Source organism: Leucopleurus acutus (genome assembly GCF_964270905.1).
Source record: "Leucopleurus acutus genome assembly, chromosome: X".
NCBI classification, from domain to species: Eukaryota; Metazoa; Chordata; class Mammalia; order Artiodactyla; family Delphinidae; genus Leucopleurus; species Leucopleurus acutus.
Genome location: NC_139148.1, coordinates 26223960 through 26368138, shown reverse-complemented (window position 1 = coordinate 26368138; position 144179 = coordinate 26223960). Strand labels below are relative to the sequence as shown.

At 39.5% G+C, this 144179-nt stretch overlaps 2 protein-coding genes across 5 annotated transcripts; one reads left to right on the top strand and one right to left on the bottom strand.

The window, feature by feature from the left end:
- Positions 1-5194: 5194 nt before the first annotated feature.
- On the top strand, positions 5195-5450 carry LOC309978534 (small integral membrane protein 20-like; the record flags this gene model as incomplete). The annotated part of the gene is made up of 2 exons (XM_082865081.1): positions 5195-5317; positions 5364-5450. The coding sequence occupies 2 exons, from the start codon at positions 5195-5197 to the stop codon at positions 5448-5450; spliced, it is 210 nt and encodes a 69-aa protein (XP_082721207.1).
- Positions 5451-32439: 26989 nt separating this feature from the next.
- GK (glycerol kinase) lies at positions 32440-111216 on the bottom strand. Of its 4 annotated transcripts, none has more exons than XM_082865190.1 (20): positions 111037-111216; positions 99927-100000; positions 97672-97778; positions 90519-90596; positions 75450-75533; positions 72032-72108; positions 69805-69942; positions 67625-67734; positions 65813-65879; positions 62946-62981; positions 62506-62573; positions 58217-58259; positions 57659-57739; positions 45017-45095; positions 44153-44249; positions 43380-43464; positions 42721-42841; positions 42467-42610; positions 40884-40964; positions 32440-36094 (listed from the first exon to the last, which is right to left on the bottom strand). In XM_082865190.1, the coding sequence occupies exons 1-20, from the start codon at positions 111112-111114 to the stop codon at positions 36084-36086; spliced, it is 1659 nt and encodes a 552-aa protein (XP_082721316.1). In that variant the 5' UTR covers positions 111115-111216; the 3' UTR covers positions 32440-36083. The 4 variants fall into 4 exon arrangements, with proteins under 4 accessions (XP_082721316.1, XP_082721317.1, XP_082721318.1 ...); XM_082865192.1 differs by lacking the exon at positions 32440-36094 and adding an exon at positions 36105-38044; XM_082865191.1 differs by lacking the exon at positions 75450-75533.
- Between the last annotated feature and the right edge of the window lie 32963 nt (positions 111217-144179).

Here is a 144179-nt window from a genome sequence, read left to right as displayed (position 1 = left end):
CAAAGGAAACCATCAACAAAACGAAAAGGCAATCTATTGAATGGGAGAAAACATTTACAAATTATATATCCAAAAAGGGGTCAATAACCAAAATATATAAAGAACTCAAGAGCAAAACTGCAAACAATCGGATTTAAAACATGGGCAGAGGACCTAACTGCAGTTGACCCTTGAATAACACAAGTTTGAACTGTGCAGGTCCACCAGTATGTGAGTTGCTTTCAGTAAATATGTACTATAGTATCATTACACAAGCCACGATTGGTTGAATCCACAGATGCAGAACCAGGGATACAGAGAGCCGACTATACGGCTATTTGCAAATTTGACTGTGTTAGAGGGTTGGCGCCCCAAACCCCTGCTTTGTTCAAGAGTCAACTGTAGGTATTTTTCCAAAGACGACATACATATATCTACAGAAAGATGTTCAACATCACTATCAGGTAAATGCAAATCAAAACCACAATGAGATATCACCTCACAACTTGTTTGAATAGCTATTATCTAAAAGACAAGAAATAAGTGTTGGCAAGGATGTGGAGAAAAGGGAATGGTGGGAATGTAAATTGGTACAGCCACTATAGAGAACAGTATGGAGGTTCCTCAACAAATTAAAAATAGAACTACCATATGACCCAGCTATTCCATTTCTGGCTATTTATCTGAAGAATATGAAAACACTTATGCAAAAAGATATATGTACCCCTATATTCATCGCAGTATTATTTACAATAGCCAGGATATGGAAAAACCTAAGTGTTCATCATTGGATGAACAGATAAAGAAGATGTGGTGTGCGTGTGTGTGTGTATAGTGGAATACTATTCATTCATAAAAAGATGAAATTGTGCCTGTTGTGACAGTACAGATGGACCTTGATGGTATTATACTAAGTGAAATAAGTCAGACAGAGAAAAATACTGTATGATTTCATTTTACGTGGAATCTAAAAATCAGAAGAAAAAACAAAAACTCACAGGTACTGAGAACAGACTGGTGGTTATCAGAGGAGAAGAGGGTTGGGGGTGGGCAAAATGGGTGAAGGGGGTCAACTGTATGGTGATGGATGGTAACCAGACTTTTGGTGGTGATCCCTTTGCAGTGTATACAAATATTGAATTATGTTATAGACCTGAAATTAATGTTATGTACTAACTTTAGGTCAATTAAAGAATAAACGTTCAGGACTTCCCTGGTGGCACAGTGGGTGAGAATCTGCCTCCCAATGCGGGGGACACGGGTTCGACCTCTGGTCTGGGAAGATTCCACATGCTGCAGAGCAACTAAGCCCGTGAGCCACAACTACTGAGCCTGCGCTCTAGAGCCCGCGAGCTACAACTACTGAAGCCTGCACGCCTAGAGCCTGTGCTCTGCAACAAGAGAAGCCACCACAATGAGAAGCCCCTGCACTACAATGAAGAGTAGCCCCCGCTCACTGCAACTAGAGAAAGCCTGCGCACAGCAACGAAGACCCAACGCAGCCAAAAAATAAATTAAAAAAATAAATGTTCAAAATGAGGTATTTGCCAAAGAGAAAAATCATTTAAAAGAACCAAGCAAAAATTCTGCAGGTAAAGAACTCAATGAATGAAGTGAAAATGCAATAGAGAGCATCTGCAATAAAGTAGAACAAATGCAAGACAGAATAAATGAGTGAGAGGATAGGAATTTTGAAATAATCCAGTTAAAAAAGAACAAAGAATGAAAAAGAGATAAGAAAGCCTATGTGACTTGTAGGATTCCGTTAAAGGAGTAAATATTAGAATATTCAGGGTTCTAGAAAGAGAAGAGAGGGAGAAGGGGTCAGATAGCTTATTTAAAAAAATAATAGCTGAGAACTTCTCAAACCTGGGAAGAGAACTGGACATCCAAATTCATGAGGCTAATAGATCAACTTATCTCAATGCAAAAAGATCTTCTTCAAGACATTATAATAGAACTGTCAAAACTCAAAAATGAAGAGAATCCTAAAAGCAGCCATAGAAAAGAAATGATAGCCTAATAGGGATTCCTTTTGTAGGTTATCAATGGGTTTCTCAGCAGATACTCTACAGGCCAGGACTGAGTGAAATGACACATCCAAAGAGTTGAAAGAAAAAAATCACCAGCCAAGAATACTCCATCCTGCACATAAGAAGGAGAAATAAAGACTTTCCAAGACAAACAAATGCGGAGGGAGTTCATCACCACTAGCTCTATCTTGTAAGAAAAACTGAAAGTAGTTCTTTAAGTGGAAACAAAAAGACACTAATCAGTGACATGAAAACATATGAAAGTATACAGCACACTGGTGAAGAAAAATAAGCAGTCAGATTTAAAAACTCTAATTATGTAATGCAGTGGTGTGTTAACCACTTAACTACAGTATAAAGATCAAAGGAAAGCTTAAAAATAATTATAGCTATCATTTGTTAATGAATGTACAATAAAAAAAGCAGTAAAGGCATCAAAAATAGAAAAGGGGGGAGTAAAAGGATGAAGTTTTTGTAGACAATTGAAGTTGCTATCAGCTTAAAATGGACTGTTTTATTTTTGAGATGTCTTACATAAGCCTCATGGTAACCACAAAGAAAAAACGTAGAACAGATGCACAAAAGATAATCAGAAATAGAGCTTACCGGGCTTCCCTGGTGGCGCAGTGGTTGAGAGTCCGCCTGCCGATGCGGGGGACGCAGGTTCGTGCCCCGGTCCAGAAAGATCCCACATGCCGCGGAGCGGCTGGGCCCGTGAGCCATGGCTGCTGAGCCTGCGCGTCAGGAGCCTGTGCTCCGCAACGGGAGACGGCACAACAGTGAGAGGCCCGCGTACCGCAAAAAAAAAAAAAAAAAAAAAGAAAAAGAAATGGAGCTTACCACTACAGAAAAATAACCTATTTACAAAGATAGGAAAAAGAATCAATGGAAATACAAAACAACCAGAAAACAGTAAGATGGCATTAATAAATTCTTACCTACAAACAACGACTCTAAATATGTGGATTGAATTCACCAATCAAAAGGCACAGAGTGACTGGATGGAATTTTTTTTTTTTATATCAAGACCCAACCAAATGCTGCCTACAAGAAACTCACTTCAACTTTAAGGACACACATAGACTCAAAGTGAAGGGATAGAAAAATATATTTCATAAGTGGAAAACAAAAGAAAGCAGAGGTAGTTACACTCCTGTCAAACAATGTACACTTGAAGCCCAAAGTGGTAACAAGAGACAAAGAAAGTCATTATATAATGATAAAGGGGTCAATCATCAAGAAAATGTAAGTCATAAATATCTATGTACACAACATCACAGCACATAAATGTATTAAGCAAATACTAACAGATCTGAATGGAGAAACAAACAACAATACAATAATAGTAAGGGACTTCAATATCCCACTTTCAGCAATGGATAGGTCATCCAGAAAGGAAACCAAGAAGGACACATTGGACTTGAAACACACATTAGACCAAATGGACTTAACAGGCACTTGTAAAATATTCCATCCAACAGCAGCAAAATACACATTTTTTTTTCAAGTGCACATGAAACATTTTCCAGAAGAGATCAACTGATAGTACTCAAAACAAGTCTAGCAAATTTAAGAAGATTGAAATCATACCAGGTATGTTTTCCAACCACACTGGTATGAAACTAGACGTCACAAGAAGAAAGCTGGAAAATCTACGAATATGTGGAAATTAAACAACGACTCCTGAACAACCTTGGGTCAAAAAAGCAATTTAAAAAAATCTCTCAAAATAAATGAAAATACAAATACAACATACCAAAACCTATGGGATGCTAAAAAAGCAGTCCTGAGAGCAAAGTTTAAAGTGATACATGCATATATTAAGAAAACAGATCTCAAATAAACAACTTTACACTTCAAGGAACTAGAAAAAGAACAAACTAAGCCCAAAATTAGCAGAAGGAAGGAAATTACAAACATCAGAGTGGAAATAGAGACCAGAAAAACAAAAGAAAAAAAATGAAACTAAGAACTGATTGTTTGAAAAGATAAACACAACTGACAAACCTTTAAGTAGACCAAGAAAAGAAGACTCAACATCAGAAATCCAAGAGAAGACATCCCAACCGATACTACAGAATTACAAAGAATTATAAGAGACTACTATGAATAATTATATGCTGGATAATTAGCTAACCTAGAAGAAGAAATGGATGAATTCCTGCAAATATACAACCTTGCACCAAGATTGAATCATGAAGAAATAGGTAATTTGAACAGACCAAGTAAGGAGATTGAATGACTAATGAAAAATTTCCCAACACAGGGACTTCCCTGGTGGCGCAGTGGTTAAGAACCTGCCTGCCAATGCAGGGGACACGGGTTCGAGCTCTGATCCGGGAAGATCCCACATGCTGCAGAGCAACTAAGCCCGTGCACCACAACTACTGAGTCTGAACTCTAAAGCCCGTGAGCCACAACTACTGAGCCCGTGTGCTGCAACTACTGAAGCCCACGCACCTAGAGCCCGTCCTCCACAACAGGAGAAGCCACTGCAATGAGAAGCCCGTGCACCACAACAAAGAGTAGCCCCTGCTCGCTGCAACTAGAGAAAGCCCACACACAACAACAAAGACCCAATGCAGCCAAAAATAATAAATAAAATAAATTTATATAAAAAAATATTTTCCCAATACAGAAAACCTCAGGATCAAATGGCTTTACTGGTGAATTCTATCAAAATTTTAAAGAAGAATTAATACCAATCTTTCTCAAACTCTTCCAAAAACAAAAACAAAAATCCCCCCAAAATAAAAAAATAAAGAGGGAATACTTCCAAAATTATGTTATCAGACCAGCATTATCCTGATATCAAAGTCAAGTAAAGACACTACAATAAAACTATAGATCCATATCCCAATAAATATAGATGCAAAAATTCGTGACAAAATAATAGCAAACCAACTTTATAACACTTAAATAGGATTATATACCACAACCAAGTGGAATTTACCCCTGGGATGCAAGGCTAGTTCAACATATGTAAATCAATAAATGTCATATACCACTTTAATAGAATGAAAGGTAAAAATCGTATGATCATTTTGTTAGATGCAGAAAAAGTATTTGACAAAATGTAACATCCTTTCATGATTAAAAAAAAAAAACTCAAGAAATTGGGTATATAAAGAACATATCTCAGAGGGCTGCTCCGCAGGTCAGGGAGGCCACCAGCTGGAGCCATGACCCCGAACCTGCACACCGCGCTCGTTTTCAGCGGCTTCATCTCCCTGATCGGCGCCGCCTTCTACCCCATCTACTTCCGGCCCCTAATGCGGCTGGAGGAATACCATGGGGAAACTGAGGCTCAGCAAGGTTGTTCAACATGCCCAAGGACACACAGCTAAGAAGGAACAAGCCATAAATCGAGCTGGTATTGTCCAAGACATGCAGCCACCAGGGTTAAAAGTGTGGTCGGATCCATTTGGCAGGAAATGAAAAGGCTATCACTTATTGCAGCAAGTACAATAAATCACCTGGCTAAAGAACGATGGCTGGGGAAGAAAACTCCAGAAGGCTATAAAGAAGAGTACTGTGCACCAGGATTAATTCTCTTCTTAAGTATCAAAAAGAACCCTGAAACAAATCACACCATTACAAAGGTTTTCATGACGGTTTCCTTTCTAAAAATGAAGTTTTCTCACCCAGCTGGGTCTGGAGGTGATCTACTTATTATTCAGTCTTCTCTACCTCTTACCCAACTGAGCTGTGATATGAATACAAGCAACCAGTAGACTTGGGAAGATCCTAGTCTGTTTTGCCATCTTCCAAATAAGAAGTTTCAGTGAAAAACCACTATACTGAGCAGCCTCATAGGGCTCTTTGAAAATGTTAAAGTTCATAAAACTCTTTGAGGACAAGAATAAACAGTTCAACTCAACTATCTCATAGGGTTGCTGCATGTTGAAAACTAAATAAATATGAAGCAAATCAAACTAAATGGGTATGCATGCCTAGTAGAAATCATGTTGAATTAACTGAAGTGAAAATGTGAATATTAAAATGATTTCTTTTTACTTCAAAAAAAAGAACATATCTCAACATAATAAAAATCATATGAGACAAGACTGCAGCTGACATCATAACTCAAGGGTGCAAAGCTAAAAACTTTTCCTTGAAGATCAGGAAAAAAACAAGGGAGCCCATTCTCACCACTCTTATTGAACATAGTATTGGAAGTCCTAGCTAGAGCAACTAGGCAAGACAAAGAAATAAGAGGCATCTAAATCAGAAAGGAAGAAGTCAATTGTTGTTATTTACAGATGACATGACAGAAAGGCCTATAGACTCAACCATAATAATGGTTGGAATTAACCAATAAATTCAATAAAGTTGCAGGATATAAAATCAACACATAGAAATCAGTTTTTATACACTAACAGTGTAACATCTGAAAGAGAAGCAAAAGTATCCCACTCATAATAGCATCAAAAACAGTACTTAGGAAAAGATTTAATCAAGGAAATAAAAGATCTGTACATTGAAAACTATGAGACTTTGAAGATATTGAAAAAGACAAAAGGAAAACATCCTGTGTTCATAGATCAGAAGAATTAATATTGTTAAAATGTCTATACTACTCAAAGTCATCTATAGATTCAATACATTCCCCATCAAAATTCCAATGGCATTTTTCAAAGAAATAGAAAAAAATTCTAAAATTTGCATGAACTACCAAAGACCCCGAATAGCCAGGAGGTCAATAGTGGAAGCCCCACACATCCTGGTTTCAAACTATACTATAAAGCTACAGTAATTTAAACAATATGGCCCTGGCATAAAAATACACACTTTGAGCAATGTAACAAAATAAAGCCCAGAAATAAAGTCCCGCATTTACAGTCAACTAATATTTGACAAAGGAGCCAAAAACACTCAATGGGGAAAGGATAGTTTATTTAACAATGGGTTTGGGAAAACTGGATAACCATGTGCAGAAAAATCAAATAAAAATACTGTATATCATTTACGTTGAAAATCTAAAAAAGCCAAACTTGTAAAATCAGAGAGTAAAACGGTGGTTACCAAGGGCTGGGGAGCAGGAGAATTAGGGAGATGTTAACGGTACAAACTTCCAAAGAGTAGATAAATAAGTCTTGGAGATCTAATGCACAGCACAGTGATTACAGTCAACAGTATTGTATTATAAACTTCAAAGTTGCTAAGAGTTAAGTTCTTAACTGTTCCCACCACAAAAAAGAATTATCATGTGATGTAATAGAGGTGTTCGCTAACACTATGGTGTTAATCATAATACTATATGTAAATGTATTAAATCAACACATACATCTTAAATTTATATAATGTTATATCAATTATATCTCAATAACAAATTTTTTTAAATTAAGAAATTATAGAAGCCTACTCTTTGAAATATTCATGTTTATTCATTAGTATACATTACTAATGCAAATTTTATTTTTGCATCCTGAGGCAGTCCTTGAAAGCATAATACATTTTTTAAAAAGTCTATGTGGCCCAGGGACTTCCCTGGTGGTCCAGTGGTTAAGACTCCGAGCTCCCAATGCAGGGGGCCCAGGTTCGATCCCTGGTCAGGGAACTAGATCCCACATGCATGCCGCAAGCAAGATTATACACGCGGCAGCGAAAATCCCACGTGCTGCAACTAAGACCCCGTGCAGCCAAATAAATAAATAAATATTAAAAAAAAAAAGTCTATGTGGCCCATGCAGTGACTTGTGTTACTAATGGAGAAGATTCAAAGGAAACATTCTGATGGGCGATAGCTTCTGCAGCTAGTATGTATTTGCCTTTCATGAAAAACCAAACCAGCGTCAGGACCCCAGACGAAGGTTGGAATTGCTTGCTTAGTATTCTCAGGCAGTACTTGCATCGGTGAATACGGGCAGGGAAAATTTGAAGGGCCCATCATCAAAGCAGATTGTTTCTTTTGCTCTAGTCATGCAGGGAATATTTTCAAAGTGGGTATGGAGTTCTACTGGGGTCAATGTTGGAGTTTCTATTGTTCACCAGCTATATGTGCCTTTAAAAATATCGTCACCCCAGAAAATGGTGAGTCTTACTTTGTGCTGATGTTCAAGTACCTGGTACTGGTTGTTCTGAGGCTCAAGTTTATCCCATCTTTTACTCCACTTGGTTCAGCCTCAGAACACACAGGGGTCTTCCAGTGACTCTTTTGGCTGAAGCTATATAGTAGTTAGCTTTTACTATGTAACATACTATTGCAAAGCTCTGGCTTACAGCCAACATTTATTTAGCTCATGATAGGGTGAGTCGGCTGAATGATTCTGGGCTGGGCTGCCTTGGTCCACCTTGCCTGAGTTCACCCATGCACCACTCATGCTGGCAGATGGATGATCTAGAAGATGACCTCACTTTTACATCTGGCAGGTGGATGGGGGTTGGCTGGGGTGCTATGGAAGTGACTGGGCTCTAATGTGACTTATTGATTTAACAATCAATTTATTTATTTAACAGTAAATTACAGTGTGATTTATTGTCCTCAGCAGGCCAGCTCGGGCTTCTCCACAGGGCAATCATAGGGTTCTATGAGGTACCAGAGGGGGCAAGCCCCAATGTGCAAGCACTCTTCAAACCTTTGATTGCCTCAGATGTTTTCAGGTCCCCTTGGCCAAAGCAAGTCACATGGTCAACCCAGATTCAAGGGGCAGATAAGACTACCCCTTGTGAAGGGAGGAAAATAATTATGGCCATGTTTGCAATCCACCACAGCTAGTTTAAACTGGTTCCCTATAGTTTGTGATCAACTACTGATAAAAACTGTTTTTAATTTTAATTAATAATTTTTTTGGCCACGCCACATGGCTCATTGGATCTTAGTTCCCTGACCCGGGCCCTCGGCAGTGAGAGCACAGAGTCCTAACCACTAGACCGCCAGGGAAGTCCCTATTTTTAATTTTTAAAGTGTTAATGTGGAATGTTTTTATAATCATGTCTCGGCACAACGATCACATAACTAATCAGGCAAACTTTACAAGAAACACATTTGAAATTGATAAACCAACAGTGGCTTCAAACCAATCTCCTACCAGCATTTTAACAGGGTAATCCCATTTTCCAGGACTTTATGTAGGATATTTAATGATCTTGGAAACTCACATTGTATATATAGATACACATTTTGTGTGCTGAAACTACTTCCTTTGTAAATTTAGTCAGTAATACTCCCAAGTGCTTTTCTGCTAGTAGGCAAAGAGGGACAGTTCTAGAAACTGCTGTTTGTGAAGACAACAGCTCACACATCCTGCTGCAAAAGAGAGCAGTTTTGATTACTTTGTCACACTGGGTATATGTTTTACCAGAAATGCTGGAGGCCTAAATTTGAAACCCCTCCCAAAGTGGTAGAAGTGGCTCAGCACATATTAATCTTGCAGCTCAATAAAACATTCCTATTTCCTCAAGCAGTGATGAGGCCATCTGGAGCCCAGAATGACCAGACAAATGGGCAGTTATCGGTTACTACTGCTTCTCAAGGAACATTAACCAAAATGTCCTTTTAAAGTAAAGCACCTGGACCTATTTATCACTGTTTAACAACTTGAAGGGGGTTGCGTCTTAACCAGAGGACTACATTAGATGCTGAGGATGCATGGAAAAGAAATTCAACAAGGAGAGAAATGACTGTCAGCATCTCTCCTTCTCCAAGATGTAGAACTCTGTCAGTGTCATGGGTGGCAAAAAATCCCCAATCCATGCTTCTGTGTTTTAGAGTCTTTTTGAATTTTCAAAATAAGGTGAAAAGTTGCCCCTAGATTAGATTCTTCAGAAACATACGTAATTTCATGGACGCTGAGCCTTTTCCTGACCCACTCAAACACACACACTCACACAGATCTGACCCAACTCCTGAATGAACCCTGACTTCTAAGAGGCCTCCTCATCCAGCCCCTGACCCCCCAGAATTGACGGTTCCTTCCTGAGGACCACTACTGAATCCCGAAGGCTCTTAAGCAGTGGCATGACATCTCAGGTTCATGTTTAGAAAACCGTTAGAGCAGCAGGATTGGGACAATTAGTTTTTGCTGTGTAAAACCATGAACCGCACAGAGGCTTAAAGAAACAATCATTTCATTGCTCATGATTCTGTGGGCAAAGCAAAGCACATGGCCGAACCCTGAGCCCGGGCACGTAGGGACCAGTTAAAGGTGTGGATACAAACTGGGGACCGTCGCTGCAGCCATCTACTGCAGAGGGGTTCATTATTTCATCTGTGAGTTCCTTCAAAACTTGTGGATGAAAACAAAAAACTTGCGGATGGATTTTCTATGGTGATTTGTTTTTTAATGTGAGAGATGATGAGGCTTTAAACAAGGCTCACGAGAAGGGTAATCGGGGGCAGGAAAGCATGTATGTTCTGTTCTGATTTCTATTTATGTTTAAATTGACTTCAATGTCTGCTCATGTTTCCACTGGGAAGAGTTCAGTGTTTTACAAACCAAGAGAATTCATCCTGTAGACTTAATATTTCTATAAAGTAATCATGATCGCAATGTATGATCCCCTAGAACCTCACGCTGTTTATAGATCTACAACCAGAGAAGTACCCATTTAAATTTATTTTTTGGTTTACAAGTTAGTTCTCTACATTAAGGAGACCACTTAATCAATTATTTCAAGTATAAAAGAAACAAATTCTTGTTCTTTTGGTCAATACTTTTATCTCTTCAAAGTGCTCTAATTATTCATTCATTCCAAAAATAGTTACTTAGCTTATTATGTGCAAGGAACACAGTGCCATGTAAGATATGGTTTTCCCATTTGCTATCCCCTCCCTATCCCAGGCTTATTCATTCAGCAAATATCTACTGAGTATATTTTATATGCCAAACGCAATTATAACTCTGCATATCAAACTCACACATTCAATCAACAAATATGTACTGTCAGTTACGTGCCAGGCACTATGCTAGACAGAGCTCCAAGGGTGAGCAAAGCTCAGCACTCTTTACTTTCTGTAGTTTACAGTGGACTTGGGAATACAGACATTAATCTGAAAAATCACACAAACGTCAGTATATTCAATCACAAAATGACATAAGAAAAGCACAATAAAGGAAAAGAAAAGCCTGCACTAGGGAGCCACAGAAGGCTTTCCTAAGTGATGCCTGAGCTGAGATTAGAGGTCTGGGAAGAGCCAGTGAGGGAACAAGAGAAGAAGAATCCAGGGCAAAAGCCACAGCACACGAAAAGCCTCAGCGGCTGGAGTGACCAGAACTGAAGGAAGGGAGGGGCAGAGAGACTGAGGTGAGAAGTTTGTGGAGATGAGACTCGAGGTGGCTGATGGGAGATGGCTCCTGCTGTTGAAACTGAGAAGGATCCTGTGGGACCCTCCTGGGTACAAAAAGCTTTTCTGTGTTCCCCATTTCTTATTTGCAGGAAAAGGGCTTCAGCCCCCTAGACCTTCCCTGCGCTTCAAAGGGCAGGTGCAAACAGTTGCTAATCAGGGAAGGGAGGGAAGGCAGAAACAAAGGAGGAGCAGTCACGAAACAATAATGACAAATAAAAGACATGCGGCCACCATTATGGTATCATAGAGAAGAGCTTCATCACCCCCACGAGTTCCTGTGCTTCATCTTTTCATCCTCCTCTACCCTCCCCCCAAACCTCACTCACCCCATATAAGGAACCAACTTACCACCCCCCAACCTGGGACCAAGCAAGGGCACCTGTTACTTGTTTTCCCTCCCTCCATGAGTCCCAATTAAACCTTGCCTGAAAAAAGGAAACAATAGTGCAGAGATGGGGCAGTGTCCTTGGTTCCTCCTCAAGGAATACACTTAACAGTGTATCTTTCAGTTCTTCTACTGTGACTAAGGCCCCCCTTCCACGTGGAGGATGGTAACTTCAGGCTGAGCACAAGAGTCCTGAAACACCCCACTGTTACCTCACCGCCAACCAATCAGAAGAAAGCCACACGCTCTGCAGCTCTCACCCCAAATACTGCCTATAAAAACTTCTCCCCCCAAACCATGGGAGAGTTCGTGCATTTTTGGGCATAAGCCTCGCATTCTCCTTGCATAGCCCTGCAGTAAACCTTTCTCTGCTCCCAACTTCGACAGTTTGGTTTGTTTGGCCTCACTGTGCGTTGCGCACACAAACTTGCGTTCGGTCACACCGTGAAGGGCTGTGGGTCATGGTAACTACATGGGCTTTTATCTTAAGATAAATGAGAGAAGCTGAAGGATTTTAAGTGGGAGGGGGACACTGTCAGATTTGTTTTTGAAGTGACTGCTCTGACTGTCATGTTGGAGCAGAGATTGGTGTGGGGCTGGGTGGATGCAGGAAAATGAGAAATCCCTGTTTAGTAGTCCAGGTGGGAGCCTTGATGAGGGTGGTACCAGTGTAAATGGAGAAAAGGAGATGGATTTCTGAATTATAGCTGGTAAAAACAACAGACTGGTGATGGGGGTGGTCGGGCTGAAGGAGAGGGAGGTATCAAAGCTGACTCCAAGGTACCCAAACGGTTCAATAATAACTTAAGCAAGGTTTCTGCCTATAACTATACCCAATTCCAATCTGTGTCTTTTGCCCGCACCAGCAAGCATTCTCTGACACCAGCTGGGTACCGTATAAGTCAACTCAATTCTGACACTATCTACCCGGAGACAGCGTTAAGATGCCACAGGTTAAGGGCTCAGTCCCACAAAACTGACCCCCTTCAGACACCAATCACAAGTCCAGGTTGTTACCTGTGCTTCTGACCCCACTGGCTATACATCAGATCATGACCCCCTCCTCGGGTTTGATTAACTTGCTAGAGCAGCTCACAGCACTCAGAGAAACATTTTACTTACTTGGTCATGGGTATACGATAGAAGAACATAACTCAAGAAGAGCCGGAGAGAAGAGGTTGTAGGGCGTGTGGAAAGGGGTGCAGAGCGTCCATGCCTTCTCCAGGTGCGCCACTCTACTCAATCTTCACCAACCTGAAGCCTGTCCGAACCCAGTCCCTTTGAATTTTTCTGGAGGCTTCATTACATTGGCCACTAGTGATAGATCTCAACCTCCAGCGCCCCTCTCCCAGAGCGATCTGGGGATGGGACTGAAACTTCCAACCCTCTAATCACGTGGTTGGTTCCCCTGGCAACCAGCCCTCCTGCTTAGGTGCTTTCCAAATGACCTCATTAACATAACAAAAGACACCTTGATTACTCTCCTCACAGGAAATTCCAAGGGCTTTAGGAGCTCTGTGCCAGAAACAAGGACAAAGACCAAACATATATATACTGTATTTCTTATTATAAATCACACTCTCACATTACCAACTTGTTAGAGATGGAAACAACACACTTTCTTTTGCGTAAGAATTGCAGAGGCAATCCATGAGGTCGTCCACAAGATATATCAGTTTCTACTGTGTCATAAACCACTCCCAAAATGTAATGGCTTAAAACAACAATCATTTACTTACAATTTTGAGGTTTGGCAATTCGAGCTGCGCTCATGAGTGGTTCCTCTACTGCTGGCCTCTGGGCTCAGGCTGGTGAATGCAGTCAGCTGGAAGTTTAGCTGACTAAGAGCTCTCAGCTGAGATGACCTATTAGCTGTTCCACCTGATCTCATCTTCCAGAAGGCAAGCCTGGCTTCTTTACATGGTGGTCTCGGGGCTCCAAAGAATAACGAGAAGCTATTCCCAAAGGGCTATCACTTGTCAAGCTTTTTGCTTGCACTTCATTTACTTTTGACACATTGGATAATACAAGTCACATAGTGAAGCCCCGAGTCATTGTACAAGAGGATCACTAAGGGGCATGGATATAGGGAGATGTGACCAAGTGGGGGCAAATTACTGAAACATCTGCCACACATGGTTTCATTGTTTTAACTATGAATGACTTGAAAACTGGGAGGATTTTCTATGATCTCAGGGATTTATTTACGCTTATGTAGAACCAAAACAATGTTACCGCCAACTAAAGAATGTCACTCGTGTGGTGCTCCAAGGACAATGGTGCTACAAGGACAAAGGGCGACCCTGCCTCAAAAAGTATCAGCGTTACACCCCCTACAGGACTCTTAATCGCCCTCCCTGCCATGTTGCGATGGTTACGAAATTCCTAAGCCCACCTGGGCTATGGGACCTGTCCCAAATGAGGAAAGGCATCTGGCCTGTCCCACTCCCACCCTGTAGAAGGAAGGTGTATGTGCCTCGACCAATCAGTAAACGAAATTTTCACCTCAGAGCATTCCTTTTTTTCTGGCTATAAAAATTGATCAATAGCACAAGTTCGGGGTCGACTCTCCCAGACTACTAGGCAGTCGGCCCGCTGGTCTGGCAGCAACCCCCTTCCCTCTAATAAACCCTATCTTCTTTACATTCTGCCTTGTGTCTGGAAATTCTTTTCCAACCCGCGCTCGGACCACGACAACTCGCTATCTGGCTCTGCAAGGATTCAGTCATTAGCCACTACAGTCGCTGACCTTCAACACACCCTGAAAGGAGTTCAGGGCGGAGATCAGGAATGAGGTACTCTGTGCTATGGGAAAACTGGCAGAACAGGACTTCAAATAGATATTTTCAGGAGAAATTTTTATGAAGCCAATTTCTTGCATCTTCCCATACTTAGAAAAGCACTAAAATCATTAACTAAGGTGCCTGTTTTTCAGGACTAGCAGTTACCTTCTACCAAGATGTGTGCATGACTGCACGGAGCCCTTCTCCAAAATCAACATAATCACAAAACCCTGCTCTTTGGCGCAATTCCCCAGAGCTATCTGAACGGCTGTCTCCTGGGCTACAGTCCTCAGTAAGTCCCCAAATAAAACTGGAACTCACAGCTCCCATGTTGTATGTTTTTATTTCATTCAACATTATCTAGGTACAACTACTACTTGACCTGGTGTTCTTGAGCTAGCATCACACACACAGGTGTATCAAGTAAATAGTTTGCTTAGTCAAACACCCCTTATCCCCTGCTAAATCTCATACTTTGTATGAAACTAGCCTCCTAACTATATCAATGCATTACTTAGATATGTGAAGCTCATATAGACAGACATCCCCCTAGATCTGCCATTTACCTCCAACAAAATCAAAATTAAAGTACATTTTAATAATCTCCAAAAGAAGAAACTTTCGATACTAATTTTAACACACAATCCAAACTACCATACCGACTACCAATATATCACTTAAATACATAATTCTTATATATATATAATGCAACTCAACCTGTTAATGTAGCTTAATAATTAAAGCACGGCACTGAAAAATACCTAGATGAGTTTACTAACTCCGAAAACACAGAGGTATGGTCCCAGCGTTTCTGTTAATTTCTAATAAAATTACTCATCCAAGTAGCTGCATCCCAGTGAGAACGCCCTCTAAATCATAAAAGGTTAAAAGGCGCAGGCATCAAGCACACTAAAAAGTAGCTCACAACATCTTGCTTAATCATACCCCCATGGGAAACAGCAGGGATAAAAAGTAAGCTGTAAGCGAAAGTTTGACTGAGTTACATTAACTAAACAGGGTTGGTAAATTCACACCAGCCACGGCAGCCATACAAGTAACCCAAATTAATAGAAATTCAGTGTAAAGCGTGTCAAAGAGTACCCCCAAATAAAGTCCTAGCTAAGCTGCCATAAGCCATAGCTAAAATAAAAATAAGCTACAAAAGTGACTTTAACATTTCTGATTACACAACAGCTAAGATCCAAACTGGGGTTAGATATCCCACTATGTTTAGCCCTAAACCCAAACAATTCTAAAAACAAAATTATTCACCAGAGTACTACTGGCAATAGGCTAAAACTCAAAGGACTTGGCAGTGCTTAATACCCCTCTAGAGGAGCCTGTTCTATAATCAATAAACCCTGATAAACCTCACCAACCTTTGTTAATACAGTCTATATGCTGCCGTCTTCAACAAACCCTGAAAAGGAATAATAGTAAGCATAATGATCAGTCATAAAAATATTAGGTCAAGCTGTAACCTATGGGGTGGGAAGAAATGGTCTACACCTTCCACCTCAAGAAGATAAAATATTTTATAAGCCAGCTTTTATGAAATTAAAAGCCAAAGGATGACTTAGTATTAAATTAAGAATCAAATGCTTACTTGAATCAGGCCTGGAGGCACACAGGCACCACCCTTCACCCTCCCCAAATATCGAAAACTTCTTATAACCTATTAACAAGTACCAAACGTGTTTGGATGAATCAAAAAGTGTGGCTTAAACAAAAGCACCTAGTTTACACCCAGGAGATCTCATACTGTATGAACATTTGGAACTAAAACTAGCCCAAACTTCCCACCGAGCTCAACTATTAAAAGTAAATTAAATGAAGCATTGAAAGCAGCAAAAAGCAAAGCTTACCCCTTTTACCTTTTGTATAGTGATTTAACTAGAAAACTTTAACAAAGAGAACTTAAGTTAAACACCCCGAAACCAGACAAGCTACTTATGAACAGTTTATAAGAACAAACTCACCTAATGGGCAAAATAGTGAGAAGATACATAATTACAGGTGGCAAGCCTAAAAACCTGGTGCTAGCTGTGCTGACATAATGTGTGTCCTCAGTAGTCAAGATCAGAGCATAGAATTAATTGACGCTTATCCCATGGATACTCTCCTCCTGGATCACCACAGCTCTAATGCACTGATTCCCAGCAAGCTCTCCGGCCCCTGCAGTATCAGCCCCTGTTGGTTTTGTGCTTCTAATGAGGAAACTTGGAATTATTTTTTGGTCTCCATATTCTCTTGTACTTGACTTAAAGTGTTTCTGGGATCGCTATACATTTGCTTATGTTAGCTTTCCATTTCCTAACAGACATAATGATTGTATCAGTCAGCTATTAGTATATAATTGACAAAACAAAATCTGTTGCATACAGTAAACACTGATTTTGCTCACATGTCTGTGGGCCAGCTGGGGAGTCTGATCTCAGCTCATCTGAGTCAGCTCCAGGTATATCTTATTGTCCTCAATCCGCAGGGTTAGGTAATAAGGATTTTGCAGTAATGACTTATCTTTTAAATCTACTGGCCACACTGAGTTCCCTGGTTGGTTGGTTTGCTTGTTAGTTTTCTAATTTGCCTCTCTCCCCTTCCCTCTCCCTCTCCCTCCCCCCTCCCCCCACTCATCCGTGTTTAAAATGTGGTTTTTAAAAGGTTTTAAGACACAGTAGCTTGTTTCTTTGACTTTTTATTTCTAATTCTTAAAATGATTTTTAAAAGATGCCTTTTCTTTGATCCACTTTATTCATGAAATTTATAGAGACATTTTAGTTTGTCTATTGTTTCTACATCTGTCAATTGCCAGAATAGGTGGGTAAGAAATTTGTTCACTAAACTAAGATATCAAGTGTATCACTCACTGTGCCCTTTTTATTCCAACTATATCAACACATTCTTTCCTTTTCTGGTATTATTCACAGAGGAAGGATCATTTTCTGTCCTTAACTTTATTTTTTTGCGGTACGCGGGCCTCTCACTGTTGTGGCCTCTCCCGTTGCGGAGCACAGGCTCCGGACGCGCAGGCTCAGCGGCCATGGTTCACGGGCTCAGCTGCTCCGCGGCATGTGGGATCTTCCCGGACCGGGGCACGAACCCGTGTCCCCTGCATCGGCAGGCGGACTCTCAACCACTGCGCCACCAGGGAAGCCCCTGTCCTTAACTTTCAATGAAAGTTCTAGCTAGACATTTATCAAACACCTAGCACTTTCAGAGGCTTCTCAGGCTATTTTGCCAGTTATCGGAGAAGCAATGGCCATGAAAAGCAGCTCTGAAATCTCCCCCAGAGAATCAGTGATGAAAAAATAAATTACTCCTAGAATGAATAAATCTTCTGTGGTTGATGGGATAGGAATTTGCTAATTTAGGGTCACCTACTTAGGTACGATTACGTATGCTTTATGGATTAATCATAAACATTAATGGCAGAAGTTACGGAAGTAGAAAATAAAGGCTTGCAAGTAAATACACCTGCAAATATTCATCATGGTAACTTTACTGAATGACAGTGACCCACATTTCTAGGAAGCAAGCCCGTGTCATAGACTAGAATATGGAATCAAAGCTCACCCAGTAGGATTTCAGGGCATGTGGCTGAATTGCACATGACCATCTACTCTCCCACCATCATTTCTTGGTAACACTTCTGAATGTGTACATCACCCGGATTTTGGCCCCAGAAATGCATATGGCAGGACAACAGTCAGTCATGATTAGAAGAGAGTCAGTAGTGCTAAGAAATCTGGTAGTGTGGTTAAGAGCATTGGCTCTGGAGTCTGACATACTTCGGCCTGAATCTCAGTTCTGTTATTCACTTGCTCTTTGACCTTGGGCAAATCACTCAACATCCCTGAGCCACCGCTAGGGATTCAGGGAGCTTGTCTGTCCTGGGGAAGATTCTAGTCCTAAAATCAGCCTCCTTGAGCACCACTCCACCATCTGCCCCTCCCCACCCCTGCCCACCCACGAGGCCTCTAAATTTCCCTCCTGGGGTTTCTGTAGGGAGAAGAACCTGAGTCTCCCCTCTGCTGGAGACATGGGGCTCTGTGTCCTTTCTTTCCTCACTCACTGCCCTTACAAGCATTTATCTTTGTACCCGCCTACGCCCAGCCAAGCATAAAACCCAATCGCTAAAAGGAAAAAAAAAAAGTACAGCAGAAACAAAACACATTCTAATAGCTCAATAAATTATCTAGTCAGAGTAAAATAGTACTAACTAATTTTAAGGGTATTGATGAGAATTCAATGTGATAATATATGGTAAAGTATATAAAAGCACTTAATGTGGATATATAATAACATCTCAATAAATATCATTACTATTGTCTACCTCACAGGAGCAACATTTCATAAACCAGAGGGTCAGTGCTTGATATTGAACCTCTTGGGCATTTCGCCTTGAAGACAGACAGGTCTAAATTCAAATTCTGGCTCCCCCTTTTTAAGGATATGCAATATTCTTCAGGCTTTGGTAACCTCTTCTATCTTCCAAGAGCTTCCGAATTTGAGGTTGTCTAGTCTTACTTCCCAAATGTCTACTTTCTATGAGTAGCATTATGCTAATTAAGATAGGCAACAGGGGCGTGAATTCCCCCATAGCAACAACACAGGGTGTGTGGCCTCTGTTTCTAGAGCTCCGTCTCTCCCTGTTTTCTTTACTTTCTCTCTTCCCTTTTTAAGTTTCCTGTCTGGCCTCTGGGGGCACTTGACATTTTAACATGGGCACAAGGCATAAAGGCACCAGAAGGAAGCAAAAGAAAGGAGAAAAAACTCAGTATAGACCCTCTTCCTTTTGTAACACCTTATCATTACCATTTTTCCTATTAAAAGATAATAATAGTTAACATTTATTGAGCAGTTGCTCTGTGACACCCCTGTTCTAAGCAATTTGTATGTATTATTTCTTTTAATCCTGACAACTCTAAGAGTTGGGGATTGTTACTGTCCTTATTTTCTAGACGAGGGAATGATGCAAACAAACTGAACGAGACAAAGGCCACACAACTAATTATTGTCGTCAAATCCAGGCAGAGAGCCCAAGATCTTAACCACTACATTCTTTTTCCTCTTAGTTTTCCTCTTTTTTTTTTTTTTTTTTGGGTACGCGGGCCTCTGACTGCCGCGGCTTCTCCCGCTGCGGAGCACAGGCTCCGGATGCACAGGCCCAGTGGCCACGGCCCACGGGCCCAGCCGCTCTGCGGCATGCGGGATCCTCCAAGACCGGGGCACGAACCCGTGTCCCCCGCATCGGCAGGCAGACTCTCAACCTCTGCGCCACCAGGGAAGCCCAGTTTTCCTCTGTTTTAAAAACATATTTTCTTTTCCTTCAGGATTCTTACAAGTTGTGATTTGCTTTCAGTTTGTTATCTATACAGTTGCAATTCTTACTAAACCTTTTAAAAAAAGTCAAACAATACAGATGTCTATACAGTAAAAGTGAAGTCCCCTTCCCCATACCTCACTAGGAAAGCACCATTAATTGTTCAGTGTAGACCTTTCTTATGAATCTCAATAGCATTCTCTACTGACATCACAATGGCCATAGTAGGAGAAAACCAGTATCATGGAGTTTCTAATAGCATGACTATAATATGCAGGAACTATGTCCAGAATTGCTTTCTGAGTTCTGATTATTTTTGTTAAACTTTCTTCACTGTACCTCAACCTTTAAGGAGAATTTAGAAGTAGAAAAGTGACTCCAGAGGCAGCTCCTAGGAGACAAAATGGCCCATGAGCCCTCCTTCAGACCAAACTCTATGGGAAGCTGAACACTCCAGTGACCAATCGCCATATACATGATGAAAAATTATTATCCAAGCCACCAGGAGTTCCATCATTCATAAAGTGGCATCCTAAAACGGCCATTCCCAAACCACCAGAACAATCTCTTTAGCAGCTAAAGGTAAATTCTTAGAATGCAATTCATTCATTCATTCATTCTACACGTATATATTCAGCACCTACCACGTGCTACACACTCCTAGGTACTTAGGATTAAGAAATAGACAAATCAGAACAAAACTCCCTGCCTTCATGGAGCATACATTCCAGAGGAGGGTAAGAGAAAAAGACAACAAAGCAAAGTCATTTAATAAAATACATAATGTGTCAGAAGGCGCTAAGTATTATGGAGGAAAAATATCAGAGTAAAGAGGGTTGGATAGGCTTCAGGTTTTACTCATGTTGCTTCTCATTTAAGATATTGTCTTCTATGGTCTCAGCTGTTTTAAGTATTTTGGCTTTTTATTGTGAGATGGAATTTACATACAGAAAAGTACATAAAATGTAAATATGCAATTAAATAAATGATGTATTATTATAAGGTGAACACCCATGTACCCACCACTCCACTCATGAGATACAATGGCTGTCATCCTACATGCTTCCCACGTTACTGTCTGCTATACACTGAATGTTTGTGTCCCCCCCCCAAATTCATATTGTTGAAGTCTAATCCCCAAGGTGATGGTGGTTGGGGTTGAGTCTTTGGAGATGATTAGGTCATGAGGGTGAAGCCCTCATGAATGCCATTACTGGCCTTGTAAGAGAGACCCCAAAGAGCTCCCTTGTTCCTTCTACTTTGTGAGGACAGAGTGAAAAGATGGCTATGTACTGGGAAGCAGGCCCTCTCCTGACATTGAATCTGCTGGTGCCTTGCTCTTGGACTTCCCAGTCTCCAGAACTGTGAAAAATAAATATCTGTTGTTTAAGCCACTAGTCTACGGTATTTTTGTTATTGCAACCTGAATGGACTAAGACATGGCCTAACCACAATACCCTCCACAGACTTCCAGAGGTAACCACTATTCTGACTTGCACATTAATCACTCCCTTGCATTTTTAATAGTTTTACTACCTACATATGCCTCCCTAAAAAAGATAGTATAGCCTTTGGGATTTCCTCTTTAGTGAGATGCTCGCTCCATTCCTCTAGCCATTTTTCTAAATTGGGCTGTCTCCCATTTTCTTATTGATTTAGAGAAGTTCTTTTCGATTCTGGATACAAGTTCTTGGTCATGTATGATGCAAATATCTGTCCTCTCCCTGACTAGCGTTTTCACTTCTTACGATGTCTGTGACAGGCGTGGAAGGGGCTCTGCTCACCTGAGAGGAGTGCGGTTAGTAGCTGTTGGCTCCTTTGGGTTCCTTCTCAGTTTCTGAATTGGGCTCATGCTTTTTGGGGTGGCTGTTGGCCAACGACTGAGCAGGTGGTGGTACTCAGGTCTGGCCATTTCTGCCCAATGCCAGGCTCCTTTAACAGTCAATCTGCCCTCCAGAACTCCCTGTTGGGCTGGCAGAGGTTTTCCACTTTTTCTTTCTGTGCTCGATGCTGGATAATTTGTCCTGATCTGTCTTCCAGTTTACTCATTCTCTCTTCTGAGGTGTCCAATCCTCAATACATTCATGGCATTCTTAATTTTGGTTATGAATTTTTCTTTCCTAGAATTTCAGATGGATTCTTTTTCAAACCTGCTTTGCAGATGTTTTCAAGTTTGTCATTGATTTCTTTAAACCTGTTTGATAATATCTGAAATTATAAACATCTCTTTCTGCTGTTGTTTTAGCAGGTTCTTTTTCATGATGTCTTGTCTTCTAGTGGCACCGTGGACTCCATGCTGCTTGATGCCTGAGGAAAATTATTTCTGGTGGCCTCCAAAGGCCTAGGATGGAGAGGCTCTGTGGTTCGATTAGGTCAGACACCTTGCAGCACTTCCTGTTCAGATTGCATCAACTAAGTTCAGGCCTTGAGGGACCCAGCTCATTGAAGCTATGAGCTCTGGGGGTACAAATCTGCATGAGACAGGCATGTGCCAACTTCTCAGGGACTCTTTTCCTTCTCTTTTTTCTTCTCTAGTTGTGCTCAGAGCCAAGGCAGCCTTCTCTGTAGGCTCCTGCGATACGGAATAAGGGTTAGGGTGAGGGTTAGTCCTTATCCTGGAGGTGCAATCTTCCCGGGTCCTTCCATAATACTGCGGAATCACCTGTAAGACTCCCTTTATTTTGAAGTGTCCTGGTCCTGGACATCTGGATCCGAAGTGTAAAGCCAATTCATCCTTGGTGCTCTGATAGCTTATACCTCGGATTACAGGCTAACATCCCAAAATTAAACATTAACCTGAGAGTTCACTATTGTTTTCTTAGCTCTTCAATACTTTTAAGGTATTATTTCAACATTTTCAATGAGAAGGTTGATCCAAATAACCTAGTGTGATAGATAAATATGGCCACAAACTATCTGCAGCTCTTTCTATCAAGAGATGGAAACTATTTTCCCTTCCCTTGAATTCAGGCTGGCCTTATGATTTTCTTTGACCAACAGAAAGCAGTGGAAGTGACATTGTAGGACTTCCAAGCCAAGGCCTCAAGAGGCCCTACAACTTCCACTCCTGTCCTCGTGGAACCCAGCCACCACGAGAAGAATTAAGAGCAACTTAGGTGCTCTGGCTGACAGTCTTAGCTAACTGTCAGATGTGTGACTAGGGTCAACTGGGGCCAGCCAGCTCCCAGCCAACTTGTCATCTGACTGCAGGCCCATGAATGATCCAAGCAAGATCAGCAGAACTGCCCCGAATGAGCCCAGGCCAAACTGATGGTCCACAGAATTGTGATCAATAAAATTGTCGTTGTTTTAAACCACAGAGTTTTGGGGCAGTCTCCTATGCAGCAATAGATAACTGACACACCCAGCTCACAAGTTATTAAAAATTACAACTACTCTAAACTGAAATTTTGATGCTAACAACGTCACTAACTTAAGTTTATTTATTACTTTGAGATGATATTTATGCAAAATTTGTTAATAATCTAAGTATATTCTACTTTAGTAACCAAATATTTGATGGCAGAATTGGATTTTAATCTTTTTCCTTTTGATTCCAGAAAATCTTTAAGCATACATGATTAGAATAGCCAAGTCCATTTGGATATACTAAAGCCAACTGATCAATAAAACATGAAAAGAAGAACTCTACCTTCCTTTCTCCAATCCCTTCCCCAAGTGCACTAAAATTAGCTCCACTGAAAGCAATTTTAAAAACAAAACTCACTGGACCTAGAGATTATCATACTAAGCAAAGTCAGTCAGAAAGAGAGAGATAAATACCATATGATATCACTTATATGTGGAATCTAAAATACGACACAAACGAACCTATCTATGAAACAGAAACAGACTCACAGACATAGAGAACAGACTTGTGGTTGCCAAGGGAGAGGTGGGGGAGGGAAGGATTGGGAGTTTGGGATTAGCAGATGCAAACTAATATATATAGGATGGATAAACAACAAGGTCCTACTGTATAGCACAGGGAACTATATTCAGTATCCTGTAACAGACCATAATGGAAAAGAATATGAAAAAGAATATATATATATATATATATATATATATATACACATATATATATAACTGAATCACTTTGCTGTACAGCAGAAATTAACACATTGTAAATCAACTATACTTCAATAAAATAAAATAAAGTAAAATAAAATAAAATAAAGAAACAAAACTCATTCTTTAACCTAGAAACCTGAGTGTAGAGAAGGGAATAATATAACTCTAAGGCCATTCACTTCGTTTCAAGTTAACATCCTACTCACGTGTTTTGGATAAAAGCCTTTTTAATGTCTTTCTACAGCAAAGCTCCGAAAAGAATTTCGGGAGCAAAAGAATCTTTCACTACATCTTCCTGCTTATGTATTTTTAGCATCTATACATCTACAACTAAATTTCTTACTCATAGTACAATGCAAAGCAGAATAGCATTACTTCTCTTAGGTAAAAATTAATTTGGATTACTCAATTCCAAAGTTGCTTATGATTCTTTTCAGAGTGGTGTATTCAACAAAATTTCTTTGAAAATATATTTTATTTTATAGAAAAAGAATTCCATTTAAAATACAGTTTACCCAAAAGATACCTAAGGAATAAATTGTTCAAATTGTTGATTCAACAACTGTTTTATGATGAAAGGAACTTAATCCTATTTGTAGCTTACTAACATTGATATGAGTGATCGTTTTTTTCAAAGTATACCCTTTATCTCATACAATTGTATGTGGAAAATGTTTACAAATTATTATGTAAATTAGATTATTCACCATTTTCCAGATTAGTTATGTTTTGTTATATATATATATATATATATATTTTAAATTAATTTATTTTTGTCTGTGTCGGGTCTTTGTTGCTGCGCGTGGGCTTTCTCTAGCTGCGGTGAGCCGGGGCTACTCTTCATTGCGATGCGCAGGCTTCTCATTGCGGTGGCTTCTCTTGTTGCAGAGCACGGGCTGTAGAGCGCAGGCTCAGTAGTCGTAGCTGACGGGCTTAGTTGCTCTGCGGCATGTGGGATCTTCCCAGACCAGGGCTCGAACCCATGTCTCCTGCATTGGCAGGCGGATTCTTACCCACTGGGCCACCAGGGAAGTCCCGTGTTTTGTTATATTTGGATGCTCAAGTGCTTATAGTGGATATATGATCAACGTGCTGAAGGACTGTAGCAATAAAGAATATTTTCTTAATAACTGTAAAACTCAATATGTAAGAAGCTAATGACAATGATAATAGAGTTTTAAGAAACCTGCTTGGTATTGAGACAATAATGATGGTATCAACATAAGGTACAATTAACACAATTTTGCCTTGATTTGGTCATATTTGTGGATTGTTATAAAGGGATTACTTCTTTATAATTTTCTAGAACTGCATAGGTGAAGCAGAAACAATAAAATAAGGAAGAATGAAAAATAATCTGGTTGGTATCAGGGAAAATAATGGATGCACAATATTGCCTTGGAATTGGCTGATTCTACTATGTCATCCCGAGTCAACTATGAAGAGAGGTATTCTAAAAAGGCTTTTTTAAGAAAATAGGCTAACTATGAAGATCTTTATGACTGAATAAATTTAGGACAGTATATAATGTGTAATTAGCAGTGATATTTCAGCTTTTAAATTGTTAAATGTTAAACTATAGATGATAAAAAAATTATCTACAAATCTGAGTTTTTTCATGAGCTGAAAATTCTAACAAAAATCAGAGCTGCAGGAAAGTATAAATGGATGATGGCTTCACTTAAGCCTTTCGTTTTTATGATCCTAGCACGAAGGCATCCTGGACATCTCCTATGATCACTACGATGCTTTCATGTAATTATGATTACCCAAAACAAGTACCCCAGCCACTTCTGCAGTATACGCTGATGGAAAGGAAGGCTACTTGAGACGACAAAAAGCCTGAGTGTTGAAAACAGCGCCACCTAGGAGGTAAATTTGTTTCTAACAAGCCAGCTTTTCAAAAGGTAATCAATCAGTCACTAGATTCTATTCCACATGACCTCTAGGAAGCCGATAAAAAAATTTAGACTACAAGTGATGGACTTTGGAAACATAGGGGAATCTTGTATGGTACACATTGTGATTGGATATCTGAGGTTTTTCAGCAGAAATGGCTCAGCATCCATCCATATTATAATCACTTAATATTGGCATTACAGTGTCCAAAGTGTAACTCAATGAAAAAAAAACCACAACATTACGTTTGAAATCCTGTCTACTATAACCAGATTAAAGAAACCCACGTTAACACTTGTACCTTCACCAGTTCTTCTACTAGTTGTGGGACACAAATCCTTGGCTTCAACTACACAGTTGTTTGGCTCAAGCCAAGAATGTGGGAATGGGGATTTTCTTGCGTTAGTCCTGAAAGGCAACATTCTTTCTGGGAGGCCCATGCAATTACCAGTGAGTGCAGTTCAATTAGCCAAACACACTGATCAAAGTTAATTAGGAAAACAGTAATAAGCAGCAACAGGCTTCAGAGCATACTAAGCCCTGTGTGTTAGAGGCAGGGTCCCGGGCAGGCCTGGCACACATGGGTGCCTCTTTCTGAGAAGGAGGGAAGGGGCACCTGCTGGCTCTCGTGAACACATATACACACTAGAGACATGGCAAAAATTCCCCTCCAATAATTCGTATTATCTATAACCCACAGAAGTCTATAACCCATTGTGTGTGTGTGTGTGTGTGTGTGTGTGTGTGTGTGTGTGTGTGTGTGTGTGTGTGTGTGTGTGTGTGTGTGTGTGTGTTGGGAGAGGTGAATGTGTATCCCTGCAGGATACACATATACACACATATTTAACAAAGAGAATGAGAGAATTACCCCAATCCGCAGGATGGATATGTAACCGTAACACTGAAAAGTCAAGGAAAAATCTAAACAATTTAGTTTTATTCATTAGTCATGGCTCTTCCTTTACAAGTCTATTAGACAAAGCAACTAACTAGCAGTCACATCTCCCCGACTGTGAGTAAAGAGAAGTGAAATATCCAGCCGTAATGGGGAAAAAGAAATGTAGCACAGGTGAACAGATCCCATCAACCCATCCTCTCCGCTTTTCTGAGCACCCCGTCCCTCAGGGCGCCACCTCCCTGGTTCTTACTGTGTATGGTTTACTTCTCCAGACAGACACCAGGGTCCTTGAAGGCAGGTTAAGCCTTCTTCTCTTGGGCACCCTTGAGCTACTGGCATGGGGCTGGGCACCTGGTAGTGGCTTACTGGTTGACTGATGTCATGGGGCAGGAGGGATGGGCCTGAAGGGAGGGCGACTGATTCCAGCTGAGGAACGAGGGAGGCAGGCGCAGGCCGAGGGCAGTGAATGCCGGGAAGGTGGGGGCAGTAGAGTCAGTAGCTCCAAAGGAGTCTGCCCCCCCACCCCCGCCCTAGTGGCTCTGACCTAGGAGCTTGGGCTAAAAAGAATAGTTTACAGAAGTAATCCCTTAGAGGGATAAACTCTTAGAGGAAAACATAGGAAGAACACTCTTTGACATAAATCACAGCAAGATCCTTTTTGGCCCACCTCCTAGAGTAATAGAAATAAAAACAAAAATTAAAAAATGGGACCTAACGAAACTTAAAAGCTTTTGCAAAGCAAAGGAAACCATAAACAAGACGAAAAGACAATGCTCAGAATGGGAGAAAATATTTGCAAACGAAGCAACTGACAAAGGATTAATCTCCAAAATATATAAACAGCTCATGCAGCTCAATATTAAAAAAACAAACAACTCAATCCAAAAATGGGCAGAAGACCTAAATAGACATTTCTCCAAAGAAGACATACAGATGGCCAAGAAGCACATGAAAAGCAGCTCAACATCACTAATTATTAGAGAAATGCAAATCAAAACTACAATGAGGTATCACCTCACACCAGTCAGAATGGGCATCATCAGAAAATCTACAAACAACAAATGCTGGAGAAGGTGTGGAGAAAAGGGAACCCCCTTGCACTGTTGGTGGGAATGTAAACTGATACAGCCACTATGGAGAACAGTACGGAGGTTCCTTAAAAAATGAAATATAGAACTACCATATGATCCAGCAATCCCACTACTGGGCATATACCCAGAGAAAACCATAATTCAAAAAGACACATGCACCCCAATGTTCACTGCAGCACTATTTACAATAGCCAGGTCATGGAAGCAACCTAAATGCCCATAGACAGACGAATGGATAAAGAAGATGTGGTACATATATACAATGGAATATTACTCAGCCATAAAAAGGAACGAAATTGGGTCATTTGTTGAGACGTGGATGGATCTAGAGACTGTCATACAGAGTAAGTCAGAAAGAGAAAAACAAATATCGTATATTAACGCATGTATGTGGAACCTAGAAAAATGGTACAGATGAACCGGTTTGCAGGGTAGAAATAGAGACACAGATGTAGAGAACAAACGTATGGACACCAAGTGGGGAAAGTGGCAGGGTGGTGGTGGTGGTGGTGGTGTGATGAATTGGGCGATTGGGATTGACATGTATACACTGATGTGTATAAAATGGATGACTAACAAGAACCTGCTTATAAAAAAATAAAATAAAATTCAAAAATTCAAAAAAAAAATAGTTTACAGAATTGCTCTGAGAGTGATTAAATAAATTACCATAACTCCTGAGACGAAATATGACATCCATTAAGAGTTCTTTGAAAATTATGGGGATAGGGCTTCCCTGGTGGCGCAGTGGTTGAGAGTCCGCCTGCCGATGCAGGGGACGCGGGTTCGTGCCCCGGTCCGGGAAGATCCCACATGCCGCGGAGCGGCTGGGCCCGTGAGCCTCGGCCGCTGAGCCTGCGCGTCCGGAGCCTGTGCTCCGCAGCGGGAGAGGCCACAACAGTGAGAGGCCTGCGTACCGCAAAAAACAAACAAACAAAAAACGAAAATTATGGGGATAATTGTTCAGTTTCAGAGCCCAATTTTCCCTTCCACAGAAGGTGCTAATCATTTTGATTGCCACCCTACCATTTTATTTTACCCATGTCTTTGTGGTCTTGTAAACACATGCTTGGAAGGAAACAAATTTCAACCAATTTTATTATTTAGTGCTTTCTTTCAACTGTAATGAACTAGAACCTGGAATAGAATAAAACAGGTCTTGTGCCTGATTTGAAATCCAATATAATGGCAATGATCTTTTCCCCTTGATATTAAACTTAAATCTAGAATTGAGACTTTTCGGCCCAGAAATTTTCTAGCCTTAATATGTAATTATAAATGCGGTGGGCTGTCAGCAGCGCAATTATCTATTAAAATTTGTGGAAGTTTCTATATTGGAAAGAAGACAAGTATTGAGTCACGGAATTCATAACAAATGAATGGCTAAGCAAGGATATAATTTCTAATACACCTTATTTATTCTGAATATTGATGCTTTACATGAGGTGCTTGAAATAATTGTGCCAGAAGATCAATAAGATTTCAGCCCTTTTAATTGGGAAGGGTGCCAGGATAAACAAAATTACGCTAATGGACAGTGAGTGGTGGACTTAGATACATATAATTAGGAGGACGATACACCTTACATTTTTACTATGAAATATTTCAAGCATACAGAAAAGTAGAGAATATAGTAAATACATCCGTACCCCACCACTCAGTCAAATCTTAAGATTTTGCTATATTTGCTTTAGCTTTTAACTTTTTAAGAAACACAACTTTTCAGGTTCCAGTGAAGTCTCTTGCCCTGATTCCATGCTCTGCCTTCCAGAAGTAATCACCATCCTAAACTTGGTATCTATCATCCCTATGCAAGTTTCATACTTCTAATTCAACTGTATGTGACCATACACATGATACGTTGTATTGTTGTGCAGGTTAAAATTTTTATGTAAAGTTTATGAACATTCAAGATCTATGAAAATACCACCTTAAAGTTTGGGGAAAAAATAAATGATTTTCTACTATTCTTTGTAACCTCTTATCTTCTAATTTTTCTAAGAGCGGTATTACTCTGATTTCCAAACAAACAATTTGATCAAAAGAATTAAATGGACAGGAATGCTCATTTTACAAAGCGCTCCCTCGGCTGTTGAGAAACCAGTGATGTAGAGTGTGAACTTGTAAACATTCACTGCCACTTGAATTAGATTTACAATTATTTGAAGAGGTAGATGACAAACAGACCTATTGTTTCCTCCTATAAACAGTAGTAAAGAAAAAGATGTGGTGGTAAATTAATGAAAGGTTGAAGGTTTAAAATGAGTTTGAGGAGAAAGAAGATGATAAACAGATGAGGCTAAACTTTCAAGAAAATTAGGAAACAGCATAGTTTCGTAACTAGAAGTCAAGTTACTGGTAATTATAGTGATATGATTTGCTTAATACGTTCAGAAGACTGTCTCCTCATTTACCAGGTCTTTGGGGAAAACGAGTTAGCTGCATCCTTTTTATCACTGTATTCTATTGGACAGACCATGAAAACGCCTGGGAAACTGAATGGGAGCCCAGATCTTCTACTTCATCATAACCTTTTATGTATCAGTGACTAAAGCATTTTTCTTATTTCCAGTATTAGATACTTAAAAAATAGTTAATGAAAGTGAAATAAAAAGGAGATAAATTTATTAGCCTCCATTTTTCAAGGAGCAAATAAAATTTATTTCCTTCAGAGGGCTCATTTCAGGGCCTACAAGTTCACATGCCATCAGGGACTGGTCATGTATATTTATTTTATGTAAATGCAAATTAAAGTTACATTTTTATTGAAATATAATTCATATACCATAAATGCACTCCTTTAAAGTGTATAATTCAGTTTTTAGTATAGTCACAAAGTTGTGCAATCATCACCCCAAAAGAAACCCTGTCCATTAGCAATCACATCCCCTTTCCCCTCCCCCCAGACCCTGGCAGCCACTAATCCACTTTCTGTCTCTATGGATTTGTCTATTCTGGACATTTCATACAACTGGAATCATACAATATGTGGCTTTTTGTACATGACTTTTTTCACTTTGTGCAGTTTTCAAGGTTCATTTATGTTGTAGCATGTATCTGGTACTTTATTCATTTTTATACCTGAATAATATTCCATTGTGTGGATATACCAACTTTCACTTCTCCATTCATCAGCTGATAGACATGTGGGTTATTTCCTTTTTGGCTGTTATGAATAATGCTGTCATGAACATTCATCTACAATGGCCTCTGAATTTAAGTTCAAAATTTAAAATTAGTTTTGCAAACAGTTAATATATTAACATGGTTCAATATTACACATACTAGCAATTAACACGGTTCAAATATATAACTTTTATGTTTTTCCCTACTCCTGTGTCCCACATGCCTGATCACTGCATTCTGTTCCAGTACTATTTAACAGCTTCTTTCCCCCCCTCCCACATCTTTATTGGAGTATAAATGCTTTACAGTGGTGTGTTAGTTGCTGCTGCATAGCAAAGTGAATCAGCTGTACGTATACATATATCCCCATATCCCCTCCCTCTTGCCTCTCCTTTCCACCCTCCCTATCCCACCCCTCTAGGTGGTCACAAAGCACCGAGCTGATCTACCTGTGCTATGCAGCAGCTTCCCAATTTCCTTATGTGTCCTTCTGGCACAGGCAAACATCCTAGATTTTTCTTTTTCTTTTTTTTTTAAATGGAAAGGTAGCACACTTACGCACTCCTCTGCACCTTGCTTTTTCACTTATCTTGGATGTTTCCATGTTTCTAGACAGCATCCTCATGCTTTTCTAAAGCTACATGTTCTATATTGTGTGGCTGTAGCACAGTTAATTTAACCAGTCTCCTTTTGATGAATGTTTTGGAGATGATTTAAGTGATCTGATATTTATGAAATCCACTTGTAAACTAGTCATATCATAATAAGCAATCAATGAGATAAATAATATCAGGTTTAATAATGGGGAATAAAAGAAGCTACTTAATTTTAATACTACACAGGAAAACTGAAAAATATTGTTATCCTCAACTATTATGCTGTCAGGTAGAACTAGTTACCTGAAATAGGATGAAAACTGGTAAATAGAGATATTGGTCTAGTTGAGCAACTTGTTTTTAAACTATCTTCTGCTTCTCAGAATATTTATCTTTATAGTCCCCAAATTTAATTTAATAGGTCATTTTCACTAAATCTGATGACAGGGAAATGTTTGGAAACACTTGCGAGAGTTTTTTGTCTATGATACTTAACACAATTTATACTTTATCATAAGACCAGAACTAAGATATATACCTATAAAGTATAGACCAAGTAGCAACCAAGTTGGTTTTAAAAAAGCCACTCAGTTTTCCAATAATTGCCTGTTATGTGACCTTACAAATTGTTAGGTTGCTAGAACGGATCAAGTAAACTTCATTACTTAAATATTATTAGTTAAAACAAGTTACTACAAAGTTCTAGTTAAAAAATAATTTTTGGAACACTTGTAACATTGTTGGTGGGAATGTAAAATGGTACAGCCACTGTGGAAAACAGTATGAGGATTCCTCAAAAAAATTAAAAATAGAACTACCATATGATCCCGCAATCCCACTTTTGAGTATATATCCAAAAGCATTGAAATCAGGATCTTGAAGAGATATCTACACTCCCATGTTCACTGCAGCATTATTCACAATAGCCAAGATATAGAAACGACCCAAATGTCCATTGACAGATGAATGGTTAAAGAAAATGTGGTATATGCATGCAGTGGAATCTTGATCAGCCTTAAAACAAGAAGGAAATTCTACTATTTGTGACAACATCGATGGATCTGGAAGAGATTATGCTAAGTGAAATAAACCAGACACAGAAAGAAATACTGCATGATCTTACTTCATGTGTGGAGTCTTAAAAAGTCAAACTCATAGAAACAGAAAAGAGATTGGTGCCTAGCAGGGTCTGGGGTGAGGGGGAAATGGGGAGTTGTTCAGTGGATATGAAGTTAATTACACAAGATGAATAAGTTCTAGATATCTGTTGTACAACATAGTGCCTACAGTTAACAATATGGTATTGTGCACTTAAAAATTTAAGAGGGTAGGGCTTCCCTGGTGGCACAGTGGTTAAGAATCCGCCTGCCAATGCAGGAGACATGGCTTCGAGCCCTGGCCCAGGAAGATCCCACATGCTGCGGAGCAACTAAGCCCATGCGCCACAACTACTGAGTCTGAGCTCTAGAGCCCAAGAGACACAACTACTGAGCCTGTGTGCCGCAACTACTGAAGCCTGCGCGCCTAGAGCCCGTGCTCCACAACAAGAGAAGCCACCGCAATAAGAAGCCCGCGCACTGCAACGAAGAGTAGCCCCCACTCACCACAACTAGAGAAAGCCCACACGCAGCAACAAAGACCCAATGCAGCCAAAAATAAATAAATAAATAATTTAAAATGTAAGAGGGTAGATCTCATGTTAAGCATTCTTAACACACAAACACAACAAGCAAAGGGACATAAGAAAAATTTTGGAGGTGACAGATATGTTTATAACCTTGATTGTGGTAATGGGATAATGGGTGTATGCATATGTCTGAACTCATCAAAGTATATACATTAAATATGTACAGTTTTCTGTATATCAATTATAACTCATTAAAGCTATAAAAATAGTAATTTTTGAACTTTTATTTACGATTAGGTAGACACTGTGAGGTAAATACTACCGACTAGACTGCCAATACTGTTACAGTTTCTGGGCTATGACATATTTTGATTGGTGGTCCCTCCTAAATAGCTATCATTCTTCATTCCCACATGATACAAAATACCCATAAGCCAAAGAACGGACCTTTAGGCATTTCAAAAGAAACACACTAAAAAATTCTAAGATATTATTACAGAAGCAAAAATGCATTACTTATGTTACTGATTACCTGGAGAAAAAAAAGGTTGAGGTGTTGGCTATTGTGTTCAGAGAACAGTGGTGTACTTCACTCCACCAAATCACCCAGGTAGAGAGAAACTGAAGCAGAGAGTGGAACCAGTAGGTCATGGTTAGCCATGACCACAAGACCCTATTGATAAAGGCTGCTGACCTCAGCAGGGTATTTTCTGGATGCTGAGATGGGACACTGTAGTCTTTTCTAACAGAACGAGTAAGGTGCTCATCATTCCAGAAACTACTTCTTCGGCTGTCGGTTAATTCTTCAGAGTGTGCCTGATCAAGTGCTAACAGCTGAGCTTCACATGTCCTGCAATTTCTTTCTCAATTTAACTTTGATCTAAGTTCTAGTCTGTAAATGAGAAATGCAAGTAAGAATGAAGGTTGATTTATTTTAAGTAAATTTATCATTAAATATCAATGTGTATAATTTCAAACATTTATAAATATTGCAATTTATAGAAAATTAATGTAATCTTAAAATTATTTGAACAATGATTTTCACAACTATTTACATTAACTCAACCTACCTTTGTAGAAACATAATTATGTTTAAAAGTATCCTTGCCACAAAGTAATAATTTCATAGTACCTTTCTATAATATTTACGTCACTAAAGTGGCAGCTGCGTCAATAAAACCCAGCAGATTCAATAATTTAGAAACAGCATAATCAGAACTGCAAATGAAAGCTACATTAATTGCAAACAAAACAAAACCTTTTATATTAATATATAAATATTTTCCCATTTTTATCACTGATTGAAGAAAATAATTAGAAGGCAGTATCTTCTTGTTTGTAGTAAACACAAATTACTTTTAAGATATTTTTAAATTGACATTAAGAAGCTAGATTAGGTTACGTTTTTACAACACATAACATTAAATTTTTTGAGAAATTCTTGGTTGTCGGTGGGGGGCAGAAAGAAATTCTTGGTTTTGCTAGAAGCCATTTCTATCAATAAAACCTTTTTTTTTTCAGTTGTAATATGACAATAAGCAGAGATAGCTATCTGTTATCTCAAATAGAAATTTTAATTGCTTATCAGCAATTGATAACATACTTGGAGAGAAAGAGATTCTTGGCTTTTTTTTCTACTTAAGTATTTTAACATTTTTTGACATCCCCTCAAAATATACTAAATATGTGTAAAATTACGTCAAAGGAAAAATAACTTTATATGAACTAGTGCTTGTATTTGAAAACAATGTTTGCTGTAGTATTCCACAGTTTTTTCTCTTTTCTTTTTTAGCATATAAAAGTATGGTATAAGAAATTATAGTCACAATAAAGTATATTTTCTTTTATTGACATAGGACATATACTTAAATTTTAAATGTTGGCTCTTTAAGAAAAAGTTTCTCCTGGTAAATAATATGCATAACCATTGCCCAAAAATGTATACAGCTGTTTTCTCCAAAATATTTATACACATAGAGGTCCACTTAAGACCAGCCCCGTTATAACCTACCGAATACAGTGTGCTCTTAATTTATAAATGGGCTACCCTCAGTATATAAAATATAAACGCATGTATGTTACACATACAAAGTAAGAAATATAAAAAGGAGAGACAAAAAGAAAAAAAAGAAAGTGTTCTTCCCTATAAGATCCAGACAGAAATTCAGTGTAATTAGTGAGAACACGTACTCTTTTTATAAATGGGCTACCCTCGGTATATAAAATACATAGGCATGTATGTTAGACATACAAAGTAAAAAAATATATAAAAAGGAGAGATGAAAGAAAAAAAAAGGAAAGTGTCCTTCCCTATAAGATCCAGATAGCAATTCAGTGTAATTAGTGAGACCACGTTAAATACAATATATGAAGAATTTTCAGTTTTGGCAAATACTTTTCAGCGAAATACCTAAGCAATGAGGGTACTAAATTTCCATTTTAAGAATTTAGTAGAGGCTTCCATTTAAACATTCAGTGAAGATGCTGTAGTCTCCCTAATATGCAGAAAAGAGGACTTTGGGTAGGGGGGTCTGTTAAAAAGAAGCAAACAAAAGGTCACAAATTTTTAGCCCATCAGTAACAGCCCCTTAATCAAGCATGTGTAGTTCAGGAATCAAATCCTGGCCCATCAGAGTTTGAATATATATGATAAAAGATTCCAATGGACAGGATCTGAATTATTCCTAGATCTTAGAGGGAATGAGGCAGGAAATGATGGCAAAGGAGCGGGTCAGCCCCAAAGGTAGCTGGTCCAATCTTAACTACCGATGTTAAAAAACACACCAAATGTTTCTATAGCATTCTTTCTGCTGCATTTACTTTATTTCAAGCCACAGGTCTACTTGGAGGGTCATGCAGCTAGTGGCTTATAAATAAAATCAGAGTCTATGAGTAGTGTCATCACATTAAGAGACAGAATCACTGGATTCTCTCGGTAGGTAAAGAGCTCGCATCTTTGGAATCCATGAGTTGGTAGTATTTATGGCATACCTAAAATGGGGGACAAAAATCATATATGTCAGTAATAAAATACATGCAATTCAGGAGTTAAAACAATGAAGACAATTCAATAATTTATTGAGCTAGAAATTCCATATGATTCTTAAATATTGCTTCACAGGTAAAAATGCAACAAATATAACTGATCCAATTCCAAAATTAGCAAATAAACACTATTGCTAACTGTTTACCAAGGCAAGCCATCCCAATTCTTCTCAAATCTCAGCATATGTTACCAAGAGAGATCCTAAAGATGGCAATCATATCTATTTTGGAAGCCTAGGAATTTGGACACTTACTGTATCCTTTAGCTTAGAGATATGCTACATATCCTAATTTTCATAGACCAAGCCTTTTCATTCTGGTACTGGTATCAAAGGGGAAACAGAAGGTGAAAAAAAAAATCAATGAAAACATTCAGCTGCAATGTTATTTTCTTTCCTTTTCCAGACCATCATTATGCAGCCAAAAAAACTCACGGTAAAGAAAAAAAATAGAACTTTTCCTCAAACAGCATTTTTTTAAAAAATTAATTTAAACTACAGTTCTTCTGGGGAATATTTGGACTGTTCCACCAAACATTCCCAAGAAGCAGAAAGAAAATAAGCATCTGCTAATTCTGTATAGATTTATGTATACAGAAGCCCTTTGTAAGGTATAAAGCACTAATACCAACATAAGGTATGATTATTATGGAAGTAGAAGATTTGAACAAATTTATCGGGAACATGAAGAATACAGAAAAAGGCAATCTAATTTTAAATTCTCATGCAAGTAACCCAAGTTTTATCATTAATTAAAAGATAATTTAATGTTCTGCTAATGTAAATAATTTTCATCCCATTTCTGCTGATGTAAATAACTTTTCATTCCATATTTATATATAGCACTTTGGTGATGATGTCAAGCTGATTAACGCTTGTCAGATTTCTATAAACAGATATTCTCCCATATTAATAAAAAATTTTATATTTTACACCCAGGTAATCTTCTAATTAATTAAGAAAAATAATTTAACTCTTTCCTTAATTAGGAAGATTGTTAAAATGTTTCACTTTCTTGGCAACATATGAAATACGTCATTTCCATTTAGGCCATTAATTTGAAGAAACACTGAGAGCTATCATCAGCAACATCTTCCAAAAATGATTATTATATTTAAATTAATACAGGTTATGCAATGTGTTTTATAAAATACTGAGCAATTTTACTCTTATAAGAATATTCATAAGTTAATATGCAAAATAATAATTCAGTTTGAATTTTTTTTTTTTCAGTTTGAATTTCGACCCCTATTTATTTCAATAATAACTTCTTAAAAAACTTCATTTCACCAAATGTATTCTTTTAACTAAAATAAAAGTGATGATAAATTTTCCCTAGCTGTAGAGTTTCACAGAAACTCTGCTAACATACTCTGGCTGAAATTCTTACCAGAATTGAAATATTAAGACTTGTGTAGCAGATTTTCATTAAGTATGAAAAACAACTTATGTACATTTGAAAGCCAATTTAATTGATTTCAAATAGTATAAATTTCATCTATCACTCTAAATGTCCTTTCATTTAAACATTGACAGTAGTACTTTCACTTGTGCTTATTGTTGCAGCTGACAGCAGAATGTAGCCCCTCAGAGAAAATCATCATCTACTAAAAAGAGAATAAAAGCAGAGTCACAGTCCTTAATTCTGACTGCCCCCAAAGATCAATTGGTCTAACTAATTAGACCTTTAATAGATTTTCCAGGTTCCTAAGAATAGGAAGAAGGAAAAACACCAAAAACTTTCTGCTGAGTCATACACAAATACATTAATGCTAACTAATACAATTGTCTAATGTAAAGAGGAACTGACCTGAGAGGTACCTTGCTCCGATTAACATTACCATGCTACTCACTATAAAAAAGCCCAAGGGTAGACTACAGAAGATACTAGGGTCACCTGTGGTCATCCAAGTAGGAGGGAATTCCAGTCAAGCAAACCAAAAGAGAGACACATAATTACAATATTTGTGTTAAGAATCACATGATAGCAAAAAAAGTTATAAAAATAGCATATTCATAAAAGCTAGCAAAGAGTTCTTACTTCAAATCAAAACCAGAATCAATATTCAAGGCTTATGACAGTCAACAAACAATACAGATAGCATGCCACAAGTAGCCAAGAACATAGAACATACAGACCAACATAAACCTTCCACTGGCAAAGCCAAAGCTGATGGAGAACTTTTTGGGAGGCTGTTGATTTTAGCTTTCTTGATTCTTCCCCAAAAGATACTAAATAAGCAATCCAATTCCCCTCAAATTCAAATTATAGATCCTTTGGCTATCAGAGAAGAGTTATATTCGTCTACTAAAAATGAATTTCAAACCCTACTGGTTTCATTTTCTTTTTTAAATAGACTTGGTGTATAAGGAAATGTACCTGAATATTCATGTTAGTATAATTAAAAAACCAAACTGTATTAATCTACATTTTAAAATATTGCCTGAGAACACGATTGTTTTGATATTTTCCAACCTGAATTCTCTTGGAAACCCTTCCTTTTAAGAATAGATAGATAGATAGATAATTTTCTTGAATATAAAAATTATATATCTAGAATATTTAACACTCTTTGAAAAAATATTTTGGTGGGTTTGGAGTACAGAGCCAAGAAGTCATCATTTATGATAAGCTCTCTCCAAAAAATATCAAACCCCCAATCACTTCTACAACATTTTAAACATATTGAATGTATGTTAAAAATTCTTTACACTCCAAATATAGTTACAAACAAGAAAATAAATATTAATGCTTCAAAACTGGCAAAACGCTTTGGAAATTAAGCTAACATAATATTCTTCCCATAAATTAAACCTATTTAAAGAGGATCAGAGACGAGGTAGCAATTCCAATATCCTTTCAAGATCATCAAAATAAGAGTCTGTCTGTACTGCTATTATCAGATAGCTTATTGATAAATCATACCGTTATATAGCTTATACTGCTTAAGGAATACAATCAGCATTTCACTAATTGAATATTATTAGCCTGTTTATTATACAGTTTAGAGACTCTCAAATATTATACATGAGTGCTTTTCATAAATCTACTCAAAAAGTTTTTCAAACTTTGCCTTAAATCCACTGCAGCCTAACTGAAACAAAAACAAAGTTTGAAAAATCAAAAGCTCTCAAAAAAATCAAATTACTTTATCATCAATGCTGATGGCAGAAACAATAGAATCATGTAATTTTCTTTTATCAACTTTTTCTTGGCATTTTAAATTCACTGACAGGTAAGGTAAGCAAACAGAGAGAAAACGATCAATTGGTTTTGTAAGAACTTTGCAATTAAAATTATGTCTTCAACTGCAAGTAAGGAGAAGAATGTGTGGCATTGACGTGGAGGCAGCTGGGGCAGTGGAGTGCGGGAACACAGGTAGGATTGTGCCATCTTATTTTATTTGGCCATGCCGCGTGGCATACGGGATCTTAGTTCCCCGACCAGGGATTGAAACCGGGCCCCTTGCATTGGAAGTACGTAGTCTTAACCACTGGACCATCAGGGAATTCCCTGTGCCGTTAAAAAAAAATCTAACTTGTCAAAGAAAACATATAACTCATTTTCATTAGCCATTAATTAAGGGCAACCAGAAAATAAATCGAGTGCATGTCTGTTGTATCTTTCAAAGCAACTAGCACTGTGCTACAAAAATACCTATGATTGAGAAGTTTAGCTATAAAGGGTCTCAAAACTGCAAACAGTCTTAGCAAGAAAGGCTCTGCCACTATCTTAGAAAGAAAGGTGAGTCTCAGAACAAAAGATTTAAAGAAAATGGATATTAAGCTTCAAGCTTATTTAGGAGAATAAACAAAAGCTTCAAGTAGGAACATCCAGGACTGAAAATACAGATCACAGTAATCTGTGGTACTAGATGATCCCAGAAGCTTCTCCTAAAAGCCAGATACATTAAAAGTGGTTCTATACTCGCTTTGGGGTTGGAAGGCAGGCCATATTTCATTTATATTCTCTTCTCCATTAAACTATACACTTCAATATATTATTGGCCATTGTTTCATTCACTATGTTTGAAATCTTGCATTTAGCAAAGAATTAAAATATTATGCCATATTAAAGGCATGTTTAAGGCTGTTTCTACATTAAAGGCAGCTCAGGGCTGTTTATAATTAAATAGTTTACTTAAGGCAATACCTTCCCACCTAAGAGGTTGAAAAAAAATAGTCCTCTATTTTCTGCCAAGAGCATTTGCCAATTATGACATTTCTAATTTACTATGTTTGGTACTTTTCTTCCCCTGATTCAAATGAGTTCTCATAACATACACTCACTAAGGGCTTGGAAGCAGTCTAGGAAGTAGTGAAATATATTCTGAAATTAATACAGCTTTCGGTTGGTTCAAGTCATGAAGACAGCCCCCCAGAAAGGCAAAGTCAGACACTAAGAAGAAGAAGAAAAAAAAAAGTCTAGTTGATTTTTTTTTTTCATTAAGAAGAAACTAGAGATAATTTTACTTTTAGAAAACTAAGTTATCAATTGAAGTACCAGGAATAAACTAATAAGGAAAGATATGGCAGGACAGAGTTAAGTATGTATATCAACATGATAATTTACATGTTATGTTTAGAACTTTAAAGTGTTTTCAAAACATTAGAAACTATAACTTACAATAACGCTCTTCTTCAGAGCAGCCTTGCTACGTATAAATGGCCAGATACTTAAAGAAGCGATTTCACATACTAGGGCAAAGTGGCAATAATAATAAAAACATTTTTACCACTTTCTGAAGACTGAGTTGTAACCCAACCCATTGACTTCATCACAGCTTTCTTCCACGTAGAATAACGAATTTCACTTTCTAGACATAGAAGGTAGGAAAACCACACATAAGAAAGGCAGTTTACTGAGATGTTCTAAGTACCACACTTATGTTCACTCAGCGTTCTTTTTTTTTTTGCTGCGCTATGCAGCATGTGGGATCCGACCAGGGATCGAACCTGTGCCCCCTGCATTTGAAGCATGGAGTCTGAACCACTGGACTGCCAGGGAAGTCCCTCACTCAGCATTCTTGACAAATTGTTACACATATTAAACTGATGTTTGTTACACTGTATTAAGCTGACATGGAGTTTTACCAGGACTCAGACTCCGGAGAGTACCATTGCTAGTGACTACCAGTGACTGGGAGAGAAGCTTGCTTGGAAGTTGGAGGGAAATTCAGCCTGGTCTGCACGATGAAGGGAGATGGGGAAACAGGCTACCTGCTAAGACCAGGCCATTCACAAGCAAGTGGTGATGAATTAGAAAGGGGAATCCTACTTGACCTATTTTCTCTTTTTGGGAGGGTGGAGGAGCTTGGGATATCATACAAAATCCACTTTGACGTTATTTTATACACAGGTTTTTAAAAAGGTTTAAAACCAAATTCAGTATTTAAAACCTTATTTACATACACAGGTTTTTAAAAAGGTTTAAAACCAAATTCAGTACTTAAAACCTTATTTTCATACACAGGTTTTTAAAAAGGTTTAAAACCAAATTCAGTACTTAAAACCTTATTTTCATACACAGGTTTTTAAAAAGGTTTAAAACCAAATTCAGTATTTAAAACCTTATTTTCATACACAAATTTAATACAGGTCAGAGCTTGTGGCTTAGCTTTGTTTATTACGACATCAAGTCAAATATTTAATGCTCATTTATTTAAATTGTTGCTGCTTTTGTCAGGCTAGCCCTGCTGTGTTTAAAAGTTATCAGAATATCGCTTACCCCACATAATCCTGTCCTAAAACTGGCCACTGGCACCAAAGATGATCCGATGCAGACATGAGGAGTCGGTGGCCGATATATCTCCCTTGTCACTGTCAGGAAAGGCTACACTAACAAGCTAGAACTGATAGTGTGGCAGTGTTATCCTCCTACATGAAAGGACTGTAAACACTAGAAGTGAATGGTAAAAAAGTGATTATAGAAGTTTGTTTTTTTTTTAATAGGGAACCATTCCTCTCATTCACATTCATTCAGTGTATCCAAATATGCTTAGTAGCCAAACCTGAAACAGTAGCATTTGCTATCTTATTTACTTTCTCAACTTATGAATAAACAGAAAAGCAAACTCTCTCTCACTTTTCACAGTATACCAATCTTCAATCTTTACAAGTACCCTCACCAAAAAGGAACTACTGTATAGCACAGGGAACTAGGCTCAATATTTTATAATAACCTGTAAGGGAAAAGAATCTGAAAAAAAAATAGATATACATGTATGTATAACTGAATCACTTTGCTGTACATCTGAAACTAACACAACATTGTAAATCAACTATACTTCAATTAAAAAAAATTTTAAAAAACAAGTACCCTCAGCGTTGATCTGAGGTTCAAACCGCTCCATTGTGACAGCTGACAAGTCCTCAGGTTCCAGACTCCAAACGCCAACCCCTTCTGCAGCCCCTGCTGCCATGGCAGCTCCCAGAGCAGTGGTTTCGGGCATCGAGGGCTTCACTGAGGGGAGAGAGCTACATCAGTATCTTTGCAGTTACATATGCCTAAAAAAGCCAGTTCTTCCGAAGAAACATTAGTCTTGGAGTTTAAAGGAATGAAGGCTTACTAACCTACTGGGATATACAGAATGTCTGCTTGTAGCTGCATCAGAATTTTGTTGTTGGTCATTCCTCCGTCTACCTGCAAATGGCTGAGAGGAATTCCGCAGTCGCGGTTCATGGCATCCAAAATCTTAAATAAACCAATGCAATGAACATAATTAAAGTACTCCATAGTAACATCTCTGAAAATAGCCATCTTCTACTCAAAAACACTCAAAAGCTCCCCAAAGCCTGTAGAATAAAAATTTAGATTTCTTAGGCTGGTCTTCTAGGCCCTCCTTGATCTGGTTACAACCAACCTTTTCTCTCACCACACCTCTGCACTCACCCCTATATCCAGTCAAGCCAAACAATTCTGTTTTGCACCCTGATTTCCTGCCATGGTGCCTATGTTTGTGTAACTATCCCCTTTGCCTAATATGCACCACTCAGCATCCCCTCAACTGTAAAATGCCCAGCGCCTGGCAGCTAACAGGAACTTAGAAAGTAATGACAGCTGGGAAAAGAACCAAAACTTGCAGTTATTACATTAATGTTTAGGCAGGCTTAATTTTTGATTAAATATTTAGTAAGCTTATAAATTGTAATAAATTTCTGGCATTAATATATAATTTGTTTAGGAATAATAAAGGTGGATTAAGTACAAGAAAAGGGCTCATATTTATTACCTCTCGAGTTTGGAAACAAACAGCTTCTAATGCAGCAAAAGCAATATGGCATTTATTGGTGAACTGAGTGAGCCCACAGATGATCCTAAAAATACAAAGATTTTTAAGATTAGAGTGGAATAAATGAGTCATCAACTGGAAATGTCCTAAATATGGAAAGACTGAATTTGGTAGGTAGAAATGTACCGGGGGGGGGGGGGGCGGGAAATGGACATTAAAAAAAACAAAACTGGACATAAACATTAAGTAGCTTGGAAAGTCCTTATAGTCTACAATGCTGCATCCACATGTGAAAAAGTTCAAGATCTATCCGGATAGATGACAATAATATAAAACCAAATCAATATTCATCTAGATGGTGTCCCTTTGAGACATAACTTGCAGGTGCCTTGAAGATAAAAGCTAATAACACTAACATGAATATGAATATGGCAGGGGCTTATTTGTCAGATGATTTATAACTTCTTGGAGGTGTTTTTTTTTTTTTTTTTTTTTTTGGCCATGCCGCATGGCATGCAGGATCTTAGCTCCGCAACCAGGGATCGAACCCGTGCTCCCTGCAGTGGAAGCTTGGAGCCATAACCACCAGACCACCAGGGAAATTCCCAACTTCTTGGAGTTTAAAGGTTCTGAAATTATACTTGCCAAGTGTAAAAGGTTTCCTCAATACTTTAAAATCGTTTGAGAATAGAAAACTGTTAACTAATAAGTTATTAGCTAATATAGTAAATAAATCAAGACCGACAAAAGCATACCTTATTTTCAATTCTTACCCTCTTGCACTGGGCTCCCAATAAGGTGCATATAGTCCTGAAAATGCTGGGACGAAATAGCAGCCATAAGAAGTACCTACTTCTTTAGCAAGTTTTTCTAACGTTAAAAACAAACAAACAAACAAAAATCACTCTACTATATGCTACTTATTTTAGTCAATAAACACACGTGTTTAAAAAATTAGGACAGAGCTTTTGGTTTCCTATTAGTTAGTACAGCAAAATGTTCCTAATTACAGCAGAATGCCAGGAGCAACAAAAGCAAATTTCTCCACATTGAATACCCCCCCAGTAAAATGTAACCCAGCCCAAGAAATAAAGGAACTGGATTAGTTTTGTTAAGGTATTTTAGCTTATTTCCACTATTTTTAAGGTTGCTGCCTAGCTGATGAAGAAGTGGCCTTCAGTGGGTCCCTAATCAGAAATGTGTTCCTGATTGTCTCACCTTCAGGCGAAATTAAAGTAGATGGTTCAAAATAATTATCCATTGTCTGAAAATAGCCATATTAATACTTAAATTACAGGTACTGGAGTTTTAATTCTCACTCTAATAAGACTTAAAGCTTCTTCTCATCAGATAAATTTAACTGCAGATTCTGGCCATCTTTGGTGTTCACTTTTACACTTGGGTGATTTTTATGCCCTACCGTGCCAGTTTATTAATAACCCCCACTAATTATGTTAATTTGTTGCTTTATAAATCTTCACAAAATAATCTTTTATGTGTAAAATCAAGCTCATAATAGGGATTCATATAGTTTAATGTCACATACGGGGCAAAGCACATGTATTAACAGATTGCAAGGGTAAAATATTTAAAATTCTTATTATTTAGACTCTAGCCCTTTGTTAGAACATACTCACCAATTTCCTCAGAGGTCTTTATAATTCCAAGATTGTCCCTTAGCCAGCGAATAACAGCACCGGCTATAGCTACGGAACCCTATGGGAATAAAGGAATCCGAGAGAGAATATATGTTATCACAATAAAAAGTTTTTATTGAGCATATTCTCTGTGTATGACACTACCAGATGGATAAAATTCAAAAATTTCAACATTGGGACTTCTACAAATATCATAAACTAGGTCTTTTACTACAAACATTATTTATCTAGGGCATTACAGAAGTTTTTAATGAGACAGAGAAGAGAGTCCGCCAGTACACCCTTGGACCTGTGCCCGTAGGTGGACATCAATGTGTTGAGCAATTTGCTTCTTATACAATTGTTCTATCTGTTGCTAAACTACTGAGGTATATTATCACCCAGAGTACATTCCCATCTTATCCACAAAGTTATTGGGAAAGGCCACCCTGAGAGTTTTTTCAAGCCCATTTCCCATAGCTAACATTATATTAAATCTAGCAACCACAAAAAAAAGTTAGCAAAGAAGCTAACTACAAAGTAATGATTCTTTCCAACAAAATCACCAAGAGATGGGGCTTGGAGTCAGATGAACTGGTTTGAGTCTGAGCTCTAGTTCTTAACTGCTATGTGATCTTAGGCAAATTAGTTAGGCTTTCTGAGACTCCATTTATTCACCTATATAATGGTGGTGACTATAACAACAGTTACCTAAAGAAATTACGATGAGGCTCAATACAGGAAGTATACAGGAGTATACAGGAAGTATACAGGAGTACACAGGAAGGTTCTTACTGAATGCAAATAGTAGCTTCTTTAATTCTTTAAGTGTTAAAAAAGTATCAGCCAAATTCCATTGACTGATGTATGGGTAAATAAAATGTAGTATATCCCCACAGTGGAAAATTATTCGGCCATGAAATTCTGCTACAACATGGATGAATCTTTTTTTTTTTTTTTTTTTGCTGTACGTGGGCCTCTCACTGTTGTGGCCTCTCCCGTTGTGGAGCACAGGCTCCGGACGCGCAGGCTCAGCGGCCATGGCTCACGGGCCCAGCCGCTCCGCGGCATGTGGGATCTTCCCAGACCGGGGCACGAACCCGTGTCCCCTGTATCGGCAGGAGGACTATCAACCACTGCGCCACCAGGGAAGCCCTGGATGAATCTTGAAAACATTATGCTAAGTGAAAGACCATATATTGTATGACTCCATTTACATGAAATGTCCAGAATAAGCAAATCCAGCGAGACAAAGAGTTGTTTAGTGCTTGCTTAGGGTTGAGGTGATGCAGTTATTCTTTGGGGTGATAAAAATGTTCTAAAGTTAGACTGTGGTGATGGCTGCACAACTTTGTGAATATACTAAAGAACACTGAATTACATACCTTAAAAGAGTGAATCATGTGCTATGGGAATTACATCTCAATAAAGATGTTTATAGAAAGATTCTGGGGGCAAAAGAAGTATCAGCACAAACCATTAGGAATTCCAAAAAAAAAAGTTTTTTGGTTCTGATGTTTCATTCATATAGATTATTTTCTTTCTTTCTTTTTTTCTTCATATACATTATTAATGTAAATTCCTTCCACAGAGTCACCCCAAACCAAAACATCAGGTAGAAGTGTAGGAAGCAGAATGTTTTTTATATGTCGCCTGCCTCCCTGTCCCCAATTAAATTAATTGAATTACAAATGGTTACCCTTTCTTGCCATCAGTTTTCAGGATGTAAACAAACTAGATGCTGAATATGTTGATACATCCTATCGTTCACAGCTGCTATGAGAACAGGTCACTATATGCTACTGCACAGCTGGCAAAACATCGCAGTTGCTCTTTTTATACAGTGAATTTTCAGCTATAAAAAATTATTTGAGGAACAGATTTGACATCCTGTGCAAATATAACCAGACTTTAAAAATGGGACAAAGACAATTCAGCAAACACCTGACAAGGGACTCTAACCCAATGTTTCTCCCGCCCCAAAAAAGAAAGTTCTTAATACACTTCCTAGTTTTGATATATTATATATTTAGGTACAGAGTGGGACCATCAAGGAGAACTAAGTAAATTGTTTGCTTTTGGAGACAATAGTTCAACTCTCACACATCCTTTGGAAGCGAACAATTCAGAGATAGTAGCTGCCAGAGGCTAGAAAATATATAAGATTTTCTAGAACAGTGCTGTTTAATAGAAATATAATGTGAGCCACACATGTAATTTAAATTTTCTAGTTACCATATTTAAAAAGGTTAGATTAATCGTAATATATTTTGCTTAACCCAATATATTAAAAAACATTATCACTGCAACATGTAATCAATATAAAACTCGAGATCTTTTATTTGTGTATATTTCACTAAGTCTTTGGTATCAGGTATATCGTTTATGCTTACAGCACATCTCAATTTGGACTAGCCACATTTCAAGTGCTCAGTAGTCACGTGTGGCTAGTGGCTACCATATCGGACAGCACAGTTCTAGATCTAAATGGAAAAACAGATGTTCTATACTCTCAAAAAGACACTGGTCCTACATGGCATCTAACCACGAAATGTGTATATTTCCAATAGTGTTAGGTGAGTAAGTAATGAATTTTAAAAAGCCACTGAGCTAGAAGTCTAGTGGAGTGGTCTTGCAGCTACCAGCTAGTGGAACTTTATATTTTGGGAAATCAAATGCCGATGTACCTCATTTCCACTGAAAAGTGCAGGATGTTTACATGCTCAATTTTTTTTTGAGAGGAAGCAATGTGGTTGCAGTAAAGGGAAAATCAGGGTTTTCATTAAAGGTAACTGGTTGAGGACCAGACGGCATTATTTTAGATTAAAACAATAGGAAAAAAATACAAAGCCACTGTCAAGGCTCCAGAAGAAAATTATTCTAAATTTGGTCATCAGGAGTACACAGGAGTGTTTTGTTACTGAATGAAGAAGTAGGTTCAATATAAAAAACACTTATCTGAAAGAAGTATATAATTTTGGTACAGGATATAATACTTGGTATAGCTTTTAAAAATTAATAAAAGTAAGAGAAATCTCCAAATTCACAAAAGATGTAGTCTTCTGAATCCAGAGGCAGGAGATAAAGTGGAAGATGGTATAATGCTTTGAAGATGAGCAGAAAAGAGTACAGGAATGGAAACCTAAAATGATAGATAGAAGGTGACTGTCTACTTGCTATCAAATAAGTTACTGTCAATTATATCATAAATATAAACATTCAATACTTCAGCTCATCAACTATAAATATGAATCAACCCTTATTCTAAGTCACGATGCACTGGGAAAGCTGCACACAAACCTAATAGTGGTTCTCTAAGAAAAACACAATAGAAATGAGAGGGTAAAAAGAAGAAGTTCTATGATAACCGGACAAGAGAAATAAATTACTCAAAAACTAGACACATAGCCTGGAAAGTGAAAGGCTAAGGAACAGGCTCTGCAAAGATTAGATTAAAAATAATCAAGTAGATCTGATATAATGTCATAGCAGGCAAACATACTTTCCCTCAAAAGCTCCTTGACATGAATGCCACTGCCATGAACAGTATCTGTATAAAGTAGATATTTCAGGATGCAGGATGTATCTTACAATGCAGTTATGGTTAAAATCAGTAAGTGTGGGGCTTCCCTGGTGGCGCAGTGGTTGAGAGTCTGCCTGCCGATGCAGGGGACACAGGTTCGTGCCCCGGTCCGGGAAGATCCCACGTGCCGCGGGGCGGCTGGGCTGGTGAGCCGTGGCCGCTGAGCCTGCGCGTCCGGAGCCTGTGCTCCGCAACGGGAGAGGCCACAACAGTGAGACTCCCGCGTACCGCAAAAAAAAAAAAAAAAAATCAGTAAGTGTGAAGAAAAATTATGTAAAATTAAGATTATCCTTAAATTCCTTAAAATCAACCACTAGGCACAGTAAACTTAGTTTTGTGTATGCTACAGTAATATGTAACACTACATATGTAACTTATATTGTACTTAACTTCTGTATAATTACAAATGCAAAATCTAACTCTACAGCATTTTTATTTGCAAAGAAAAGAGAACAGGAGCACAGAGTTGAATTGGGGAAGCATTTATGAAATGTAATCTGTATCATTAATACTTTGATAACCAGTTAGGGAATTAAAATTAAAAGCACTTATTGCTCAGAAAGTACACTTTCCAAGAAACTACCTTAGAAAAGTCCATAAACAATGTTTATAGGCCCCCATGATCCTCGCCTCCTGCTGTTCATGGCCTTCCATGATCCTTTCCCTTTGAGTGAGGTGGGACTATGACTTGCTTCTAACCAACAGGACATGTCAAAGGTGATGGGACGTATGTGATGATGTGCATATGATTACGTTGCATAAGATTACCACACCTGTTTTCTGGACTCTCTCCCTCCCTTGCTGGTGTTAAGTCCTCACATGGGAAGGAACTTCAGGCGGCCTCTAGGAGCTAAGGGCAGCCTCTGGCTGACTGCTAGCAAGAAACTGAAACCCCCAGTCCTACAACCACAAGGAACCAAATCTGGCCAATAATCTGAGTGAACCTGGAAGCAGATGGAGCCTCAGATGACACTGTAGCCTCAGCCTACACCTTGACTGCAGCCTGGTGAGACCTTGAGCAGAGGATCCAGCTAAGCTTTGCCTGGACTCCTGACCCGTGGAAACTATAAGATAATAAATGGGTAAGGTTTTAAGCCGCTTACATCAGTGGTAATATTGTTATGCAGCAACAGTTAACTAATATATGAGACATATACCTGAAATGGAATATCTGGCTGAAGAGGGCTGAAAAACTCCAAAAACAAAAATTTAACACTATAATCACAAGTCATACAAACGATAGGAGAAAAAGGACATTCAAAGAAAACAATGGGGGGATATAAGGAATCCTCTTTGAAGCTCATGTTTAAATAGACAAAAATGGCATAACATAGGATTTGGTATATAAACAATATTTATTAAGTGTCTGCTATGTGCCAGCCTCTGGGATAGAGTGGTGAACAAGACAGATAAATATTCTGACCTCAGGGAACTTATATCCTAGTGACAGAATACAGAACGTGGAAGTCTCAAATCCAAAGTAAGCTCACGTTCATAATCAGATTAAAGGCCCCCAAAAGAATTTTGTTTCGTGAAATAACATTTAGAAAAAGAAGATGAACAAGGAAGGGAAAAGCACAGCTTGGGGAAGACAGTGCACAGATGGCAGAGGGAAGGCAGAACTACTCGTTCTATTTTGGTAATCCTTGGTCTATTTTGCTTCAGTATCTTCCACCACTAAGAAAATTTTCCAACTATAAAGAGTGGTACAGGGCTTCCCTGGTGGCACAATGGTTAAGAATCCGCCTGCCAATGCAGGGGACATGGGTTTGAGCCCTGGTCTGGGAAGATTCCACATGCCATGGAGCAACTAAGCCTGTGTGCCACAACTACTGAGCCTGCACTCTAGAGCCCACGAGCCACAACTACTGAGCCCGCATGCCACAACTACTAAGCCCGTGTGCCACAACTACTGAAGCCCTCCCACGGGCCTAGTGCCCATGCTCCGCAACAAGAGAAGCCACCGCAATGAAAAGCCTGCGTACCGCAACGAAGAGTAGCCCCTGCTTGCCGCAACTAGAGAAAGCCCGCACGCAGCAACGAAGACCCAACGTAGCCATAAATAAATAAATGTTTATTTTTAAAAAAAAGAGTGGGACAAATTTTAGCAGTTTAATATGAGTTTAAAGTCTCAAAACAACTGAAGCATCAGGTGTCCCAATTTCTTTTTACTAACAATGAAATAAGGACCCAGAGATGTTAATATTCTTGGTGATAAAAAAGAAGTAAACATCCCTATCAACAGAGATGGATGAGTTTGCACTTTAAAAATCACCTGTCCTGGGGCTTCCCTGGTGGCGCAGTGGTTAAAAATCCACCTGCCAATGCAGGGGACATGGGTTTGAGCCTGGTCCGGGAAGATCCCACATGCCTGCTGTGGAGCAACTAAGCCCGTGAGCCACAACTACTGAGCCCGCGAGCCACAACTACTGAAGCCTGCACACAGCAACAAAGACCCAACGCAGCCATAAATAAATAAATAAATAAATAAACTACATTGTTAAAAAAAAAAATCACCTCTGTCCCTAACAGAGGATAACAGGCAAAACATAAAAAGAGAAAACCAAAACAACACATGCTAACTCAGACAGAGAATAGCATCAACGTGGACAGAAACAGAAATGCATGGCTAAGCAGGATTTGAGGCCACAGGCATGATGGATTGTGAGTCATTTTTCTGTGTGTGTCAGGGAGCAGGAGTGGTGGCCGGAGCTGACTCCTGCAGAGGAAAGGGATTCGAAGTGCTTGGTGTAAGATCAGGAAGACTGTCAGTGTCTGAAGCCAGGGGCTAGGTAGTGCTTTCCTGCTTGTGTAGGGTACTGGAAAACAAGCAATTGTCTACGTGCTGACTAGGGCTATTGGCTTAATGGAAAATGAGTCTGGAAGGGAAAATTCCAAAATACACGAAGAAATCTATTATTAAAACATCAGCCATGGTGTTGGGAAAATAAAAAAGCTCCATGCAAGAGAATCAAACTGGACTACTTTCTCACACCATATATAAAAATAAACTCCAAATAGATTAAAAACTTAAATGCAAGACCTGGAACCATAACACTCTTAGAGAAAACACAGGCAGTATGCTCTCTGACCTTGGGTCTTAGCAATATTTTTTTGGATCTGTCTCCTCAGGCAAGGGAAACAAAAGTGAAAATAAACTAAAAAGCTTTTGCACAGTGAAGGAAGGTATCAACAAAACGAAAAGGTAGCCCACTGAATGGGAGAAGATATTTGCAAATGATATATCTCATAAGGGGTTAATATACAAAATATACAAAGAACTCAAATAACTCAACATCAAATACAAACAAACAATTTGATTAAAAAATTGACAGAGGACCTGAGTAGACATTTTTCCAAAGAAGACATATAGATAGTCAATAAACACATGAAAAGGTGCTCAATATCACTAATCAACAGGGAAATGCAAATCATAACCACAATGAGCTAGATACCTGTCATAATGGCTATTATCAAAAATACTACAAACAACAAGTGTTGGCGAGGGTGTGGAGAAAAGGGAACTCTTGGACACTGTTGGTGGGAATGTTAAGTTGGTACAGCCACTGTGGAGAACAGTGTGGAGGTTCCTCAAAAAATCAAACGTAGAGCTACCATACGATACAGCAAATCCACTTCTGGGTATTTTTCCAAAGAAAAGAAAAACGCTAGTTAGAAAAGATATATGCACCCCTACGTTCATTGCATCACTATTTACAATAGCCAAGATATGAAAGCAACCTAAGCATCTATTAATAGATGGATAAAATGGATAACTTTATAATATATATAAAATGGAATATTATGACATCTTGCCATTTGCGAAAATACGGATGGACTTGGAGGGTATTGTGCTAAGTGAAATAAATCAGACAGAGAAAGAAAATATAGCATGATTTCACTTACATGTGGAATCTAAAAAATAAAACAAATGAATAAACATAATAAAACAGAAACAGACTCATAGAAACAGAGAACAAAATGCTGGTTGCCAGGGGGTAAGGAGGTAGCAGAATGAGTGAAATAGATGAGGGAGATTAAGAGGTACAGACTTCCAGTTATAAAATAAACAAGTCATGGGGATGTAATACACAGCACTGGGAATATAGTCAATAATATTGTAATAATTTTGTATGGTGACAGATGCTCACTAGACTTATTGTGGTGATCATTTTGTAATGTACAAAAATACTGAGTCACTATGTTACATACCTAAAACTAATGTAATATTGTAAGTCAATTATACTTCTATTAAAAATTGATTAAATTTAAAAAATATATATACTTTGTATATATACTATATAAATTAGACATTACAGCATATCATATGCTAGCTTGCAAGCATCACTTCTAATGAAAATGTATGGAAGGGGAAAAAATGACATCAGTCAACAAAACATAACATCTGGAATAGAATTCATTCCAATCCAGTGGTTAGGACTCTGCGCTTCTACCGCAGGGAGCACGGGTTCAATCCCTGGTCGGGGAACTAAGACACTGTGTGTCCGCAGCACCGCCAAAAAGAGAAAACAACAACAACAAAACAAAACAGTAACAACAAAAAAACACAAAGAGGTAGATTAAGGTATGATTTCCATGAAAAAAAACCCCATGAATTACAAATCAAAAGAAAAGAGAAATAAAATCAGGTGGACGTGAAAAATAACCAGTTAAAGACTGTAGAAATGAAATTACTGAGTGAGATTACAAAATGTAATAGATGAGATAAACTGTAGAATAGACAGAGAAAATAGGCAAAGTAGTGTTCCCATATACTGCTGGTGGTATTTACACATGGTAATGAAAAAGAATGGGACAACAGTTATATTTAACAACACAGATGAATCTCCCAAATAAAATGTTGAGTGAAAGAGGCCAGATCAAAGATTACATACTGTATTACTCAGTCTCTCTCTTATATTTTTAATATATAAAGTATTAACAACATGCAAAACTAACTTCCGTGTTTAGGGTTACACATTTAAGCGTTAGAATTGTAAAGAAAAGTAAGAAAGTGATCATAATAAAAGTCAGGGCAGGGTTAACTTAGGGGAAAGGGAAGAGGATGTGATTGGGAGGGGCACATAGAAGGTTCCTGGTAGTTTTCTGTTTCCTGACCTGGGTGAGGTTACATGGGTCTTCTTTTTATAATAATTTGTTAAGCTGTACATTGACATTTTATGCATTTTTTTCTATACATGTGTTACATTTCACAATTAAAACATTTTTGTTTTGTTTGTCTTAAAGAGAGAATTTGGAAATGTAAGGTAGATACTGAGAAACTCACCAGGGATGCAGCACAGAGAAACAAAGAGATTAAAAATATATAAAAGGGCAGTTAAGAGACATGGAGGGTGGGTTGGAAGGTTCCAATATCCGTACAATAGCAATTCCAGAAGAGGATGGAGGTAATGGTAGAGAAGCAATATTTGAAGAGATAATTGTTGAGAATGTTCCAGAACTGAAGACAGACTTGTATCCAAGTACCTAACAGAATAGTAAAAATAAATCCAAACTCAGGCACATCATAGTAAAACTATGGGACATCAATGATAAGGGTATAACGTTTAAAACTTCCAGATTACCTATCTACAAAGGAACCACTTTTAAATCAGAACAGCGAAGGTCTCATCAGCATCAAAAAATGGCCAGAAGGGATGCAGATAAAGCAACTGACTTTTATATCCACCCCAGAGAGAGAGCAAAATAAAGACAAACCTAAAAAAGAATAGGCTCACCGCACCAGGCTCTATGAACTGTGAAAGGCTATCCCTCAGCAAGAAAAAACTGGGGGTGGGGGACGATATAAAAGGTATGGGACCAAGGAAACAATACTGGACACAGAAATTGACAAAATATGTCAATTGATATGATTTATTATTGACTGAAAAGAAAACAGTATGAATTATTGAATGTTTAAGAAAAAGGGGAAATGAAAATTTTAAACTCAATAACATGATTATGGATGGAGGTGGCAAGGGTAAAGCATTCAAGGTCCTCATCATGGTTGGGTGGTTATTAAAAATGCTAAACAATTATAAGCACTCTTAGAAAAATATATAGTTATTATTTTGAAGATACTAGCAAAAAACCCCAAAACAACAACAAAAAATGAGAAATGCGTTATGTTGCTTCCAAATCAGCAGAGGGAGAATGAAAGAAGACTAAAAACTAAGAGGGGTAGTTATAGTTTCAGTTTTCAAAAAGGGTAGAAAGTTACTTTTTGAATACCTCAGATCGCCAAGCCTAACAACAATCTGTCAAATGAAAGAAATGGGTATTAAATACCTGCTTTGTAAGCACTTTAACCCAAAAAGGAAGCAGTGTGACCAGGTGGAATTTGCATGAATTCACTGAGAAAAAGTTTTACCCACCTAACTTTATTCTCTGCACTCCTTTTTGATTTTCTTAATTTTACAAAATGTTTGTTAACTGAAGAGAATTCGGAAAAGAAAAAAGATTCTATCTATTGTTGTTAATATACTGGTGTGTGTGTGTTGTGATCAAGTTGCTAGGTTAGTAGAAGGGTGTGACATATGGGAGATGCAGTGAAAAGAACACTGGACTTGGTAGACTGGAGCCCTGAATACTCATATTTACAAGGAAGGAGATGGCACAGTGGAGCGGCCTAGGCATCTAGACTTTGATGCCCAATAACCGGGATTTGCATCGACGATTGGCTACTTACTAGCTGTCAAGCTACCTTGGCCAAATGACTCCAATTTCACTTGTCTTCTTCATGTATAAAACAAGGGGATAGCAGGGTGTAGCAAAGCCTGTTGTCATCTAATCTACTGCCCCTCTCTACTTTAAAATTCTATGAAACTAAAAAAAAAAAAATTACATGAATCAAAACGAAATCATATGGGGCTTCCCTGGTGGCGCAGTGGTTGAGAGTCCGCCTGCCGATGCAGGGGACACGGGGTCGTGCCCCGGTCCGGGAAGATCCCACATGCCGCGGAGCGGCTGGGCCCGTGAGCCATGGCCGCTGAGCCTGTGCGTCCGGAGCCCGTGCTCCGCAACGGGAGAGGCCATAGCAGTGAGAGGCCCACGTACCGCAAAAAAAAAAAAAAAAAAAAAAAGTGTGTGTTCTGACTGCTCCACCAAGTGGCCGTTCCCCATCTCTCTCCCTCTCCTCAGGTCTCCCTATTCCCTGAGACAGAACAATAACGAAATTAGGCCAATTAATAACCCTGCAATGGGTTATTAATGCAAAGTGTTCAAGTGAAAGGAAAAGTCACATGTCTCTCACTTTAACTCAAAAGCTAGATAGAAATAATTAAACTTAGTGAGGAAGGAACATCTAAAGCTGAGATAGGCTGAAAGCTAGGCTTCTTGCCCCAAATGCTTAGCGAAGTTGTGAATGCAAAGGAAAAGTTCCTGAAGTAAATTAAAAGTACTGCAGCGGACACACAAATGATAAAGAAGTGAAATAGCCTTGTTGCTGATATGGAGAAAGTTTGAGTGGTCTGGACAGAAGATCAAACCAGCTACAACATTCCCTTAAGACAAAGCCTAATCCAGAGCAAGGCCCTAACTCTCTTTAATTCTATGAAGGCTGAGAGACGTTAGGAAGCTTCAGAAAAAAATGTTTGGAACTAACAGAGGTTGGTTCATGAAGTTTAAGGAAAGAAACTGTCTCTGTAACATAAAAGTACAAGGTAAAGCAGCAAGTGCTGATGTAGAGGCCACAGGAAGTAATTCAGAAGATCTAGCTAAGACACCTTCATTAATGAAGGGGGCCACACTAAACAACAGATTTTCAGTGTAGATGAAACAGCCTTATACTGGAAGAAGATATATCTGAAACTTTCATAGCTAGAGAAGATAAGTCAATGCCTGGCTTCAGAGCTTCAGAGGACAGGCTGACTCTCTTGTTAGGGGCTAACGCAACTGGTGACTTTAAGTTGAAGCCAATGCTCATTTACCATTCTGAAAATCCTAGGGTCCTTAAGAATTATGCTAAATCTACTCTGCCTGTGCTCTATAAATGGAACAAGAAAGCCTGGATGACAGCACATATGTTCACAACATGATTTACTGAATATTTAAAACCCTCTGTGGAGACCTAATGCTCAGAAGAGGATTCCCTCCAAAATATGACCACTCATTGACAATGCACCTGGTCACACAAGAGCTCTGATGGAGACATACAATGAGACTCGTGTTGTTTTCCTGCCTGCTAATGCAACATACATTCTGTAGCCCATAGATCAAGGAGTAATTTTGAATTTCAAGTCTTATTGTTTAAGAAATACATCTTGTATGGCTACAGCTGCCATAGATAGTGATTCCTTTGATGGGTCTATTCTGGGCAAAGTACACTGAAAACCTAGTAGAAAGGATTCACCACTCTAGATGCCATTAAGAACATTTGTGATTCATGGGAAGAGGTCAAAATTACAACATTAACAGGAGTTTAGAAGCAGTTCATTCCAACCCTCATGGATGACTTTGAGAGGTTCAACACTATTTCTAGGAAGTAACTAGAAATAGCAAGAGAACTAGAATTGGAAGTGGAGCCTAAAGATGTGACTGGGGACTTCCCTGGTGGCACAGTGGCTGAGAATTCGCCTGCCAGTGAAGGGGACACGGGTTTGATCTCTGGTCCGGGAAGATCCCACATGCCACGGAGCAACTAAGCCCATGCACCACAACTACTGAGCCCATGCGCCACAACTACTAAGCCCGTGCACCACAACTACTGAGCCCGTGTGCCACAACTATTGAGCCCGTGTGCCACGACTACTGAAGCCCGCGCGCCTAGAGCCCGTGCTCCGCAACAAAAGAAGCCACCGCAATGAGAAGCCCGTGCACCACCACAAAGAGTAGCCCCCTACTCGCTGCAACCAGAGAAAGCCTGCGTGCAGCAACGAAGACCCGAGGCAGCCAAAAATAAATAAATAAATAATAAAAATAAAGATGTGACTGAATTGTTGCAATGTCATTATAAAATTGTAACAGATGAGGAGTTGCTTCTCATTCTTACAGACAACACTGTGGTTTTCATTAGCTTTGAATGTTTGTCACATTATCTATACTGAATGAAATGTACTTACTTCTAACGCATAATACACTGGTTTGTCTCTGCCCAGTTTGTAAGCCACTGTGGTCAGAAGGCCATGTTCAGAAAATACACACTGTAGGAAAGAGAAAAAGATTTCATTAGTCAGGAAAACAAAAAGATAGCATTAGAATATTTTTAAAGCAAAAATTATCTAGTTACAACATAATTCAATAAATATAACAATTCAGAAAATAGATCTTAAAAGTCAAAATTACCAGTATTAAGAACAGTACACTTAAACAGTATAAAAAGTTTATCCCTCGTTCCAAATTAGATTTGCATTAAGAATCTGACAAAGTCCTAGTATAGATATCCCACTAACACAATTAAACACACAAATGTAAAATTCAAAGAACCTAAAATGGTTCTTACAAGAACCATTCACATGTAGTGATTTTCATCATTTTTACTGAGCTCTAAATTAAACCCTGATAGAAATTAAATAAAAGCTCCTGATTCAAAAGTAACTTAATAGCAAATTATGCTCAAGTATTATTTATATGAAGTTAAAGAAGACTTTCACTAATCTTTTAATTTGAAAAAAACCAACCTTACGGCCTGTATTACATAGTAAGAAACAGCCTGTTCCATACCTATAGTTGGGGGAAGAATGAACAGTAGGACAATTTTATTAAAAGTAAATGATGAAACATTAATACTACAAAACTAACATTTAACTTAGAACAATAAAAGTAGTTTATATTAAAGTTTTAGAAAAGTTCTAAAAGCTAACAAACATCACAAACTCTTTGGAATAATGTTTTAAAGAACAGTCTAGAAGAAAATGTACTTAGTGCAATCCTAATGGAAAAATGCAAGTATAGTATTTGGCACTTAGTCATAGCCCAGGGCCATGCTTATAAAATAGCACTGAGGTACAATAAATCCTAAATTCTGTCACACTTACATTGCTATTAATCCCCATGGAGTGAAGCATCATGACTTAACAGGCATTCAGCAATGGGGCGGGCCAGCCTAGCTCCATCATTAGCACAGTCATAAACTTCTGGCACGGAGAGGGGGTAGGTCCAGGGTACAGGAAAGTGTAGGTGGACTTTGGGAAAATGAGGGGCCCAGAGGGAAAAGCTATTGCTGGTCTACTTTCCCTGTTCTCTGCGCAGGACAGGGCATTCTACTAACACTGGTGGGAGAGTCATAGCCAGCACGTAACACAGCTGCCGTGGAAGAACTGAATTTATTTTGTGACAGCCTTATCAGCAAAACCTTCGGACTCTGCAACAAATCTGGTGCTTGGACATGAGTGAGTGGTTTTGACTTGTGCCAGGCAGATAAGCAGCCCAAACTGATATCAGTAAGGGTCACATGGCGACAGTTTTCAAATCAGTTGGCTGTGACTATCACCCTTGGCTCTCCACAGCTGTCCTGCCCTGTTTGGGATTCCCTCCCCACGGGACTTGTGGGGCAAATAGAAAGCCAGGGCAATTTTTTCTGATAAACATTTTTCCAGGCACCATTGTTGTGAATGAGAATTAGCCCAAGACCGTCTATCTCTTCTCCTTGATTGTCGGCCTGCATGGGATTCATGAATATCTAAGTTTTCAAAGACACCAGTCAAATGACACTAGGTACGGGTAATAATATATATACGAATTCAAACACATAAATCGCTACGCCTTTTTACTTCTGTGACGCTGAAAAAGCTATATATTTTAAGTCAATCTCCTTTAATAAATATTCGTAAAAATGGAAGTGAATTTTCTGTTCCACACTATTTAAAGGAGAAATCTGTACTGATTTAGTCCCCATATAAACACTCTGTATACTGAATGGTAGTGTACAAGTCTTAAAGTATGAAATTGACGCAGAGGCTCAAGGTACTTAATAAAAGTGAATTCTTAAGTTTGTATATACTTGATAAGTAATTACTGAGTATTGTCAATATATGAAGAGACCTCCTTGCTACATTTAGGCCACAGCTTTCAAAACTGTACAGGCAATTACTTTCCTCTTAAATTTTATTATTTTTTCTTCCCAGTCATCAAACCTATATGGGGTTTTCAGCATATATATGGTCTACCAATCCTTCCTTAAACATCCCAGAAAGACGTCTGACGTTTCTAAGCTCTGGAAAGTTAAAGGTTGTTTGCTATTCTCCACGGAGAAGTGGGCCAAACAAAGATGGTACACAGCGGGAGCGTGAGTGGCCCTGGCCGAAGCCGTGAAACAGGCAGAAGGACTCCTCTATTACACTTAGGGCCTCTGGGGAGAGGAGGCACTTAAAACACAAACTTAACTTAAAAACACAAACAAAATTCCCCAAACTTGGCCATGATCCTGTTAACCTAACGAACTACGTACTTCACTTCCCGTTCCTGAATAGTTGCCTTTTTGCAAAGCACATTCTGTCTTGCTGTCTCTATTCTCTACCTACTCGCATCTCTTTTGACCACTTGCAACCTGGCTTCCATCTTGAGCATTGTACTAAAACTTCATTCTTTGAGGTCACCACTGAAGACCTGATTTCTATGTACAACGGTCTGTTCTCATTCTCAGCCTCCATGACCTATTTGTACTATTTTGCACTGCTGACCAAGCCCCTCTCTTCAACAGCTCTACACTGGATCTCCACTTTAATGACTAACTACATTCTATTTGTCTGACTTCTACATCCTTTCACCTCTTCCTTCTTCTAAATATCTCCTCTACCTGTATACTTTTTCTTGGTAATTTTATCTATTCTTATCACTTCAAAAATCACCTCTAAATATGGGCAATTCAAAATCCCTTACTTTTATACTGAGTTCATTCCCCATTACCGTATGTGTGTAATGTACAGTCTACCAGTACTGCCAACGTGTCCCAAACAGAAATTCTTCTACTTGGACCCATTCCCTACTTTGGCTAAATCTAACCACTGGGCCCAGGGGACTAGTCTCCATACCTGCTTCCTGTCTCTTGTCCCTCTGTAGCGCCATGGACATCCACCCACGCCTCCCTCAGCCCTCATCCTTCTTAGTTCTTGTCTTTGATACTGAGATGCCATGGTGGCCTCCGCCATGTCCTCTTTGCTTCTAATCTCTCCCCACTTTAACCCAGGACTGCCATATCATTAATGAACAGCTCCAGTCATCTCTGAACAGCAGCCCACAAACCTTCAGAAGTGTCCCACCGCCTTCAAGAAAAAAATCCTCAGTCTGAAGTTTAGGGTTTCACACCACTACCCTAGCCTTATTTTCCCACAACCACTTTCCCACCCAAATGTCCTCCACATTCTCTAAATAAAGTCTTCCATTTCCCTGTTTGCATCTTGGTTCAGTGTTCCATGCGTTCACCAATATTGCTAAGTCTTCAAAACATCTCATTACTAACAATCTTTTGTGATTGTTCTCCCCTCCCTTTGAAACCCAACAGCAGTACTTCCAAGTTTCTTATGGCACATAAGTTCTGATTTATAATATGATGAACTGTATATTTGTGTTCTTTCCCCTCAGGAAGCGAAACATGAGCCCAAAGATCTTACAACTTGCTATTATTCCCCTCTGCCAACCTGCAATGGCTGCAGAGGTACTCAGCAAGCCCTCCCTAACTTAAATTCATCATTTCGGGACTTGGCTGATAATGCTTAAGGGGGAGGGGAGGATAAAGAGAGGGAAAATCTGGCAACTCTATTGGGCGCCTCCCATGTGCTCTGTAGTGTTAGGCACTTGACACAGAGAGAGCATCTGATTTACTAGCTAGCATTAGGGTGTCTGGCAGAGGACGAAAGAAGGGGGCGGAGGGGACAGCTTACTTTTCTACCATTTCTATCGTTTCTCTGACTCCTGACTCAGCTACCTGGGACCCAGAATTCAAAGAATATGTTTCCAGACGCACGCTGACTCAAACACTCCTTGATGGTAACCTCAGGATATCATGACCTGCAAAGAATTTTTCCACCTTCCCTCCAAAAAAACCTCTCACACAAATAATGTCACACTTTTGCATGAGGACTTCTGGCCCTACTAGAGTACAAGAACACTTAATCTAAAACGTAAAGACATTCCATTACTGACAAAAGAAGAACGTAACCACTGAAGTTAACATTAATGAGAGAATTAGAAATTCCTCAAGAAAAAAACACTTAAACGTAGATAGTCTCCTGCCAGGTCTATGGAACTCTTTTCCACACGGAGGACAGTAAAGTACAGAGGTAAAGTACCCCGGCTAAATTGAATCAGCTGCATCTGGGTGCAAAGACTGCTGCTCTCACTTACTAGCTTAACCTCTCTGAGAATCTTTCCCAGCCTAAAGTGGGAGTAATCTTATCATTATTAAATATGGGGCTTGTTACAGACTGCATGCGTGAGCAGTAAGAAGATGAGATTAGGAGAAAAATGCACCAAATCTCTGCTTCCGTCATTCCTTCTGCTTCTTGTCGAAGGAGAAACTCCACATGACGGGGAGAAAGCACAGTGCCAGGGAAATAACACTGAAAATCCCACAAAAATATGACTTTATAATTAGTGAGAAAGTCTAGGGCAGGAACACCATGTTGAAAATTGGAAGTGGAAGCTCAGAGTCTTAACCGCTGGACCACCAGGGAAGTCCCGAGGCAAGAATACTTTAAACCAACATTTAGTTTCTGGATGGAAAAGGTACTGAATTTTACAAATTAAGGTTTTCACAAGCCTCATCAGTTGGTTTACATATGATATAGTGAATTCTATGTGAAGGAGATGAAGAAAAACAAATGGCGAAAAGTATATATATCTGTACTGGAACTCTTAAGCTATTAATTTTCAGCCTGGATGAACTTCAAAAGCATTTCCTCACTCAAAACACCAAAGGGAAAAACAAACAAAACACCGTTGGTTTTCAGGTCTGTTTCTTAAAACTCACGTGTTTTTGGCTTGTCCATCCTGGAAGCACATTTGTCCCACCAATGCAGCAGATTGGTCCCCCAAACACTGAAAGTATACATGACAATAAAGAACACTGACTAAGACAATATTGTTCATTTCCTTCCTAGGACAGCCATAAGATTTATTTGCCCCTCTTTATTTATGAAGGAACGAATTGTCTTATGTTCTTTGCATCGCCTCCATTTGGCCATTTTCCCATGTGTTAACACTGCAAACAGGTACAGGAAGGGAGAGGTAGAATTAATTTATTCAGAAAAAATTCTCAATAGCCTACACTGTGTCACAGTGAAACAAGAATTAGCCAATTCTGCTGCTCTTACTTATTTTCCATAGTTAAGGAAGGAGGAAGATTGATTAAGGGAAGCCATAACATGGAAGGGGGTGGGTAGCAGGGAGATGTTTGGTGATGAAACTTACCCCAGATATTGGTACACCTTCCAAGGCCCCAGCTTTCTAATAAAATTTTAAAAAAGGATTATGAATAATCACAAATTTGGCTCTACTAACATAACTGCAACAGGAATGAACACAAATAGCAACATGCCAGAGCATGTGGGCAGACAAGACAAAGCAAGTGTTTCAACTACATGAGTGGTTCAGAGAGAGAGATACTAGAAATATTCCTAGAATGACAAGGAGAGACATGGACGTGAAACACTGGACTGAGAGTCAGGAGACGCGGGTTCTACTCCTGGTTAGTTAGTTAGTCACTGAGCAGGCCGCTGAAACTTTTCTATGCCTCAATTTATTTATCTACAAAATGGGCCTGGGCTTATATGCATGCCAAAGGCCATTAGCTCTTTGCTATTATTGTTGTTACTAAGAAAAGACTAACACATCCTTTAAAATGAACATATAAATAGCTATTAAACCAGCATGGGACATGTTTGTTTTGGAAGGCTGTATTTTACCAACTGTTCTTCCTACCCAAACTGCTCTGAAGATAAGTAAGAAACAAGAGAGGGTTCAGGTATTGGGTATTATTTGTTCATAGCCAACATCATTCTTCAAGTTTTGATAAGCAAGAGTTAATTTATGCCATGAATAGTGCTTTTGACTTTGATCAAGTATTGCCAGCATTCTAGGGGAAAAAAATGAGATTTAAGTGACTGTCTGTGGACTTTACCAAACTTAATTGTGAAAAAACAACAAACAACTTACACTAATACAAAGCAATTTGTACTGATATTAAGGAATTAGGGTAAAGGAATATGATCCCTGATGTACCTGTGATGTATTAGAAGAGCACCAAACTAAAGCTTCTGCCTGACCCCTCAGTCTGCCATTTGTAAGCCCGTCTCCTGGCCTCTGGGAGCTTTGGGTTCCCTATCTGTGACAGTGAGGGTAAGAACAGAAGCCACCTCACATGGCTATGATAAGGAAATAATAGCATATGTGTGGAAACCCTTTACAAAATAAAAAATACCCTCTATCTAGTGGATGACATTTTATTTCTTTCATGCTTTTGGGTTAATCCAAGACCTATCTTTTATTTACTGTATAAATTCTTAGAAAATCTGAACCTGGATAATAAGTGAAGGGCTGAAAGTGAATCAGGAAACCTATAGACTAGATATCTTAATGTATTTAAATACTGAAAGAAGTCTTTGCTTATACTACTGAAGTTATTATCAAACTACCAGCAGAATCTACTATGTGCAGTCAGGCACAGAAAGCGCTCTTTTTTCTTCACAGGGAGGGGGGGTCTCTGGAGGATTCCTGGGAATATCCTCTGGTGAAGCATGCAGAAAAAGTGACAGTGCATTTCCAACTAACTGGTCTGAAAGGTTGGGCAAGATATCATTTAAGATAGATGTTTAGGACATCTAAAAACTACACCTAATTTCCCTATTGTGCTAAAGCCCAAAGCACATCACAACTGTACTTTGTAATAGGGACCATCAGAATTTCTCATTCCAGAAAACTACCTTAGTCTTCCTCAGCCTTATGGAAGACTTAAAAATAAATAAGGTTACATTTTGAAAACACCTAAAGCTTGACTAGAGCTTATAATAATTTGGAGGGTCATGGAAGGCTCTAGATGAATCTACTTAGTAAATGGACTTCTGCTTATCTAAAACTAAACGGAAATGCACTGTATCTTTTCCAAATGAATGGGTAGCATAATTGGTGGGCAACCTACTCACCAGACTATGAGAGATTTTCTATAGTCAGCAAGGGGAGAGAGGGGGACAGAAGCATAATATTTTAAATGCAAGAGAAAACTAGGCCAGTTAAATGTTTTTTTAACCATCCTCTGAAACTGTTTCTCAAGAATAGTTTTTTTTTCTCTGACCCAAGTCAGTTTATAGGTAGCTATGAAATTATCAAAGCACTTTTAAATTGTAGATAAGCAATGACTATGCTTCCCTTACAAAATTCCATTTTGCCTTAAAGGGCTTTATTATAAATAAAACATTTAAGAATTCTTGCTTAAGCTTTATCCAGAACACTTAGTGTTCTACTCTATTATTATTATTAAAGTCTATAAGTAAAGTTTCTAATGTTTTTCATGAAATGTCAAAACATTATTTTTTGGCAATTAATCTAAGACTTTTCTTAATCTTTACCATAAATTCTAGTTTTTTGAGCTTAAACACCAGTTCAAATGGTCCTAAAGGTTTTCATCCCTGATGTGTAATCAGAGATACTCAGTAATGCTAAGTGTACTTTTTGCTTAGACTACTCTTTCTGTGGGTTTCAATGAAAGCAACAGTAAAAATGTCCATGATGAAAACCAGTTTAATCAGCAATCACAAATCAGAACAGACTCTTTGCTTTCAGTTTCTTTGCTAAAGTTTTGCTCAGGCTGACAAAGAATCTACTATGAGACATGGTTTGGCCATTAAAGGAGATTCAACAGGAAAAAGAACACCACTAAAATGTGAAGAGACCTTCCCATAAATTAAGAGCAGGCACCACAACTACCGAACAGTTATTTGGATTAAAAGCATAACCTGGCCCAAACATTCCCTTACCACCCTCTGTAGTTAGATTATCTCAATAATACTTTAAAATACTCAAAGAAAAGCCAATAAAGTTTATAATAGATAAAGTTTTTATATACAGTTTTATATAAAGTTTATATAAAATATAAACTGGTAAGTAGGACTCAAGAATTTTAAGTTATAAAACTATTTAAACAATACTAAATTCTTAGTTTACATACTGTCAACATTCACAAAATGTACAGGTCTCAAAATATAAAACGTAACACAATTGACTTTTGAATTCTGAATAGTAAAGCCTTTTTTAAGATAAAAATTATTATTATTATTTTTTACCATTAGGCCATAGATCTCAGAAGAACTCCGGACATTTGGAAGAATTTTCATTGGAATTTCAAAAAATCTAAAAAACAATAAGATTCGGTATATAAAACTATTTTAAATAAACATCTAGAAACATTTATATGAATTTAAAGTCATGTAAACAACAATTAAAAATGAACTTATTTTAGCGTACAATTAAATAGTAACAAATAAATAAGCCAGCAGTATGCTTGGGTATTTAACACTTTAACTTTATACAAACAAATCAATACAAAATAAAAAGCACACAAAAACCAAAGTACTTTTATAGAGGAACCTAATTTTCCTTGAAAAATAATCAAGATAATTACTTAATTTGGCCTATTCATTATATATGCAATAAAGTGGATTAAACACCTAAATGTAAGTCCAGAAACTATCAAACTCTTAGAGGAAAACACAGGCAGAACACTCTATGACATAAATCACAGCAAAATCCTTTTTGACTCACCTCCTAGAGAAATGGAAATAAAAACAAAAATAAACAAATGGGACCTAATGAAACTTAAAAGCTTTAGTACAGCAAAGGCAACCATAAACAAGACCAAAAGACAACCCTCAGAATGGGAGAAAATATTTGCAAATGAAACAACTGACAAAGGATTAATCTCCAAAATTTACAAGCAGCTCAATAACAAAAAAAACAAACAACCCAATCCAAAAATGGGCAGAAGATCTAAATAGACATTTCTCCAAAGAAGATATACAGATTGCCAACAAACACATGAAAGAATGCTCAACATCATTAATCATTAGAAAAATGCAAATCAAAACTACAATGAGATATCATCTCACACAGGTCAGAATGGCCATCATCAAAAAATCTAGAAACAATAAATGCTGGAGAGGGTGTGGAGAAAAGGGAACACTCTTGCACTGCTGGTGGGAATGTGAATTGATACAGCCACTATGGAGAACAGTATGGAGGTTCCTTAAAAAAATACAAATAGAACTACCATATGACCCAGCAATCCCACTACTGGGCATATACCCTGAGAAAACCATAATTCGAAAAGAGTCATGTACCGCAATGTTCATTGCAGCTCTATTTACAATAGCCAGGAGATGGAAGCAACCTAAGTGTCCATCATCGGATGAATGGATAAAGAAGATGTGGCACATATACAGAATGGAATATTACTCAGCCATAAAAAGAAACAAAATTGAATTATTTGTAGTGAGGTGGATAGACCTAGAGCCTGTCATACAGAGTGAAGTAAGTCAGAAAGAGAAAGACAAATACCATATGCTAACACATATATATGGAATCTAAGAAAACAAACAAACTAAAAAAAACGGTCATGGGAACATATGTATATGTATAATTGATTCACTTTGTTATAAAGCAGAAACTAACACACCATTGTAAAGCAATAATACTCCAATAAAGACGTTACAAAAAAAATAATAGTCTGGTGCTTCCCTGGTGGTGCAGTGGTTGAGAGTCCGCCTGCCGATGCAGGGGACACGGGTTCGTGCCCCGGTCCGGGAAGATCCCACATGCCACGGAGCGGCTGGGCCCGTGAGCCATGGCCGCTGAGCCTGTGCTTCCGGAGCCTGTGCTCCGCAACGGGAGAGGCCACAACAGTGAGAGGCCCGCGTACCCCCTCCCCCCCCCAAAAAAAGAGTCTGTTTTAAAAGAATATACAACACAGACTTGTATATTGTAGTTGAAATATCAACAGTTAAAGTTTGGTGCCCCACTAACATCTGAAAATAGTAAGATTTAGGTTATAAATAGGCAACACACTTGGAAAACTATTCTTAGGGCAAAATACAACTCACTCGCAGAGCTCTTTATCCCATTCCAAAGAATGGATGTTGAAAAGCATCGTCCTGCTTGCATTTGTTACATCTGTACAATGGACACCTCCACTGGCTCCTCCTGTCAAGCTCTGGACAGAGTGAAAAGGACATGTTAAATCTGTACTTATTTGCAATTTAATTTACACTTTGTCAAGACCCATAATCAGTTGCAGAGCACATAAGGCAGGAGAATGGAACATTTCAATTACTTAATTTTTGAGTTTTCAGCAGTGTCCAATAGAAATATAATATAATTGAACCACACTGAGCCACATATGTACTTGAATATTTTCTAGCAGCTACATTTAAAAATATAAAGAAGCAGGTGAAATTAATAATACTACATATTTTATTTAATCCAATGTGTCCAAAATATCCTTTCAATATAAAAAATTATTACGGAGACATTTTACCTTCTATTCTGTGTACTAACTCTTTGAAATACAGTGTATATTTTACACTCATGCACATCTCAATTCACACCCGCCACATTTCAAGTGCTCAATAGTCATACGTGGCGAAGTGGCTACCATACTGGACAGCAGTTCTAGCTAACTGATGGTTAAAGAAAAAATTCAGCTTTTGTTTTCCTCCTCTTATCTTTGGAAGATGCAGAGTCTCATTAAATTTGGCAAAGTAAAATACATTGAAATGCCTGCCTCTTAGGATCTTACTGAACCCTGTGCTGCTGTTGTTGCTCTTGTTGCATTTGTCTGTGTGTGTACGTGTGTGCGCGCGTCCATGTTCTGGAATAACAATTCTCATTGGGCTGTGCCTGCAGTGACCCAAGCACATATCCTGAACGCAGTTTTAAACTCTCTAATGTTAATACCCTTGTACCTGAACTGCAAGGACTGCTGCTTCCTTTCATGTAGAATCAGTGAGAAGTAAGAAAGGAACAAAAGTGGAGAAATGGCAGCTCACAGTTCCACATCTTGTCTTAGTCTGGCTCCAGGCAATTGTGAGAATTACTGTCAGAATTATTTCAACTGTGACCGACACGTATGAAAACTGCTGTCCATGAGCACAATGCACAGCATGCCCTGGCCAAGCACAGGGAGGGCTGGAGAAGGCGCTACTTCCTGATAGGGGGTTTGAAAGATCTGCTCTGTGCATCTGGCAAGTGAGAATAGGGGCAGTGTTCCCTTGAAGCTCCCCTGAATGTTGGAAAAGATAATCACATACTTAGAGAAGTGTTTACAAATGAAATTATATGTCTGGCATTTGCTTTAAATTATCCATGGGGAGAAAGAGTGAGTACAGTTGAAACAAGTTTGGCCACAGCTGATTACTGTAGCTGACTCATTGTTCTAGAGGTTCATGACACTATTCCCTCCGCTTTTTGGGTGTATTTGAAAATGCCCTTAATAAAAATAACAGAGAAAGAGAGAGAGAGAGAGACAGAGAGAGAGAGAGAGAGAGAGAGGAGAGAGAACGAAGAGAATGAACATGTACTTTTAAGATATACAGATATCTGGGAAACGTTTGTTTCTACTCATCCATGTTCAGCTTAGGCAAAAAGATTATACATCAGAAATTTCCACTATGATTTTTCATATTGTGACTTAAGTAAAAGTCAGCTGTGTGATGTTGAAAGCAAATGTTCAAACGTAGCCTAGGTGTTTTATCATGTTAAATAGTAGAAAATAGAAGAAATAAATACATTTCTTCTAGGAAATGACTAGTGGAAAAGAAGTACAGTTGACCCTTGAGCCACACAGATTTGAATTGTGCAGTGCACTTATACGTGGATTTTAAAAATAAATAATACGGTACTCCATGATCCACAGATACAGACAGCTAACTATCCACGGCGGGTCCTAGAACCAAGCCCCTGCACATAGCAAGGGATTGTATGATAGGCAGCAAATAAAGGCTACTTAAATTTACTAATTGCTAATTACCTAAATTAGTTAGTCTAAAGGTAATAGACATGAGATGTGGTTTTGGTAATCATCCTCCATTTCTGCTGAAATAAGACAAGAAAAAATCAAGAAGAAGCAGGCAAAAATGCCTCTCAAATGGAGGCTGAACTGTTCTGCTGTTTCTTGAATGGCTTTTCTTAATGATGCTGCCAACTAAAAAGTTTGAAACTCTTCGTAGAAGAAAGATAGGCAGTTTAAAAGTTTTCTCCACACACACATGATATTTAAACGTACCCAAATAAGCCATGAATCAACGGTCCCAAAAAGAGCTCTATCTTCTTCAACTGCCTTTTGAACTTTTCTCACATTGTCAAGGAGCCAACGAAGTTTCACTGCACTGAAATAAGTGCTAAGTGGAAGGCCTGTCTTGGACTAAAAACAGTTATGAAATTCAGCCAGGAAATTAAATTCATAACAGCTTAAAATAAAACACCAAATCAAAAAACTCAATAAATCACAAAATATTCAATGGCCCTAAAGGCAATCCTACAGTATTATGGATAGAAATACTTTTCCTATCTCATGGCACAGGAAAGCATGTTCATGAAAAAAGATCAGAGTGGTATGTTCACAGTTCAAAGAGCATCCACATAGCAAGGTAAAGAGAAAATTAAATGACACATGCCCTGCAATCTAGATAGTTAAGACATAGATGTTAACTTTTGTGATGAGTTAGGATTACATACAGAAGCTAGTCCAAAACTCTGCTTTTTATTTTATATTCCATGAAAGTGATATTTAAACTATTGAAAATCAGAGAGAATATCAATTCATAAACTAATGACCACAACCAGAAGATTGTTTTAAAACATATAAGCCTTAACAATATATTCATGTGTGTAAAAAATCAAATACATATTCAATACACATATTCAAACAACATAAAATTGGTGGAGAATGAAGTAGAGCTCAAAGACACGCCAGATTAAAGCAACACAAAGTTGTTCTATTTAAGAAAGTAGTTGCCAGTCGAAATATAATGTTGTATACATGAAACTTATATGATGTTACAAACCAATGTTACCTCAATAAACTAAAAAAAACAGTATATATATATAAAAGAAAGTAGTTGCCTAAATTCAGCAAATAGATTGAACAAAGGGAAGGTGAACTGAATAAAGCTTAAAGGGTAAAAATGAAACATGGGCTTATCAATCTTCCCTGAGAATGGATCAGGTCCAATTCATTTTTGTTAGTATATTAAACACTACATTTATAAGGGCTGGTGAAAGTGGTTAAGAAAATACATACATCAAAATAAGGCAACTATCTTCCCCTTCTTGATCCCTATTCTCATTTATCACCCAACTACAGAAAGTGATCCCTTTTCCTTCTCATCTCCCATGGATATGTTTAGTAAAAAAAGCTCAAACCAAAGGATATAACACTTGAATGCAAGCTTGTAAGTTAAGAATCTTAACTCATAGTTTTCTAGCTTTCCTAGAAAAAAAAGATCAATGCTCAAAAATAATAAAAGGAAATAACATATGGGAATATGCTTCTTTGATCTGAAGGACCGAGGGTCATCCCACAAACCAAATAGTGAGGTAGCATATAAATATCTCATTTTCATGATTTAAGTAGAAGGTGTAAAAGTTGCCGAAAATGGCTTTGGAGAGAAAAACATGCACCCCTTGAAGCAAAGTGCAGCTGGAGGTTAGGCGTGAAGGCTGGGCAGGCTGACCAAGAGAACAGAATAGGAAATGCGTGAGGGCATACTCAGGACAAGACCGAGGTTATTTGGGTGGGTAATGGTAGGGGATGGTTTGTTAGACTGCTGCAATTAATGGGATTTGAGCACTAGCTTCAGAACCAAGAACCACAAGAAACTGCTATTTAAGAGTCCCACTGACAAATATAAAGGGAATAAACCAAAAACAAAAAAGAAAGAAAAAAAAATGGAATTTCTTTTTGGACAGTAGGAGAAATTGGCCTTGACCTTGCTAAGAAAAGTACCTCGCCTGTTTCAAAAATTTTCTCTCCCTTCATTTATCTGAAGAGAGACCTATATAAGGACTGAAAATTAGGCATTTTTTATTGGCTTCTTCATACGAAGAAAGTGGAAGAGGAGTTCAAGTAAAGGCTGGAGCGTCTTCTAGTTTCTCTCCCTGAATCCAGATGCCTAAAAACTCAAAAGCACGCAGAACTTTCTTTGATGGACAGTAAAAAAAAAGAGAGAAGGATTTGGAAAGCACGGTTGAATTATAGGAAGCACTCCGTGAGGAGTATGGTTTAAGCCACTGGGACACCTTATTATCCCCTCCAGCCTATTTACCTTGGAATATTATTCCTCCAATCTACCACAGGGCAAGGAAGATAGAAAGGTAATTATCTGTGGAGAAATATTCTATCAATTGTATCAAATAACTACTGTGCAATAAGATGTAAGGCCTGGTGAAATCTCCAAACTTTTTCTGTTAAACAGGCATTTTTATAGTATACTTTTGAAGAGATCTCTTACCTTGACAAAGTTATTATTTCCTGGAATTCGTTTACTAAGACTCTCAACGGTAGACTGGGTTCTTAGGTCAAGCCACACTATAGACCAAAATACAACAATATATATGAAAAACTTCATTTAAAAAAATCAGATCTTTATGAAATCACTGTCAAGGATAGGAGACAGATTAGTTTCCATAAGCAATTAAAATGCTACGGCTTTCGAAAGACAGAAATTAGAAAATTAGAAATGAATGGGCATATTGTTAGAAGAGAGGATAAATTTATGAGGGAGAATTTGAAGCTTTTATGCAAAATTATAGGCCAAGTTAGGAGAACAATACATACCTGAGGGTGCTGATTTTGTATCCTTTTTTATAGAAAAAAATGAAAAAATTTTTTGGATATGGATTTTCTATGCATACATGAGTGCAGAGAAAATCTAAACGCTAGGCAGGCTAGTTTCCAGGGCAAAATGCACAGCCCAGGATCACTGTACCATGTCTAAAGCATGTACCTTAGAAAAACTTGGTAGCAGTTTGTGACAAAGTAGAGAACCTGATACTATTATAGAGGGGGAAAAAAATAAGATTCAGTCGCTTATGTACAAAATGCTTATTTACATTAAACTCTTTCAAAGTAGGCTAGAATCCAGAATCGCTACAAGAATTATTTAAAGCTCACCATTCTTTCTCCATGCTAGATTGTAAAAAAACTCCCCATTTTAACAGATCAATGTTGTTTTCACTAAATAACTATCATCCACTTTCTCATCCCCCTAGTAGAAAGTTCTGTTCTGCTTTACGGCAGAAGGCTTGCGAAAGAGAATGCATTAAATAGTATACAGAGCAATTGCAAAAGGTAAACAATAGGATCAGCTGAGCTTTATTTGTCAGATTTCAGGTTTGTACTTAACTTTTAATCTGTGAGTGGTCACTCGATATTTTTAGGCACTGACTGTGCTCAGATGCCTCCTAAAAACACAGTTTATTTAAAGGGCACCAGGAAGATTATGCATACTTGCCCACTACACGTGTGAGTGCCGGCAGTTACTGTCTGGTCTGGCTCATCCTTAACTGTACTATTCCTTTCTCTTCATTCAAAAATCAGTTGTTTCCTGTCCTGAATTTTAACCAATTCTTTTAAATTACTTAAAGCATCATTTCCCTTGAGGGCTTGCCTGTGCTTGATTTTGACAGTGGCTACTTTGCATAAGAATTAAATCAGGGGCTTCAGGACACTATGCTGCTTCCCAAAGGTGGGGAAAACTTTAAGAAAACAGGCTCATCATAACCAAGGAAACAGGACACAAGGAGGAAGACCATGGAAATACATAGCCTAGCAATGACACCTGCATTTGCTGCCCGGCATCCATTCCTCTTGCTGCTGGGAGCTGTATCTTTAATTCTCTTTAGGAAGTCAACTCTCCCTCATCCTCAACCTGAGATTCAACCCTACCCCCAGGTCCAGTATCGTGTCCCCAGTGAGCGGTTCAGGAGAGGAGCAAATCAGCCTCTGATGTGCTCTGATGTGGTCAAATCAGCCCAACTGAGATTTGTGCTCAGTCTGAAAGAGTCCCTGTTCTCAGCTCAGCTTGGGAGTGTGTAGCTGGGCCTGCTGCCCTCTTGAATAGAGAGCTGAATCGGCCACATCTGGAGCCAACCCAGAAGAGACAGACTTGCGGGGGATCCAGGCGATACTGTCTGACTTGAGAATCAAAGAGCACCTGAACTAAGCTACTTGTAGAATTCCTTTTTTTCCCCTTATAACTTCACTTACTTGGGGTTCAGTTTTCTATTACTTGCCCTGTGATTGATACAGCCATTAGCAGCAGCGCTGTGGAGTTGGCAAGGTCTCCCATGTCCAGGGAACAAGGGAAATCTGCTTTGTACACAGTGGCAGTGTTGTGCGACTGTGACAAAGGTGGGCCTTCCTCATAGGCAAGCAACCCTGGCAGGTGTTAAAGGCTTAACCAGAGGAGTTGGGAAAAGTAGAGGAGGTCGAGAGAAAAGTTTTAAACCTATGACAGGTAGAATTAACAGCACATCTCAATCCTCAAGTGTTTGAAACTACAGTGGGCTAGGGGTTTAAAAAATCAGTGTATTAATAGTTTCCATTACCTACTTTACAAAAATGAAATAAGATGCATTAGGATGGGAAATGCCAGCATTCACTGGACTCTGTAGGATAAATATTGACCTGTGAAACGCTGTTTTAGTTATGCTGGCTTGTTGAATCATGAGGTAAAATCTATTTCTTACCAAGGGACATGAAAACCACTGCTCTAGGCTTTTTGTTTACTGATTCAAAACCTTCCAGATCAGCATTTTTCGATATTTAAATGGACATAAAAATCACTAGGGAGATTAAAGATAAACCCCACTCCCAAAAGTTCTTGGCTAGTAGGTCTGGGGAGGGGGGCCCAGAAATACACCTTTTAAATAGATGCCCCTCCCCTTTAAGAAACACTGCAGTGGTTTAAGACTCAACATCAGTGGTTCTGATCCAGAAAGCACACCAGAACCAACTGGAAAACTTTGAAATCACACATCCCGGTCCCTACATTGCAGGATTCTGGTTGCAAGTCCAGGCAAGGAAGGCCTGAGTCTTTCTACCTATGTTATTCAGTGTTATACTACAGCTTGAGAACCTCTTTTTTAGGGAATGTTCTTTAGGATACTGAGTTTGTTCCAATCATTAATTTAAAAACAAAACTAAAGACAAACTGATGATCAAGTGGCTCTCTGAGTTCCAGGGGCTCTGTGATTCTACTGCTCCTTGACAAGGACTACTTAAGAAATTGGGCACTACACTCCTCACTTGAAAGCTTCCAAGTAGCCACAGTGGTATGTGCAGAATGAACCCCTCACCAAAAGGAGTCAAAACACTGGAGGTGAAATCTACATCTTCTGGCTTTGCCACCAACAAGCTATGTGACCCGAGCAAGTCACGTTACCCTTCGTGGCCTGGGGTTCCAGAATATAAATTAAGGCAGTTTGGACTAGATGGTCTCAAAAGTCCCTCTCCTTCCATTATTCCATGATCACAGAAGGCTGGCATAATTTTTACTTTGTTTTTATAACCCAAGGGTTTAAAGCAATTAGAATACACGGAATGAATTAGTAAAACTGCCAAAGAGAAAAATGTCAGTGGTCGGTATACTACTAAGCAATTCACAAATGCTCAAAATTAACTGAATTAAGAACAAAAAAAATTAGACAACTCATTAAAGAAGCTAAGATGGCAGAATTACGTTTGCAGAATAAGAGACCAAAAGCCAAAGAGAAGACCCCAAGCTGGAGGACTAAGCCCCTCGTGGAGATAATTTCTGAGAACAATCAAAAGAAGGGCCAGATCCAGATCCAGCAGCAGCAGTCAATTTCCCCCAATGTGTCCGAGTTGGAAGGCCGGGAAGTGAGCAAGGGCCAGAGCACCAATACCTGAGGCAGCGCCAGCAGCTGGAACTGAAGAGCCAGAGGGAACAGCGGCAACTGGATCTGAAGGGCCAGGAGAAACTGGAGCAGCTGGAGCATTAGGAGAAATAATGGCAATTCATGCTAGAGATGGCCAGGTTCAAGGTTTGCATTTTCTTGCTGACCATTTAGGAAATGGTAGATCACATGGGCAAGTTCATCAGGATGAACATTTTCCTACACATTTAAGCGTAGAAAAAGAGAAGGAAGAGACATGGAGTGGAAGGGGAACAGAGGCAGTCCAGTCAGAGTCTCTGGTTCAATAGCATTTCCGTTTGGACAAGGACCAGGTAAATCTCTGCTTCTTGTTCAGGATGACTCTTCCCTACCTTGTCACAAATCTACGTCCTAGTTAGGAAAGTGGCTCAGTTGACTTTCACCCAACCACTGAATTGAAAGGCTATGTGATGCAGTGAGAGAGTGCATCCCTAAGGGACTTCTGAAAGGAATGCTAAGGAGCATTAGCATTGTAGCATTGCTACAATCTCTGCTGGGGTCACCTGCAGAAAGACATAAATGGGTGGCTTTGGGAAGGCACAGCTCCAGGAAAGCACTTCCCTGGTAGGGTGGCAGGAGATGAAGTTCATCTCCACAAAAAGCAACAGCATCTCTAAAGGGAACAGGGAATTGCTAAGTTCCGAAGTGATTCGGAAAAACATCAGAAAAAGGAAAATAGAGTCCAGAATACCATACAGCCTGTTTCTAGCACACATGTCCCTTACTTAGACCAAATAAACTGGATTTAAATGGTTCAGACCACCAAGTGAATACGTTAAAAGAAACCCAACTTGGGTGATCTGAAATTTTTATTTGTACTAAATAAAGTCACATCCAATATATGTCTGGTGGATTTAGTTTGTTCTGAAAACAAAGTTTTAAGAATGAAGAAAAATGCAGTTGCCTCAAAGCCCACGGACCAAGGTTAGTTTAGTGACGTAGTGACAGCACAGAGGAAGAAATCATTTTTAGAATATTTAGAAGCTTGCATCAGTTTTGCTTAGTCATAACAATAGAAGGGAAATATACCTAAGGAAAAAAGAATAAGCAAACACACTAAAGATAAACTAAATTATTTTCAGTTGACTAGAAGCAAAGGCAAATAATACATCTCTTCTGGATGGTTTGCTATGAGGCGCTACTGGCCTGACAGAAAGGGAGATGAAGGTAAGGCTCCAGGTTTTGGAACACACCCTAAGCAAGGACTGCTGACAGTTATACAAAGTGTTATCGGGTCGTTTTGCCCACAGTAGACATTACATCTAGTAAACCAGATTTAATTGCTATGTGTTACCACTAGCCAAAAGTTAAGCTATTAATTAAGCTGGGTAAGAGGTCATTTGCAAAGGGAAAGAGGCTGTCCCTCACCCGATGACATTTCCAGAAATCAGGTGGGGCCGAAAGAAACATGGAGAGTTGGGGAGGGGGGTGAATTAAAACATGCATGTCAAACTTTGGGGGCTGAAACCTATTTCAGCTCTTAGGTGTATAAATGCCAAAATGCCAATGGCTGACATGAGTGTGTGTGGCCCCAGGTAAGCTCTGCATTTTCCCTAAGAACACCTGTTGTATATAAATCAGCCATTTCATCTGGCATTCCTGGACTGAAAAGGCTATCATCTAATTCAGAACAGTGGCCATGTTCTGAACACTTACTGAAGGCTTATAGTCTGCTAGGCACTGTTTTAAGTGTCCTACATGTATTAACTCATTAAGCTTCACCTCAAGCTTTTGAGATCCATACTTTTACTTTCTCCAGCTTAACTGTTGAGGCAACAGGCACAGAATGGTAGTAAATGGAAAAGGCAGAGTCTGAATCCAGAATGAAATCTCTACGATATAGGTACAGTCAGGATGAAGTCACAGTCTTAAATAGAACATGAAAAAATACCTCACACTTGAACTCTAATTTAGTTTCTTTTTATTTAAACTGGCCAGAGTTGAGGAATTCAATCACTGCAAAATATGGCAGTATTTCTTTATCCAGGATTGAAGGAGACGTAAGGCATTCAAAGAACCATGTAATAAGAGACTTGACAAAATGAAAAATAAGTGGATCGTGATAGGGCTGAATACTCTAGATTTTACAAAAGTAAAAAATCTGCTCCCTTCCATAGCAAAACAATAAAAAACAAAACCACACCTTTGTTGTTTAAGGCCAAGCATGCTTAGGAGTTTTAGGTGGTTTGCCATCTATGGTTTTCTTTCATGCTGATACTCTGAAACAGAACCCAGTTCCAGGAGAGATAGAAGAATTGAGCTCAATGTTCCTTCAGATCTCAACAGATGACTAACCAGGTTGAATCACTGGCCCAGGGTTAACTCGCATGTAAAAATAAAAAAAGGCAAAGAGGATAACCAATGTTTAAAACTGCCATACTCTGCATAAAGAGTTATGTGTCATAGGGAACTTTAAATCCAATATCTTAAAAAAAATGTTTGCAATCCCATCTAAATAAGGAATAATGACTCAGAGACACATGATTGTGTTGGTGGTTTTCTTTAGTATACTAAAGTTCTCATTAGTATAGTAAAGTATACTGTACTAAAGTATACTAAGTATACCATAGTCACTCAAAATTAGTGACTCTTGCCTTCCTGGATATTAGTTCCTACTAGGAATAATATTTTTATATTAAATCATGAATTGTGCTCTACAGAAAGCTACCGATATGAAGGTCATATTGCACTAGGCTTGCCGTGTACACCAATCAACTTCAATAGTGAGTGACGAAACCTGGACAAGAAGAGGGGAAAGAGCTGGGCCATCCTAGTTAGGCCAGAACGTTTCACCGGTAACATTAGTGAAATGTGAATATGAACACACTAAATATCAATTGATTCAAGCCTTTCCCCACTCAACATCTGAACCACCTGTGTAGTTTTGTGCTTCTTTATCAATTTAGTCTATGGTGCATTTGTAAACCCAAACCTTCTTTTCAATACTACTTAGAAGACAGCAAGGCCTGTAGACCACTAAAAAAGAGTTGGTTTTGGAAGGAAAAGGCTTAGAAAAAGGTGGAGAGTGGGGTGGAGGGAATCCTTTGGAAAATAGTGATGAAGATAATGCTAAGAGGGAGAGAAAAAAGTGCCAGAGGGATGAGGAAAACTAAAGGTAGGGGAGAGAAGTCAAAGGCCTGCTTCATTCAGATCCAGGGCCACAAAGCTGCTGCAATCCACCTGTGAGGCCATCATGGTAAATGGCTGCATCATGGCACAGTGACTGGGAAGCAGGGATGCATTTTACCTATATCTCAGATACCACACCAGTGCTCACCTCGCCTATCACAGAACTAACACATGAATTCTTAAAACAATACGAAACTTCTAAAACAGGCCACCTCTACTCTCATAAGCATACCATTATAAAAGATGTCAGTAAACAAATACACCTTTATTGCGAGGAAGAACAAATAGCCTTTCTCTCAGTCTTCAACTTCTTCACCTAGCCTATTTCATGTCCACTAATAGGCCCCTGAAATTCTCCTCTCTGTTACTGTACTGGGGGTGCGTGGATTGCTTATCGAGGACTCTGAGCCATAAAAATGGCGACACAAAAGGCAATTAAAAAAATGTAGACTGCCCCTCTCATTTGCTTGCCTATAACAAATACTGCTCAGCAGTTATATAATTTACTAAGCAAAGAGAGAAGAATGAAGAGGAGCAGGATAGGCCTTCAGTGACAGATTTACAAGAGAGAGGGACAAGGAAGGAAGAAAACATGGGGGGGGGGGTAAGAGGAGAAAACCCACAGACTCTGATATAAAAAAAAGACAAAGAAGCTCAAAGACAAAGATATGTAAAAATCTGATTCTGTTTCCATCAATCCCACCTTGTGTTGTTTTAAGATAAAGTTGCTACAGATTTAATATTGTGTTGATATTCTCAACTGAAAACTTGCACGGAGATATGACATCTTAGTGTTTTCCTAGATGGAATAAAACTGGAGGTAGAATCTACCCTTGTCATCACTTAGTGGCTTCTCTTCCCAGCTAATTACTCTTCTGTCCTCCTTTTCTATGCCCCTTCCTCGTCTAGCCTCCAAATTCCTATCCCTAGCCTCTGTGTCACAAAGGCAAGCAAGGTGATTGCCTGGTTTGTCACTATATGCCTAGGGGTCATCACAGAACCTGTCTACAGAAAGGTACCTAAACTTCTGTTGAATCAATTAATTTTACCTTCATTCCTATGGTGAATTCTTCTGTTATAAACTGAGACTGACTAAGTTAGCAACTTTTAAGTCTACATTTTGAACAACCTCTTTACAACAGAGCTACAAATTCTAACTGTCCAGAAATGAGCTTTGATTGCAAGTCCAATATTAACCTTGTCCAAGAAAGAAAGCCATTTTTCTCCCACGTTGGTACTCTTTCAGTATTACTTAATTTCCTTCTGTTCTCTCAGGGCTAAAAATCTTGCAGCCCTGTTTTATTTTACCCTCAACTTTATGCCCTATTCAATTTCCAAACATACCAGCTGCATCCTTCCTCTGAAAGGTCTGGCAAAGTTGTCTCTCCATTCTTACACTCTAATCCCATTAGCTCATTAGCAGTCTCAATTAACTCCTTTGCTAGATTTTACTGAAGAGAGTAATCTTGTCCTTTTTAATATAATTACTTACATGTCTGGATATAAATGCTTTCTATTTGTCCTTCCTTCCTGTTTCTACTCCTTTTTCTTTCCTTCTTTTTCACAGTCATTCCATTTTTCCCCTTTATAAGCCTGTGACTTATACACTATTCACTCTCTTACTGCTTACCCTAGAGATTACAACATGCATCCTTGACAATACTGGGACCACAAGACACTTTAACCTCATCTACCCCATATTCCTTTCATGTACTACTGTTGCCATGTAATACTTAAAATTTTAATATATTTTGAATATCACAATACATTATTTCTTTATACAGTCAAAATTCATTTAGATTGACCTACATATTTACTACATTTATTATCTAGATTTAAATCTATTTAAATAGATTTAAATCTATTACCTAGATTTATTATCTAGGCCTCTGCATTCCTTCCTGCATTGCCAAATTTCCACCTGAGAACATTTTTTTCCTTCTCCCAGAAAAACATTATTTATTTATTTAATTTATTTATGTTTTACATCTTTATTGGAGTATAATTGCTTTACAATGGTGTGTTAGTTTCTGCTTTACAAGAGTGAATCAGTTATACATATACATATGTTCCCAAATCTCCTCCCTCCTGCATCTCCCTCCCTCCCACCGTCCCTATCCCACCCCTCCAGGTGGTCACAAAGCACCGAGCTGATCTCCCTGTGCTATGTGGCTGCCTCCCACTAGCTAGCTATCTTACGCCTGGTACTGTATATATGTCCATGCCACTCTCTTGCCTTGTCACAGCTTCCCCTTCCCCCTCCCCCTCCCCATATCCTCAAGTCCATTCTCTAGTAGGTCTGTGTCTTTATTCCTGTCTTACCCCTAGGTTCTTCATGACACTTTTTTTTTCTTAAATTCGATATATATGTGTTAGCATACAGTACCTGACTCTCTCTTTCTGACTTACTTCACTCTGTATGACAGACTCCAGGTCCATCCATCTCATTACAAATAGCTCAATTTCGTTTCTTTTTATGGCTAAGTAATATTCCATTGTATATATGTGCCACATCTTCTTTATCCATTCATCTGATGATGGACACTTAGGTTGTTTCCATCTCCGGGCTATTGTAAATAGAGCTGCAATGAACATCTTGGTACATGACTCTTTTTGAATTATGGTTTTCTCAGAGTATATGCCCAGTAGTGGTATTGCTGGGACATATGGTAGTTCTATTTGTAGTTTTTTTAAGGAACCTCCATACTGTTCTCCATAGTGGCTGTACCAATTCACATTCCCACCAGCAGTGCAAGAGTGTTCCCTTTTCTCCACACCCTCTCCAGAATTTATTGTTTCTAGATTTTTTGATGATGGCCATTCTGACTGGTGTGAAATGATATCTCATTGTAGTTTTGATTTGCATTTCTCTAATGATTAATGATGTTGAGCATTCTTTCATGTGTTTGTTGGCAGTCTGTATATCTTCCTTGGAGAAATGTCTATTTAGGTCTTCTGCCCATTTTTGGATTGGGTTGTTTGTTTTTTTGTTATTGAGCTGCATGAGCTGCTTGTAAATTTTGGAAATTAATCCTTTGTCAGTTGCTTCATTTGCAAATATTTTCTCCCATTTTGAGGGTTGTCTTTTGGTCTTGTTTATGGTTGCCTTTGCTGTGCAAAAGCTTTGCAGTTTCATGAGGTCCCATTTGTTTATTTTTGTTTTTACTTCCATTTCTCTAGGAGGTGGGTCAAAAAGGATCTTGCTGTGATTTACGTCATAGAGTGTTCTGCCTATGTTTTCCTCTAAGACTTTGATAGTTTCTGGACTTACATTTAGGTCTTTAATCCATTTTGAGCTTATTTTTGTGTATGGTGTTAGGGAGTGATCTAATCTCATACTTTTACATGTACCTGTCCAGTTTTCCCAGCACCATTTAGTGAAGAGGCTGTCCGTTCTCTACTGTACATTCCTGCCTCCTTTATCAAAGATAAGGTGACCATATGTGCGTGGGTTTATCTCTGGGCTTTCTATCCTGTTCCATTGATGTATCTTTCTGTTTTTGTGCCAGTACCATACTGTCTTGATTACTGTAGCTTTGTAGTATAGTCAAAAGTCAGGGAGCCTGATTCCTCCAGCTCCGTTTTTCATTCTCAAGATTGCAATGGCTATTCGGGGTCTTTTGTTTCCATACAAATTGTGAAATTTTTTGTTCTACTTCTGTGAAAAATGCCAGTGGTAGTTTGATAGGGATTGCATTGAATCTGTAGATTGCTTTGGGTAGTAGAGTCATTTTCACAATGTTGATTCTTCCAATCCAAGAACATGGAATATCTCTCCATCTATTTGTATCATCTTTAATTTCTTTCATCAGTGTCTTATAATTTTCTGCATACAGGTCTTTTATCTCCTTAGGTAGGTTTATTCCTAGATATTTTATTCTTTTTGTTGCAATGGTAAATGGGAGTGTTTTCTTGATTTCACTTTCAGATTTTTCATCATTAGTGTATAGGTATGCCAGAGATTTCTGTGCATTTATTTTGTATCCTGCTACTTTACCAAATTCATTGATTAGATCTAGTAGTTTTCTGGTAGCAACTTTAGGATTCTCTATGTATAGTATCATGTCAACTGCAAACAGTGACAGCTTTACTTCTTCTTTTCCGATTTGGATTCCTTTTATTTCCCTTTCTTCTCTGATTGCTGTGGCTAAAACTTCCAAAACTATGTTGAATAAGAGTGGTGGGCTTCCCTGGTGGCGCAGTGGTTGTGAGTCCACCTGCCAATGCACGGGACGCAGGTTCATGCCCCGGTCCGGGAGGATCCCACATGCCGTGGAGCAGCTGGGCCCGTGGGCCATGGCCGTTGGGCCTGCGTGTCCGGAGCCTGTGCTCCACAACGCGAAAAGCTGCAGCAGTGAGAGGCCCGCGTACCGCAAGTAAAAACAAAAACAAACAAACAAGCAAAAACATAAAAAAGAGTGGTGAGAGTGGGCAACCTTGTCGTGTTCCTGATCTTAGTGGAAGTGCTTTCAGTTTTTCACCATTGAGGACGATGTTGGCTGTGGGTTTCTCACATATGGCCTTTATTATGTTGAGGAAAGTTCCCTCTATGCCTACTTTCTGCAGGGTTTTTATCATAAATGGGTGTTGAATTTTGTCGAAAGCTTTCTCTGCATCTATTGAGATGATCATATGAGTTTTCTCCTTCAATTTGTTAATGTGGTGTATCACGTTGATTGATTTGCATATATTGAAGAATCCTTGCATTCCTGGAATAAACCCCACTTGATCATGGTGTATGATCCTTTTAATGTGCTATTGGATTCTGTTTGCTAGTATTTTGTTGAGGATATTTGCATCTATGTTCATCAGTGATATTGGCCTGTAGTTTTCTTTTTTTGTGACATCCTTGTCTGGTTTTGGTATCAGGGTGATGGTGGTCTTATAGAATGAGTTTGGGAGTGTTCCTCCCTCTGATATATTTTGCAAGAGCTTGAGAAGGTTAGGTGTTAGCTCTTCTCTAAATGTTTGATAGAATTTGCCTGTGAAGCCCTCTGGTCCTGGGCTTTTGTTTGTTGGAAGATTTTTAATCACAGTTTCAATTTCAGTGCTTGTGATTGGTCTGTTCATATTTTCTATTTCTTCCTGATTCAGTCTTGGCAGGTTGTGCATTTCTAAGAATTTGTCCATTTCCTGCAAATTGTCCATTTTATTGACATAGACTTGCTTGTAGTAATCTCTCATGATCTTTTGTATTTCTGCAGTGTCAGTTGTTACTTCTTCTTTGTCATTTCTAATTCTATTGATTTGAGTCTTCTCCCTTTTTTTCTTGATGAGTCTGGCTAATGGTTTATCAATTTTGTTTATCTTCTCAAAGAATCAGATTTTAGTTTTATTGATCTTTGCTACTGTTTCCTTCATTTCTTTTTCATTTATTTCTGATCTGATTTTTATGATTTCTTTCCTTCTGCTAACTTTTGGTTTTTTTAGTTCTTCTTTCTCTAATTGCTTTAGGTGCAAGGTTAGGTTGTTTATTCGAGATGTTTCCTGTTTCTTAAGGTAGGATTGTATTGCTATAAACTTCCCTCTTAGAACTGCTTTTGCTGCATCCCATAGGTTTTGGGTCGTCGTGTCTCCATTGTCATTTGTTTCCAGGTATTAAGTAGTGTATTGTTTAGGCTCCATGTGTTTGTATTTTTTCCAGATCTTTTCCTGTAATTGATATCTAGTCTCATAGCGTTGTGGTCGGAAAAGATACTTGATACAATTTCAATTTTCTTGAATTTACCAAGGCTTGATTTGTGACCCAAGATATGATGTATCCTGGAGAATGTTCCATGAGCACTTGAGAAAAATGTGTATTCTGTTGTTTTTGGATGGAATGTCCTATAAATATCAATTAAGTCCATCTTGTTTAATGTATCATTTAAAGCTTGTGTTTCCTTATTTATTTTCATTTTCGATGATCTGTCCATTGGTGAAAGTGGGGTGTTAAAGTCCCCTACTATGAATGTGTTACTGTCGATTTCCCCTTTTATGGCTGTTAGTATTTGCCTTATGTACTGAGGTGCTCCTATGTTGGGTTCATAAATATTTACAATTGTTATATCTTCTTCTTGGATCGATCCCTTGATCATATGTAGTGTCCTTCTTTGTCTCTTCTAATAGTCTTTATTTGAAAGTCTATTTTGTCTGATATGAGAATTGCTACTCCAGCTTTCTTTTGGTTTCCATTTGCATGGAATATCTTTTTCCATCCTCTTACTTTCAGTCTGTATGTGTCTCTAGGTCTGAAGTGGGTCTCTTGTAGGCAGCATATATATGGGTCTTGTTTTTGCATCCATTCAGCCAATCTGTGTCTTTTGCTGGCAGCATTTAGCCCATTTCCAATTAAGGTAATTATCTATATATATGTTCCTATTCCCATTTTCTTAATTGTTTTGGGTTTCTTATTGTAGGTCTTTTCCTTCTCTTGTGTTTCTTGCCTAGAGAAGTTCCTTTAGCATTTGTTGTAAAGCTGGTTTGGTGGTGCTGAACTCTCTCAGCTTTTGCTTGTTTGTAAACGTTTTAATTTCTCAATCAAATCTGAATGAGATCCTTGCTGGGTAGAGTAATCTTGGTTGTAGGTTTTTCTCCTTCATCATTTTAAATATGTCCTGCCACTCCCTTCTGGCTTGCAGAGTTTCTGCTGAAAGATCAGCTGTTAACCTTCTGGGGATTCCCTTGTGTATTATTTGTTGTTTTTCCCTTGCTGTTCGTTTTTTTTTTTTTTTTTTTGCCATACGCGGGCCTCTCACTGTTGTGGCCTCTCCCGTTGCGGAGCACAGGCTGCGGATGAGCAGGCTCAGTGGCCATGGCTCATGGGTCTAGCTGCTCTGCGGCATGTGGGATCCTCCCGGACCGGGGCACAAACCCGTGTCCCCTGCATCGGCAGGTGGACTCTCAACCACTGCGCCACCAGGGAAGCCCTCCCTTGCTGCTTTTAATATGTTTTCTTTGTATTTAATTTTTGACAGTTTGATTAATATGTGTCTTGGTGTATTTCTCCTTGGATTTACCCTGTATGGGATTCTCTGTGCTTCCTGGACTCGATTAACTATTTCTTTTCCCATATTAGGGAAGTTTTCAACTATAATCTCTTCAAATATTTTCTCAGTCCCTTTCTTTTTCTCTTCTTCTTCTGGAACCCCTATAATTCAAATGTTGGTGCGTTTAATGTTGTCCCAGAGGTCTCTGAGACTGTCCTCAGTTCTTTTCATTCTTTTTTCTTTATTCTGCTCAGCAGTAGTTATTTCCACTATTTTATCTTCCAGGTCACTTATCCGTTCTTCTGCCTCAGTTATTCTGCTACTGATCCCTTCTAGAGTCTTTTTCATTTCATTTATTGTGTTGTTCATCATTGCTTGTTTCACCTTTAGTTCTTCTTGGTCCTTGTTAAATGTGTTTCTTGCACTTTGTCTATTCTATTTCCAAGATTTTGGATCATCTTTACTATCATCATTCTGAATTCTTTTTCAGGTAGACTGCCTATTTCCTCTTCATTTGTTAGGTCTGGTGGGTTTTTATCTTGCTCCTTCATCTGCTGTGTGTTTTTCTGTCTTCTCATTTTGCTTATCTTACTGTGTTTGGGGTCTCCTTTTTGCAGGCTGCAGGTTTGTAGTTCCCATTGCTTTTGTTGTCTGTCCCCAGTGGCTAAGGTTGGTTCAGTGGGTTGTGTAGGCTTCCTGGTGGAGGGGACTAGTGCCTGTGTTCTGGTGGATGAGCCTGGAACTTGTCTTTCTGGTGGGCAGGTCCATGTCTGGTGGTGTGTTTTGGGGTGTCTGCGGACTTATTATGATTTTAGGCAGCCTCTCTGCTAATGGGTTGGGTTGTGTTTCTGTCTTGCTAGTTGTTTGGCATAGGGTATCCAGCACTGTAGCTTGCTGGTCAGTGAGTGAAGCTGGGTGCTGGTGTTGAGATGGAGATCTCTGGGAGATTTTCACCATTTGATATTATGTGGAGCTGGGAGGGCTCTTGTGGACCAGTGTCCTGAAGTTGGCTCTCCCACCTCAGAGGCACAGCACTGACTCCTGGCCGCAGCACCGAGGGTCTTTCATCCACACGGCTCAGAATAAAAGGGAGAAGAAGGAAGGAAGGAAGGGAGGGAGGGAGGGAGGAAGGAAGGAAGGAAGGCAGGAAGGAAGGAAGAAGAAAGAAAGAAAGAAAGAAAGAAGAACGAAAGAAAGAAAGAAAGAAAGAAAGAAAGAAAGAAAGAAAGGAGGGTGGGAGGGAGGGAGGGAGGAAGGAAGGAAGGAAGGAAGGAGGGAAGGAAGGAAAGAAAGAAATAAAGAAGATAAAATAAAGTAAGATAAAATAAAATAAAGTTATGAAAACAAAAAATAATTATTAAGAAAAAAATTTTTAAAGAAAAAAAACGGACAGATAAAACCCTAGGACACATGGTGGAAGCACAGCTATACAGACAAAATCTCACACAGAAGCATACACATACACACTCACAAAAAGAGGAAAAGAGGAAAAAATCATAAATCTTGCTCTCAAAGTCCACCTCCTCAATTTGGGATGATTCGTTGTCTATTCATGTATTCCACAGATGCAGGGTACATCAAGTTGACTGTGGAGCTTTAATCCGCTGCTTCTGAGGCTGCTAAGAGAGATTTCCCTTTCTCTTCTTCTCACAGCTCCCGGAGCTCAGCTTTGGATTTGGCCCCGCCTCTGCGTGTAGGTCGTGGGAGGGTTGCTCAGATGGGACAGGGTTAAAGGAGCAGCTGCTTCGGGGACTCTGGTTCACTCAGGCCGGGGGGAGGGAGGGATACTGAGTGCGGGGCGAGCCTGCGGCGGCAGAGGCCGGCATGACGTTGCACCAGCCTGAGGCATGCTGTGCGTTCTCCCAGGGAAGTTGTCCCTGGATCCCGGGACCCTGTTAGTGGTGGTCTGCACAGGTTCCCTGGAAAGGGGGTGTGGATAGTGACCTGTGCTCGCACACAGGCTTCTTGGTGGCAGCAGCAGCAGCCTTAGCGTCTCATGTTCGTCTCTGGGGTCTGCGCTGTTAGCCGCGGCTTGCACCCATCTCTGGAGCTCCTTTAAGTGGTGCTCTTAACCCCCTCTCCTCACGCACCAGGAAACAAAGAGGGAAGAAAAAGCCTCTTGCCTCTTCGGCAGGTCCAGACTTTTCCCCGGACTCCCTGCCGGCTAGCCGTGGTGCACTAATCCCCTGCAGGCTGTGTTCACGCTGCCAACCCCAGTCCTCTCCCTGCCCTCCGACCGAAGCCCGAGCCTCAGCTCCCAGCCCCGCCCACCCCGGCGGGTGAGCAGACAACCCTCTCGGGCTGGTGAGTGCCAGTCGGCACCGATCCTCTGTGCGGGGATCTCTTCCCGCTTTGCCCTCCGCACCCCTGTTACTGTCCTCTCCTCCGCGGCTCTGAAGCTTCCCCCTCCGCCACCTTCAGTCTCCACCCGTGAAGGGGCTTCCCAGTGTGTGGAAACCTTTCCTCCTTCACAGCTCCCTCCCACTGGTGCAGGTCCTGTCCCCTATCCTTTTGTCTCTGTTTATTCTTTTTTCTTTTGCCCTACCCAGGTACGTGGGGACTTTCTTGCCTTTTGGGAGGTCTGAGGTCTTCTGCCAGCGTTCAGTAGGTGTTCTGTAGGAGTTGTTCCACGTGTAGATGTATTTCTGGTGTATCTGTGGGGAGGAAGTTGATCTCCGTGTCTTACTCTTCCACCATCTTCTCTTCGTAACTCCAGAAAAACATTATTTAGTTTTTCTTTTAGTCGGGGTTTGCTTGTAATGATTCCTATAAGTCCCTGTTTGTCTTTGCCTTTATATTTCACCTTCATTTCTTAAGGATATTTTCACTAAATATAGAATTCTAGGTTCACGTTATTGTCTTTTAGCACTTTAAATATTTCGTTCCATTGTACTCTGTTTCTTTGAGAAATCAGCTGAAAGTTTTAGTGTTGGTCTCTTGAAGGTCATATCCTCTGGCTACTTTAAAATCCTTCTTTTTATCTTCAGGTCTCAGCATATGTTTGTATACGGCTTTATGTGTATTTATCTTGCCTGGGGAATCATAGCGCTTCTTGAATTTGTGGCGTGATATCTTTCAACAGTTTTGAAAAACTTTTATCATCTATCTCTCTTTCCTTTTCGTTTGGGTCTCCAATTACAAATATGTTGGACCTTCTTACCTTACCCCATATTTCTCTTAGATTCTTTTCTGTATTTTCTAAACCTTTGTCTCTCTGTGCTTTAGTCTAGATATTTACTTCTGATCTCTCTTCCAGTTCAGTAACTCAGCTGTGTCTAATACGATGTAAAACTCATCAACTGAGTTTAATACAGTCCTAGAATTTCGATCTTTAAATTTCCATTTCTTTGCTAAGATTATCACTCATCTCAATGAATTCCTTGAACATGTAGATGATGGTTATTTTAAAGTCTGGTAACTCTAATATCAGGATTTCTTATTGGTCTGCTTCTAATGTCAGTTGTTTCTTTTGGTTTTCAGTCATTCTGTTTTGAATGCCTGATATTTTTTAAATAGAAAACTAAAAAGTGTAGAAGAAAAAGGAATGAGTAAATAAGCACATCTCAAAAAGTTTTTCTAGTGAAATATTTACTGACATCTTTCACTTATGCATAACTTCAGCTAACCTAGTTGCATTATTTTAAAATGATAACTCAAAGTCCAAAGCTGCATTTTTACAATTCCAAGTTTAGAGTTTAACAGAAACTTTCTGGTTCCTGTGAGTAGGCCCTTCCTTTCATGAGGGGGAAAACAAAAAGTAAAACCTTAACTAGTATAAGAAGTTGGCTAACATTCGTCTGTGAAAGAATACTCTCCTAGATACTAGCCATTAAAGTTGTAATACCCTGCTTATATTCAAAATGCGCTGCTCATGAGAATGAGAACAAAATAAAGCTTTAAAAGAGGTACTTTTGTGTAAGAGAACCTTTGGTTGCAATTCTTTGACCTTTTTTGCATCTTGAATTTTTTATCACAGATACAGAAGACATACTAAATGCTTTCTTATAACACAATAACATTAAAGACCTTCATTTTTTATAAAGATTATTTCCAAAGGAATTCACACTACTCTTACAAGGCACCTTGTTAGTATATTTTCTGCTTGAATATCACTTTTTTCCAATCAATACTAAAGTAACTAAATATATTACTAAAGTAACTGTAAAGTAAAAAGAGCTCACTCTATAAATCATCCCATCTCTGACAACTTCTGCCTCCACTGTCCAACCCACAACCTGTTACTTTATTGACTAAAAAATTGTGCTTTGCTATTTGCGACAGAATAACGCCTTTTAGCGACTGTATATTTAGAACAAAACTTTCCTTTTAGCAAGTGACAGTGTCATTCAGTGCTCAACTGTCATGTGCTACTAAGAGTGAGGCTAAAAATATACCCATGGTTATTTACATTTAATAAGATGTGATACCTAATGGTGGTATATTTGAGATTGAGCTTTTGAACCCCTGCTGAAATCGCCAAGTTTGTAGCAGAAGGAGCTAAAATTTTGACATTTTATTTTCATAAGCTCAACAGAGTCCATTCAAATTTCTAGATGGGAAGAACAAGCATACAAGTACTTTATGGAAAGGTAGAGAAGGGAATGGGGACATCTGTAATCTTGATTTTTGAGGGGAGGAGGAGGTGAGATCCCTTTCAGGTGTCAGAAACAGCAGGGATTATAAAAAGTTCTGGTAACAATGACTCATTTGTATAATGCAAATTATCAGGAAGGGGCAAGCACAGGAAAGAGTTAATTCAAATTGGGAATAACTATCTGAAAATGGTAAATATATAACAACTCATTTCTTAGAGGACTCTTCAGCCCAACCCATGAGATTATAGGGAACATGACTACATGCTTTGTTAGCCAGATGTTTTAGTATGACAACTCCTGCAAGTGGAGAAAGGCCTTGAGTTTGACACCCATGCACAAGAGCTTACCCACAGCATTGTAGAGAGGCTCTCCAGTTAACTTGTCCCAGACTACAGTGGTTTCCCTCTGGTTACTGACACCAATAGCTTTAAAGAGAAAGTTAAACAGAAAGGATTAAAAAAAAAGCAGAAATCTGAGGAAAGTTCTCACTTTTTTTTTTTTTTACAGGCACAACTAAACATAAAAATTTGAAGAAAAACATTTGGAACGTCTGTGGTGGTACTGAGTTGATTTTCTTTGACTGGCCCAGGAAAAGCGAACCACCAATGTCAACTACTTCTTTTTCTTTCTACAGACTTCTCCCTGCTTCACTACCAGCACACCATAACATGGACCCAGATCAACAGCCAAATAAAAGACTCGCAGGTTGCCTTATAAATAGGGAATGCAATAACTTCCCGACTTTACGATACCCAATTTATCATGCTGCGGAGACCAACAATAACCTCATTCGTTTATTTACTAACTGCCACAAGAAATTTCCCTCCGTGTGTGTGTGTGCACACATGCCTGTATTTTGAGAAAATAGTCACAGATAAAATCCTTCATGCTGGGCAAACTCATAGTTAGAAATTCAGTTTTCTTCATGTATTTTAATAATATGTTACAAGACATAGAGTTTGAGGGACTCCCCTGGTGGCAGAGTGGCTAAGGCTCCACGCTCCCAATGCTGGGGATCTGGGTTCGATCCCTGGTCAGGGAACTAGATCCCACATGCATGCCACAACTAAGAGTTCGCATGCCACAACTATGGAGCCCATGTGCCACAACTAAGGAGCTGGCGAGCCACAACTAAGGAGCCCGTGAGCCACAACTAATACCCAGTGCAACCAAAAAAACAAACAAACAAAAGACATAGAGTTTGAATCAGGCATAAGTACAGTATGTGATGGCAATTACATTATACTAACCTATAGACAACTCAAGGGCTATAGTGACAGTAAGTTACTATAAGTAAAATACTATTCCATACCATCTTACTCAGTTCGGCTTGATTCAGCTAAATTGGAGGTTCTCAGACTTGGTTGTACATTAGAATCAACTGCAGAGCTTTTAAAAAATACCGGTGCCCAGGCCCTGACCCAAATCTTCTGATTTAACTACCTGGGGTAGCATCTGAGCATTGGTATTTTTTCTTAATACTCCCCAGGTGATTCTCCTGTGCAGAGTTGCACACACTGGGCTAAAGGATGGAGCTTTTCCACAATTTAAGATTAGGACAGACCTTAAAGGCTATATAATCAACCCACCTTATGCTCAAATCTCTGGAATTGCCTGTTACGTGACCATTCAGGCAGCACTTCTAGTGAAAAGATACTCACTACCTCTCTCCAGGCAAACAAATCTCTACTGTACAGCTTTGCTATTTAAAAACAATTCGTTTCCTCATTGCTTCCACCTATAGATCTTTGTTACATTCTTTGGAGATACAAAGAATAAGGTGAATCCTTCTTCCACATGTCAGTCTTTCACACTTGAAGCAGCTATTCTGTCCCTCCAGGCTTCTCTTCCCCTGTCTAGGCTAAACAGCCCAATTTCCTTCCACTGCCCCACCTCCATAGGGCACGGTTTAAAGTCCCTTCACCACCTCTCCTAGGAACATGCAACTAACTGTCCAAATTACTCAAGCTGTACACCCAGAATAAGACATACTAGGAATGTTCTGACCAACAGAGAGCTGAAGGGGACCAGCAGCTCCCTTGTTCTAAATAATCTTTATCCAATGCAAATATACTTACTTTATTTAACACCTTTTCTAGAGGTATAAAGATGAATGAGATTCTACTACCAGGAAACCTAGAGGCATAGGGTAAAAGGAAGAGATTTGAGGGTGTTTTTTAAAAAATAGAAGGCCAAAAGGTCTGTAGGAATAAAGGAAGAGAAAGGAGAATGTGGGGGGAAAGGGGTCTGGAAATGAATGGGACACGGTGCTGATTGTTGTAGTGACAGGAGGGGATGGGATTAATACACAGGTGGAGGGAGGAGCCTCAGTAGGGCGGAAGGCTATTGCTTCCCTTGTAATGGAGGGAAGGGGGCAAGAGATCCAGACATTAAGTACTGGGACAGGAAGTTGAGGAATTTAGACCCCAGAGCCTCAATTTTCTCTGTGAAGTAGAGCGCAAGGTTATCTGTGAAAGCAGGGACTGTGAAGTTTGGGTGCTATTCAATAGAGCTCAGGCTCTGAAGCCAGACTGCTGGGGTTCAAATTCCAACTCTTCTGCTTCCTAGCAGCATGATCCTGGGTCTCAGTTTTATCTTCTGTAAAATGGAGATGATAAAAGTTCCCATCTTACAGGGTTACAAAAAGGAAAACCTAAGTTAATGCATATTAAAACAGTGCCTGGGACATAGTAACCACTCCATAAATGTCACTTATTGCTGCCATTCATTGTCATCATTGTTACACAGAGACTGGAGTACCAGTTGCAAAGAATGGGACTGAGCTAAGTGGGACACATAAAGGAATTCCGCAGCAGCACTGTGGGCACAGCAGAGGCCAGAGACCTCGGCGGGACCTTGGCAATGGTTGTTAAGGTGGAGTACTGTGAACGTGATATGTGACAACTTTACAATGAGGGCTCACAATGAATTCATGGTCTACTAAACGCTCCTATTCTTCCCCACTGCATTAATTTCCCATTAACTAGCTGGCTGCTTCCTTAGTTGCAATCCTGGAGTTTCTTTTTTTATATATAAATTTATTTATTTTATTTATTTATTTTTGGCTGCGTTGGGTCTTCGCTGCTGCCCGCAGGCTTTCTCTAGTTGCGGCGAGCGGGGGTTACTCTTCGTTGCGGTGTGCGGGCTTCTCATTGCGGTGGCTTCTCTTGTTGCGGAGCACGGGCTCTAGGCACACGGGCTTCAGTAGTTGTGGCATGTGGGCTCAGTAGTTGTGGCTTGCGGGCTTAGTTGCTCCGCGGCATGTGGGATCTTCCCAGACCAGGGCTCGAACCCGTGTCCCCTGCATTGGCAGGCGGATTCTTAACCCCTGCGCCACCAGGGAAGTCCCAAGCCTGGAGTTTCTATTCTATGCCCTTCACGCTACCTTTTTTTATTGGCTCATTCTAACTGGTATTCAGAACATTATCTAGAGCTATTTTGATCTGATTCATTAGTCACGGGTTTCATTCTAACCGCTTCTTCTTTCCCCTCTATCTTAATTTGGTTCCTTCATGCCAAGCAAAATTGCTTTTCTTGCAAACAATCGAAGTCCAGTGAACCAGCTTCTCAGGATTCTCTTCCGGCCACAAACAAGTCTAGTACCGGTTTCTCCCGACACAGGCCTTATGCATTGCCTCTGAACTTCTAATTGTGCTAATTTCTTGGCATTTTTACCCTAAAATCCTCTATGTTTTTCTATGTTTCTTAAAGAAAACTTTTCTGACTGCTAATCCCAGCACATGTGCTTCTCTTAATAGTTCCCAATTTTAATTCCTTCTTTTTCAGAATAACATGTTTAGGTTTTATAATCCTCCACCCTAGTTCACCTACCATAAGAGCAAATGAATGTGACGTGCAAGTCTTTTAGCTAGAGATACTAAAATTACTGGACAATATAAAACCTAACACATTACTCTCGTATCTAGCAGGTCCATGCTTCATCCATATATTCTTTTTCAGGGGATTTTTTTTTTCTCAAAACTGAGTGTCACTAGTACAATTAACTAGTTAAATGCTATATTCAAAATCTGGTTAAATTTTGCTTAATATTGCCTGTGAAAAGTTATAATCGCAGTTAAGAAAATTTACTTCGAAAAAAGCCTTTGGAAATACTCCAGAATGTTATCATTGTTGTCTTGGTGGAATTATAGATGACATGCACCCTTATTTAAAAATAAAATTATAATTTCTAATTGGAACACATTTCTGGAGAAAACAACAACAACCACCCAATAAACGCACACAGCAAAACAATATGAGTCCCAGAGGAAGGCTCTGGGGCTACTAAAAGCGCCATTGGGAAGAGGTAGAAAGCTTCCATGTCTGGCAGACGTGTGCCTGTGGCAAGTTATACCACTTGCAAGGGAGATATGGCCATTGCTGGGAAGCCCTTTAGGACAAAGAGTGCCTTTCTGAGAGGCCAAGTCTCAGAGGCGAAGGAAAGGTGGGTGGATGTGTTGGCTAGGGCGAGGCAGTGGGTGTGCGGGCTTCCCTGTCCTCTAAGGGTGTGAGAACTACTATCTAACCTAATCACTGAGGACTTGATGTTCTCAACTTTGTAACAGTGTATGTTGTATTTTGCTTGGATCTCATGAGGGAGGACGAATGAGACTATGTGGTATTGTAACTCTTTATAGTTTGTATTTCCTTCAGTCCAGTGACAGGCAAACAGAGCGGCCCAGCTCTCTAAGCCAAGATGGAAAGAAGCAGCCTATTTACTTGTCTTGGGCTCAAGTGAGCTGTTAAACTGGAAAGTGAACTTTAATTATGGAGACATTGTTTATAGGGACCTGAAATCAACAAACTTTGGCAGATGAGGACAACTAAAACCAATGAAACTGGAGTTTGCCAAAGAAATACAACCAGCTATGATGAACTCAATGATTACCAGGTAAGATGATAAATGAATCACCCTTTAGCTGGAAAAAACTCATTTCTTTGCCACTTTGCAACCAAAAACTCAAGTGGTTTTTGAGGTTATTATCAGTGTGGCTCAGGAAAGAAAGCACTGGACCAGGAGACAGGGCAGTTGTGCTTTCATGTTATACCACCACTAAATAGCTACACGACCTGCAAAGGGTCCCTGTTCTCTCATTTGCAGCTAGGTCTAAGTGATGGAAAATCCTTTACAGCATTAGGGTTCTGTGACCTAGAGCTCTATCTAGGCAAGCAAAAGCTTGGCCCTTGACAGTGCCAATTCAATAAATTACCTGGAAAAAAAATTTTTAACACAACTGGCCTGGTATGGAGGGGCTTGTGGAACGTTCTCTTCCTTGGCCATAGGCTGGTAGTTGTTGAGAAGGAAGTGCTGGGTCACTTTGGTTCAGGTATGGGTTTCACACTGGCCAGACACAGAGGAGCGTAGAGCAGAGAGCTGTGTGCTCAGTATTCTTACAGACAGTGCAAGTGGAAGACAAGTGACCGGGACTGGGGTTATGTGTCATCTTCACGAACACCACAAAAACAAGAGAAAAACGAATGCCACCTGAGTGGGTCTAGAAGGCCAACATGCCACAGCCTACCTCACCTGAAAGGGAGGTAGAATGAGGTCAAAATCATGGCCAATGGCTCTGGAATCTACATCGTGAACATGGCATTCCGCCACCTAGATTATTTACATCACTGGTAATGGATATTTCGACAACAGAGTGTGCTACTGAATGCCTCTTACACGTTTACACTGTTTAGACCATGAAAGCTGTGAGGACAGTTCAAGGAAATTGACCAACAATCACTTTGACAGAGGACTCATCTAAAACTTGGTGAATGCAACTGTAAAAGAAGTTTGAAGTACTTCACTTAGATGTAGAGATAAAATGAAGGTAGGATATTAAAAAACTGTTAACAAAATATCAACTCGTACATGGGTATTTCTTGTAAAAATCTGCAGTAACAGAAATATCACTGTTACATTTTTCCATTAATCTGTGATTGGATTAACATGTTTCCCCCATTGGACAGCAGCACGACCCTATTTGTGCTCCACTGTTTCCCTAGCACACTTAGCACATCGTAGGCACTCTTGAGTTTGCTGAGTGACTGGTTTTGATTATACTTAGCCTTTTTTAAAGTGAGTTTTATTTATACAAATAAGGGAAAGTCTGGAAAAAAAATCAATGTTTCAACTCAGGAGTGCTGGTAAATTTCCGAGCCAAGATGACATGAATTAAGGAACCACCACCACCAACTGATGGTTCCCCGTATCTAGAGTCAAACTACCTAAGAAAGAAAAAAAAAGTAGCCCTTGAATGGTGAGCTTGAAAAATTTAAACTCTAAGGAGATGGCAATTACCGTATTATGCTTCCACCCTTTACACTAGTAGCATATCAATTTTAGATGACTGGGTTATTTTTTTTCTCCCTTATGAATGATGCAAAGCCAAACTCAGGTAGATATTCTATTAAAACTACTAGGAATTAAAGGGAGATACTTGTAATAACCTAACACTCTCAGACAATTACTTAAGGGAGATTTCAAAAGTGAAGTGCTTTGATTTCAAACAACCTCCCCCCTCCCCAAGCTGTTCCTTATTCTAGTCTTACTCTCCCCAGTAAAGGGTATCCCTGTCCATCCAGGAGCTCCAGCAAAAACCCCAAGCCTCATCTGTGACCCATCTCTTTCCCCCACCCCACTACTCTCTCTGCTACCCTGACATCCAATCCATCAGCAAGCTCTGGCCCTTTCTCCCCACCTCCACTGCTACCACTGTCAATCAAGTCATCGTCCTCTCTCTCAGGACTTCCACGGCGGCCTCCACACTGGTCTCCTTGTGTCCACACTTATGCCTTTACTGTTCACTCTCCACAGTGTTCCGTACAGCAGTCAGGAAGTTGTTTTTAAACTGCAAGTCAGATCCTGTCATCCCCTATGGCCTTGCTTAAAGTCTTCTCATGGCTCCGTGTGATACTAAGAATAACATCCAAACTCCTAACTGTGGCCGACAAGGCCCCGTCCACTTCTCAGATTTCAGTTCCTTCTGAAACCCCTTACCCACCCAACCTCACCTGTCACCCTTCTTCCACTGTATTTTTGACAGGCTGGCCTTCTTTCTGATCCAGGAATGGGCCAAAATTATTCCCACCTCAGGCCCTTTGCATGTGTTGCTTTCTTTTCCTCTAACATTTTCCCCCCAGATATTTGCATGGCTGGCCCCTTTTGGCCTTTGACACCGCAGCAAAAGTGTCACCTCCTCAGAGAGGACTTCTCTGGCCTTCCAATCTAAAGGAAGCCTCTCTGTGCACACTCTAGCATATCACTGGGTTTTACTTTCTGTATGGAACTTATCTGCATCTGAAATTAGCTGGTACTTATCTACTCTTACTGTTGGTCTCACTCCCACCAAAATAAAAGCTTCATGAGAACAGGGACCTAATCTTCCTGTTTATTGTTGTATCCTCAGTTCTCAAAGAAATGCTTGCCACTGCATGGGCACTCAAGTATGTGCTGGATGAATGAATTTAATTGAGATAATCATATATAGAGTAAAATATGAAAAATACCTTTTATGTTGGAAATATCAATATTGAGCTGTCCAAGTTTCTCACACGTTTTCTCTATACACTCATAGACAGAATGCAGAATTTCCTTAGGGTCCTGCTCCACCCATCTTCAAACAAAAGAATGTATTTGGTTAGTCCACAAGAGAGCAAGACACATATAATTTATTTCTCTAGAGATGTTCACTTATGAGGGAGTGGCTGCACAAATCGAAGAAAATCAGATAAGCAAAGCACATCCAATATTCTAAAGAAATGATTTAAAGAAGAGCCTATTTACTTTACATTTTTATTATTCTTCATATAGTAATTAATTATTTGAAAGGAGGTAAGTAATACCAGGCCACAAATAGCAAATATTCTACCTATTTTTAAATCATTTTTCAAATCCAGTAAGAAACTGGTTCCCCAATTCTTTATATTCTGTGGGTGTGATGAATTCTGATAGACTATCTTTATGTTTCACTAGTCATTAGTCAGTTTTAAACAGACTAGATATAGATATTATTCTTTTGATACACTGACTTACTTACTTATATATCTGTGTATTTATTTATTTATGAAGCAAAACAAATTCTAAGAAGTCAAATAAGTATACTAATCTCTTTTGTCATTTTATTTCCTAAAATGTTTTGTTAGAATTTAGGGGAAAAATGTACATTCCTTCCAATAACTATTTCATGTAGACAAGTGACTGGTCCCAGTTTTCAGACCCAATCCCAGTGCAATTATGGTTAAGGTACAAGGACCTCAGAAGGATGAATGGCTCATAATAAATGAAAAGGAAGAATACCTGGGAGAAACAAATGGCATACTTTTTCTATGCAAAAGTAGAAATGACACAAGTTAAAAGAATCCTACGCTAGAATCTGGAAGTAGCAAGGGAATTCCAAATGCCTTTCTTCTCTGCCTTCCTCAGGTCTGCCTGGCTTTCCTGAGCTTTGAGTTCTGTCTCTAAATTCTCTTTTTCCAAAACCCAATCTCCTTCCACATATTTCTAATTTTTGTCCCTCCAAGTCTAGCTATTCTCTCTCTAAATTGCACTGGGATCAGGCCTGTGGACGGTCATTCTAATGCTGCTAACATATCAATAGCTTTTATTATTAAACAAAGGAATTCTCTAAAACATAGGAGAAAATTTTTAACGGAAAATTTGGTAACACACTGTTTTCCCTCTCTTTCTTAAATTGAAGTAAATTTTATGATGAAATGAACAGATTGAAAGTGCACAGTTTGTTGAGTTTTAACAAATGTATATACTAATCTAACCAACACCCCAGTCAAGATATAGAATATTTCCATTGCTCCAGAAAAGTTCTTTCATGCCTCTTTCAAGTCAATCACACACTCCACAGGCAACTACTTTTCGGATTTCCATCATCCTAATTAGTTTAGCCTCTTCTTGAATTTCAGATAGACCCATGCAGGATGTATTCTTTTGTGGCCAGTTTTTTTCACTCTCCAGGATATCAAAGAGATTCAACCGTGTCATTGCATGTATCAGGTCACTTTTGAAAAACTGTCAAACAGTATTTCATTGCTATCGTTCTACTGATGGCAGACGTTTGAGGGGTTTCCAGTTTGGGCTAGTATGAACAAAGCTACTATAAACATTCATGTAGATAAGTCTTCCTATAGGCATATGCTTTCATTTCTCTTGGATAAATTCCTAAGAGTGGAATGTTGCAGATGTATGATTAATTTTATAAGAACATGCCACACAGTTTTTCAAAGTGGCTGTATTATGAATATCAAATTTTAAATAAAATACTGTATAATATATGTACTATATAATACATATATATAAGTAGTAATATCATAATTACTATATATGAACATTGTTCCCCAAAAGGATGATTTTAGTATTAGATGATAAGATATATGAATGTTTTTTAAAAACATATCTTTATTTAAGGAAAAAAACCCTTACATGCAAATCAGCAAAGCAGCAGTTTGGCAATGATGGACACACAGGACTAAATGATTTCAAAGTCAACGTGGAATTTCTGATATCTAATACTCCTTTGCTTTATTACTTTATTATCGCTTCCTTTTGTCACTGAATTCCTAAGCCATCAATCATCCACATGTTTTTGCTGAGCTACCAAGTTACTGCTTCTTTTTTTGACTAATACCTATCCCTCACGTCTTCTCAGGAGGGTGTTTGGTTACGTTTACTTTACAAAAGCACAGGGCAGGTGGGGTGAGATGGACTAATAAACATGATGTACATTTACATATTAAATTAGGAAACATACCCTTCTCTTGGAAACTCTTGTTTTATTTCCACTTGATGATGACTAAGTAGTTCGGCTGTTTTTGAATTGAAAACCTGAAAAATATATTGCAATATTAGTGTAAAAATGCAGGTAGAGAGCAAAGATGTTTAAAAGTTATTCAGTGGGCTTCCCTGGTGGCACAGTGGTTGAGAGTCCGCCCGCTGATGCAGGGGACACGGGTTCATGCCCCGGTCCAGGAGGATCCCACATGACGCAGAGCGGCTGGGCCCGTGAGCCATGGCTGCTGAGCCTGCGCGTCCGGAGCCTGTGCTCCACAACGGGAGAGGCCACAACAGTGAGAGGCCCGCGTACCACAAAAAAAAAAAAAAAAAAAAGTTATTCAGCAACTGAAGTTCTTATTCACTGATAGAAAAATCATTTCAGATGAAATGCCTTACAAGATGTTCTACTTTCTCTTCAGATAGAATCATGTAAGTTATAAGGTAGCTTAAGAAATAATAACTTCTCTTTAGATAAATGAAAATCTATTAAAGATAAAGCTAAAGAGGCAATTCCTCATTCTTTAAAACAAATGGTTCCAGGTGCAGGAAACTTAATACATCAACCAATTAATAGTATGGATTTCTTTTAGAGAATAGGAAAACCAAAAATAAAAGAGAGCTGGCCAAATGCTGATAGTGATAGTATATGGTTCCATTCTGCATCTATCTTGGATGTGGAGACAGGAGTCAATAGATGCCCAGGCAGGAAAGTATACTGTGTAAATTCCTTTGAAGGGAAGTGTAACAATGCATCTAGCTCTTAGGAGAGCTAAGTAGAGCCATATCAGCAGGGGAAGAAGAGTGCCGTGGCATCAAGCTGAGTGCTCTCTGTGACATGCTTGTCATGAATTGCTGACCCTTGATGATAAAACATTAAAACTAATGAATGAAAGCTACCAGAGAAGAAGTGCAGTACAAGCCTCCACAAATTTAAAACCACTAAAACAACACTTCTTAAAAACTTAGCAACCTTTTCTCAGATATATTTATTTCTCACCTGGGTGTACCTATATTTAAGTATCAAATTACTTAGTCTTTCAGAGTAAGGATTCATATTTTAATTAAAACTAACTTCCAAAATCACTATAATTGCAGCAGTAAAGTCACATCCAATTAAGAAAGTGTTTCCAGGCCTAGGTTTCCTGTGGGAGAAAATTACTTGCTGAATGCAGACTAAGGAAGAAAGTAATAAGGGAAAACACACAGTGGGTCGGGTTGCTGCTCCCCTCCCTCCCCACCACACACATCATTTTTGGGGGAGGAAGTAATAAACATAATGAAAGCAAGAAGGCAAATTCTCAAGTCCTTTGAGGAGATAAAATATCTTACACGGCAAAGGTTAACTTGATACATCATAAATAAAAGGCACTTGGCTGAAGCCCATGTAATAGCCCAGTAATTTACAACTTAGCATTGGGTAGGTCTCTAGGATGTCCACTCCAACTGTCCCATTTTATCTGCTGAAGCATCTCTAGGGCCTAGAATAGTGCCTGGCATAGGGTTTGATAATCAGTAAATATTTGCTGAATATCTAAAGAACTGTGGTCTATCAGGTACTTACTAGGAAAAAATTATTAAATAAAATGGGAAATGGGGACTTCCCTGGTGGTGCAGTGGTTAAGAATCCGCCTGCCAATGCAGGAGACATGGGTTTGAGCCCTGGTCCGGGAAGATCCCACATGCCACGGAGCAACTAAGCCAGTGCGCCACAACTACTGAGCCTGTGCTCTAGAGCCCGCAAGCCACCACTGAGCCCGCGTGCCGCAACTACTGAAGCCTGTGCACCTAGAGCCCATGAGCCACAACTACTGAAGCTCACGCGCCTAGAGCCCGTGCTCCACGAGAGAAGCCACCGTAATGAGAAGCCCATGCACTGCAACAGAGTAGCCCCCGCTTGCTGCAACTAGAGAAAGCCCGCGCGCAGCAACGAAGACCCAATGAAGCCAAAAAAAAAAACACACACAAAAAAAGGTGAAATTAATTTTAATAACATTTTATTTAAACCAATATATCTAAAATTATTTCAACAGGTGATCAATATAAAATTAATTAGATCTTTCACTCTTTTAGTACTAAGTCTTTGAGATCTGGTATAGATGTTATACTTATGGTCCACCTCAATTCAGACTAACCACGTTTAAAGTGATCAATAGCCGCCTGCAGCTAGTGGCTGTCATACTGGACAGTGAAGTTGTGGAGTACTGCTTTTCTCATAAATCTAGGTTCACGTGAGGAACTGTAGTGAAGCCTCCTGATTATCCATTTGGCTGCAGACGGACAAGTACACAAAGCAGGCTAATGATGTTTCCATAAGACTCTATGGCTGAAGAGTATGAGACACTCCATATGAGAACACATTGCCGAGTAGAGAGAGTGCTAGTCGGTTCTTTTCAAGTAGATTTCAAAAGCCCTTGTCTATGAAAGATGGCAGTGGCTACAGAGTTTGCTTTATAAAAGGTCTAGCACAGTCATTTGTCTAAAAATCATTAGATGGCAAGGAAGAAACACCCCAGAATTACAGATGCTCATGTTTTTCTCCCTTTTCAAGTTTGAAATTCACCTAATTTAAAAATTAGTTAGAACTTCAGACTCACAACGGCACAGAACAGAAAACTCTCTTTAAGAAAATTAATTTAAAGAAATACTTTAAGACACAAGAGTCTATGGGATCTAGAAGAGATCCTAGAGTTCCTCTGGGCTAGTGTTTTCAAAGTGTGCTGCCCGCATCTCTAGGACCCGTCAGAAGCTGAGAGGGAAGGACAGGGAGCTCTGGACCACGCCCTCCCTTAGATTTCACATTTTATTGACTTCAGCTTCCAGAAGAGAGCTTAACAATGGAGTTCCAAGGCAAAAAACAAAATGACAACACACACTGAAACCCATGGCCCTAATGGAATGCTCTCTTAATTTGCAAAGGGAGCTCCAAGAGATCGGATAATACTGACAAAACAGGGCTAAACTCTAGGTTTTCTAAATACCAATGCAGAGCTTTTCCAGTACAAAATCAGACTGATTCTAATTAGGACTTTTTCCTTCATTAAGTGGCAGTGAATATAAAGGAGTTTTCTAACACAGGGCTGCCTATGCTACAACGAGGAGGTAGGACATCCAACCCAGACTGGTGGGCTCAGAGAAGGGCTCTCAGAAGAGGTAACTTCCAGGCTAAGACTTAAGGTTGAATACAAGGGAGTCCGAGTGGGACTGGGAACGGTGGGGAAGCTAGGCTGAGGCAGGGAGAGCAGCTGCAGATGTGTCTGCAGTGACCCAGGTAAGACACCTAGAGGGCTCCACTTGGAGGCCAGCAGCAGTGGGGACTGAATGAAGTGCATTGCTGAGAGAGATTCAGTTTAGGAGGTATAAGCAAACAGATGCGTCAAGGGCTTGGATGGGGAGGAGTGACAAAAAAGGAGGAATACTCAAGGATGACAGGTTACAGGTTACAAGTTAGAGTAGGCAGTGTTTACAAGACAAAGGTAGGGCAAGGAGAAGTAGTTAGGGTACAGAAGGGGGTAAGGAGATTGCAAATTTCATTTTAGATAACGTGTGTTTGAGGTGTAACTCGGCACAGAAGTGGAGATACCCAGTAGTCAATTGCTTATGTTTTAGGTCATAAGCTTAAAGAAAGAGATCCATTAAGGGTACAAACTTGGAACTAGCAGATAAATAAGTCCTGGAGAGCTAATGCACAGCAGAGTGATTATAGTCAATGGTAATGTATCATAAACTTCAAAGTTGCTAAGGGAGTAGATCTTAATTATTTCCACCACAAAAATAAATGATAATTATGTGACATGGTAGAGCTACGTGGATAATGCTATGGTGGTAACCGTACTGCAATATACAAATGTATCACACAACATGGTGGACACCTTAAACTTATACCACGTTATATGTCAACTATATGTCAATTAAAAAACAAGAGATCCAGTCTTAGAATTTCATGTGGGCCGGAAAAGGCAGTTGAGAACGTTATGCTTGGTGTAACATGGAGGCAAAGAGCATGGGCTTGGGAGAGCTGGGGCTGGGGGTCAAGCCCAGCCCTGCCCATGTCAGCTGTTTGACTTTAACTTCTCTAAGCCTGGACTTTTCCATCTGTAAAAGGATTAAATAAAATAATGTATGCTAATATTGTCAGGAACCAAGATTTTTCAGTGCAAGAGGAAATAAATATAAAATGAAAGAACTTAAGTGAACTGTAAAGTTAATTAGAACTGGAAATATCAATATGAACTGAGGCTTTTAAAATCTGTCCCCTGAAAGAGCCTAGAAACAGTGACATCTCTGCGACAGTGACCAACACTAGAACTCAGAATTTCATCTCTAAATATGGTTAATCACTAAAGGAAAACTTGGAGAAATATTTGGAAAAATAGCTGACTCCAGGTTTAAATTCACCAAAAAACTACATTAAGAAAATATGACAAGCATGAATAATTGTTAAATCTGGGTGATGGATTCACAGCCATTCATTACGTTTGTCTTTTTACTTTTCAGTGTGTTTTAAATTTTTTCATTTAAAACATCGAAAATATATAGAATATAATTTAAAAAATAATGTATGAAAAGTATTTCGTTGAGGGCAGGCACACAGCATGTATCCAAAAAGATGTTACCATTACTGTTGTGGCTACAACTGGTACTATTTTTATTACTGTTCCTATTATTACTACTACCACCAGCACAGCAGATAAGTGATAAGAGTTAGGATTCAAAAAGTCACCAGTGGGCTTCCCTGGTGGCACAGTGGTTAAGAATCCACCTGCCAATGCAGGGGACACGGGTTCGAGCCCTGGTCCGGGAAGATCCCACATGCCGCGGAGCAACTAAGCCCGTACGTCACAACTACTGAGCCTGCGCTCTAGAGCCCACGAGCCACAACTACTGAGGCCGCGTGCCACAATTACTGAAGCCTACACACCTAGAGCCTGTGCTCCGCAACAAGAGAAGCCACCGCAATGAGAAGCCCGTGCACCACAACGAAGAGTAGCCCCTGCTCGCCGCAACTAGAGAAAGCCTGCGCGCAGCAATGAAGACCCAACACAGCCAAAAATAAAATAAATTAAAAAAAATTAATTAAAAAAAATCACCAGTTCTGTATTCATCTCTAAGCCCAAATCCTGTCTCAGTTCCAGATTTTGTTTTTGGTGGGGGAGGGCAATTAAAAACTGAAGAAACAACTTCACATAGGAAAGGAATTCAGCACAGTGCAGGCGCATAGCATAAACCCAAAACCCAAAGATAGCATAGCATAAGCCCAAAAGATGTTACCACTACTGCTGCTACTACTACTACTGCTACTACTGCTACTTATTATGATTATTACTACTACTGCTACTCTTACTACTTCTATTATAAGAGGAGAATTAGAATTAGAAGTCATTAGCTCTATATTTACCATTGTGCCTAAATCATGGTCAATTCCAGATTTGGAGGAGGGGGACAGTTAAAAAGCTGAAGAAACAAGGAAAATTACTTCTATAAAAATTGTTTTAAAAGGACTTTCTGAAACAACGCATGCCTTCTGTCTCAGCAGAAGGGGAGTAGTGGAGAGATGAAGACGAAATGCAGTCCTTACTAAGTAACTGTCTTTCACGCTTGCCTCACTCACCCTATGACTAACTCAGCCATCCCATCATAAACATGCATTCACTTCCCTCCCCACGTGGTTTCCCCACTAGCCTACTCATGCCACACTCAGCTTTACTGTGTGATAAGTAAGACATTTTTCAGGAATATAAACTCCATCTCTAAAACATTATGTAAATTTGCAGGACCTAAAATAAAAATATTAGCTACAAACATGTTACATTGCAAACTTGACCACAGAAGGCATAATGGCATCTTCCAACAAGCCACAGAAGTAAACACAGCAAATGGCATTATATTTTTCTTAAAAAAGGAAATTATATTAAACAGCATATTCATACATCTAACATAGCTATAGTTGCCAAATTCAACTTTTTCCAAGACCCCGCAAGTTCTCCCTTTCTAGTCTTTCAGTCCAAGAGTTCTAGTCAACACATCAAGCCCTGGAGGCCTCTCTCTGCTGTTGTCTATTCATGTAATGAGCACCGACCAGACGCCAGATGCTGTATTAGGCTTTGGAGAGGGGGAAAAAAGACACCATTCTGCCCCTCAAGGAACTCAAAACTGAAGGCTCTAAACATTTATGCTTATGAGACAAGAGGACAAGAGAGGGTGGCAGCTCTCTGATGAGAACATGTTCTTGCCATGTCTGTAATGTTATGGGCAAGAAAACTAACCAACTTAGTGCGGGGGGGACACAAAAGAATCACATTTACATTTATTATAAGAGGGGCCTCATTCGAGCTATGAGCCAAATTAGTTTTACCAAATTTACTGTTCATTAGTTCCTGGCCCTTAATCGGTGCCTAATACTTATGTGTTGGATACATAAATGAAAAAAGAAAGCGGAAATCTATCCCTTAACCTTGAGATCTCTAAGTATGATGAGACAACCGGGGTCAAGGCAATGTTTCCTGCCAAAATAAGCACGGAGCTACAATTCAGATCATTCTTCATAGATGCTGGCTATTGGAACAAAATGGTTACGCAACCATTATCCATGGTGACTACACCTAAGCCCTGCCCAGGCCCCGCTTAATCTGAGTCACAAGATGATCCAAACCAGCAGGACTTTTTCAAAGGCAACATTTTTTTACATATTGTGAAACCTGTGTGTGACTACGTTTTGCTTGGTGAAGATTCATCTGTGACCATAATCAGAAGTGGTAAATGGCCTTCCCCAGCCTCCCATCTTCCCTTCACAGTGCAGTCAGCCCTCCATATCCACGGTTCCGTTTCTGTAGATTCGACCAGCCACAGATCAAAAATATTTTTTAAAAAATTCCAGAAAGTTCCAAAAAGCCAAACTTGAATTTGCCCTGGGCCTAGCAACTATTTACATAGCATCTACATTGTATTCACAGCTACTTACATAGCATTTACATTGTGTTAGGTTTAAGTAATCTAGAGATGATTTGAAGTATATAGAAGGCTGTGCATAGGTTTTATGCAAATAATGCACCATTTTATTATATAAGGGACATGAGCATCCTAGGATTTTAGTATCCACGGGGGTCCTGGAACCAGTCTCCTAGATACCCAGGTTTGACTGTACTCAGGTAGCTCGGGAGCCTAAGGCAGGAGGTGTTAGGAGGATAGGTTTCTGACTGTGACAGACCTGGACTTGAATCCCAGTTCCACGTTACTCTGTAACCTTGGGCACACTCTTCAGCACAGTCTAATCATCTGGGTAAAGGAGCTTAATAATACTACCTACATCATATTTGTTATGAGGATTAAATGAGATAATGCTGGAAAAGTCCTCAATGCAGTGCCTGACACATTGCAAGTCACAACACATTCTAATCCTTTGTTTTTTGGGTTTTTTTTAGCAGTCAACTTAATGGGGAAAAAATAAAGTTACCAAATTAAAGAAGGAAGTTGACTGTTTAAGCTGAAGCTTTTGTCTTACGAAGAAACGGCTCCTCCTTGAAACCTGTTACACTAATTCTCTTTCCAAGAAGTTCCTACTCTGCAATCTGGGTAAACACATGCCAAGCCCAGTTCACTTTCCTATCAGACAAGTTGGAAATTTTCCTTTGGTACAAAACATATGCATAGGATCCCAAGATTTAAGTCTTTGACAACTAGAGGAAGAAACGAACACGTTCTAAAATTGCAGGTCTACTACTAAAAGAGAAGAAATTAAGTAATCAAACATACCTAAGTCAGAGAGTTTTAACATTTTTTTGACAAGATAAAAAAGAAAACCAGATTTAAAATTCAGTTGACCTACAAAAATCTATTCAACAAATATGTATAAAGTGCTCCTGTAGATAAAACAGATGTTCATTTGTCATGTTGACCAAGATATTTTAAGGAATGCAAAGATGAACAAGTCTTAAAAAGGAGGTTCCTGCTTTCAAGTATAGCAGATATACAATGACACGAAGTAGGTGCTAAGAGCTATTAACAAATAAAAAAGAATGCTATAGAAAGGGGGAGAAATTCTGACTAAGGGTTTGAGGAAGACTTCTACCAAGAGATGGCAGTTGAGTACAATTTGGAGGTAAAATTTGGAGTAAAATTTGGAGGTAGAGCACAATTTCAAGAAGCAGATATGGGAAATTTTCACAGGGAGGAAGCATTTCCCTTGGATGAAAGAACATGAATAAAGAAATCTTGTGTCCCTTATGGGAGAAAGCCAATATAGCTGGCATAGAAAAAGGGAAAAGAAAACTTAGCAAGGTTATTGGTCTTGTGAATGTTGAATGAGATATGACAATTCAATGAATAATGGTCAGGAAATTATTTTAGTACCTTTCAGTCTATAAGCTTCCTTATGACAGTCCTTACCTGCTGTATTCTTTCCTGAGAAGGTAAGCAAATATTTTTGAGTCATAATTACAATGTGGAACAATATGACTAGAACAACTCCTGGGAATCACCTTGTGACTGAAGCACTTATTCAGCAAGTCTATTATCTGTATTTTGTAGGGAGTGCTTTAGCAAACCTCTTTCCTTATAACCAAGGGGAAAAAAAACCCTTTCTAAACCATTCCCAAGTTTTTCTCTACTTCACACAGGATCCCTTCACACAGGTAGTCTTTTATTTACCTCTGAAGCTTTCTTGCGTAGTTGTTTCTCAAGCAGCAGGAAACTTTATTGATCAACTTCTAAACATCATTCTATAAGCAGGACAGGAACCTTCTGAATGTGCACCTTAGCTTACTCACTGAGATCAAGCCACAGTAAACAGCACCCAACTTTTTAAAGGCTCATGACACTGAACAACTGATTGTGATGATACTAAGTTTTCATTCCTTCCCCACCAATGCAGAAAGATGCCTCTTGGGCAACAAAATCTGAGGGACCAGGAACAACCTGCAGTAGATGAAGAAGATTGCTGGGCTATATGGAGAGCAACAGTGAAAAGTCAAAAGGAAGAAAGGCACAGTCAGGCTGGTAACTAAAAAGGCAGCCTACAGAGTTATGAAATATTTTACCCACTTTCATAGAGGGCAAAGGCTGCATAAACTTGAGAACAACTGCCATGTTTGGTTTGGCCCCTACAATCCATTAGGAACTAGTTGCCAACATTTAAGAACAGGAAGATTTCACTGAAAACTCTAGACTACCAGCTTTTCTTAAAGAATTTGAAGATTTGGCAGCACGGGGCTAGTGTTCCTGCCTGGCAGCTACAGGTTTCCCCTTAGCCTGAGTCTGCTCTCCAGTCTGCCCTCCTCCCTCTACCTGCCTGGCCCCTGGAGGCATTTGTGTGGGCAATTCTTGAATACGGCTTCAAAACTCAACGAACAGCGCACTGTCTTGATGGTCTTTCTTAATTTGGGAAGATGGTAGTGATGATTGTGTATTTTATTAATCAAATCCAGGTAGGCTAAGTTTCTTACTTATGATTCTGGATTACTTTATAGACACTTACATGAAAATAAGACATAGTGAAACCTGCCCTGGGTGATCAGAAGGTAAACAGTGTAAGAGACGGTAGAATTATGTCTTGGCAGCTCAAACCAAGGTAAGTCATTAAATAAGAACCAAGCTAAAACTGGACTGAAGGCTTTTGACTTTAGACAAGAGAGATGAGTATCAAAATGAAGGTACAGGGGCTTCCCTGGTGGCACAGTGGTTGAGAGTCTGCCTGCCAATGCAGGGGACACGGGTTCGAGCCCTGGTCTGGGAGGATCCCACATGCCACGGAGCAACTGGGCCCGGGAGCCACAACTACTGAGCCTGCGTGTCTGGAGCCTGTGCTCCTCAACAAGAGAGGTCGCGATAGTGAGAGGCCCGCGCACTGCGATGAAGAGTGGCCCCCACTCGCTGCAACTAGAGAAAGCCCTCGCACAGAAACAAAGACCCAACACAGCCAAAAATAAATTAATTATTTTTTGAAAAACACAAAAATACTCACTCACTAAAAAAAAAAAAATGAAGGTGCAAATGCAGGTTTTGGTCAAGTGGTCAACTAAACAGAGCTCTGAAAAATATATATATACTGTATGTACAATGTATACATACAGTATATATACATACTAAATAATGCATGAAAACATGATTTGAGACAAAGAAGTGAAGAGGGAGCTAAGTAGTCATTAAATATTTACATCAACTTGCCAGATTAGTCAAATGTCCACTGAAAGCATGGGCTCTTAAACAACAATAGTTTTTTAAAATTACTTTTAAATTATCTTACTGAAGTCAGTGCTAGATCACTTTAAGAGCAAGTTTCCTAATTGCCCAAAACAAATTAATCAGCAGAAAGTCACTTAAATAGCACTCCATTATGGCAAAACTCTGCTGTCAGACATGGTAAATAAAACGAGAAATAGAATTTCCCTGCCGCTTTACGCTGTGAAGCGCAGAGAGGACAGTCATCTTTGTAATGGGCAAAGTATCAGAAATGAAATTTACGAATCTTCGAAATTAAATAAAGACTCTGGTAAAAGCAGTGTAGTGTGACTTTTTCCTAATGTGCTCTGCCACTCGCCGGCCCCCGCCCCCCGCCTCAGCGTTCTACCTTCTGCAATGTCTGTGGGAGAGAATGACAAGGCATCATCACGCTAATACTATATTCGTTCCACTGCTCCAAAGGACGCTGTTAGGCTACCACAGCCGTGACACAGCTTCCCCCATCCAAGGACGTCCTGCCCCCGGCAGGCCAAATGCTTCTGGGGAAGACTGCAGCAGCGGTCAATGTGGCCACCTGTCCCTGGCTGCAGGCGGGCTGCTCTGCACGGACGCTCGACGAGTCCTAGCTCCCTTCGGGGGAGGAGTCCCCCCATTAGAAGGCGGCCCGTTTCCTCCTTCAAGGCCACGGCTGCTCAGCTCAGCCGCGGGGGTCGCGAGAGGCCGCGTTCCCCCAGGCCCGGGCGGAGCAGCTCCAGCGTGGCAAGTCCCGCTCCGGGGCTCTTGGCCTCCTTCTCTTGCCTGGCGGCCGGGGCCCCGGGCCGTGGGAAGAACGGGATGGGGACGCGACACCCAGCCCCGGCGTTCCAAGGCTCCCGCCCCGGTTCATCACCTACTCAGGGGCACCCCGGGCTCACCAAAAAGCGCGTCGAGCTGGTGCCCTGGTCCACTGCTCCCACCAACGGCCCCAAAACTGCTTTCTTCGCGGCTGCCATGAAACCAGCTTGTGGTCGGCGGGCGGTCGCAGCCCGTTTCCCTGAGTGACGGCGGCGGGCGGCGAAGGGGCGGGCGGCGAGTCGGAAGGGCCGGGGGACCGGCAGCAGTAGATGGCTCGGACCGCGCTCGGGCGGCCCCTTTACCGGCGCGGAGCCTTCTCACCCCGCCCCTCCAGCCCAGGCCCCGCCCCCACCAGCGTTCCCCACGACTCCGGGGGCGGGGCGGAGGGGGGGCGCTGTCTGCCTGGCCGACCAATTACCGAAAGCGGAAAGAGAAGGAACATTCAGACAATCTGAGGTAGCTAGACGTCACGGGGGCGGGGCCTGGGCGCGGCGGAGGCGGTGGCCGGCGCGACAGGTCACGTGGGCCCGGCAACCAGGCGGCCAAGTCGGCCTGCCGCAGGGCCGGGGCTGGGACAGGTGGTGCTCACGGTCGGGGAGCGTCTCTGGCCCGCGGAAAGGCCACAACCCTACCAGCGCCCTGGGGCTTCCGCTCGCGGATAGGTCCCAAAGGGCAGAACTGCTTGTTCCTCTGGTGGGCTGTGCAAAGCAAGACGTGAGTCACTCTTTGGACCGACCCTACCGGGCCTTCCCGCGCTTCCCACGCCCCGCCCACTTCCCGGTTCCTCGTCCAAGAAAAGAATAATCCCCTCTACTGGGACTGACCCTATGTAGTGTCACCTTCAGGAGCAGCGCGAATCCTTCGCCTTTGGAGGCTTTTCAGGGATAATGAACGAGTTAGTTCTTTCGGTTTAGCGTTTAAGTGAAGCGCTCAAAATCAACCTCCTGGGGTCATCAGTAGACTATCCGGAAAGAAGTCGCCGGGGTCCTCCCTGTCCTGATGCGCCCTTGCCCCTCGTTTGGCCTCAGTCTGGTGTCCCCTCCCTCACAGGCCCTTTTCTTCTCCCTCCGGTAAATGATGTGGACAGCAAAAGGAGAAAAGAGTCCTGCTTATTTGACCTTGAATTTACCTTGCTGGATTCTTTTAGATCCTGTGTTCCAGGAGTTTTCAAAGTCTGGACCGAGACCCAATGTGAGAAATAGCTTACAAAACAACCCCAAGCCTGTGTGCCAACGTGTGTGTGTGTGTGTGTGTGTGTGTGTGTGCGCGTGCGCGCGCGCGCGCGCGCAGGCGCGCATTTATTTATAATTTATATAGTTATATATATAAATACATTTTATATATTTTTACATATATTTTAAATGTTTCCAAAACCATATTTATCCTTCAATGCTATGCATTCTGTATCTTTTTTATTCTATTGCATATCATTTTTTTTAAATGCTGGTTGAAAAATCACTAAATTGATTTTGTAAACCAGCATGCTCAATCAATTTCAAAAGCATTGTACTATTGCCACTCTCGCATATTTTTCCACCCCACTTCCCCAGTCTCTCACGGTTCTGGAACCTCATTTCTATTTTCCCCCCTCTCGCCTTCCTCTACAGCACCTCACTTATTCATCTCTGTGTTCATACTTTTACAACTCTTGCTCTGGAAGCAAATTTTCCTATACTCCGTCTAGAAATCGAATTCTAGTGTTCCAGATGAGGCCTACTTGCAGAGATGCTGGACTTGGTAACTACTGATAAACTGGCTTGCTTAAGGATAGGAGTGCAGATGAATCAGTATTTCTGAATTTCCTGGAAGAGGAAGAGACACAGACAGGCATACAGGCACATGTAAAGGAACTAGGCTAACTTGCCCCTAAACACCCTGAAAAACTTAATTGACTGAAATAGCTAAGGATTTCCTTGACGCTAACAGGCAGTAAAAAGAAAGCCACCAGGCTTCCCTGGTGGCGCAGTGGTTAAGAATCCTCCTGCCAATGTAGGGGACACGGGTTCAAGCCCTGGTCCGGGAAGATCCCACATGCTGTGGAACAACTAAGCCCGTGTACCACAACTACTGAGCCTGCGCTCTACAGCCCGCGAGCCACCACTACTGAGCCCGCGTACCGCAACTGCTAAAGCCCGTGCTCCTAGAGCCTGTGCTCCGCAACAAGAGAAGCCACCGCAATAAGAAGCCCATGTGCCACAACTAGAGAAAGCCCCTGCACAGCAACAAAGACCCAATGCAGCCAAAAATTTAAAAAATAAATAAATTTATTTTTTTAAAAGTTAAAAAAAAAGCCACCAAACCTACCACTTTGATCCATTAAAAGAAAAAAAAATCCCTGACCATGTTTGAACTTTCACACACTTCTGACTCTCAGATTCTAACAGGACAGCAAACTATTTGTTCAGCAGCATCATGTGATCAGAATTCAGACATTTCAGTAAAAGTGGGGCTAGACGTACATGAGAGATTCTAAAACTTATTGATCCTGTGGTTCCCACAATAGTCTGTGTTCCACATCCTTATTCTTTTCACCAAAACAGAACTTAGGCCACTGAGGAAATGTGACTTATGCACGTCTCATCCCAGATGGAATCTGAACTATGATCCCTTCTTGTCTTAACATAGGCATTCAAAACATCTGCCCAATGTTCCAGAAACTCAAGATACTTATCGGACCCCTACCCTAAAATAACTCATGATTCCTTAAAGACAAATATTTCCTTTCTTGTGTTGGGTCAACTGTAATTCTTGAACAACCTTATGGCTTTTGACTATATAAGCCCCTGACTCTTTATCTTCCCCAGAACAGAACCTGAATCTGTGTCTCCAGAATTGCAATTCCTAAGACTCCCACAAAGCTCTTTGTTTTGCAGCCTTGATACTGATTATTGATACCAAGGGAAGGAAGGGTCTTAAATGGCAGAATCCAGCTCAGCCGTATCTCAACTCCACACCCTAAATATTTACTCTGACTGTCACAAACCTATTTGCTTTTATCCTTTTGGAATCTCCCCCGTTTGCCTGCCCTCTCACATTCCTTTAAACCCCAGCTACAGTCTGTAAACTTAAATCTATATAAATGCAAAAGTCAAGCAATATATCTTCTGATTCCATTTTTCATACTATGATTGAGAAAAAGTTGGAAATAACTGTTGATGACAAATTAATCAAGGGACTTCCCTGGCAGTCCAGTGGTTAAGACTCCGGGCTTCCACTGCAGGGGGCACTGGTTCGATCCCTCATCGGGGAACTAAGATCCCATGTGCTGCATGGCACGGCCAAAAACAAAACAAAAAAATAATCAATTGTCAATCTAAGAAAGAAATGGAAAATTTTATTCGATCCAACCTGAGGATTATAACCCAGGAGACAGTCTTTTAGAAAGCTATGAGGACTGTTAGAAGACACAGCACGGTTATGTTTTTGAGACAAAGGGTGATATGTCAAATGACATATTGACAGTTTGCACAATGCAGACCTGCATGTAGAAAGCCAGTAGTGGGTCACCCTGTCTCTTTACAAAATTAAGAAGGAATGTTAACTCCTAAGGAGCTCTGGTTAATGCAGATGCACAATACACACTAAAGGGGAGGGAGGAAGCCCCAACAGGCAGAGAATAATTTTATGTTTAAATTTTTCTTGTCTTGCCATAAAATATGAATTTAATTTCATCATAACAATGGTCCACGTGAGGCCCAGAGTGCATAAGTGGCTCATCTGAGTCCTTCTGTGGTAGAACCAAGACTAGAATTTCCATCTCCTTGACACAAGCCTAGTGCCCTTTGATAGCAACCTGAGGAAAACTAGGAAGAGAAATGGATAAAAAGGAAAAAGGTAGGATGGTCCGCCTTGATCTCCCCAAGACCCGTTGAGATTTGAAGGCAAAGCGGTAGAAGAAACACTGGATTGGAAAACTAAGGACCTTGGTCTAGTGTTGGCCCTGGCATTCAACACTTAATCTTCCTAAACTTGAGTAACTCATTGCCTCCCATGTCTTTCTTTTGCTTGTTTGTAAAACTGGGAAAATCACTGACGTGGGTGGGTTAATGTGAGACTGAAGTGACACAGTGTCTGTGAAAGCACTCTACAAGCAGCACAGTTCATCATGAAAAGCAAGATGTAGTCTCACTGGCAAGTGTGTTTCTATCAAAGAAATCCAGAGGTAAAGACCAAGGTCCTTCATGCAAATGATTTAAGTAGGTTGAGTCATTAAAAGCTCACTGTGAAGTATTTCTGACTGGTAGAGCAAGAAACGAGTGTTAACTCCCCACCCACCCCTTGGAGAGTCTCCGGCTGTTTCACTTATTCCTCCTCTAGTTTTTCTTGTTCTTTAATTAACACAGAATTTACATAAGCAGGAAGGCTACATTTCCTTAGGGATTTTTTTTTTTGTCCAGTAGTGCTTCTTGGTCTTTCCATATTTGCCTGTCTTATTTTTTCTAGTCTAGTCTATTTGGAAAGCTAGCCTTTCCTTAATCTCTCCCTGCTATTCTAATAATTACTTGGATATGGATTGATATAGATACGAAAAAAAACCCATAACATGGAAAGTTAGTGCTGGAAAGGATGACAATAAATAGCGGCAGCACCCCTTTATTTTATGGGATGATGTAGGCAGATGTACGAAGTGCTTTGCCCAAGGTAGCAGAGGAAGTTAAAGACAGATCCAAAATTTAAATATACTTGATAAAAACAGCCAAATTGGGCGCCTTCCCCTCTCCCCATGCGAACTGGACAATCCACTCGCATGCATGTTAATAATGTAAGTATAACTACCTAATATTATGTATCACTTCATGCAATGTTACAGTTGTAACAGAGTTAGGACATGGCAATTATTCTCAAACTTTACCTACCTTAGAACCACCTAGAGGACTTGTTAAAACCTGGGCCCACAACCCCAGAATTTCTGGTTTAGTAGATGAGTTCTGAAAATTTGCATTTCTAACAAGCTCCCAGGTGGTGCTGATACTGCTGGTACAAGGACCACACACTTTGAGAACCACTGTGCTACGGGTATGCTGGAATTTCTGTTTTTCTAGGATTTGGCAGAACTGTGAGGTATGAGAAATTTGTCTGATGACTTGTGTAGACCTTTTTGTCCCAAATCTTAGTTTCCTGCTAACAATCAAATAATCCGCTTAGAATATTGGTAGTAAAGGTTCAGGGCAGAGATTCTCAAACATTAGTCTGTGTCAGAATCACCTAGGGCACTTGTTAAGGATTCAGATTCCTGCCACCTTCTCCCTACCCCGACCCCTCAAATGCAATGTGCAAGGCTCCTTGGTGCCAGGGATTTTGTCCTGATCATTATTATATCCCTAGGGTCTGGGTGTTCTACAAGTGATGGTTGAATGAATGAATGAATCAATCAATCAATGTGATAGACTGTTACATAGGTGGTTCCTAATGAATCATGCCTTTTGATAATAATGTCCTTGTGTTGTAACTTCCCACATTTGTGGGGGGGGGATCATTTTAAAGTTTTAATATAGGCTTTGCTGCTGGATACAAAAGACAGACAACTGTCACAGGTATCATGGGCAGTACATACCAAGTCTAAGCTGTAGAAAACCATTTCAAAATATAAACTTGTTTTTGGAATACATTGTGTCAAAGGCTGTCCATATTAATGCCTTTGGTATAAAGCGGTAACATTTCCCTTGATAAGCAGACAACACCCATCCATTACCTTATACACATTTCCACGTCCTGTAACTACTCTACTCTCACTCACCCAAACAAGCCACAACTCACTTCTGTCCCTTCACAGGTGCAGAGGAGATTTGGCTTGGGCCACGTGACTTTCACGGTCAATGGGATGTTAGCAAACATGATGCAGATGGAGACTTGATAAGTACTTGTACAAGAAACATACGCCCTCTTGAAACTGAGCCATGCTGTTAAGAAAGCCAAACTAACCTACTAGCCAATGAGAAGCCACGTGGAGGAGAACTATGGCATTCTAGGTGACCAACACCAACTTCCAGATATGTGAATGAAACCATCTTGGATATTTCAGCCCCAGCAGAGCTCCCAGCTGACTGCAGCTGCTAAATGAGTGGCCTAGTTGAATGAGTGACCTTAGCCAATATCACCTAAAGCAGGAAAACCAGATACGCCCAGCTGGTTCACAGAGTTATGAGAGATAATAAATGTTGCTGTTTTTAGCCACTTGGCTCTGGAGCAACAGGGAAATGACACAATGAGTACATTTTGGTGTGATCTCTATTCCTCACAGAATTTAATTCTTAGTCATATTTGGTTACAACCAAGACACTGGCTCTTTTGGAAAAATCAAAGTATGAGCACCCAGAAGCTTTCTTGTTTTCCAAAAACTTTCAACTGATGCAAGTTGAGAAGCTTTCAATTTGAAAACCTGTTCCTGATAAGGTTCTGGGGCAGGGATGATACCTGGAATGCCTTTGAAGTCTTGGTTGGGTCTGTTAGGGGCAGTGGTGCTTAAGGTGGGACCACTGTCACTTTGGTTGTTTTTATTTCCTTCCCCCAGCATCTGTTTGGCCCTCTAGTCTCACATTCCTCTTATATCCCTCACGCTTTCTCTTTTGTGTGCTTGTTTGACTTTCCCTTTTTATATGCTCACCTCCAAGCCTCCAGTGGCTAATAGAAGACAAAGATGTAAGTTCCTTTTTACTTTCTGCCTTTTGCCACTATAAAGATGTAAAAAGTATGAATAATGACCCAAATGAAGTCAAAGTAACCACAATTATGTTCAATATTGTGTTCAATTATGTTCGTGATTAGAAATTATGCATTACATTCATAGTCATGGGGCAATGACTTTTCCAGTGCTCCATTCACACATTCGTATCAAACAGAGAAAAGAAAACTGATTTAGTGCCTTTCTGACAAGTCCCATAGGAGGCACAAAATACATGTTGAATGGATGAGGGAATTCACTAATCTCAGTGAGATTACAATAATTGATTTGCTGATTCTTTGAAAAAAAATGTGTGCTCTTGAAAAGAAAAGGTAACTTTACAGTTTATTTGTTTAATCTCCCTATTTAAACTTGACTAGGAAAAAAATTGGAGGAAAATCTATCATTTGTCACTCAGTAATGGCGTGTAAGGAAAGATGAACAGTGATCTTAGGTGAAGTATATTCACTGTTCTTTTAATGGGAGACTCTATTCATTTTTGAAACATTCCACTGAAATCATCTGTGTCTTTGGGGAAACTTCTTATGTGTGAAGAAACATATGGATTTATTTTTTTAATTAAAGGATTGGAAATATTTTTTCAGATTACCTAGCTCAGCTGAACTTACTAGAGTGGGAGAAAATAAAGGCAAAAATCTAAGTCGCTTGTCCAAGGTCACTCAAATGCATGAAGTTGGTCACAAAGTGCTGAGATGCACATGTGCGTCTAATGAATTTGTTACTATTCATGGAAAAAGAACTCAGAGTATATGCCAGCCTACAATGAATCAACAGTACTATTTTCCAAAGATACTGTAAACATATAAACATTATATATATTAATTATTGAGCCATCAGTGAAAAAAAACCTGTAGCTTCTTTCTTTCTTTATTTATTTTTGGCCACACTGTGGCTTGTGGGATCTTAGTTCCCTGACCCGGGATTGAACCCAGGCCCTTGACAGTGAAAGCACAGAGTCCTAACAACTGGACCACCAGGGAATTCCCTGTGGCCCCTTTTCAGAGTTTTTCTACCATACTTTTTGTACTCCATTCTCCCAAGGCCCCATATCTCACCACTGTACACAAAACCTAGGTCTTCATCTCTATCACCAATCTATGTTACAGAATGAGGAATTAAAAACCATAGAGAAACACCAGATGCTGGCAAGGATGTGGGGCAGCGGGAACTCTGATTCATTGCTGGTGGGAACACAAAATGGTACAGCCACTTTGGAAGACACCATGGCAGTTTCTTACAAAACGAAACGAACTCTTACCATAGGATCCAGCAATTGTTCTCTTCGGTGTTTATCCAGAGGAGCTGAAGACTTATATCTACACAAGAACCCGCAGCAGATGTTTACAGCAGCTTTATTCATAACTGCCAAAACTTGGAAGCCACCAAGATGTCCTTCAGTAGGTGAATAGATAAACTGTGGTACATGCAGACAATAGAATATTATTCAGTGCTAAAAAGAAATGAGCTATCAAGCCATGAAAACACATGAAGGGATCTTAAATGGACATTGCTAAGTGAAAGAAGGCAATATGAAAAGGCTACACACTATATACTTCCAACTATGTGACAATCTGGAAAAGGCAAAACTATGGAGACGGTAAAAAGATCAGTGCTTGCCTGGGGCTTGTGGGGTGGGGATGTGTGGGGATGAATAGGTAGAGCACAGAAGATTTTCAGGTCTGTATCGTTACTATAATGATGCATACATGTCATTACACATTTGTCTAAAACCATAGAATATAAATACTAAGAGCGAACCCTAATGTGAACTATGGACAGTCGGGGATAATGATGTGTCAGCGTAGGTTCATTAGTTGTAACAAATGTACCACTCTGGTAGGGGATGCTGATAACGGGGGAGGCTGTGGGTATGGGGGCAGTGGCCATATGGGAATTCTCTATCCTTCCCACTCAATTTTGTTGTGAACCAAAAACTGCTCTAAAAAAATCTATTAAAAAAAAACTGTAGAAACAGTTTTGATAGATATGAATGGTTCTGTCCCCTACTTATTCTCCCCAGCTGGCTGTATGTTACTGGGCATTCATTACTTTGGTTGAGAAATCACCACTCTTTCCCTCCCATTGCCATTTCGATTCTCTGGTCTTGACCTCCTTTACTTACTTACTTATTTATATATGTATTTATTTATGGCCAGCGCCTCGAGGCATGCATGATTTTACTTCCCCGACCAGGGGTCAAACTCAAACCCATGCCTCTGCAGTGGAAACGCGGAGTCCTAACCACTGGACCACCAGGGAATTCCCTCAACCTCCTTTACTTTTTTTTTTTTTTTTTTTTTGCGGTACGCGGGCCTCTCACTGTTGTGGCCTCTCCCGTTGCGGAGCACAGGCTCCGGTCGCGCAAGCTCAGCGGCCATGGCTCACGGGCCCAGCCGCTCCGCGGCATGTGGGATCTTCCCGGACCGGGGCACGAACCCGTGTCCCCTGCATCGGCAGGCAGACTCTCAACCTCTGCGACACCAGGGAAGCCCCTCCTTTACTTTTGACCACATTGCTTGCATTGGTATATTTCCTTGCTTATGCTAAAATAAAATTTTATCAGAATTCTTTTTAGTTGTATTTTAATAAGCTTATGAATTTAATAATCTTTTAAAGCTAAGGCTATTTTAAATATTTTGTGAAAATTGGCACATCATGGAATCACTAACTTCTGGAGAACAGAGGGTTTTTTCCTGCTTTTAAGAATAGTTGGTCCCCAAATTCCTGCTATTCAGGAGAATTTCAAGAACACTTTGTACTTACATTTTCAAATGTACCTTAACTTCTCCACTCCCCTTCATGCCCTTTCCCCTAATTGCTGGTTCATGACACTACAGTCCACAAATGGAAATTTTCTCTTTGTAGTTCATGTCTGGAAATGATGGTGATGTCACAATCATTGGTTAGGCAACACAGCAAGAGGAACCTGGTTAAAGGGAAAATAATGAAGAAACCATGAGTTTGTATGACTCTCCTCTCATGATCTCCTTTTCTTTTGGATGGGGTGAGAGGACATCTCTGCCCATTAAAGAGAACTTGCTTTGATGTAGTGCCAATGTCTAGATCCTTTGAGATGCCTGCATATTCCACAGGTGACAGAGTCCATATTGCTTCATCCTTTAGAGATCTCCAGTCTGCTAGTCTCACAGATATGGACACCCACACCGGCATATGTGTTCAGAAATAGAGGACAGAGCGATGATTCACAGCTATGTGGTTATGAAGCTTAAAGGAACAAGCCCCATTTCAAGTAAGGGTTTGATGCCTTCTGTGGTACCCTCAGTGAAGTGTTTTGCAGTAGAATAGCTTTTCCCTCTATAATTACATTTATTATTTGGGAGCCTTCTCTGCTAAGAAGTACAAGAGAGCTTGTTATGTGGATTGCATTCAGGAAAGACTATTTTCAATCTTTTGATATTTTCCCCCTGTTAATTCTACTGATATTCTTTTTTTCTAAAGGAGGGAAGGCAAATTATATATTCCAATGCGAGTGAAAATACTACAGAGACTTGTATATTTGATAACATTTTTCCTTTCTTTTTTTAAAAAATTGAGGTATGATTGACATACAACATTATACTACTTTCAGGTGTACAATGTAACCATTCGACCCTGCAGACACTGTAAAATGATCACTACAATAAGTCTAGTCACCATCCATCACCATAAAAAGTCCCCCTCAAATTTTTTTTCTTGTGATAAGAACTTTCAAGATCCATTCTCCCGGCAACCTTCAAACATGCACGACAATGCCATTGACTATCATCACCATGCTGCTCACCATACCCATGACCTATACTTTTCACAACCGGAAGTCTGTACCTCCAGAACCCCTTCACCCATTTCACCCACCCCCCAACCTTCCTCGCTCCTGCAACCACCACACTGTTCTCCATATCCATGAGTTGTGTTTTGTTTGTTTTGTGTTCTAGATTCCACATGTGAGATTATACGGTATTTGTCTCTCTGTCTGACGTATTTCACTTAGGATAATGCCCTCAAGTTCCATCCATGCTGTCGCAAATGGCAAGATTTCATTCTGTTTTATAACTATTTAGACCCGTGTTTCTATGGTTTTAGAGGCGCACGAGTCTCTGAGTTAAAATCTTGATCTCTTCTAAAGGTATGTAGGACAAGTTGTAACAAACTGGAGGTTTTCTTAGACTCACTCCTTTAAAAATACCACTTCCCTGGCCTTTGGCCTTTGCTCACAGGTCCTTCTTTAGCAATCTTTCCTCCTCCCTCCCTGCCCGTTGTAGTTTGTCCTATGTTGTTGCAATAATGGCTTCCATTGTGTTCACTCCTTCCTGTATCCAAGCCCTTGCTTAGTCTCCAACACCCTGGTTTACACTTGACCAGGTGACTTGCTTTGGCTAAGGGAGCAATAGTAACTATGACATGAGCAGAGACTTAAAACAAGCTTCTTCATTTGGGCCAGGGCTCCTTTGCTGCTCCTTTGGTAGTCCTCAAAGTATCACATGGAGAAGACTGGGCTAGCCTGTTGGAGGATGAGAGACCTCATGGAGCAGAGACAAGTCATTGCTACTGAGGCCCTACTAGAAAAACCAGCTTAGCAATCACCAGGCAGGTCAGTGAGGCTCTCCCAGAATGTCTAGCCTCAGCCCAGCTGGCCTCGTCCAGAAGAGCCATCACAAATGTGCCAGTCATCACAGATAAGCCACAGAATTGTGAACTAAATAAAATATTTTGTTATTCTAAGCCCCTAAATTTCAAGATGGTTTGTTATGCAGCAAAAGCTACGTGATGCACAGTCTCAATCAGTTTGGTTTTCTATCATGTGAGGGAATACCGATCACACAACTGGTTGCTCATCTTTCCTCTTCTTCCATTAAGGGCAATATCTTAGTCCAGTTCTTTAGTCACAAGGAACAAAACCCATTTAAGTTAGCTAAAAATAAAACTCTGTGTGTATATATGTGCATATGTGGGTGCAGGTGCACATGTGTATATGCTAAGTGAGGTAAGGGATGGTTTTTCTTTTTTCTTTGGCTGCGTTGGGTCTTTGTTGCTGCGCGCGGGCTTTCTCTGGTTGCGGCGAGCAGGGGCTACTCTTCGTTGTGGTGCACGGGCTTCTCATTGCAGTGGCTTCTCTTGTTGTGGAGCACGGGCTCTAGGTGCGCGGGCTTCAGTAGTTGTGGCTCGTGGGCTCTAGAGCGCAGGCTCAGTAGTTGTGGCGCACGGGCTTAGCTGCTCCACGGCATGTGGGATCTTCCCGGGCCAGAGCTCGAACCCGTGTCCCCTGCATTGGCAGGCGGATTCTTAACCACTGCGCCACCAGGGAAGCCCCTAAGGGATGATTTTGATGACAAAACAGACAACGTCTTACACACAAGACCTGCGGCTCAACCAGGCTTTATGTTTGCTGGTGCTGGGAAGCCTCTGAGAAATAACTCTAATCTTTTTTTTTCTTTTTTTTTGGTCTCTCTGGGACTCTTCTCTGAAACTCTTTGAGCATCTGTTCTGTTTTCCTACTTAGTTTTGAAGACTAGCTTCCTCTGTTTATTCATCAAGTTGCACAGGGCTTCAAATGACACCTCACTCTCCATGTCTAGAAGACTCCATCCCTTATTGATTACAATCTTTTCCAAATACAAACCCTCAAGAATTTAATTGACTCATTTGCCTACTGCTTATGAGTAAGCTTCCCTTTAATCAAGTGATCACCCTGATGTAGTCATCAGTGGTGACATGGGACACAGATAGGTTGGGCAAGACTCTGTGCATCTGCTGGTTGCCTTGAGTTCTGCTGATCTAGGCTGGACTTGGCTGGGTGCCACTGCTTCAAGCTGTGGCAGCTAAGGTGGCCCTTTTTCTCACTGCTAGTTGTGTATTGGATAGAGAGACTCTACTCCATGTGTATTCTTTCCTTCCTTGCTTCAGTGAGATAGCTTGTTCTTAGGCACGTTTATCTCATGGTGATGGCAAAAGTGAAAGAGAACAAATGGAAACGTGCAAGGCCTATTAAGGCCTAGGCTCGAAACTGTCACACTGGCACTTCTATCCAGATATCATTCATCACAGCAAGTTACATGGCCAAACCCAAGGTCAAGGGGCAGGGAAATCCACTCCACCCATGATGAGACCATGACAAGTGTCTGCCTGCAGGTAGGGCTGAAGAACTGGGGCCAACAACGCAATCTAATACACCTTCCCCTTTTCACATCTTTGATAGGCTCATCTTTGGACCAGCAGAGATGGTCATGGTGGTGATTAACGGTGAAGAGCAGGAAGATCCAGGGGCTAGAAGAACTAGTCTGTAGGAATGGCTTCTAAGATTGTCAGCAGCAGAAACAACACAGTTTAAAGGGACATGGTAGATATGGGCTTGCTCTGGTTCAGCATTGTTATTCTAGGAGATCCAATGTGGTACCACAGTTGCAATCTCTAGGTCATGACAAGACCCTACTGGAGAGGGCCAGCCAGGTTGTTTGGGGTGGAGCCATACTAGTACCCTGGAATGAGAAAACTGCTGTGTATATCAGAAAAGCAACATGGACATACAGTCATATATCTGGCTGACACAGAAGAGGTCAGAGTCAAGGTGGCAACATGACTGCAAGCACTGGGCCAAGGTTAATAGCACAAGACTACTTCAGGCCCCAGAAGGTTTGCTTTGGTCAAGCTTGGCTAGGGCCAGACATTAAAAGTTATTAAAGGTCCTCAGGGCCTGGCAAAAAAAAAAAAACAAAACAAACGAAAAAAAACCCATGGACTAACTCTGTTAGCTCACAATGTTTTTTCTGTCTCATAAACCCACTTCCTCTAGCCCTTAACCTGCTATACTGCTTGTCTAAATGATTCAGTTGGGGGCTTCCCTGGTGGCGCAGTGGTTGAGAGTCCGCCTGCTAATGCAGGGGACATGGGTTCGTGCCTGGGTCCTGGAAGATCCCACATGCCGCGTTGCGGTTGGGCCCGTGAGCCATGGCCGCTGAGCCTGCACGTCCGGAGCCTGTGCTCCGCAACGGGAGAGGCCACAACAGTGAGAGGCCCGCGTACCGCAAAAAAAAAAAAAAAAAAAAAAAAAAAATGTAATTCATTAGTAGGGCTTTACTCTGATAGTCCCAGAAGAGGCTCCCAATACAAGCTAGTTACTAATGGTGGAAAAGAGGCTGTGCCCTGACTGTAAGCGTTAGGAGCAATGGGGGAGGAGCCTGTTCCGAGCACTTAGGGGAAGAAATGGACGTTGGCCAAGCAGCAGTGGGAACTCTTTAAACTTCCTCATCTCTGAATTCAGAGTAAGCTCCTGTTTATTTTTACAGCCTCATCCTCCACAACTTCCCCATCTGTACTCTACCCACTGCCAACGAGCGTGCTTTCTGTTTCCCAAAGACATCCTGCTCTTTTCCTGTTCTGTGCCTTTGACTGTTCTGTTCTCACCATCTAGGATGCTGTCTTTCCAATTTTTGCTTATCAAATTATTCTCATCCTGCAAGGCCTATCTCCAATTCCACTTCTTCCATCAAGTGGATCCCTCAAGCAAATATGACCTGTTCTTACTTTAACTCCCATAGAACATCTCACAGTCTGCCCTGTATTATTATTTTACTTGTTTTATCCATCCTTTCTCTCGTCTTCCCTCTGTATGACTTATCTGTTGGACATCCTATACTTTATCTGGACTTCTAAAGATGCTTGTTCTCAAAGTCTCTGCCCTCAAAAGACTCTCGTTGGTCTAGAGGGAGATGTACACACGTGAACGGGAATTGAAACATGTGGTAAAGACTAAACAGAAGTAAGCATAAGTACTATGGAGCCTCTAAGAAGGGAACACTAGCCAGCCTTCTAGAGCAAGAATCCGGAGGGTAAAGGGCAGAAGTCATTCAAGCGTCAGCAGCCTGTGCAAAGACCCTGGGATTATTCACAAATTGCTGTAAGGAGCAATACATTAAATATTTATGTTTAGATCTTGGTAAATTAACCAGAATGTATCAATTATATACAAACTTTCTTATTTGTCATATCTTCTGGCAACCTTCAATAAGCTATCATTCAGTGCAATTTATAAATAAGGAAACCAGGCTCAGGGTTTAATTGATTAACCTGGAGTCAATCAATTCAAAGTAGCAGAGTAAGGGTGACAACATAGGTCTTCTGATGCCACAGCCATTCTCTTTCCTCTATATTCTGCCTCTCAGATCTGGCTCCTCTTGAAAGGAGAGAACTGGGCAAAAGGTCAAGGAGAGGCTGTAGAAGAAAAGTTAGGAGCTGGAGGATAAATGACAACCTTCACAGTTTTGGCCCAAGACTAACTCTACTTAATAAAGTATACAAATTCCAGTGTTGGTAGTTGATAGACCAGAGTGCCTTAATCCCTTCCCATGGACTCCTCTGCTTTCAATTGTTGGCAGCCTTTCATATAGGTAGTAAAAAAGGTGGAGGTAAAGGGTGACTTCTAACCTACTTAAAGAACTGATGTGGACGCAGTGATGACAGCCAGCAAGAATATTATAACATTCAAGTGTAAAGAATTATTTTGGAGTTGCACAAATCACCTGACTGAAATTCTAACCTCAGTACAAGTGACATCCCAAAGGTGAAATTTTAAAAAAAATAATAGGACATTACTATATTCTAACTCAAAACAAAAAGTTTCACTTCATCTGCACTTAACAAATACACATGTGCATATACATATACAACATTTAAGAGGGGTAATAAGGGTAAAGATCTAGAGATTGCTGTAATTCCAAAAATTCTGGTCGCTACAGAGATCAGCACTGCCACCCTCAGTAAAAGGTGGAAATTGCAATTATCTAGTAAGGACACTGTATCCTTAAATTAAATGTAAATCGCTTCCCTAATTAACAGCCTTGAATGATGGAATATTTATGTTGGGTAAAACTTTGGAGATCACGCCTCGTTTTCCACATTAAAAATTAGATTCAGAGAGGGCTTCCCTGGTGGCGCAGTGGTTGAGAGTCCGCCTGCCGATGCAGGGGATGCGGGTTCGTGCCCCAGTCCGGGAAGATCCCACATGCCGCGGAGCGGCTGGGCCTGTGAGCCATGGCCGCTGAGCCTGCGCGTCTGGAGCCTGTGCTCCGCAATGGGAGAGGCCACAGCAGTGAGAGGCCCGCATACCGCAAAAACAAAAAACAAACAAAAAAAAATTAGATTCAGAGAAATCTGATGATTCTGCCGGGTAACATTTCTTTAGGATTTTCATATGTGTGATGCCATTTCATCACTGAAATCTCGCAAAGTAGACAAGTAGTATTCCAATTTTACAAGTAGGAAAACAAAGCTGAAAGAGTTTAAGCCTTGCTTATTAGCACAAGAGTAATAAATGACTGTGCCAGGATTTTTGTGCTTTTCCCTGTACCATGTGACCCTTCATGAATTTTTATTGATCTGAAGGAAATAACAGTTAAGGAATAATAATAACAAAGAAAAAATCGGCATTTCACTGTTTTCTGATGCAATACAACAAGGAGGTGGAAAGAGTTCTAGATTGGAGTTTGAGACTTATTTCCAGCAGTTATAGCTGAGTGACCTTTGGGCTAACTTCTTACATGTGTTCATCTCTGAAGACACAAATCTGGAACTTGACCTGCCTCCCAAGGTTGGTATGAAGCTCAAATGAGATAATTGATGGGAAAATGCTGTGTAAACTAGAAAACGTTAACTGATTATATGGTGATTCCAGCAGACTACTTAACAGAATTTAATTATCTATAAACTTTTTATGGAAAAACATTCAAGCAAGCAATGTTTTTACAAAAAAAGATTAAAGTGTAGGATTTGCTCTGCTAAACTTTTAAATGACTGTCACAATTTTCTGGTACTATCTTAAGTACAGAAAATAGAATGATGAAGTAGAATAGGTATAAAAAACAGACTAAAAACATTTTAAGATGGCAATATATGGCAAGTCAAGTTACACAAAGTAATAAAAATGAATCACTAATAAATGTGCTGAAGAAAGTGGATAGGAATATGAAGAAAAATTAATTTATAGTAATATCTTATATCCTAAATATATTTCAAATTAGAGTTAAATTTTAAAAAGCCATCTATGACCAAAGCCAGAAGAAAATAGAATCATAAACCTTAAATTGGTTGTGAAAGGGAGATAATTTCTGGATAATTAAACTAATAAAAATATCTACAGTAAAATGGATAAAATAAGAAATGAAATGTTTTCCCACACAATCAATAATAAAATGGAAACAACTGAGTGAGAAAGATATTTGTACTTGATATGTAGGAATAAAAATTTTGGATCCAAAGTATGTAAGTAAGAGAGATACTGGTTTATAAAGGCAATAACTGCTTTCTAATGGTAGCAGGGTCAAAGAATATGAATGTACAGTTGCATAAGAAAAAGTATATGTAGTAATCAAATGTTTATTTATTTTTAAATTTATTTACTTTGTTTATTTTTGGCTGTGTTGGGTCTTTGTTGCTGCGCGTGGGCTTTCTCTAGTTGCAGCGAGCAGCGGCGACTGTTTGTTGAGGTGCGTGGGCTTCTCACTGCGGTGGCTTCTCTTGTTGTGGAGCATGGGCTCTAGGCGCATGGGCTTCAGTACTTGCAGCACATGTGTTCAGTAGTTGTGGCTTGCGAGCTCTAGAGCGCAGGCTCAGTAGTTGTGGTGCACGGGCTTAGTTGCTCTGCGGCATGTGGGATCTTCCCGGACCAGGACTTGAACCCGTTTCCCCTGCATTGGCAGGCAGATTCTTAACCACTGTGCCACCAGGGAAGCCCCAAATGTTATTTAAAAGTTAAGCTCCCAGAAGAATTTAAAATTTTGTGAATTAGAGCACTATAAGGTATCATTGTAACTATAATTAGTAAAAAATAAATCAATTTAAATAGGCCATTGCTTGACAGGGTTGTGGGGAAAAAAGATATTCTTATACAGTGCTGACAGAATGTGTACAATCTTTCCCAAAGAAATACTTCAAAAGAAAAGAAAAAGACCATCTTGTAGAAAGACGTTTACATTTGCATATCATATTCCAGGCAAAACTGGGAAGTATCTGAAATACTGTGGAGAAATTACTAGGCAAACTGTGATCTGTTTGGGCAATGGATTAATATTCCCATTAGAAATGACAAATGTTTGGACCATATAAATATATGTAAATAAATATATAACATACTGCTAAGTAAAACAAACAATGTACAGATGTTGACGCCAGCCTTATAAAATTTATAGTATAAGCAGTAGGGTTGGAAGGGACCCTGTTGCTAAATAACAAATTTTATTTATTTAATGTATGTATGTATGTATGTCTGCGTTGGGTCTTCATTGCTGTGCGCGGTGAGTGGGGGCTACTCTTTGTTGTGGTGCGTGGGCTTCTCATTGCGGCGGCTTCTCTTGTTGCAGAACACGGGCTCTAGGTGCGTGGGCTTCGGTAGTTGTGGTTCGCCGGCTTAGTTAAGCTCTGCGGCCTGTGGGATCTTCCCGGACCAGGGATTGATCCCCTGTCCCCTTCATTGGCAGGTGGATTCCTAACCACTATGCCACCAGGGAAGTCCCATAACAAATAATTTTTAAATGAAGATTTCCCCTCTCATTTAATTATTTTGGTTTGACTTTATTTTATACCACGTATAGACATAAAAATATGAAAATACGTTAAAAGAGAGAAAATTTTTCTTTGGGGCTGTGGATTATTATTATCTTAAAAATTTTTTTTACATCTACAAATCGTGGTTTATTTACTGCTATAGACTGAATTTTTGTGTCCTCCAAAATTGGTCTGTTGAAACCTAATCCCCAATGTGATAGTGTTTGGAAGTAGGGTCTCTGGGAGATGATAAGGTCATGAGGGCTCAGCCCTTATAAAAGTTCCCAGAGACCTCCCTTGTCCCTTCTGCTGTGTAAGGTTATAGTGAGAAGACGGCTATATAAACTAGGAGGAGGCTCTCACCAGACACCACATCTGCTGGTGCTTTGATCTTGGACTTCCCAGCCTCCAGAACTGTGAGAAATAATAAATGTTCGTTGTTTATAAGTCACTCAGTCTATGATTTTGTTATAGCAGCCCAAATGGACTAAGACATTTATTATTTATAATTGTGATACCCATTGATCCCTTTTTCTTTTATCAACTCTTTTTTTTTTTTGTGGTACGCGGGTCTCTCACTGTTGTGGCCTCTCCCGTTGGGGAGCACAGGCTCCGGACGCGCAGGCTCAGTGGCCATGGCTCACGGGCCCAGCCGCTCCGCGGCATGTGGGATCTTCCCGGACCGAGGCATGAACCCACGTCCCCTGCATCGGCAGGCGGACTCTCAACCACTGCGCCACCAGGGAAGCCCTTATCAACTCTATTTGTAGACTTGGAACTAGGTATACTCTTAGAGATTATCTAGTTAAACCTTGTCATTTTGAGAATGAGGACACTGAGGCCCAGGGAGATTAAGGGATGCCTCAAAGTGACAGAGCTTGTCAGTTGCAAATTAATATTTAGACTATATACAAGTATTACTTATTTTCTTATAAACACGTTTGTCATACCTCCAAATAAGCACATTATCTATCAGAGTAACTCAATGTCAAAAGTATTAGTACCCCAACCTTGTGCATAAAGAAATGAAAATTGAAATAATAAAATGCTATGTATCTAAGATTAGTAATAAATTAAAATATATTATGATATCTAGTGATGGTGAGAGTTTAGAGAAACAGACATTCTCATATTGTGTTGGAGGGAGTGTCAATCTATAGCAGTGACTTCTAGAGGGCAATTTGGCAAGAACTACCAATCATTTAAACACTCTTTTCATCCAGAAATCCCACTGCTAGGAATTTAACCTAGAAATACACTTGGAAAAGTTCTTCAAAGTGTTTTCAAAAGGATGTTCATTACAACATTATTGTATAGGAAAAAAAGAAATCACTAAAGCATTGATTAATTGGAAACTGGTGAAATAGACTGGGAACATCCTTCAGATGGAGTATGATATACCCACTAAAAATGAGATTTTGTGTGTCAATCTGGTTAAACTCCATAAGATAAATTATTAAGAGAAAAAAAGGTACACAATCATGAATGGTCCCTGATGTGTATGGAACATACATATACACACACACACACACACACACACACATACAAACATACACACATACACACATATGTATGAATTCTAGAAGAGAACACAAGAAACTTTGAATAGTAGTTGCCTTTGGAGAAAGGGATATAGAAGAACAGAAAAAGGAAATCTTTTACTTAACATCTTGTCCCATCTGTACAGTATGGATTTTCTACTCCTTTACATCTATTACTGATATTTTGAAATTGTCAGCAGAGTTTATGTAAGTTGTGGAGTCATGGGTCAATATTTTTTTCTTTATGTTTCTTGTTTTAACTTTATACTTTTCTGTATATTTTTCTTTATATTTCCCTGATAAAAAGAATAAATATTTTAACTTTTATATTTGAGTTACATCCATGTGAAAGTACCTGGAAAAATGTCCATGGAATTTTATATGAAAAAAGCAAGTTGCAAAAGTGAAATTTCTCACTGAAAAAAACCTGGGGAAGGATAACTATTACATTATAACCTTGGATGGGCAGGATTAGTGAGGAAGAACAGGAAACTTTTTAAAAAATAAAAATCCGATAAAGTAAAAAATATTAAAATATTTTTTATATTTATATTTTAAAAAATATTAAAAATATCACCAAGAAGCCATATGGGACCTGTATTAGTTTCCTATTGCTTCTGTAACAAAATACCATAAACTTAGTGGCTTAAAGCAACATACATTTATTATTTTACAGTTCTGAGGTCAAGAGTCCCAAATGGCTCTCACTGAGCATAAGTCAAGGTGCTGTTAAGGCTGCTCTCTTCCTGGAAGATCCAGGGGAGAATCCCTTTTCTTGCCTTTTCCAGCTTCTCGAGGCTGCTTGCATTACTTGGCTCAGGCTATCTTCAAAGTAGGCAATGGCCAGTCTAGTCTTTCTCATATTGCGTCACTCTGACAGTCCCCTTCTTCCATATTTAAGAACCCTTATGATTACATTGGGCCCACTGAATAATCTAGGAAATTTTCCCTATCATAAGGTTAGCTGATTAGCAACCTTAATTCAGTTTGCAACCATAAATCCCCTTTGCCACGAGATTAGAACATGGGATGGCTCAAGGGATTACAACATGGACATTTTGGGGGGACCAGTATTCGGCCTACCACAAGACATGAGGACACTGGCCACTTCTGGGACTACAGAGGGATGCTCCCAACGTGAGCCAGAGGGGTTGGAATGCTAGTAAGTTATAGAGGCTGAATGTGCTTTTATAATCTCACACTGACAGTGCCTCTGTCTAGTGTAGCCTAAAGGAAAACTTGTTATGCTAGTTTGGTACTTGAGTTGAACCTGGGAAGCAAATAGGACTCCCAATTGTTTAATTCCTTTACCTTTTCTTCCTTCCTTTTATTTTGAGATGTATTTGTTGGCCCTATGTCTGCATCAGTGCTTTTGCCCTTTTGTGGAGTCCTTCACCCACCAACAAAACCACGTTCTTAGTGTGAAAATACGCTGCCACAGTACTCTGCTCTTGTCACACTTCCTGAGAAAGTTCCACCACTCACAAAAGCCCTTGCTAAAACACACTTATCATCATCACTCTTCACTGACAAAAGATATAAGTTAGCAATACTTATTTGAGGTGCACATGCGTGACACACCCACAGACACAAAATTTACTCTAGAGGTTTAGGTGGGAAAAGAAAAGGAAAATACAATTTGACTTGAAATAGAAACCCTATGCAAAGTTCAGGAGTAAAAGTTAATTTGTGGATAATAAGAGAAATTGCTTCTGTAATTAAAATCATACTGTTTAGGAACATCAATTCTTTTCTAAGGTCCCAGGTGCACATTTTCGTGAACAATTATATATAATCCTGCCCCCAACCCCCATGTTTAATCTTCCCTTCTGATTTTGTGGCATTAGTAGTGTCCAATTGAGAATTTGAAAATGAGGTTTAAAAAAAAATCACCATCTGAAATGGAGGTAATATGTATCAAAATGGGGAAGATTAATCATGAACAAGAGTGATCTACCTAGAGAGGTGATATGGGTTAGGAAGGTTATGAGGGAACTAAGCCAGAACTTAAGTGCAGTTCTTTGAACTTCCAGTTCCAAAAGTTTTACTCTTTAAAGTGGAGATAAAATGCTGACTAGTTGCATTGCAGAAGGATGGGCAAAACTTCAAGGCTGAGATGGCTGTCCAAATAGAATCCCTCATGGGTGGCAAAAGGCAGGATTAGAATCTCCTGTTTGGGAAGGCACTTCCTGAATTTGCTCTACCCGGTATTAGGTAAAGGTGTGGGGCTATAGCTGGCTCTCAGCAAATATTCACTTGTACTATTCTTTTTATCCCGGTTTAAAGGTGAGAAATATTAGAAACCAGGTGACAGCCTCCACGGTGGTTGGTTCCCAAGGAAACCATGTCAGGAGAATGGGGGCTGACGAGGGGTTGGAGCGGGATAAGGTGTGTAAGTTATGCATGGCATTGGGCATGTGAATCCAGGGAAAGGCATCTGAGAGACACACAATTATTGTGTCATTTTCAAGGCAATACATAAAGAGCTTCTTTCATCTGCAAAGGGCTCTTTATGTAATGTGGCTGTGTGCGTTGGGTAGGGGGATGAATAGGGAGCACATGCTTGCCTTTCTTCAAGCAGGCCTACAGTAACATTCCTGCCACCCCTGCCTCTCTCTCCCATCTCCTTCCACTCTACCCACCAAGAGGAAAGACGGGAAGCAACAAAGCCCACTTCAAACTACACTTATTAAAAAGCCAAGTACCCTGTGTATTTAGCATATGTTACTTAAATACGTTGCTGCTGTTGATGACATAATCTGAAAATGTTATGTAATCTGTTTGTGAAATGCACAGCAAAGAAAGGTAATATCTTCAATGGCAATGGTCTGTAAGTTGCACATCTATCTTTTTTTCCCCTTAACTCAAAGAGTGACTGTATATCAATTTGCTCACTGAGTTTGGAATCCAGAACAAAGGGCACATCAAGTAAAAGACAAAAGAGTTTTCATTTTGCTAAAATCTGAAGAAGGTCAACCACATGACTTTTATAAAGCTTTATTTCCTGAGTTAATGGAAAACATCTTTAGCACCATAAATTTAATGGTGCCATGCTTTTTTCTTCTTTTCCGAAAAAGGTTTATGTAATGGTTTATCTTTCCTGTCTGCATGTCCTTATGTTATAAATCTTAAGTTTGCACTGTGCTTATCCTGACTATAGGTCCTTTCAGCAAGGAAATACATACTGAGAAATCACAAATCATTGCTTTGTTTACATTTCTATTATAAGAGTTGAATATTTGTTTTAAATAAAATATTACTTTCAGTCACCTCTTTTAATGAAAGTCATTTAGTGAAGCCACTTCAAAGCTACGAGAACATGAAAACTGTGTCTATTTCTAATTCCATTTTATAGCAGGAATCAAAGTTTAGTCAGTGCTCTAACTTGCAAAAAAATCTAACTTAATAATGAACTAAATTTTTTGTGTATTTAGTCTTTGTTGGGCAATATTTAAGGAAGTTAATTGTTCTTTGGAAATTAAGAGGTAGTTATAGAAGACCAAGTGGGGGTGGGGAAGTCCAAAAACTTCGTTTTAAGGCCATAACTTATTAACTGAATGACCTTGAGCAGTGGATTGATCTGAATCACCTCTTTGATCTGAATTATATGAATTGCACATGAATTGAGGGAGTGGTAGCTGTAAAACCCTAGTGTGGAATAATTAGTATACTAATTAGTTCCCAAGAAAGGACTCTAAAATCCTTTTGGCCTGGGTTCAAATCCCAGCTCAGCTGTCTACTGAACTGTGACTTGGAGTAAATTACTTAACCTCTCTGTGCATCACTTTACCATCTATAAAATGTGGATGAAAATAGCACCTACCTCATAGAATTGTTATGATGATTAAATGACCTAGTATATGAAGGACACATATAAAGTACTATGTAAGAGTTAGTTATTGTGCTAAGACTAGTTTCAATGTATGAACTGGTTAATGATCAATAACAGAATAATTTGCCGCATATCATGCTCGCTCACCAAGAAGAAAAAGAGAAAAAGAAAAAACTCCTTATGGACGACAACCAAAACCATCTACCCGCACAGCTTACTGTCCACAATTATTAATGTGACTTTATTCCTCCATACTCCACTGTCTTCATCACCATAATTTACTATCTCAGCAGACTCTTGCCCAAGAAGATAATATTTACAAATAAGTATCACTCATTCTGGGAACTTTCTGGAAGACACATTACATGCCCAGACTTTCAATTCCTTGCCCTGAAAATCCTCACCTTGCTATGTCCACCAATCCTAAAACTGTGTTATCATATACCACAATTCTTACCTAATCCTAACCAAGACTCCTCATCAAAAGGCCTTCCTTAATCCAGACTTCCAAATCTCATAAATATACTGATTCTCCCCTCCCCACCTAAGATTCTGCCAAGGTTGCTCTTTCTTACTGCAGTAAGAATACACTCAAAGCAGCCACATGGCACAGGGAGATGAGCTCGGTGCTTTGTGACCACCTAGAGGGGTGGGATAGGGAGGGTGGGAGGGAGGGAGACGCAAGAGGGAAGAGATGTGGGGATATATGTATATGTATAACTGATTCACTTTGTTATAAAGCAGAAACTAACACACCATTGTAAAGCAATTATACTCCAATAAAGATGTTAAAAAAAAAAAAGAATGCACTCAGCCATGTCTTGTCAGCAAGTCATCTCAGTGATATTTATGGGGAGCCAGTGTTCTACATGGATTAGTGAACTCTGGAACTGGAGTCAGAAGGTATGAGTTGAAGTCATAGCTCTGCCACATGGGCAAGTCATTAATTTTCAGATGCCTCTTCTGTAAAATGTATGTACATAAATGCACACATATACATATAATGTAATAAAAGTGCCCACTACAGTATGTGATAAAGAACACTTCATAAATGTTTCTTACTTTACCCTTCCTTTTCTTTTTGGTTGCCTGCTGGGGAAGGTTAAGCTGGGGAAATGACTATACTGTTAGTCTGTTCAAGCCACCATCTCTGGGTAAATGCTCCTGGGCTCCTAGTAAACCACCTTGTAAATATAGCCAGTGAGAGTTGAAGAGCCTGGAGGATGAGGATACTTCTTCCGGCCTGAGATACCATAGTTTTCTGAAGGGAAGGCACACAGGGCCCAGAGCAAATGCTAAACTGTTCTTACCTGTAGAGAGCTAGTAGCTGACTCAAAACCTTATGGGTGGAGGGCTGAGGAGGACCAGTGCACTCGGTTCCCTGTTCCTCAGAACATGGTGTGTACGTGGGAGGTGTGCTGTGCGGACATTTCCTTAGGCCTTCATCACCTTGCTCACTGACTCCTCTGCTCCTCCTTTCTCACTTTCTGTGCCAGTTATTGATACACTGACTCTAAGGTTTAAATACACCCTTTTCCCCTGCTATGGGAAAATGGGTCTGGACTTTTCAAGATCTTCCTTTGCCAGTTACACAATGTGAAGCGTTATCAGTAGAAGGTGCTGGAGAGACACCGCGGGAGGAAAGGATTTTGGTTCATGGTCTGATGTGCTTGCTCAGCAAGCTCCTTCAGGACGCTGGGTGGCTCCAGTGCGGGTAACTTCTCCAGCGCCCAGCTCCCACAGTGCACAGAATCCAGCAGCACCTACTGTCCAGAAGCTTCCCATCTGCAGTGGTTTTATAGCAGAGTGACTCTTGTGAGACACCTCCCTGTGACCAGCTCCCCAGGAATCCAAGAAGATTCCTAGAGTGGGTTTCCAGCAAGTTCTGCTGACATGACAACACAGTGACTTCTCTGTCATCCAGTGAGTCATGGCCATGACTTCTTAGCAAGCTCTGGATTGGGTCTAGGAGTGGTGGCCGCTTCTACATCTTCTATTCCTAGATTCTGTAGAGTTCTCTTTACCTTTTACTAAGCAATCCCTTATTACCCCAACTTCCTGTGATACTTTAAAAAATTTAATTAGGCATTTTTATTTCTTTCTCTGTGAAATGCCTCTTTGTATTCTTTGCTCATTAAAAAAACCCCACTTGATATCGGCTCGGTGCTTTCTGACCGCCTGGAGGGGTGGGATAGGGAGGGTGGGAGGGAGGGAGACGCAAGAGGGAAGAGATATGGGAACATATGTATATGTATAACTGATTCACTTTGTTATAAAGCAGAAACTAACACACCACTGCGAAGCAATTATACCCCAATAAAGATGTTTAAAAAAAAAACCCACTTTACTGAAGTATGACTGACATATAAAAAGCTGTAAATATTTAATGTATACGACTTGATGAGTTTAGAGACAATTATAAACCCATGAAACCATCACCACAATCTATGCCAATCACTTCCAACAGTTTCCTCCTGCCCTCTTTATTTATTGACATATTATAAGAACACTAAACATAAAACCTATCTTCTTAGTATACAATGGAGTATTGTTAATAATAGGCACTATGCCGTACAACAGATGTCTAGGACTTATTATTTTGCATAACTGACAATTTGTACCCTTTGACTAATACCTCTCTATTCTCTCTCTCCCCCAGCCTTTGGCAACCACCAGTATACTCTCTGCTTCTATGAGTTTACTATTTTAGATTTCTCATATAAGTGATATCATGTAGTGTTTGGCCTTCTGTGTCTGCCTTATTTCACTTACCATAATGTCCTGCAGGTTCATCCATGTTGTCACAAATGACAGATTTCCTTCTTTTTAAGGCTGGATAATATTCCATTGTCAATGCATACCATACCTTTTTTATCCGTTCATACATAAATGGACATTTAGGTTATTTCCATTTCTTGGCTCTTGTGAATAATGCTACAATGAACATGGGAGTGCAGATATATCTTTGAGATCTGATTTCCATTCTTTTGGACATATACCCAGAAGTGGGTCTGCTAGATCATATGGTAGTTCTACTTTTGAGGAACATCCATACTGTTTTCCATAGAGGCTGTACGAATCTACATTCCCACGAATAATGCACAAATGTTCCCTTTTCCCCACACCTTTGCCACTTGTTATCTTTTGTTTTTTTGATAATAGCCATCCTAACAAGTGTGAGGTAATATTTCACTGAGATTTTGATTTGAATTTCCCTGATGATTAGTGATTAAACACATTTTCATATACTTGTTGGCCATTTGTATGTGTTTTTTGAAGAAATGTCTATACAGTCCCTTTGCCTATTTAAAAAATTGTGTTTTGTTTTCTTTTGTTTTTGCTATTGGGTTATAGGAATTCCCCATATATTTTGTATATTAACCCTTTATCAAATATATGGTTTACAAATATTTTTTGCCACTCTGTAGGTTGTTCTTCCTTTTGTTGATGGTTTCCTTTGCTGTGCAGAATCTTCTTAATTTGATGTAGCCCCATTTGTCTATTTCTGTTTTTGTTGCTTGAACTTTTGGTGTCGTATCAAATAAATCGTCACCAAGACCAATGTAAAGAAGCTTTTCCTCTTTGTTTTCTTCTAGGAGTCTATGGTTTCAGGTCTTACTTTTAAGTCTTTAATCTATTTTGAGTTAATTTTTGTGTATGGTGTAAGATAAGGGTCCAACTTCATTATTTTGTACGTGGATATCCAACATCATTTATTGAAGGGGCTATCTTTTCCTCATTGTGTATTCTTGGCACTCTTGTCAAAGATTATTTGATTATATATGTGTAGGTTTATTTCCAAGCAATTTGGTTCCACTGGTCTATATGTCTATCTTTATGTTATGACCATACTGTTTCGATTAACGTAGCTTCATAACATATTTTTAAATCAGTAAGTGTTATGCCTTCAGCTTTGTTCTTTTTGTTCAAAAGGGCTTTGGCTAGTCGTGATCTTTTGTGGTTCCACATAAATTTTGGAATTGTTTTCTCTATTTCTATAAAAAGTGCCATGCAGATTTTGATAGGGATTGCACTGAATCTGTAGATCACTTTGGGTAGTATGGATATTTTAACAAAAATTCTTCCAATCAATGAACATAGCATTTCTTTTCATTTATTTGTGTCTAATATTTTTCATGAATGTCTTACAGTTTTCAGTGTACAAGTGTTCCATCTCCTTGGTTGAGTTCATCCCCAAGTACTTTATTCTTCTTGATGCTACTGTAAATGAGATTGTTTTCTTAATTTCCTTTTTGGATAGTTTGTTGCTGGTGTTTAAAATGTTGACTTTATATCCTGTAACTTGAATGAATTTATTAGTTCTAACAGATTTTTTTGGGCATGTGGGGAGTCTTTAGGGTTTTCTACATATAAGATCATGCCATCTGCAAACAGAGGCAATTTTACTTCTTTCTCTCCTGTTTGGATCCCGTTTATTTATTGTTCTTGCCTAATTGCCCTGCCTAGGACTTCCAGTACTATCTTGAATAGAAGTGTTGAGAGTGCGCACCCTTGCCTTGTTCCAGATCTTAGAGGAAAATCTTTCATTTTTTCACCATTGAGTATGATGTTAGCTGTGAACTTTTCAAATATGGCCTTTATTGTTTTGAAGTAAATTCCTTCTTTATCTTATTTATTGAGATTATTTTTAATCATGAAAAGGGTGTGGAATTTTGTCAAATGCTTTTTCTACTTCTATTGAGATTATCATGTGATTTTTATCCTTCATTCTGTCAATGTGACATATCACATTGATTGATTTATATATGTTGAGTCACCCTTGCATCCCACTTGGTCATGGTGTATGATCCTTTTATTGTGCTGTTGAATTCAGTTTGCTAATATTTTGATGAGGATTATTGCATCTATGTTCATCAGGAAAATTGGCCTGTAGACTTCTTTTCTTGTGGTGTCTTTGTCTGGTATTGGGATGATGCTGCTCTCATAAAATGAGTTTGGAAGTATTTCCTCTTCTTTTCTTTTTTGGAAGAGTTTAAGAAATATTGGTGTTAATTCTCCTTTACATATTTTATAGAATTCACCTGTGAAACCATCTGGTCCCCGGATTTTCTTGGGAGGTATTTTATTATTGATTCAATCTCCTTATTAGTGATTGGTCTGTTCTGATTTTTATTCCTTCATGATTCAGTCTTGGTAGGTTGTATGTTTCTAGGAATTTATCCAATTCTTAAACGTTACCTATTTTGTTGGCATGTAACTGTTCATAGTAGTTTTTTATGATCCTTAGTATTTTTTTGTGTGTGTGTGGTACGCGGGCCTCTCACTGTTGTGGCCTCTCCTGTTGCAGAGCACAGGCTCCGGACGTGCAGGCTCAGCGGCCACGGCTCATGGGCCCAGCCGCTCCACGGCATGTGGGAATCTTCCTGGACAGGGGCACGAACCCGTGCCCCCTGCATCAGCAGGCAGACTCTCAACCACTGCGCCACCAGGGAAGCCCGATCCTTAGTATTTCTGTGTTATCAGTTTTAGTGTCTCCTCTTTCATTTCTGATTGTGTCTTCTCTCTCTCTTTTTTTAGTTAGTCTAGCTAAAGGTTTGTCACTTTTGTTTATTTTTTTAAAAAGAAACTAGCTCGGGCTTCCCTGGTGGCGCAGTGGTTGAGAGTCCGCCTGCCGATGCAGGGGACACGGGTTCGTGCCCCGGTCCGGGAAGATTCCACATGCCGTGGAGCGGCTGGGCCCGTGAGCCGTGGCCGCTAAGCCTGCACGTCCGGAGCCCGTGCTCCGCAACGGGAGGGGCCACAACAGTGAGAGGCCCGCGTACCGCAAAAAAAAAAAAAAAGAAAAAGAAACTAGCTCTTATTTTCGCTGATCTTTTCTCTTGTCTTTCTAGCCTTTTTAAAATTTCTTTCTGCTCTGATCTTTGTTATTTCCTACCTTCTACTAACTTTGGGCTTAGTTTGTTATTCTTTTTCTAGTTCCTTGAGGTGTAGATTGTTTGAGATATTCTTTTTTAATGCAGACATCTGTGCTACAAACTTCCCTCTTAGTATTGCTTTTGTTGCATCCCATAAGTTTTGATAGTTCTGTTTTCATTTTTGTTGAGATATTTTCTAATTTTCTTTTTGATTTATTCTTTGATTCAATAGTTGTCAAGAGTGTGTTGTTTAATTTCCATGTATTTGTGAGTTTTCCCATTTTCCTTTTGCGATTGATTTCTAATTTTATTCCATTGTGGTCATAAAAAAATACTTAGAAATATTTCAATCTTCTTAAATTTGTTAAGACTTATTTTGTGACCCAGCATGTGATCTCTTCTGGAGAATGTACCATATGTACTTGAGGAGAATGTGTATTCTGTTGCTGTTGGGTTGGATGTTCTATATATGTCTATTAGGTTCATTTGGTCTACAGTACCATTCAAATCTGCTGTTCCCTTAATGATTTTGTGTGGAAAATCTAACCATTTTTGAATTTGGATTAGTGAAGTTTCCTAGTATTATTATTACTGTCTATTTCCCCCTTCAGATCTGTCAATGTTTCCTTTACCTATTTAGGTGTTCTGATGTTGGGTACATATATATTTACAGTTCTTCTATCTTCCTGTTGAATTGACAGTTTTATCATTATGTAACTTTTTTTGTCTTGTGACAACTTGACTTAAAGTCTGTTTTGTCTAATATAAGTATAGTCATCTCTGCTTTCCTTTGTTTACCATCTGGGTGGAATATCTTTTTCCATCCCTTCACTTTCGGCCTATACGCATCCTAAATCTAAAGTGAGTCTCCTGTAGACAGCACAGGTTTTTTCTTTATACATTCAATCACTCTGTATCTTTTGATTAATGGCTTTAATCTATTTATATTTAAAGTAATTATTGACAGGTATGACTTACTATTGCCGTTTTTTCCATTATTTTCTTTCTGCTTTGTAGTGCTTTTGTTCCTCTCTTCCTCTTTTGCTGTCTTCCTTTGTGATTTGATTTTCTTTGTAGTAATACATTTTGATTATTTTTAATCATCTTTTTTACTTCTACTGTAGTTTTTTTGTGTGGTTATTGTGAGGCTTGAATAGAACTTCTTATAGTTATACTACTCTTATTTTAAATTAATAACAACTTAACTTCAATTGCATATGACATTTCTACATATTAATTCCACCTCCTTTATGTTATTAATACCAGTATTTACTTCTTTTTATATCATGTATCTACTAACAAATTTTTGTGCTTATGTTTATTCTTAATGCCTTTGTCTTTTAACACCAGGGTTAAATTTGTTCTATGTACCACTATTACAGTATTACATTATTCTATATTTGCCTATATATTTACTTTTACCAGTGAGATTTATACATTTATATGCTTTTGTGTTGCTGTTCAGTGTCCTTTCATTTCAATTTGAAGGACTCCCTTTAGCACTTCTTGTAAAGCATGTCTAGTGGTGAAGAATTCTCTGTTTTTGTTTGTCTGGAAAGTTTTATCTTTCCTTGACCTTTAAAAAAATATTTACTTATTTAGGCTGTGCTGGGTCTCAGTTGTGGCATGCAGGCTCATAGCTGTGGCATGCATGTGGGATCTAGTTCCTCGACCAGGAATCAAACCTGGACCCCCTGCATTGGGAGCGCAGAGTCTTACCCACTGAACCACCAGGGAAGTTCCTCTTTCCTTGACTCTTAAAGGACAGTTTTGTCAGGCACAGTTAGTATTACTGGTTTGTAGTTATTCTCTTTGAGCACTTTGAATATATAATCCCACTCTTTCCTGGACTGCAAGGTTTCTGCTGAGAAATCTACTGCTAGTTTTATGGGAGTCCCCTTGCATGTAATGAGTCACTTTTCTCTTGCTGCTTCCAAGATCCTCTTTATCTCTAACTTTTGACAGTTTATTGGCATACCTTGGAGATACTGTGGGTTTGATTCCAGAGCACCACAATAAAGTGAATATCACAATAAAGCAAGTCACACACTTTTTACTTTCCCAGTACATACAAAAGTTACAGTTACACACAAAACCAACTAGAACTGATAAACAAATTCAGCAAGGTAGCAGGATACAAGATTAACATACAGAAATCTGTTGCATTTCTTTACACTAACAATGAGCTATCAGAAAGGTAATGTAAAAAAAAAACCAATCCCTTTTAAAATCACTTCAAAAAATAATAAAATACTTAGGAATAAACCTGAACAAGGAGGTGAAAGACTTATATGCTGAGAACTATAAAATATTGATAAAGGAAACTGAAGATGATTCAAGGAAGTGGAAAGATAGCCCATGCTCTTGGATTGGAAGAATTAATATTGTTAAAATGGTCATGCTACCCAAAGCAATCTACAGATTTAATGTGATTCCTATCAAATTACCCCTGACTTTTTTCACAGAACTAGAACAAATAATCCTAAAATTTCTCTGGAACCATAAAAGACCCAGAATTGCCAAAGCAATACTGAGGAAAAAGAACAAAGTAGGAGGCATAACCCTCCCAGACTTCAGACAATACTAGAAAGCTGCAGTAATCAAAACAGTGTGGTATTAGCACAAAAACAGACATATGGATCAATGGAACAGAACAGAGAGTACAGAAATAAATCCACACACCTATGGTCAATTAATTTTTGACAAAGGAGGCAAGAATATACAATGGAGAAAAGATAGTCTCTTAAGCAAGGGGTGCTGGGAAAACGGGACAGCTACATATAAATCAATGAAATTAGAACATACCCTCACACCATACACAAAAATAAACTCAAAATGGCTTAAAGACTTAAATATAAGACATGATACCATAAAACTCTTAGAAGAGAACATAGACAAAACATTCTCCGAAAGAAATCATATCAATGTTTCCTTAGGTCAGTCTCCCAAGGCAATAGAAATAAGAGCAAAAGTAAACAAATGGGACCTAATCCAACTTTAAAGCTTTAGCACAGCGAAGGAAACCATCAACAAAATGAAAAGACAACCTATGGATGGGGAGAAAATATTTGCAAATGATGCGACTGACAAGGGCTTAATTTCCAAAATATACAAACAGCTCATATGACTCAATATCAAAAAAACAACCCAATCCAAAAATGGGCAGGAGACCTAAATAGACATTTCTCTAAAGAAGACATACAGATGGCCAAGAGGCACATGAAAAAATGCTCAACATCGCTAATTATTAGAGAAATGCAAACCAAAATTACAATGAGGTATCACCTCACACCGGTCAGAATGGCCATCATTAAAAAGTCTACAAATAACAAATGCTGGAGAGGGGGTGGAGAAAAGGGAACCCTCCTATACTGTTGGTGGGATTGTAAATAGGTATAGCCACTATGGAAAACAGTTAAGGACTTTCCTTAAAAAGCTAAAAATAGAGTTGCCAGTAATACCACTCCTGGGCAAATATCTGGAGAAAACCCTCATTCGAAAAGATATATGCACACCCCAGTGTTAGTAGCAGCACTATTTACAATAGCCAAGACATGAAGCAACCTAAATGCCCATCAACAGATGAATAAATAAAGAAAATGTGGTGTATGTGTGCACGTGCGCGTGCACGCACACACACAATGGAATACTACTCAACCGTAAAAAAGAATGAAATAATATCATTTGCAGCAATATGGATGGACCTAGAGGTTATTATACTAAATGAAGTCAGAAAGAGAAATACAAATACCGTATGATA

Coding starts and splice junctions, on each gene's coding strand:
- GK (XM_082865192.1), bottom strand. CDS start 111,114: ATGGCAGCCGCGAAGAAAGCAGTTTTGGGGCCGTTGGTGGGAGCAGTG. Junction 43,465..44,152: donor TGGGAGCCCAGTGCAAGAGG/GTAAGAATTGAA, acceptor TTGTATTTTTAG/GATCATCTGTGGGCTCACTC. Junction 40,965..42,466: donor ACCTCAGATCAACGCTGAGG/GTACTTGTTTTT, acceptor TTCTATGTCTAG/AAAGTGAAATTCGTTATTCT.